At 38.7% G+C, this 144,179-nt stretch overlaps 8 protein-coding genes and 2 pseudogenes across 8 annotated transcripts; 2 read left to right on the forward strand and 8 right to left on the reverse strand.

The window, feature by feature from the left end:
• The first annotated feature begins 282 nt into the window (after nt 1-282).
• ngef (neuronal guanine nucleotide exchange factor) lies at nt 283-37,484 on the forward strand. Its single transcript, XM_041805327.1, has 15 exons — nt 283-698; nt 8,407-8,512; nt 12,355-12,699; nt 13,135-13,199; nt 18,075-18,325; nt 22,691-22,851; nt 22,932-23,084; nt 28,185-28,314; nt 30,362-30,436; nt 30,764-30,853; nt 31,077-31,240; nt 31,344-31,502; nt 34,317-34,396; nt 34,476-34,580; nt 34,719-37,484. Exons 1-15 carry the CDS (start codon nt 464-466, stop codon nt 34,976-34,978), a joined length of 2,379 nt encoding a protein of 792 aa, XP_041661261.1. The 5' UTR covers nt 283-463; the 3' UTR covers nt 34,979-37,484.
• LOC121521383 lies at nt 34,846-74,383 on the reverse strand. Its single transcript, XM_041805338.1, has 2 exons — nt 73,402-74,383; nt 34,846-34,935 (listed from the first exon to the last, which is right to left on the reverse strand). Exon 1 carries the CDS (start codon nt 74,377-74,379, stop codon nt 73,591-73,593), a length of 789 nt encoding a protein of 262 aa, XP_041661272.1. The 5' UTR covers nt 74,380-74,383; the 3' UTR covers nt 34,846-34,935; nt 73,402-73,590.
• LOC121522496 (trace amine-associated receptor 1-like) lies at nt 45,642-49,163 on the forward strand. Its single transcript, XM_041806966.1, has 2 exons — nt 45,642-45,719; nt 48,171-49,163. Exons 1-2 carry the CDS (start codon nt 45,642-45,644, stop codon nt 49,161-49,163), a joined length of 1,071 nt encoding a protein of 356 aa, XP_041662900.1.
• LOC121522497 (trace amine-associated receptor 13c-like) lies at nt 55,497-56,510 on the reverse strand. The gene has a single exon (XM_041806981.1). It carries the CDS (start codon nt 56,508-56,510, stop codon nt 55,497-55,499), a length of 1,014 nt encoding a protein of 337 aa, XP_041662915.1.
• LOC121522504 (trace amine-associated receptor 13c-like) lies at nt 62,841-63,863 on the reverse strand. The gene has a single exon (XM_041806993.1). The coding sequence runs from the start codon at nt 63,861-63,863 to the stop codon at nt 62,841-62,843; it is 1,023 nt and encodes a 340-aa protein (XP_041662927.1).
• A 6,143-nt stretch (nt 74,384-80,526) lies between the features above and the next one.
• Nucleotides 80,527-81,522, reverse strand: LOC121522510 (trace amine-associated receptor 1-like). The gene has a single exon (XM_041807006.1). The coding sequence runs from the start codon at nt 81,520-81,522 to the stop codon at nt 80,527-80,529; it is 996 nt and encodes a 331-aa protein (XP_041662940.1).
• A 6,011-nt stretch (nt 81,523-87,533) lies between these two features.
• Nucleotides 87,534-111,059, reverse strand: LOC121522515 (trace amine-associated receptor 1-like). Its single transcript, XM_041807021.1, has 6 exons — nt 110,952-111,059; nt 109,781-109,933; nt 109,448-109,673; nt 105,163-105,374; nt 104,860-104,967; nt 87,534-88,529 (listed from the first exon to the last, which is right to left on the reverse strand). The coding sequence occupies exons 1-6, from the start codon at nt 111,057-111,059 to the stop codon at nt 87,534-87,536; spliced, it is 1,803 nt and encodes a 600-aa protein (XP_041662955.1).
• Nucleotides 111,060-117,444: 6,385 nt separating this feature from the next.
• LOC121522517 lies at nt 117,445-129,966 on the reverse strand (annotated as a pseudogene).
• A 2,900-nt stretch (nt 129,967-132,866) lies between these two features.
• LOC121522526 lies at nt 132,867-133,794 on the reverse strand (annotated as a pseudogene).
• A 4,271-nt stretch (nt 133,795-138,065) lies between these two features.
• Nucleotides 138,066-139,061, reverse strand: LOC121522533 (trace amine-associated receptor 1-like). The gene has a single exon (XM_041807060.1). The coding sequence runs from the start codon at nt 139,059-139,061 to the stop codon at nt 138,066-138,068; it is 996 nt and encodes a 331-aa protein (XP_041662994.1).
• Nucleotides 139,062-144,179: the final 5,118 nt, after the last annotated feature.

Consider the following 144,179-nt stretch of genomic DNA (forward strand, 5'->3'; position numbering starts at 1 on the left):
TAAGATGGTGAATTTAAACTCTGTGAATAAAAACAGAGATGTTGAAGTGGGGAGCAGCTGTGTTTAGTCATCAGGTGACTTTTCAGGTTCGTCCACAGAGTTGGAGCAGAGAGTCAGGCAGGCTGGTAAGGCCAGGTTCACTTCAGGAATGTCAGCACGTAACAGGGTGGTGTAGAGACGGGGGAAGGAGGGAGGGAGCCAACAGGAGGGACAAAGAGCAGGAGAGAGAGTCATAAATGCAATAATTACAGCTCAAGCACAAATGCACTCTCCTGGCTCAGCAGGCGTAGCTAACAACACTGCTGTCCGTCTGACAGGCGACGCTTAAGGCCCACTAAACACACCTGTTTCTGCTCTTCTTCTCTGGATTTACTTTTCTTTTCTCAGCATGGATCTACTCCTGGATTCTGGATAATCTGATAAAGCTCCCCTCAGAAGCAGAATTCTCCTGACTCACTCTAACATGAAGAATAAGGAATCATCCACCATGTCTGTGACGGCCCTCTTTAGGGGGAAGTGGGGGCAGAAGACTCAGGATAACTCAGAGAAAACTCCAGCAGCTGTGATTCAGCCGAGTCACATGGACGATGATGATGAGGATGAATCTTCAGGCTTCAGCAGAGAGCCCAAACTGAGGAACTCTCGCTTCTACCGCTCCATGAGGAAGAAGAAACAGGCGGCCAGCGAGCAGGCTGACAGTAAGAGCTCATTTAACTTTACATAGAACTCACTGCACTTTACTGGGCCTGTACATACAGCTGTTTCATCTGATACTCACCTGTGTGTAAACCTGAACACACACACAAAGCAGCATGTTCACAGAGTGTGTACAGAAACCCAATCTCATTGTTGAGAGCTGAACAAAAGCTCGCTCTCTGATGTCTGGATGAAAATAACCTGAGAAACTTGTTTTGATTGAGACGCACAACAGTCTGAGTAACACCTGAACAGGTCACATGCACACGCTGACCTCATGACTGCAAGCTAAAAGCAGCCTGACATTAGTGTGTTTGAATAAAACTACAGAATACTTAGCTGGTACACTTCTTATTACACCTATTTTCACTTTTTATGGTCTGAAATGAAAGAGTAAAGTTATTCTGGGATGACTTTCACTTTCCAGCCAGCCTGTTCAATGATCTACACTGAACACTTCTGTGTTTTCTGTAGAGGACTTGGGTGTTGCTAAGATCAAATCGAACCCAACAATAAAGAGTTTGAGACTTTGGCCAACCTCTCAGGATCAAAGCGGTTACTAACCACACACTGCAGCATTGTAACAAATCATAAAGCTTGAAGCATGCTGAATAAGGTGACAAACCCATTCACAGGATGATTTTAGACCTGATAGGAAACAGGAACTTGAACTAGTTGAGCTCTGTCAGATGAAAGATTTCAAATTGAAATACAAAGAAGTATTGATAAATATTTCTAATACCTTTATTGATGATCTGCACAGAAACTGAGAACTCGTAGTGTATATGTGTATATATTTTTTAGCACAGGTATGATCCTGTGTTATGTGATGGACACCTCTGATAATGTAGAAACTGTCAAAAATAGCACACTGTATTATGTAAGAGACATCCAGCACTCATCACAGAGTTCATTATGCTTTGTTGGTCTCCCTTGAAAAAGAGATCTTTGATCATAAATCATAAATAAAAATGATGTCATAAAAATACAGTTTTTAAAGAATTAGATTATTGAAAGCCTTTCTATTTTTACAGACCACACCTTGCTACAGTTAAGTACTGAATAGCTAGCTAGGAGATGTACTGTCAAATATGATCTTTCCTTATTGACAACTACTAAATAGATCTCCAACCAGGTTGTTCAGGTAAAGTCACCCCACTTTAATAAAATAAAATATGCAGCAAAATTAAGTGTTATTTAAACTCACTAAGGGGAATTACTTTAAAAGGGCTTATGTTGGTCCGTTCTACATATAGTTATTCTGCATGTTTGAAAGTGTTAAATATTTTACAATATGACAGAGGTCCCTGCTTTCTACTACTAAGGGACAAAAGATATAAAGATGTATTGTTTTTGACAGATTTACCCACAGTAGAGAAATATCATGGATTTTAGTGAAAATTAGATTACATTTCAGTCTAGTTTTAGTCGTCTTGATGTAAACTGAACTTACTTTTTGTCAGTTTTAATCATCAAAGATCTGTCTTTGGCTAGTCTTATTCTAGTTTTCCTCATGAAAAAAAGGCTGTTGAAAAACATGTTTAGTCAGAGTTTTAGTCAACGAAATGAACACTGGCAAGGTGGGTCTCCTCATACTGATGCATACTGATGAAGAATACACACTGTTTGTCCTTGAGTAACACCTAAAGTCACAGGAAGGAACTCTACCAGAAACATGAGTAAAGGAACCCTAGCAGGCATCGCTGTATAACAGGCAACACCCAAACACAACTTAACAGATATTAAACACATATAAACACTCTGGCCAAGGGCATGATGGATAACTCTGCCAACACATTCCCCAGGTTTGAAATGGCAGTGGGTGGAGCTTAGATCAGTTGACTTTACAGAGTCGAACTAACACTGGTGGATCGAAACTGTCAAATATCTCCAACACAAAAGATAATTTCCCCTTGTTTCTACACCTTGATTGGAGTCCACCTGTGATAAGTTAGATCGATTAGACATGATTTGGGGGGACACACCTCCCTATAGAAGGCCTCATATATGATGTGATAATGCATATCAGAGCAAAAACCAAGCCATGAGGTCAAAGGAACTGTCTGCAGAGCAAAGAGACAGGATCGTTTCAAGGCATAGATCTGGAGAAGGCTACAAAATATTCAGTTACACTGAAGGTTCCCAAGAGTGACCATCTGGTTCTTGGTCACCTCTCTTACTAAGGACCTTATCCTTCATTTGCTCAGTTTGGCTGGGCAACCAGCTTTTGGAAAAATCAAGATCAATTTATTTTTAACAAATTAGCAAAAAATGTCCAAAATTTCAGTTTTCACTTTGTCATAATGGGGTACTGAGAGTAGATTTGTGAGAATAAAACATTTTTCTTAAATAGTAGCATCAGGCTCTAACATAACAAAATTGAAAAATATGAAGGGGTCTGAATACTTTCTTGAATATTAAGAACATTATATCCATAAAATGAAACAAAAATAGAAACACTGGCAGTATGGATTTTAAAAATAAATTAAACTAGCTTTCAGTACTCTTCTTCAGCTCATTGTCTTAAAATTTTCGAATCTGTACTGGTGTAAAGAATGCATATATTGCTAAATAATAGGTTATGTAACTCGTATCATATCAGTGTTATGTGGTTTTATGATATGAACTGCTGTGAACTTAATTGTCCTGTAAAGTCAATAAAAGAGAAAAGGTGCAACAATGAAGCAAACTACTTTGTGGGCATTGGTGTTGGTCGGAGTTCAAACCTAAACTCCTTAACTCACATTCTGAAGTGTCCTTGGGCAAGACACTGAACCCCAAATTGCTCCCACTGCTGTGCTGTTGGTGTGCAACTGCATGAATTCTTGTGTATCAATGGGATTAGCTAATACTGATGGACAAAGCCTCCACCATCAGTGTGAGCAGGTGTGAATGGGTAAGTGTAACCTGTGGTGTAAACACACTTTGATGATCAGAAAAGCGCTATAAAAGCTTAAATCCAGTAACCATTTACCTTGGATTCAAAAGCAAAACTCCCAGCAGACCAATTAAAAACAGGCAGGTTGTTTAATCAGCTCTAGATCTGTAAGTCAGAAGGGCAGCAAACAAATCCAAGAGAGCAGACAAAAAACAAGCTGTAAAATGCTAATCAAAAGAACCCCAGACTGAGAAACCATGGGAAAACACCATGAACTGTTGGCACAAGGAAGGATACACTGGGATTAAAAATGTCACAGACAATCCAAGGATAATGACACAGAATCTCAAAGACAGAGGCAAAGAAGACTTCAAAATAAAACAGGAAGTTGCCTATCGTTTATAAACACTCTAAAACAAGATGTGTTTTGAACTGTGAATCAGTTTTGCTGTTATTTGTCTTCCTGTAGTCCTGAGTATTTGTTTTATATTCATGTATGTAGAGGAAAAATCATCTCACAGCTCCATTTCTTTGATAAAGGACACAAATAGCCTGCAACACTCCTGTGATTACGCTCTTCTAATTATCTAACATGCTGAGAAATAAACTCAAACTGATCTGCCCGGTTTGAAAACAGTTGAAGAGTACTGTCAGCATAAAATGAAATAACTCTGGATACTTTTTCTGTGCTAAATGAATGTTCACTCTTATGGACAGCCAATAGGATTACTCAAAGAAAGAAGCTCACCCTAAATGTAAAATAAGAAGATAAATAAATGAATTATTAGGAATAAAAATACCAACAAATCAGAGCACAGGAATTAGTTATCATTAAACTAGTATAAATTTGTAATGCGTAAATTAGACACCTGTGCATTTTTACAGAACCAGCTATTGTATGAAATTCTTGCGCTTCACATGTACCGTCATGTGCATAAGTTTTAGGCATGTGGGGTGCTAAGGAACACACCTGTTGGCACACGTGTCGTTGGCATTCAAGACCAAGCTCCATGACATCTCTTTTGTCAGGGCCTTTTCACCCCTTGTGACACATCCAGAGACCGCTGGACGTTTTCAGACGCTTTGGACATTCACATCAAGACCAAGCGCACATGGCACCCTTACTACCCACCTGGACTGTACCCTAGGCCATACTTATTGGCTACATCCCTTACTCTACCCTGAAGGTATGGGCTTTGTTATTGGTTTAACATATTATTACTACCCCCTACTTCAGCAAAGTTCTGCACAGTACTGTGTTTAATTTCCCAAAAATTATTTTACATCATTTCTACTTCATAAATAGAGCAGCAGCATCAGTTCTGTTTCCTAATACACATGAATCTGTATGTATAGCTTTTTCTCACAGAGCTGTTTATTATTAGTGGAAAGTTCAGCTCATACAGTTTAATGCAGTGTGTGTCTCTTGCATCATAGATTGTATAACTGATGTTTCCATTGAAATGATGCAGAGGATGGCCTCTGCATGTGAGGACATGTCTGACTTTACAAACACTCAAAGAGGAATGACATAATTTCATTTCCCAACATCACCGTGAAACACTGAGCTTAGATTATCAGGTTATTTTTACACTCTGGCTCTCCCTTTGTCTCAGGTGAAGATCACACCTGTACTACTTTATTTACCTTTAAACCCAGCTAGAAGATAGATTTACATTAACAAACCAAATCCATGTATTATACAAAGGCTGCTACAATTTAATAACTGGTATAAGAAATTAAATCAACAAATTCTTGACAATTGAAAATCTTAGTAGTTACAGAATGTTGAACAGCAGTTGATTTAAGAGAAACCTGGGATGGATTTATGACAGTCATAAACTGATGAAATGTTCACACCCATATTCTTACACCGCTGAATGCTGTGTGCTTCCAAACTGGAAGCTCCCGCACCTTTCTCCTAAGTAGCAAACTAAAACACCTGGCTAAAATGTACCCAAGGCTGTTCTTCAACGGTATCTAACTTTGATTTGATAAAATTTTAAAGTCTGTCAGTCTTTGACTTTTCCTAAAAAGTTTGTTTTGTAGCACCAGTTGTCATAAAAATGTCTGTATATCTCCACATTTTATTGATGGCCATTTATACCTGAAGAAGAATCTGGTGGTGGGGAAGTTTCAGGACTGGGCAATCTGTCATGAGGCAATTTTAGATGTGATCATCATCTGCCAGTGATCTAGGTCTCTATCTTTTAATGATCTGCCCCTTGTCTGTGGTTAAATTATTGCTTTTGATCAGTGCTATTAATGACAATGAATGCACTCTAATAACGGGTCAATTTTACCTGCTGGCTGTTTCAGGTACACACACATCCTGTTGGTTCTAGTGTTAAACCCATATAAGGGCATAAAACTACAGGAGTATGTGCAAACACAGAAAGCTCATAGAACTGAGAAGAGAAGAAGTAAAACATCAATAACCTTCCAAATAAAAAAGAACTGTTAAAACAACTGCGCACCGAACATTTGAGTGTAAGAATTACTCAGGTCTAGATAGTTCTAAAGTGGATGCTGTGCTGCCTGGAATAACATAGAACAAGGCTGTTGAAATATATATTTAAGCCTAATATAAGTAGTGACTACTATAGATCAGATGACATCATATCATGCTGTTATCAGAAACAACATGCAGCACACTGTAATAAAAAAATAATGTATTCTAGATACATTAAGAAACCATTTATTCTAAAAACTGATGCTTTCAAGGGGTGTAAAATCTTTAAAACACATTTGAATACCTGCATGTGAAGACATTTTTTATCTGACTGCAAAGGTCAGCCCTACACAAGGCCCTGTAGGTGTCTGACTGAGTGTGACGCCATTTTCAGAGCCATACATGTTGGGAAGATGTTTTCGCTCTTCTGTCAACCTGCTTCAGCATGAGTGTGTAGTAGTTATGGGGAAAGGGTTAGTTGTTGTGAGTGGTTGTATACAAGGCCTGCTAGTAGAGTGGTTAGCTTGGACTTAGCCAAAGTGGCACTTTTGGCAGAACTGGACAAGGGCGGAGAGCAACGCTGAAAGCTTTCTGTGACAGAAAATGTTTTCGCTCTACTCCCCGCCTGCTTCGGCAAAAGTTTGCGACCATTATGGTTGGGTTTTCCAGTGTGTCCGGGGCCTGCTGTTGCAGTAGCTGTTAGCCTGGATGCCACTATAGGAAAGCACCGGTTTAATCGGAAGTGGATCATGTTTTTTTTCGAAACCACAGCAGAGAGTCACACTGAAAGCTTGACTTGGCAGAGGAGATGTTTTTGCATGTCCATTGTAGTGATGTGTCCCCTCCCCACAAAAAAGAGCACAGAATAAAAGGAGGATATTTTCTCCTCACCGTTCTGCCATTGCCAACACCTCAAAGACACTTCCTCATTAACATAAAGGCTGTGGTTCACTCCAGGTGTCTGTGTGTCTGTGTGAAATCATGTATTTGTGCTCGTTTTCTTATGAATTAAAAGTGCTGAAGTGATAAAAATGCTACAACAGATCAGAAAACTTTGGTTAATCTCAGACTCAGGATTTCTTCAGAAAGATTAGCCTGCAGCTAAAGTGACAAGAAAAAAACTGAAACATCTTCTGGATTCCAGTAAGCAAAGTTACTTTAGCATTAATTCTTCATTATTGTTCAAAATGATTTTTTAGTAAACATTTATTATCATGTCCTTTTTTATGGTAAAACAACATTTTTTTAATTATCTGATGATTTACTGTTCAGAAGTGGTGGTTGTTATCATATGGGTGTCACCCATAAGTTTTTGAAAAGGTTTGACTTGACTGATGATAGCATGTTATTTTACAGTGTTTTATTGCAGACAAACTTAGGAAGAAATCATGCACATCAATAACTCATAAGTCATGATGATCTAACCTTCTTAGTTAATGCATTTATTAATCAGGCATGAGATACCACTAATATAGGTGCATTACTGATAGTTCATCTTGAATCCATGCATGACTTCCTGCTTGCTTCACATAGGAATTCATACATTAATTCATGATATTTCCTTGGCCCTATAATGAAGGATCACCTAATACATGTTTACTGATTAATCCAAGCGTTTATGTAAATTAATCATAACCCTGCACCCATTAAATATCTCGTAAATTCAATTAAATGCAGAAAGACACAATTACTAAGACGCTGCCTTATCGCTGATTCCAGGTGATTTTTAAGAATACATATTTTGACTTAACACATTTCATATCTCCATTAAAACTGATTAATTTTCTTTTATTGTCTTTCCTTAATGGCCACTACCATTCTTCTTAAATAAGAATTTCCTCGCACCTGGTTCATCCACCAGCTGATCCTCAGACTTTATGTGTTTGTGGCTCTGCAGCTAAGGAAAGTGTAACTCTGACTGTGAATGTTACACAATAAGGACTATTTATATGATGCAGAGTGGAGGATGATCTGTTACACGCAGACACAAACAGGAGGGTGAACAGTCTGTTGTCTTTATTTCTCTGCAGCGTCTCATAATGACACAATATGTAGAAAATCTGTTTCTGTAAAAACACTCTTCAATACTGAAGTGATGTGTGAAAACAGAAAGTGTTTATACGTGTTTGCTTGTTTTGTGTGTGTGCGTATCTGCGTGTGTGTCAATGATTGAAAAGGGAGTGTTGATAACCGTGATAACCACAGTGTAATTTCCTTGTTCCTCTTAATAGAAACTGTTGTAAAGAATTTTTCTGCATCTCTCTCTCTCTTTCGCTGTCACTCTCAAGTTTTTATTTTATTTTTTTTATTTCATCAAGCTTTACTGGCATGAACTTGACATGACAACAGCATTTCCAAAGCAATATATCTCTCTGTGCAGACTCCAGCAGATTTGGTTCAGACAGCAGTCCTTCTAACAGAGCTGGACCCGCCCCCTCAAATGCTCCTTCGCCCCAGAAGTCGCCCTTTATGCCCAGGGCGAGACGGTGAGTCTGCATGCCAACATAGCCTCACCCTGCAGGCCAACACACACACCCAGAAACACACACTGCACCTGTTCAAACATTGCACACACACATACTGTATGTGCATGGAGTTTCATTCACTGTTGCGGTCTCATGTCTGTAACACAATAATTCTCTCTAATTTACTGTCAGCCTCCTGAGTGCTGCATTAAGGTCTCCTTAAAAGCTGTGAGCTCAGAGTTCAAGCACAGGAGAGATCATTTAAAAGCACTAATAAATTAGACAACAGCAAAGAAATTTATCCTCCAGTCATTTTGGTTATCAAACTCAACTGTAAAGAGATATCAACAGGAGTGTGAGGGAAAGATGATTTTAGCAGAAATTGACTTTAACACATCCTATTTGCATATCAGCTAAGAGCAGAATGCATTAGGATTGTAATGTTTTTTATTTTGCATATTTCAATGATGAATTCTGTTAAAAGCAGCAAATATGTTGCCATCATGAAGCTTGTTGCAAAAGCAAGATGTGCACAGAAGTGTTTTCTATTTTGCAGGTTTGTGGTGCATTACATATCCCGTTAATAAGCCATTGCTCATCTTGACAGAATTACAGAAATGTGTTAGTGGATATTTGATTATGGAAGAGTCCTTTGAAAAGGGAAAACTGCAAGGTTCTTGGATCAATTCTTCATGATTAACATTGGGAGTGAAAAATGTGCAGATTCACAGCGAGTGATGCCACGGTGTGAAGAGATGAAATTTCTTATGATTTCAGTGATGAATCCTCCCTCTGGGAATGAAAGTCAGACAAACACTGCACTGTTTTTTGAAAAAGTTAACATGGTTGATTTGAGCCACAAATCCCAGATAGACCGCATCTTTTTAAGCAAGGTGTACCTAATAAACTGGACACAGATATATTTTCTATTTTTAATGTATTTTCTAACCTATTTCCATGATTAGTTATATTTTACCAGTGAAAACACATTTTTTTACACTTGCATGTCCTTCTGTGAGACTGTCCTCACTGGGAGCAGAAACAGATCAGTGTCATGTATAGATGAAGCTCTGTTTGCTGATCTGGGCGTTTCTCATTGTTCCTGTTCCACATGATCTTGAAATATCCCTAAACAAATAAATGTAGAGTGTAAGAACATTTAAAGTTATCTTATTTGGATCAGCAAACTAAATTCTTCATAATACCAGAATTTTAGCTTTGATGCTAGTTAAAGCTATACTGTAGTGATACTATGGCAAGAAAGAAGTCCTAGACACAAAACTGGGTAAATCATTGTTTTTAGTTATCAAAAATATGGGAAACTCCTGCACAATGTCTAAATTGTTAAAAAAAAAAAGAAACATTGACACATTTGTTATGCTTTTGTGTCATTTAGATTGTGGAGTTTTACATTGTTGAAGGATTAGTTATCCTCCTAAACACCTTGTAAAATAAATGTCGATTTCTAAAACTTTTGGTAATTTTCAGTATTATCAAATCTTAAAACAGCAGACTGACTCATTCCAGAACACTTTTTATCAGAGTATCAAACATTCTGACAACTGTGAAATAAACTGGAGTATTGATTGGTTGGTATTAGATTGATCTGGTGTTTGACTGGTAGGTATCAAATAGGTCAGTGTTATATTAGTTGGTATTTGGTGGGTTGGTGACCAGTTGATTGACCAGTTAGTGGATGACTTGTTAGTACATTGTTGGTGTGAGCTTTGTTGGCATTTGGTTGTTATTTGACTGTTTTGTTGTTGAATGGTTGGTGTTAAATTGATTGCTACTTGAGGATTAGTGTTTGATCAGTTGGTATTTAACTCATGTATATTAGTAGTTGATAGTTGATGTTTGGTTGTAGTGACTGGCTCGAGCTAGATTAGTTAGTGTTTGGTTGGTATGTGATTGTTTCATGTTTAATAGGTTTGTATTTGACTGGTTGATATCAACTGGTGTTACTGTAGATTAGATGGTGTAAGGTTGCCGTTACTTTGGTATTTTGCTTAGACTGTTTATTATTTGATAAGTTGGTATGAACTGGTTGGAATTAGATAGGTTGGCATTTTTTAGCGTTTAATTAGTTGGTATTCGGTGTTATTGAGAGCAGTCTGGCTATAGACTGTAAATTTCTGATGGCCACTCTCACTGACCGCTCATCTGAGACGCCATCTATGTTAGAAAGAAAGTTAGTGCAGTAATGTGCCTGTTCAACATATTTCCAGTTGTATTTTTTGTTTTTAATTCAACTTTGTTCATAAACAAAATCTGGCAGTTACATATATGAAATAAACACATTGCAAACATTAAAAATAAGAAACATTTCAGCCTAACCAAGAAAAAGGTCAGAGGTCAAATTAAGGATTAAATTATTTCCCATTCCAGAAGTAGTTACACAAATGGTTGCTACATAATTAGCCTTCAAATAAGCCAGTGTAGGGCTGCTCAGTGGCGCAGAGGTTAGCCCTGTTGCCTCACAGCAAGAAGGTCCCTGGTTCGCTTCCTGGTTAGAGCCTTTCTGTGTGAAGTTTGCATGTTCTCGCCGTGTATATGTGGGTTTTCCTGCTTCCTCCCATCACCAAAGACATGCTTGTTAGGTTAAGTGGTGACTCTAAATTGGCCGTAGGTGTGCGTGTGCCTGGTTGTCTGTCTCTGTATGTCAGCCCTGTGACTGACTGGTTACCAGTATAGGGTGTATTCTGTCTCTAGCCCAAAGACAGCTGGGATAGGCTCCAACCCCCCCCCCCCCCCCCATGACCCCCAGCGGGATAAGTGGTATAGAAAATGGATGGATGGATAAGCCTGTGTAGCTCAGTTAGCTTTAGAAACATGAGCTTTAGCAAAGTTGGCTAAAACTAAGGTAGCTATGTAAATAATGTACCTACTGAACTCACATAGATGCTTTGAAAGCTTAGCTTTAGCTACTTTAGCTATGTAGCTATAGTAGTTCTGTAGCTCCATCATCTATTACTAGGTTAGCTTTAACACTGTGAGCTCTAGTGAGTGTTGTCAAAAGTAAGCTCATGTAGCTTACATAGCTGCTTTGTGAACTTAACTTCAGCTTAATTAACTACAAAGCTCATGTTACATAGCTTTTGCAGCCAAGGGAGGTCCGTGAGCTACACTTGCTGTGTAAAAATGTTTTCATGGAGGATGGGCTTCTTTCCTGTGAGCAGACTGTTTACTAGGCTTTATTAAATGTTTTGTAATTTGGTTTTGCAGGTTTTGGACTTATGACCTTAGGTATCTCAACCTTCACCTTAACCCTAAACCGAAGTTTAGTAAGATTTTATTTCCGAAGTTTAAGCGTGCATTTCTGTTCTAAGATATGCGGCATCTCAAATAAACGGTCTGCAGCCAGACTGTTTTGGTTTTACTGGTTGGTATTTCATTGGTTGGAATTTGATTTGTTGGTAATTGGTCGGTATTGACTGGTTAGTGTTGGATTAGATGGTGTGTGGTTGGTATAAGCTTAGTTTGTTTTTGATTTTTGTCTGATTGGTTGGTCTGTGTTAGACTGGATGGTATTAGATTGAGTTTTATTTAATTGATTGGTGGTAGATTGGTAAACATTTAATTGGCAAGTGTTAGGTTGGTGTTTTCACTGAGGTTGTTCTGCAGGTAAGAGTAATGCTGAGGTTTGACAGCTTAAGCTCCGCACAAATATTTAATATTGCAGTTGTTACCTTGTATCAACAGGTTAACAATCCTCAGTTAAATCTGTGCATGCTTTAATCTATTTGCTAACAGCCAAAGGAGACATTTAGGCTGAGCACGACATAAACACAGAGAACCCTCCTGTCAGGAGTCTTTGTGTAAAGATGACTGTGATTCTAAAACGTGTTGTATTTTAAATTCAGCCCTCAGCCTTCACCACAGCTCCATCACTCCAGAACGGCGTTGCCAAGCAATGGGGAGACCAGCAGCCGACACACTCAGTACAAAAGAGAAGCTGCGGAGAGGACGGGAGGAGGAGTGGGAGGAGGGAGGAGTGTGGACATCTCTGCTGCCTCCTCTAACAACCAGCAGAGAGATTTCAGCGCTGATACGTTCATCTACCGGACTCACAACATACGAAGCGGAGATATAAAGCAGCTGTCTGAACAAACAGCCTCAGCTTGCAGCGTCCAGGAGGTCAGAGGAAGCACCATGAGTTCACAGCGGGGGGTATCTGACAGAGCAGACCAGGACAACGCTAACCTCAGGTCAGAACCAAATACACAGGACACATTTTGAAAGAAAGACTATTTTTGTAATGCTTGAACTCTGAGTTTCTGCTCAGGGTTAATCATATACAGTATATCTATATCTATATCTATAACACAAGACTGAGCACTGACTTCGATAAAAACAGCTTAAATGGTAAAGAAACAGGTGAAGGAATGGTTGGAGTGACTGATAGGTGACTCACTGTGTGGTCAGCATGTGAATGTGAAGAGGCGTTAAAAAAGCGGTTTTGTTATTTCCATCACAAAGTCCTCTCTGTGTCTGAATTTGATGGGGGAGACAAATGTTGTTGTATAACTGTGTGCTGCAACAGATCTACTGCATTGTTCTTGAATAGTGAAAAATAAAGTTAATTTATTCATCCACCGCCCTGTCTGTCCAAACATGGACTTCCTCTTTATTTTCCTCCTCAGGTTGCTGAGCAATGGAGACGGATCGCAGACGATCTACCATGGCCTCAACATCGTCAAAAATATCGGTGAGTAAAGAGAAGGGAAACAACTCACAGATAAGAGTCTGTTTCTTTAATCCTTTTTGTAAATCAATAATAAAAAAAAAACAATTCTCTGACAATTAAGTCAAGTATCATCTAAAAATATATCCACTCCAGTTATAACACCTAAAGCCAAAAATTCACTTTGAGAAAAAACGTCAAAACACAGTGTGATGATTAAATTATTATTTTTGTCAGAAAACTAAGATAGTCATTCTGATGTATTGCATAAGCAATAACATTTGCAGATACTGTAATGTTAAAGATTGTTGTGGATTTCTGTAGCAAATTAAACAGTCATCAATCTAGAGAGATTTTTAAAATATTTAATCTAAAGGGCACATATCATGAAAAATCCATTTTATATTTTTGCACAAACATTTGGATATCCAGAGGATCCACAGACCCACAAAATGAGAAAAGGGCCAGCTCGGTCCTTTGTGGTCGTCTGTGTCTGAAAACATGGTGTCTGACAGGCGGTTTTGAATCTGTGCTCCTCATGACATCACAATGAGAGTCATTATAGTAATACCTGCCCTCATCCTGTATCTCCAACCATAGACCAGTCATTAAAGAGATGGGCAGGCTTAGAAGGGGCTTATTTGCATTTAAAGATGCACTAACCTAAACAGACTGTTCTCAGAAAGGCTGTTTAGAGCAGGTTTATGCAGGGTCAAAAACCTCCTTTGCTGCTTGATCCATATTTTTTGATCATGGCACTCTGCAGGCATTTTATTTACACCACAGAGTAAATGTGGGTTATGATATATCACCTTAAATATTTTCCTATCAAACTTTATGTAAACATTATGCAACAAATATAGCAAAGATAGCAAATTCTCTTGAGATTCAGAAATAGCCCTGAATGACGAGCTGTTAGAGAGCTGAAACAGACACTTATAAAGCTGAGAGAGAGAATCTGATGACTGAAAAGAGCTGAGTTCCACCTCAGTGAGAAGATTTTCACAGGTGAAGGTGTGATTTAAGTACTCTACCCCCTCAGACAGAACCTGAAGATCCACACACTTGCCAAAATAGCTGCTGTATTTACAAATCAGGCTTCACTTTCTTGAGTTTGTTCATGTGTTTCTCTGAGGTGACAGCCTGCATGCAGACAAAGTGAGTCTTTGTGGACTCGGGAGAGAGTTAGGGTTAGTTTTATAACAGTTATTGTCAGGGATCAAACCACTGCAGACAGGAGCTCACCTGTAGCTCACCTGCAGCTTAGAGGAGAAGAGATACAGACATGAGTGAAGCTGCTGTTTGTCTGTGTGTACGTTTCTATGTGTTTTTCTGTGTTTTTCTGTGTGTGTGCTCTCCTTGCTTATGTAATTCTTGTTGCTGCTCTATACGCCCACCTCACAGATCTGCAGTATATGACTGAAGCAGATTATGCAATAAGCCCCCGTGTTCAGAGTCTCCTCCTGCATGTTAAACAGAACCTCAAGCTGAGCAGGATGTCTGATCTCTGCATTAAACTTTTTTACCTTTATAAACTTTAACAAACACACTTTCACAGGTTCTTATCAGGTTAAACACATTTTTCAACTTTCTTCTGCTATATTTCAAACACCAGCAGGTATTACAGCTAAATGATGAGCAAGAATTAAAACAATAATTCTCATGTTGGTAATGAAGTGAATTTAGTTAGTAGCCATTCAACAAATACAAGCTAAAGCCTGTTGCAGATCATGTCTGAAACAGGCAGCACAAAATCTGACATTATACTTTAAGGGTGATTGAATTTCTAAACTGTAATTGTGCATATGGCCTGAATGTTTTGATTTTTCTGTTTATGTGTGGCTCAAGAACCGTCCAAACATAGACAAAGACAACACCACTGAGGGTTTCCTTTTTGAACAGTGTTCATTATTTAGTGTTTTTCAGTTTACCTTCTGTTTTAGTTGTAAATTTGGAGGTATGTGGACTTTGGTATGTCGATGTCAATATCACTGATGTCGGGCCAACATCTTAAATCTCCAAAAACACCACTTTCCAGGGAATGACAAATAATGCTATCAATATTTTTGAGAAGATAATTATTTTGAGGGTTATGTCTATAAGGAAACCTCATAAGTAACGATAGATAACTTATGGAGTAGGAGTGGGATTAAATCAGTGTCAACCTCTTCCTATACCTTCAAACAAATCAGCAAATTTTAACAGTTTTCTCCTTTGTGATACTTTGTGTTATGTGTGTATGAAGTGCTGTGAGTGGATTGAAATTTAATCTAATTGATAAATCGCGTATATTAATAAAAAATGATTATAATGAAAAAAATGATTATAACTAGAAAAGCACTCGGAGAGCGCAGTCCACCATTAGCCCTATCTCCCAAGAGTAAAAAACCCTTTAAAAAATTCCTGGATCCAGACAGTGATCCAGATCACTCCCAAAATTGAATCAGTTCTTCCTTATGCCATTTCTGATATTTCCTGAAAATTTCATGAAAATCCATCCATAACTTTTTGAGTTATGTTGCTAACAAACAAACAAACAAACTAACAAACAAACTAACAAACCCTGCCAATCACATAACCTCCTTGGCGGAGGTAATAACTCTCAGAAAGCTCAGTGGGCAAGAAAAATTTAATCTGCACCAAGGTAACACCAACCAACCCCTGGCTTATCTGACACTAACCAGTCAATATCAACTACCGAGAGATAATAATCCAACTAATTCAATATGAACAGATCAAATAACAACCAACCAACTGAACACCAATAAATTAAAGAAAAACCTTTCAGAAACCAACCAGTTAATACTAACCAATCTAACACCAATCTTGTTATAGCAGATGTTTCATTTTCAATTTCCTCTTTAGATATTTTAATTACCCCTGCCAAAGAGGTTATGTGATCGGGTCGGTTTGTTCGTTTGTTCATTTGTTTATTCGTTTGTTAGCAACATAACTCAAAAAGTCATGGACGGATTTTCAGGAAATTTTCAGGAAATGTCAGAAATGGCATAAGGAAGAACTGATTAGATTTTGGGAGTGATCTGGATCACCGCCTGGATCCAGGAATTTTTTAAAGGATTCTGTACTATTGGGAGATAGGGCTAATGGCGGAGGTCTGTGCTGTTCCCACTTTACACCAGGAGATGGCGGACATGAGTAACTTCAATCCTAGCAGCAGTTTTTGGGTGCGTTTCTGTTCAAAGTTTTGGAAATTATAGAGTTTGAAAGACACACGCCCGGTCGAGGAGACGAGTCGGAGCGGATCAGAGAGAAAGACAACGAATTGTTGCAAGAATACTCACAATGCTGGGAGGAATAGAGGAATATTCACCCTCTGCCATGACTTCCAGTCGTCAGTTGAGACTATTGGTGCATCTGTTGCCACCTGTAGCGAAGCCAATGCTTTGCCTCACCATGTTTCCTTCCCATCGGGGAGGGAGTAATTGGTGAATGCCGTGGTGGGGGGCACATGGGGACGGATCCAGGAATTTTTTAAAGGATTCCTCACTATTGGGAGATAATGGCGGAGGTCTGCGCTCTCCAAGTGCTTTTCTAGTTTACTATGCCATCTGAAGTAGGCACTGTTTCTTATGAAGCTTAAGCCAGTATCATTATTTACCAGTTCTTTTTTTCCTGTCAAAGTCGAAGCATATTTTTCCATATAGGATGTGATCACTTTTGGCTTAAGATAGTAGAAATTACAAAGTAAAACTTGAAAAGCACTCGGAGAGCGCAGACCTCCGCCATTAGTCCTATCTCCCAATAGTAAAGAATCCTTTAAAAAATTCCTGGATCAAGATGGTGATCCTGATCACTCCCTATGCCATTTCTGACATTTCCTGAAAATTTCCTGAAAATCCGTCCATGACTTTTTGAGTTATGTTGCTAACAAACTAGCAAACAAACTAACAAACTAAGTAACAAACTAACAAACCCTGCTGATCATATAACCTCCTTGGCGGAGGTTATTACAACAAAAAAAAAGAGAAAACCTCTTATCATATCTTTTAACCTCGGAGAAAGCAACTAAACTTGGCCTCCTGAAAGGTGCAAATGACGTCACATCAGCCAAGCATGACTGGACATGAGTGAGTCATTTTGGACCTGCACTCCTGCATCTTTCCTAATGAATCACAAATACTCTATTTCACCACACAAAATAAGCCACTGAAGCAAAGGAATGAGAGTTATAAGAATTACATAAATAAATTCATGGAAAACAACTCCCTAAGTAACAGCTTCAACTTCACTGGATTATTTAAAAGAAGGTTTTTGAGATCTTATCCTGGTTTAGTTTGGACTGAGGCACAAGTACCTGAAGATGTTCAAAATCAGATATAATACAGATACAGTACAGAGGTTTACTAGCCTGCAGTTTTATTTTGTTTCAGCCTGTCAAAGTAGGAGTTTTCAGTTTTATAACAGCTCTGTGTGGGAGAGCTGATCCAATAAGAAAATGTACACAGTGTGGATGTTTGTCTGCCTGCTGTGCTTCTCTCTAGCTCTCTCTCTCTAAATCAGGCCTGTTCAGTTAATTTTTTTTTCCTTGTTTGTTTTTCTTTGAGCTTGTGGACTTTTTTCATGCCTTTGTTCAGACATGCTGAATGAATAATTGTTGCATTTAACACTTTGATATTAATCTGACTTCTGAATCTCCTCCTAGAGACTGACCCAAATTATGCAGCAACATTTAAAGATGCTTTATAACCCACATTACTGATTAATGTGCTCTGGTAACCTATTGGCTTTGTTAACAGCATATTTTGTCTTAATGATGGATTTTTGCTAAAATATCATTTAAAGATTGCAAGACACAACTCATTCAGCTTTTCAGATTCAGTTCTTTGCACCAAACAAACTGAGATTTAACTTGTGTATCTCTTGGTCTTGTAATTTCAGCCTTCCTGTACCAGGAGTACCGTGACACCTCCAAGCAGCAGGAGATTGAACAGCGGCGGCAGCGTGACAATCTGTCCCCAGGGATCACGACCGAGACAGTGGTGGAGGGGTCAGGAGTTGTGTCCCCCCCAGCGCTACAGCTGCAGCTGAGGAACAGTGCTCGCTCTCTGACGCTGTGGCAGAACCTGGACGTGGTTCAGGCCAGCGGACTGCTCAACAAGCTGCAGCAGAAAGAAGTCATCATGCAGGAGGTAAGAAGAGCCAACATTAGCATTACACATTCAGTCATATGATTGTCTGTAAAATCCTAAAAATACCTTTAATTTCCAAGTGATGAGTTACTTTATTAGAAGCATCATATTCAGTAACTTGTAATAAGTAAGTTGAAGCTGGGTTTAAAGTTTTCCTTTGCTGCAAAAAATACTTATTGCTGTCACTTTTATGTCTCTGGTCAGTAAGAGTGATGTTTTGTGTATTCTTTGGATACTGTGTACCATGAAGCATTGTGATCCATTACGAATCTGAAGGATCTACCTCATCATTGTACTCTGTATGATTAAGCTGGCTGGCCTACTTTGACTGCCCATACACTTAATTACTAATATATTCTTGTTTTATTGGACAGTATTTAACCTGCGCCCCTCAAACTGAGCAATTTTATTCATGTGAAAACTTTTTGGAAGCTACAGTCTTTGCTCTGTAACCCATTCACAAGATTGATTTTTGTTATTTGTCTCCAAAGTGTCTTTAAATGGAGAAAGGGAGTTCTAAGTGTGCTCCTCATGCAGCTTGGAACCTGCACAGGGATATTTGTGTCCATGGAAGCTAAAGTATTTGATGTGTTTGTTCATTTTGAAGCTGTCTGTGTTGCTTTTGCTTCATTATAGTAGAAATACAAATATGATGAATAAAGAGCTTTTAGTTTTAGTGACAGAAGGCGACATGAATTTAAGAAAATCAATTCACCACCTCCTCTATCCAGTTCCAACAACACTGTGTGTTAGGACATTCAAGAAAATAGCATTTTTAAAGGTATGTTGTATTAAACTTTGTTCACCTTTACCTTGGCACCAAATGAACTGGTAAATGTGTGTGCATCCAATTGTTTTAACAACTCATGTAGTTTTCAGCTGAATGGATCTGGCTCAGTTCTTGTATTTTATTTGAAGACTGATCTGATGAAATGTGTCCTTGTCAAACCATCCACTGGGCTGGTAGGTTTGGTCCGGGGTTACAACACTCCAGATTAAATGACTGTAAGATGGCAATTTCTCCATCGTAAACAGAATTAAGACAAACTCTTCAGTGCAGACTTGGTCTGTCTTCTCTGTATTGGTGCCCCGTGTGAGGCCAGATGTTTACTTTAACACCTTGTTTAAATAATATGAGATAAAGATGCAGAAATAAGTGATGTTGAGCTCAGCAATTTGGGGACTTGAGTCCTGATCTATTGTCTAAACACAGGTGTGGTCCGAAGACTACAATAACTCAGAATGCTGCAGCTAGAAACTGATTTCAATGGAAACAAGTTAGCTTGTGCTTTCCTTTCTGGAAGAATTAAGACATTTTTACACTTTTGTGACTTTTAGTAACACTTAGTAGATAAACTTTATACCAACATAAAAGTAAAGACTATACTCACTTCCAATCAAACAAACAAATTATTGTTCATGTGATTCACAATGTGAGTTACGTTTGTACCAATGTCCACCATTGATGACATTAGTATATTGTGGATGCATCTCTTTTGTAATAGCTTTGAAAGATATACGCTATCATAACATATCTTAAAAAACAACATAAGTTTGTATTTACAATACTTACCTCTTTTCCTCCTGTTAAACATAGCAGACCATAGATATTCACAGCAATTCCTTAAGTTCACAAATGAGAAAATAAAACGGGCTGTCAAATGATTACAATTTTTAATCTCCCATTTTGTTGAATTTTGAAATTCCATGATTTGCATTTAAAACTTTTGTTTAATTTGGGTTTTTGTACAGTCTAAAATGTAGGGTAATTGACTTCCTGTTTAAAAACAAACCTGCTTTTATTTTGGTAGAATATGAAACGTCAGGTAGATCAAAGTTTATGACAAAAACTTGTTAGGAACTTGTTATAGATTGAAAACGCAAATAAGAAATGGTATAAAGAGAAATGTTTTATAACACAAGATGACTTTTGACTTGGCCACTGAGCGGTCTGTGAGGTTTGCTTTTTTTAGGCTTTCTATGTCTTTATTTGTAGAGGGGGACAGTGAATAAACATGGAACCAAGGATGAGAGAGTGGGGGAGAGACATCCAGGAAAAAAGCCTCAAGCTGGATCGGAAACTAGGGTGCCTGCATACATGGGGTGTACCTTAAACCACTAGGCCATGAGTTTTTTGTTTTTTTTTTTTCAAAGCGAAATTAAAGATTAAGAAGCAGTGCTGTGTGTATTTTGCATCAGTGTGCCTGCCCTGAGACACTGCAGCCACTTAACCAAAGTGTGTTGAAGAGTATAATAATGCAGGAGATTAATGCCATTTAAAAAATGCAAGGGGTTTAGATGGCCTAGCAGTTAGGCCGTGCCCCACACTTGAACCCACATGGGCAACCTGGGTTCAAGAACAGCTCCTTTCCACCCCTACTCTCTTATCATGGGCCTTCATTCTGTAAGGGTTTGCAAAAAACTCAAAAGGAGGACCCAAATGCAGAAAGCTCAAAAATGATTTAATTCAAACAAAAGAAGGCGAATCCAAAAAATGGCTAAAGTCCTAACAGAAGGAAAAACTAAACTGAGGAACCACAAGGGAAGAAGCCATAAAAAACTTACTTAAATCAAAGTCCATAAAAAGGAGAAACACTGAGGATCACACTGGGAAGACATCTGATGAACTGTCAAAGGACAGGGAGTGATTGCACTAGGGGAGACAGGTGTGGGTCACAAGACTCAGGTAAACCTAGTGAGGGTAATCACAGTGGAGGGAAACTGAAGCAGGAAGAAAAACTGGAATCAAACACAAGGGAAGACAACTAAAAAATAAAACAGGAAACATGGAACACTTCACAAGAAGCACACAAGGACTGAAAGACAACAAAACAGTTCACTAGAAGCTTAACTAAGGAAACACTGAAAACACAGGAGGATACAAAGACAAACTACAACCAAAGGGAATACAAAGAACACAACACAAGGAGGGAAACTCAAACACGGGGGGACCAAGGATACAAAATAACACTAGATACTTAGACCTGGGAGAAACTAAACATAAAGAATTCAACACAAAAAAGCAAAACACTGGGAGCTAAAACTCTAGAATGAAATACAAAGGAAGTCAAAACTCAGAAACATAAGAGGCTACAAGGTAAAACTTCAAAGGTAGAATGTAAATTAAACATATAGAAAATCATATAAGAAATACTGGAACACAAAAGGTCATAAACTAAACACTAGAAACATGATATAACAAAGAGCACACAAACCCTAGAAACATAAGAGATCATAAACCAAACACTAGAAATATGAAATACACCAAAAAACACAGACAGCTTCTAATTAATGAACTCATGCTGACGGGCCTACAAATAAGATCTTTTATACCTGCATCTCAAAATTACTTGATTACTGAGCCACCTCTCTCAAAGATTTAAGATTTTACACTGAAGCATGTTACTGGAAGGGGAGAAGTGTCATTAATTGCTTTGTTAGATCTTCAGAGGATAAGCAACTAAGCTGGAGTGTGGATTTTCAGGAGGAGATTTCAGAGGAACAATGAGGCAAAGCCTGCCTGCTGGTTCAAAGACAAACAACCAACACCTGTCTCAAACGGATACAGTATATCTGTATTTCAGGAACATGCATAACACCACCAAAGCTGCATCACTTTAACCTTATAATGTGCTGGACACAAGCTTTAAATGTAGCAGTGCTGAAGAAATACTTTTCACCTTCTTTATAACAGTAGTAAAGCCTCTGAGACAAGGCTTTTGTTATGAATGATACAATAACAAAATGGAAGATTCCCGGTTTGATGAAGTTGTGCATTCTGGGTATTTTTCCAAGAAACTTTACCACCAACAAGAATCAACATGTGCTTTTAGATCATCTATGCATCTTTAAAAGTTTATGACAAATTAATGACCGTGGTGGGGACAAATAATCTTAACTAGACTCCTGCTACTTTAACTGTGTGGTCTTAACCTATGTTTATGTGTCTGTGTTCACATGCAAGTATGTGTAAATATTTATGCTCATGTATTAAATTCATTCGTTTCATTTTTTTTGAGCCTGTATTTTCTATTTGATGAAACTGCACATTTAGTCAGCAACTTCTGACTTACTGATACCTACATTAATACACAATGTTTGTAATAATTAAAAAGAAGCAATAAAAACAACAACAGGATGTGAGGGAGGTGAGGTGAACCCAGTAGATAATGAGTGTTAAGTGTAGTTGAATATTGAAAATTTGAATTGTGGCTATTTAAGTAAAGATGTTCCTCCTGTTTTGTTATTATCAAAGGCTTGTAGCAGTCTTGGATTGCTACAGACATTACACTGCCTAGGGCTAACAAATCAACAGATCACAGTGGTCAAAAGTAATATGACTGTATGTTTACTTTTCTTTTCCAGGCCATGTTTGAGCTTGTTACCTCAGAAGCGTCCTACTACAAGAGTTTGGAAATCTTAGAGACTCACTTTCTACGTAATCCTTCTTTGATCAATACTCTCAGCCAGTCCGACATGCACTTCCTGTTTTCAAACATTGAAGAGGTGATGAAGGCCAGTGAAAGGTAGGACGTGATCTAACTTTATATCATTCCACCAAGCAAGCTTCATCCTTACATCTCTTAATAAACTCCTCTGCTTCTAGGTTCCTGATGGACCTTGAGCACCGCATTGAGGAGTCTATTCTGATTTCCGACGTGTGCGACATCGTTTCGTACCATGCTGCAGAGCACTTCCATGTCTTCATCAAATATGTGATCAACCAGGTGTACCAGGAGAAGAACTACAGACGCATTCTGTGAGTGTTTTGATTGTATTTCCATGTTTTCTTATCCGTCCTCAGTATGAAAGCAATCTGAGTTAAAAAATTTTTAAGGTTGACTTTGCTTAAGAAAAAGTGATCTTGACTGCAAGCTATCATCTAGTTTTTAACAGATGAGTTCTATAAAATAATACAGGATCTTGAAAAAAGAAATGCACATGTGCCCAGGAGTCTAAACAGTATGTGGGGTTTGTTCACAAACTATTGGTCAACAGTGGAGTTCTACATGAGTCAGGTCGCCTTTTCTGGTTGCGTCAAACTTTGGCCTGCTTGACTTGCTGCTGATGAGTACGTGTTTGGTGAGCTGTGAGAAGGAATAATAGGCGTCATCCTCATTCAGGCCTTTTTTTAATGTCTGTGAATGTAGTCTGTCGTCTTCTTCAGCAGAGAACAGGTTTGTTTTGGATCATGACAAATGTTATGTGCAGGGTGTGGTTGACATGAACATAATGGCATATGTCTGTCTTCATCAAACACATACCTGAGACTTTCCCATGAGCCACAGAGGCCAGGTGGGATCCCTGCCAAAACTGAATCCACCTCTGAGAAGTGACAGCTCTTTTTAAGATAAAATAGATAGTGTATAATATGTTCACTTTAACTAAAATGCGCAATTAAAATGTCCTCCTCGGATCTAGCTGTTTGTTGGTTTTGTAGAAGTATACAGGAGGTGTCCTCATTGGTTTAATGTCAGTCTGATCCAATTTGTTATGGTGCTAGGCGTGGCAGGCTTTGTTATTGTCACAAACAATCACATCAGTGGCCAAGCTGCAATGTGGAAATGTTTGTTCTACCACCTGAGGTATTAAAAATATGACAAAACTACAATGATGGTCTTTGCAGTCACTGGCAATGCACCCAAAATTACTCCAGCTACTCTTAACCTTGTAACTGGGAATCCGTGGGTTGGAATACCAGGCAACACCAGATAAGGGAAAGGTATTATGGTAATGACTCTCATTATGATGTCCACATGAGCAAATTCAGAATGGACTGTCAGACTTTGAGTTTTCAGATGAGATGGGAGATATAGAATGAAATTTATATCACCATTTTCATTTGTTTTGTTTCTTGTTCTTTTTGGTAGTGCATTTATATCACAGTAATGCAAAATTAAAAAACATAATACAATCAAATGCATATCCCAATGTTATAACCACTATTTTCCCCCTAAAACCAAGCCTATAATGGCATGCTGAACTATTGTCTGAGCATTAGATCCCGTAAGAATGTTTATAGGTCTGTGTTTAATTCTCTGTAACAGCTTCTAGAAATTTAACCCTATGAGCCCAAAGTAATTTCATCTCACCTGGACTTTTTGTCCTAAAAAGCCTGAAAAATATCAACTCTGTGGTGCACAGTCAAGCTGCAAACATATTTTTTTTCAGGACAACCTGGGCTTTAAGAATATGTGCTACAGTAATGTCACTTGAATTTTAATAAAGTTATCGGACTCTAAAGACAAAATAGATAATAAATGGAAATCAAAACTCCAAGATTTTTATGTGTGACATGGTAGAAAGGGAAAAAAAAAGTGGCACAGATGGTAGAGTGGTTTAAGGCGCTACCCATGTATGTGGGTGGCCTGGGTTCGAATCTGGCCTGTGGCCTTATACCACATGTCTCTCCCCATTCTCTTCCCTGTTTCCAAGTCTATCCACTGTCCTTCCTCTATCTAATAAAGGAATGAAAAAGCCCCCAAAAAATCTGAAAAAAGACAAAACTGTGTGAAAACTGGGTATGGGATTATTCAGAGGAGACAAGATGCTTTTGTTTTCAAGTTTTCTCTGGAGATGATGTACCAGCCCAACTCAAATGTAAAAGCACTTTTAGAAATAGAGACAGGTAGTTAGAATAAGCTCGTACATTCAAACAGAATAAGTACAAATATAGTGTAGGACTCAGTGACTCAATGAAACTTCACAACATCAGCAGAAATTAAGGGCCTGTGTTCATAACTATCATTTTATCTGCTGTCAGTACCCACAACCTTCATTTCAGAATGCTTCTTACCAGCAGCTACTGTTGCAAGGCTATGGAAGTTGACTTCTGCTTCTCTTTGTATCTGTAAGGTCTGATTAAAATGTCTCCCTTTGCTTAATATTTTCTTTTAAACACAAAATTACCAGGAAACATGAAAAATGTAAAGGAATCCTGCCCTGTTATTAGCAGCAGCTGTAGATCGTGAATTTATACCCTCAAAATGATAAGTTAGCTTGGTATTTCCACCGCCACTGCTGCATTGGCTTTGCTGTTGACAAAGCTGATATCAAAAATCCCATCTTGATTCGGTTGGTGAACGAGAGAGAAGTGACATCAACAAGCAGTGCTGTTCAAATGGTTGAAGTGTTTTCAACGGGCAGTTGTTAGTGATGCAACAAAAAACTTATTTGGGTATTTGGTCAAATTTGTGTCCAAATCTCAACATACGAGTAGAAAGTTTTTATATACTTAGCACAAAAAGTGAGTAAATTTGAGTTTGTTAGATAATTTCTTTGTTGTAAAAATGCTTCTTAGGAAAGCCTGTTTATTTCCCTTTTAAATGATGCCTCGTTTGTAAGGAACAAATATCTGTTGGATGAGCAGCAGAGCTGAATATGTGAGTTGCACCCATGAAAAATTTGCCAAATCTTCTTTGCAAATGCTAAACAGCTGATTCTGCCATTGACTCTTGTTTGGTGTTTGGTGGATTGGATGATTGAGGTCTGAAGAAACAAGACATATTGGCAATTTAACAATTTATTCATTTAACAAACAGGAGCCTCAGTAGCATGTGGAAGAACCATACACAGCCACAACAGCCTGCCACCTCCTCCTCATGCTGGTCACCAGCCTGGTCACACACTTCTGTGGGATGGCATCCCATTCTTCAACCAGTATCTGTTGCAATGTGGTTGTGTTGGTCACTCTGGCAAAAACAGCCTGATCCCGCAAGTGTTCGCTGGGGTTGAGGTCAGGACAGCTGGCTGGTGACTCTATCATCTCCAGTCCCAAATTCTGGAGGTAATCTCTGATTAACTCTGCTCTGTGGGGCAGGCATTGTCATCTTGGAGGATAGAGTTTAGTCCCAGACTGTGGGATTACCACTGGTTGCAGAATCTCATCTTGATATCTCTCTGCATTGAAATTACCTCTAGTGACAATCAGGCACCTGATTGTCATCATTTGGGGTATCTGAAGCTCAAAACAAGAGCCAATAACAGCAGCAAAATAAGCTGTTTGGCATTGACAGAGAAAATCTGGCAATATTCCATGGGTGCAACCCAAACACTTTGCTCTGCTGCTCATCCCACAAATGCACGTACCTTACAAAAGTGGCTCAATTTAATAGAGAAATGAACATGCTTTCCAATGGTATAAGATTTATTGCCAAGAAGCTTTTTTACAAAGACATAATCTACCAAACACAAATGTACTTACTTTATTTGCTAAGTTTAGATCTGTTGTGTTAGAAATATGCATAGCGACTACCCTCCACAAGTTGAAACCTGGCCACTGCAATCTATTTTATTGGTTGATCTGGAGGCAGATGGCATGTAGTGCCATCTTTTGTTACCGAAGAGCTCAACAGTATCAGTGGCTGTGGTTTCACAAGTAAATTCTCCATTCAGATCCTTTGAAGAAAAAACTGGCCTTTACAGTGGCGGTTGGTGCCATTAAAGCACCACACATTTCCATGGTAACTAAATGCTTCACCCATCAGAGATTTTGCTGTGACACTCTAGGATTGTGGATAGTCTAGGTATTTTTCCCAAGATTAGAAATACATTTTTTTCTTGAAAAGGGTGTTTAGGGGGGGAAAAGGTGATTTTGTGTTTGAAAATCAAAAGTACTGTACAGAAATGTTTTCTTTTCCTGGATGAGCAAACATTTCCCCTGTTCAGTTTGATTATGTATATGTGGGGGTCTGCCTGTCAGTGAAAGACACTTTCCACCTCCATCTTTACATCAATTAAGTCTTTTACTATTTATTCATTCATTCATTTAAATTTAAGGCTGGTCATTAATGAGCAGCAGGTTTGATCATTGTTATTTCATATTTTCCTAAATGTAAGAACCTGATAAATAATGTCCATTGTTTGTGAGACTCTATAAAAGGATCTGTGTTCATAGAATACAGAGTTTACCAGATTTTTATTAAATAACAATAAATCAATTAATGAATAATGAATTAGTAAAGCAGTATATTTGTAAAAATGACCTGCATGTAGCTTGTTCTTCATGTTAAGGTGTAATCAGGGGTCACACAGAGACAAAACACTGTTACGGGTTGTATTTCGTAGGATAAACACAGTATTTATTTGTTCGTATTCTAAAACCTGTGTTTCATTTATTGACTGCACTGTTTGTCCTCTGGTATCATATATGAAATATTTCTCTCTGCTCTGTGTTGTTCTTGTTGTTTCTTCTGTTTAATGTAATTTCAATCATATTCATTTTTCTGCTCATACATTGAGTCTTAAACATGTTTGACAGTTTGTCCCCACACATAGGTAATGGACCAAACACTGCTCTTCACTGGGCGTCAGCTCTGATGAGTGACTGACAGTCTTTGTCTAATAATTATTTCTGAGAAAATGCCAACATGGATGCTACAGCTATAGCTTAAAGCTGAGCTTGAAACCTTAGCTGCCCTGCTGAATGTGTCGGCATCTTTAGAGCAACTTTCTTTTCTCTCTGATAAACCTGTGGTACTGTCGACTATCACTCATGGCTGAGCAGACTGTGTTCAATGCATTTCCAATTCTCACAAGACTCTCACAAACAAACCTTTCTGTTTGTTTTTAGCTATAATGAATGCTCTGAAGCAGCTTTGTGGTATTTTTGGTCCAGGCTGCTAAAAACTAATCTGGATCAGACGAACAACCTGTGGCTAGAGTGATTAATTTTTTTCAGTAAATAAAGGCCACAGATCCAATTTAGAAGCAAATAATGCCACTACATGTCAAACAAGTCCCCTTACCAATCAGCTTCAGTGTGCTCTTTTTAGTTCATTTTGTTCTGTAATAAGGTATTGCTCACAGGTGTACCTGGATTGTTGTTTAAAGTATGTTTTCTTTATGTTCTTGTGTGCAGAGAGGGAAATCAAGCGTTCAGGGAGGCCATGGCTGCTCTGGAGAACCATCCTCGTGTCCGAGGTCTTTCCTTCACCTCGTTCCTCATCCTTCCTTTTCAGAGGATCACCAGGCTCAAGCTGCTCATACAAGTAAGCACACCAACATGAATAATAGTGATACAAATGATTCCTTTATTGTAAATACAAAGACTATAAAAACACTGAACTGATCAGTTGAATAAATGAACTCATGATTGAAACCTAAGCTAAATCATATCTCTAATTATATTGCCCAAAATAAGATGATCTCACACACGAGTGTCACAGCTATCAACATACAGATAAAGGTATGACTGGAATGAAGACATCATGGCTCTATTAATGTAGCTATAACCATGTAGTGCTGATTGATCTGTTCCATGATGTTGTCAGACATGTAGTCTGCTAACACATAATCTGCAGTAAACCTCTGTCTGACTCTGCTAATGGTTTTTTTTTTGAGTAGTGCAGCAAAGTCTCCTTGGTGTCCCACATAACATCCAGTCACTTCACTCCAGGTTCATTTATTTTAAATGAGACCTTGAACAAAAACAAACAGAGAAAACAGCTGATTCTGATGTTGCTCAGTGCAACAGGACCAAAACTGAAACATCGAGGAGGAACTGTTTAAGATTTCCTTAAACAATTAAGAAGCAAAAAGCTCAAGTCAGCCTGTGTTCATTCAAAGTTATAGCACTGTTTAATTTGAAATAGCAGTTAATTATGTATGGCACTAAGAAAAAGGAAAAATACATCAGAAAGGTGTGAGGCCTCAACATCTTTATGCCCATGTGATTTCAACAAGTGTCTTTCTCATTCATATTAAAACTGGACTTTCAAAGTCCATGTAAACATGTTAGATTAGCTGGAATGACTAACTTGGATTTCTGAAAGCTGGACTAACATTTAAGCTGATAATGTTGCTTGGGTCATTTTACTCTCGTACATGTACACCTCAGTTAGGCCAAAACTGGACTGGTTGCTCAGAGCATGTTTCTAAGTTCCCATGCTGGGCTTTGACCCAGAAGTTTAGTGCATAATGCGCAGCATAGCCAAAGTCACATTTTCTTGCATCTAAATCTCTTCTCCGGAAGTCGTTTCCAGCCCACCATCTTAGGCACAGCCCCAAAGCTCTTAAGCTGCTCAAAGGACAGAGTATGAAGGAAAGAGGAGGGAGATCTGGACAATGAGTGAGAACACATGAGAGCAAGCTTCCTGGAAGTGTATTTTTTTTCTTACAGGCAGAAATCTTACTGTGTATCACAACACCAGCAGAATTTAATAACAGATCAATCTTAAAACAGGGTTTATAAACCCGTCATGGTCAATATAACTTGGTCACTTTGACAAAAAACCTTACAGAAAGTAAGCTCTGTCAGGTTTCATGGGAATCAGGCATGAACAGCCCTTTTCAAGCCCAGCCACAAATCCTCTATTGGCTTGAGGTCTGGGCTTTTACTCTGCCACTTCAGAACATTCAACTTGTTGTCTTTAAACCATTTCTGTGTAGCTTTCCCTGTGTGCGTTAGGTCATTGCCTTGCCAGAAAATCAATCTTCTTCCAAGCCAAAGTTCTCTGGTTTAAAACACCAGGGGTGATACAGAGTAAAACATCCAAGGAGGTGAATACTTTCTTACTGTAGATCAACATGATACATTCAATTACTATGGAGTCTAATATTAGATTTTTTTTCTGACTCACCATCAACCTTAAAAGAGTTTTAGGTCTTAAACCCAAGAGTATCACATAGACTCACCCCAGGATTCGCCCCAGTGCTTGTGCACTGAGACAAGGACAGCAGTCACAATAAATGGACTAATCAAGTTTGACTTATAACTGTGACTGGAAACAAGCTGAGTGACATACCAGCCCTCTAAGATTAACTTCACTGTGAGGAGAAAGTTTCTTTAGACATGAGAACAGCTTCAGAATAACAACCTGAGCATGTAGATGTCATGGATGACCAACAGTATGCTATTTCAAATACTGAGATCCCTTTTAAAGTCTGTGAGTTGATGTGTCCACTAGAAGGCAGCAGATCATGCAAATTACATTTAGAGTGACGCTGAATGTATCAAAGTAGTTATAAGAAAAGTTGAGGTTTTATTTAACTAAAGAAGTGTTTTGTTGTTTTTAAAGATTTCATATCTCTCTACAGAATATCCTGAAAAAAGCAGAGGAGAACTCAGAGAGGGAAGCCAATGCTATAAAAGCCCATCAGCAGCTGGAGCAGGTGAGCTTCACGTTTGGTTATATATAGTCACAGTGTTGGCTCATTCATGCACACACTGCATGTGCTTATCAGATACGCATTATCTCCTAGTTTATTGTAAATGTACATTAAATCTCCTGAAACACGGGCCTGGGTGTGTTTACTGTCCAAGCGGTGTCTCCATATTGCTTATGTTTAGTGTTTACTTAATCCAACAGTTGCTTCCACAAGTTTAGGATAAAAACAGAGGTTTTTGTAAAAACAGAAGAAAGAAGTAATGTAAGGAACAAATAACACATGACAATGTAAAGGCTAATGACTGATGGTGATTATGTTCCCCTTCCTCAGATTGTGAAAGAGTGTAACGAGGGTGTTCGGAAAATGAGTCGAACTGAGGAGCTCATCAGCATCGAGAAAACTTTGGAGTTCAAATCCAAGGTGAGCTACGCCCAGTTAACTTCAATTTTATCAGTAGTGAAGACATATTTCCATTGTAGTACATTATGGATTTTATGACTGAGTAAAGTTTTTTATAACCACTGGTGTTTATAAAGGTCAAACTGTAGCTGATATACAATTAATGTTTAATTATAAAATGCAGTTTGTTTTCTGAGAGTGGAGCCTTTCAACTTTGCTTCTGACCCTTTTTGCATCTCTGCAGTCTGTTCCCATCATTTCTCACTCTCGCTGGCTGCTGAAAAAAGGAGAGGTGCAGCTAATGGCTGGACCCAAAAGCACCAGAACCATGAAGAGTCGCAAACTCTACCAACCAGTCTATTTGTTCCTCTTCAACAATCTGCTGCTGGTCACTAAACGCAGCTCCAGGTTAGCTATGATTCAGCTTCTTTAATAGGTGGCTCATTAATCAAAATTCAATCAGTGGATTATTGAACTGGATGAAATGTTAATTCAGTCGTTTTGTTTTCAGTGGGGACAAGTTCCAAGTTCTCGACTCGTGCACGCGGGCGATGTTGAGGACTGAGGATATGGAGGATCAAGGCCAGCTGCTGGCAAATGTCTTTAACCTGAAGCTGCTGGAGAACCAAGAGGAGCGTCAGGTCAGCTACATGCTCAAGGCCTGCAGCATGTGAGTATCTGAAGAACTCAATGTCCTAACATACCTAAACCAAACCCTAGCCTGCAGCATATTTGTGTGACAAAACATTGCATTCCACTTTATTGTGAATTTTGCATAAACAACCTGGTTGGAGCTTGCTATTCTCTTGCTGTTATTGCACATTAAGGAAATATCATATTTTACTACACAACCCCCTAGAGTATCAATATTAACTACTGAAGAAACTTTAGATTAAACACTTTTTTACTTTAATTTAGGTGGATTTATAGACCAGAAAGTTCACTTCTACCAGGGTAAACTTTAAGTGCTTTTACTTGGCTACAATAGTCCTGTACTTATTCCATCTCTGTTTGACACTGAACCTTTCCTGCAGCATGTGCTATCTGATACAATTATCCTGGTCTTTAGCAGGAGAATTTTTAAGAATTTGTTCAATACTCAAGAACCTGAGGGCCTATTTGCCTCTCATGCTCTGCTTTTACCTAACCTAACCAGAAGCACCTACTTAACCTTAATGATAGAGGTAATGATGATTAGGGAAGTGGAAAAATGCTGAGGACAGAATACAAAAAGGATGTGAAAAATTAAAAAGAAGTCAGTTCAAGTCAAATTTATTTCTAAAGCACATTCAAAAAAGTGTCTGCTGACCAAAGACTCATAGATGAAACACAATATAACAGTGTGCAACGACAGTAAATAATGTTGTTCATAAACATTTAAGAATGCATTTAAATACTGGATGTATTGCAATTCATGCAGGTTAAATACCGCCAGTTTGAGTGTTCTGTAAAAACTGAACAAGTTGAAACTGTTTAAAATTTCGTTTGAAACTGATAACCTAAAAGGTCTTAAGTAGTGGAAAAACATTTTTTGAGAAGTCATTACTTCTACATTAAAGACCCTGTAAAGTAAAATCCAAATTTTTCGTCTTAACACTAGATATATTGGAATATGGTTGTTGTACACATGTGAAAACACTGAGATCTACATGCGACTGAATTCTGGCTTTAGACTGTTAGAAAGTTTTTCACCTCTCGGTTTCATGTAGGGGGGGCCAATCTGCATGAGCCCACAGTGGGAATGACCCCACCTCTCTAACACCATGATATAAAATCACAGTTAACTGATAACTGCCGTTATTGAACGAAAACAGTCAAATGCTTTTTTTTTTTTTTTGTGTTCATTGTGAGTTAAATTTGCCAAATCCATCAGCTTCAGTGGTCTATGGATCATCAAAGCATCATAACAGAGGTTTGAGCCAGAAAACGGATCGTGTCTCTTCTCTGGCAGAGAGCCAGGCTGCTGCACTCTGAGCATAAGGTCAACATTCAGATTGTAGCATTTTTTAAAATTTGAGAGGATCGTATTTCTCCTGAGTGGGCGTGGCTTCATCTCATTCAACAGACACGCCTACACCATCCTGGAGCAGATTTTACTGCCTCGTGTTTTCATGATTTTGAAGCTTAATTTTATAATTTAGAGATGTTTTAATTGACTGAAATTTGAGTTAGGGGTTCATAAGACGGTCACCTGTCATACAACAAACCTAAATACAAATTTATAATCACTTTACAGGGTCTTTAATGTTGGATTATCTTAAAAGTTAAACTGCACAATGGGAACTTTCCTACACTTAAAAATTCTGTTTAAATCCAACTCAAAACAACATGTTTAAGTACTTCTCGTAAAGCTGCATGCCCTTCATCCACTGCAGTTTTACCTTATTTATGTCACATACCTTAATCTTAAAGATTTTTGCCACTCAAGGTAGGCCTAACGAGACTGCAAGTGACTATCAGTAAAAAATACACACTGAACCAGAGGGTCCTCTTCTATCATGTTCAGTACACCATACCATCCAATGTGTATCATTGTCAGGACTTCTCTGAGTCAGTAACTTCACTGATGGTGCAAAAGTGTCTAATGCCCAAAGGCATTCTGGGAATTCAACAGGTCCACAGTCTTGATTTTTTGGTCAAATTTAGTTATTCTAGAGATTAATGATTTTTTTTTTTTTTGCCCAAGTTTGGCGACTGGTCAGGGTAATTACTTTTTTGTACAATTTTGAGTGGTTTCTGAATTTTTTTTTTTTTTCTCAAATTTCGTGAAAGGGTTGTGGTCATGACTCTGGTCAAATTTTGAGTCGTTTCTGAGATCAACAAGTTTACAATCAAACTTAGCAACAGGTCCGTGGTTATTCCCTTTTTTTTTTTTTTCAAAATTTTTGTCATTTTCTTTATCTCCACAGATTAAGGGATGATTATCAAAAAACTTAAGAACAATGACAAAAATACTGATAATAATTGAGGAGTGTTTACTTAAAACTAAAAAAATGTGTTTAATCAACTTTGGAAAACAGAGCTGAAAAAGCTGTTTTGGATTTTTAGGTCAACACAACTCATTTTTTTCAACAACCTTCAAATGTTTCAGTCTTACTGTGAGCCTAAAAATGTCTATAAAGAATAAACAAACACAACAGTAACTACTCAACAGATAAAAAACATGTTTGAATAAAAAAAAAAAAAACCTTGGAAGGGTTTGCTAATTAAAGAAAGTATTTTGTTATGTACACATTTAATTTGAGCATGAATACAAAGTAAAAATAGCTAAACAGTGGTTAGTATGGTAGTTTGGTCTTAAATCAATAATATATACAAGTAGGAAGGCTTTAAATCACTTCTTCATAAGAACAGGAAGCCATGAGAGAAGCTCATTGTGCTCTCTGCTCCTTGCAGACATTGACTTTTCAACATATGATGAATATGTTAAAGAAATTGAAGCATTTCTCTGATAATTTCCTGATGACTTGTATTCTTTGCACAGGAGTGATAAGCTTCGTTGGGTGTGCGCTCTCACTCCAAACCGGCGCACACGCTTCATGTCTACGAGTGCCCACCAACCAGGTGAGACAAAGCGTCACCCACAGAGTACAGAGCCTGAAATTTATAGACATGAGCTTCATCTGTGTGTGATGTTTGTCAGACTCTCCACAGGTGCAGTGTATTCAGTCGTACTCGTCTCAGGAGCCGGATGAACTCTCCATCGAGATGGCTGATGTTTTGAACCTACTAGAGAGAACAGACGATGGTCAGCAGAGCCAATGAATTTTCTTTTTTTCAATCAGGGTCTAAATATTCTAGTTAAAATATTTTTCTTATATTTTCTTTTCTGCATTTTTGCCCTTTCATACTTATATTGTCTTTTCCTTCTGTGTCTGCCTTCCAGGTTGGATGATGGGTGAAAGGCTCCATGACGGCGAGAGGGGCTGGTTCCCGAGTCGAGTAGTGGAGGAGATCCAAAGCAAGGAGGTCCGAGCTCAGAACCTGAGAGAGGCCTTTAGGATCCAGCAGGCCCAGGAGGGTGGGGCAGGCTTGCAGAACGCTACCAGAATCGGCTTAAGGGCTGGGAGACGCACACCCAAAGTCTCCAACTTCTCCAACAGCTGGAGGGATCAGATGGGAGAGAGCAGTGAAGTGAAGCAGTAACAGTGGTGATTGTGAACATTCAGCGCCATGTGCACTAAGAGAGAAAATAATCAGGATTCATGTGACTTTTCTCCCAATCTATGACACTTTGATTTACACTTCCAACAACCGGGGTGGTTTTAAAATATCCAAGTTTTACTCTCAGAGATCGGGGACACATGAACAAAGCGCTTCAGTCGATAACCTTGTACAAGCAATGCTGCATGTCTCATAAACGTGTGTGATGCATGGAGGACAGCTCTGTGTTTGGTTATTGGGGGATGGAAGAAACCTGGAGAGTTCTCTGGACATCCCTCAGCTGCATGGGCACGTTTTAAAACTTTTCATATGTTAATTTCATTGTAAAATATCTTTAGCCCACACATCGGCACACACAAACAGTCAAGTGTCATACTAAATAACTACAGAATGTATGAAAATCGCCAGCTATCATTTAAAAAGTCAGTGTCTATCAGTCTTCAGGTCAGAGAGATATAAAGTGATACTCCACCTAAATGTACAAGTGTAAAAATTACAACTGGATTGTACAGTGGAGAACAGAGGCAGCAGTCAGCCTGGCTTCACAAAGGTTTCCCAGTGTTTACTAAACCGCCAGGACTTGCTTAAGAACAAGCTCAAGGAGTCAGTTTCCATTTTAATTTGGAAGATATTTTCATTTTTCAGTTATGTTGTGTCCTTTAGATATTTTGCTTCAGCATAACTCCACACAAAGTTTAAAGTTCTTTTTGGTCGCATGTGCCAATGAAATGTGAGGTTTCTTCAGTCTTCTCAAAGCATGTTACACCACAAGATTATTAGCATGCTAAGACCACAATTTGATGTTACTTTGGAAAACAGTCAGTTTCTTCTGTGGTTGGTGCTGTCAGCTCATTATGTAAATATCTGAATTTTGAATCCTAAATATTCAACATGTTTGACATTTTCTGGATAAGTATGTAAGTAGTGGGGAGATGTAAGATTAAATCACATTGCTCTCAGATTAACAAATATCACTGTTACACACCAAGGTCCCCAACCAGACTTATTGAGATGCATCTGGCTGCAGAGCTTTATGGGAGGAGCTTTTGGGGCTCATATTGTGCTGACCTCTAAAATGGGAAGACCTCAACTGTTGGGTGAGAAGTGACATAATAACCCTTGTTGGGTTTTTCCTTTGTTTGTGGTGTTATTTTTAAGTGTACCCCCTTCCCCCTTACTCTAACCCAACCTTTAGGGTTCAGGTGCCTTACCCTAACCCTCATGGGGTTTTTCTTAGTTTGTGGTGTGTTAAATTAAAATGTATCCCCCTCAGTAAATTTCTGTTAGATTCAGTATGTCATTCTGGGTAATGTATGCCACTTCCTCTCCCACGGTCGAGGTTGCCCCATTGTAGAGGTCTGCACCTGATGAGCTTAAAATGCCCAACCATAGAGGAGATCCTTTTGGACTTTTCCTTAGTCCCTGTTCTCAAGGTACAGCCTAACGGTGGAGACATGATTAAATTATTCCAAAATCACAGACCACAGATATGAACAGCCAGTTGGAGAGGTGTGTGATATCACAGCAGAATGGAAATACCTGCTATAAAGCAGACAATTTTCCTTCATGACAATTAAAATTCAGATAGTTTAAACATTAGGACTTTTTCAGTGTGTTTTGGTCCTTTCAAGTCTGCAAACCACTTACAGCATGTCATCACCTCATGATCTAAGCTCACACATCACAGAAATAAATCGAGCTTCGGTATTGTGTAAAGGGACATTTCATTGTAGTGACAGAGAATCAGATGGATCATCCTCTAATTAAAAGGCACCCCACTCTTACTCCTGAGCCCAGAACTCTCAGCGTTTGACCACTGAATTCCCCAGAGGCTTGTGCATGCCTCAAAGAATTTCAAATATTGAAGTACCAGTGCTATGCTGCCAGTGACACAGAACATATCTAACTTTCATAAAATACACTCCAAATCCAACATACACCCTACTCACTTAATATTGTTTAAACAACATCCAAGAACCATTTGCAGTCTGGTGGTGCAGAATCCAGCCTCACTAATGGAGTGAGATCTCAAATTCAAACCCAAGAAATCTCTTTTTCCAAAGCTGACTAAAGCCAGTCCATCTAGTCTTCCCCAGCCTTTGTGCAAGTCGCCTTTAGTTTCAATAAAGGATTTTTTTTTCTGCTTCCTAAGAAATTCTATTCTTTTTTCTATGAAGCCAGTCTGACTGCAGCTTCTGTGTGTTTTAAAGAAAACAAGGACATCTCCATACTTACATCCTGAGCATACAGCTCATACACTTTACAGGAGTAAACACATGCACACATACACTAAAAGAATCACTAATAAGTAAAAATAATAAAAACAACTGAGTGCCAAATACTTGCAATATGTTGTAACTGTATAGAATGTACTGTGTCAGCACTATGAACAACTATGGATTTGCATGATTGTAAAACCTTTGTCCTTAAATACAGTGTACAGTATTGCAAACACCTGATGTTTAAAGTAATAATTACTAAATAATTGTTATTTCATTTTGTAAAATGTAAATTATTGTTCATAAAAAAGCATTAATCACAGATATGTGTGGTTTAATTTTGTACTACAACAGAATGCACTACTGCCATGCAGTAAGAGTGACTCCACCCTCTGATCTGCACTGTGAAAAGTGTCATTTACACTCTAAATAGAACATTTTGGAACAAGAAAAAAAATGGTTTGATCGGTAACAAGCAATTTAATTATGTTCAATCAACTCAAGTTAACAAGTTGAAAGAAGGTAACTTGAGTTGCAACTATTTAACTTCAGTTAAATAAACTTAATTCAATTGCTTCTTATGACTTAAGGAAATTTTTAAGTTTTTCCCCAGTTCTCTTTTGACAGTGTGCTGCAAACTTGCTTCAAAGACTATTTCAGAATTTAACAAAGGACCAACAGACTTGTAAGTGATGGAGACTGTTGAAAGGAACCCCGGCTCGCTCACTGTTAACCATTCCTATAATTACATACTGTGAAGTTACCTTACATTACGACTCAGGCTTGTCTTTAACATTTGATCACTTGTACAGTAATATTAAGCAAATTGAAGGCTACATAGGGACATAAAATGGTTTGACCAACTGTCCAGAACCTTTTAGTTAAAATAAAATAACACACATGTCCACGTCCTGAGGAAAGGAGAATACAAAAAAAAATCTCAAAAATGTTTCATTTACTACAACTATGAGATCCGTGTGACATCAAACTGAGTCTAAGGTGTATTTCTTCTGTCTCTCCTGTTTTTCTCCTGAGCAATAAGATGCACTAAATCTCAGTTTAGTCTCCTTTGAAGTTTTAGAAGAGATCTCATCAAACTCTTATTTAATTCTCAGAGTTTCTCAACTTTTGAGTCTCTTTGTAATCTAAGGCAGAGAAATCAGAGAGCAGTCTTTATGAACTCTATCTACCCTAATCACAGCTTCGGTTCATGCATCTCGTATTAATCTCACACAGAGCAAATGAAGAGCTCTACACAAGCACTCATTGAATTCTCAGACTTTGATAAATGTTTTGGTGGTTTTTAGTCACCTGCTTTCTTGTTGACTTTGTTGAAATCCACACAATATTTTTTTTCATTATATATATTATGTACACATAATGAATTGGTTGAAAACGTATGATTGTACCCAGAGGAAAATAATTTTAGAAGAGAGAGATCTTAAAAATGTCATTTATTTTTCCTAGACAACTTTGAGATCTGTGTGAAAGCTAAATCAGACTATGGCTTATTTCTCCAACTTCTCACCCTTGTCTCCAGATAAAATGGCTGCACAAAATCTCAACCTCATCTCCCTTGCAGTTCCAAAGGAGACCTCTTCAAGTTCTTGGATTTTTCTCAAGGTTAAAGACTCTTTTTGAGCTCAGGTGGCAAACTTAGAGAGACTGATTTACTCGATCTAATCTTACCCCTTTATTGTTTTCAAACTAAGTTTTTGACTCCTATGTTGATCTCACACAGAGCAAAAACTGAGTCTTGTTCTCACTGATCTTCTAATAATTTATTGCTGTCTTGAAAATGTACTATTTCAATGCAATACATTTTGAAACAAAGCACTATTTTTATAGTTCTGAACCTAACTGGTTTTCTCTTATTCATTTTTATCTATTTAATTTTGCATGATCCTGTCATCTGCACTTTTGTTACAGTCTAAAGTGTCTCTCATTGTAAAGATGTACTTCTGTTTTGTTCTCATGTTACCCCATGGTAGCTGTTAACAGGCACCAAAAATAACAGAAAAAGGTAAACTTGCTGATTGTCTGTTTTGTTTTGTTGGCCACCCAGCTAAAACATGTTTTTATAGAAGCATCAGTATTGATTGATGTCTGTTTCATGGGCAGTTTAAAAATGATTAAGTATTGCTTTCTAATCTACTGTTTTAATAAAGGAAGTTTTTGTTATGACATGTCGAGCACAGCCGCGCAGGCCTTAGTGCTGTAACCTCACGGTAAGAAGGTCCCTGGTTTGCTTCCTGCTCAGGGCCTTTCTGTGTGGAGTTTGCATGTTCACCCTGTGCATGTATGGATTCTCTCTAGGGATTCTGCCTCTTGCCTGATGACCGCTGGGATAGGCTGCCCCCATGCAACCCCCAACGGGATAAGTGGTATAGAGGATGGATGTCAAATTATTAGCGGTTTAAAGGCCTCTTGCAGTCTCTCTCTGTCTCATTATTTTCTCCTTTGGAGATGACAATGAAACATTACCAAGATATTTGCTTAAAGTCTTGAAAAAGACTCCTTTGGCTATAGTCTCAACCATTGCTCCAAGTGAATTTTAGGAGAAACAAAAAATGAACTAATGAGAAAAACCTGAAACTTTAAAGGGGCTGGGATGAGAATCAAGACTTTGTCTCATTAGATGTAGAAAAAAAAGTCTTGAGCAGTAAAATTTTTCTCTGGGCAGTTCCATCTCTTCATTTTGTGCTGCACCAGAAAACCCATTCATAAAGTGATGCAACACCAGTGAGAGTCTTAAAAAGTTGTTCACTACTGACCTCGTATGGATGTGATACGAAGGTACAACCAGCCTGTTGGCTGGCTACAGTTAATGCTTTCTAAAACACAAGTTCCCTAACGTTGTCATCTCCATATAGCATCATCCTCCACAGCAACATTTCTTAAATTAAGCAAATGTTACAAATTAAGAGTGCAACTTTTTCAAAGATGTCCTTTTTCAATTTGCAATTAATAACATTAATTCATTTCAGTGTCTTTAAAAAAAGAAAATCGTATGATCTCCATTGGTACTCTTGTTTTGTAGAATGTTTAGTTTTAAGAAAAGGCGTAGTTTTTATTTAGCTGATATATCAGTGACACATATCGGCTCCTCAGTTCTGACTGGCAGAAATGGTGAGTGTTCATTTTTTTTAATGACAGATTTTCATAAAAAAAAGAATAAATACCCTAATGATTTTATTATATATATATATATATATATATATATATATATATATATATACATACATATATATATATGTATATATATATATATGAATCAAACTAACTTGACAAATGATTGGAAACAAAGTTTTTTTTTTTAAATGAGGGAGGATTTGTAAAACTACAAAAGACTTTTACAACTGTAAAACCTTTCCATTAAAAATGAATTAGTGGCATGATATGATGATGGTCATAATAATGAAAAAGATCTAGTCAAAATTATAAAATAAAAATGTATTTTCTTTATCCTTTCTTTAAAAGTGGAAACTGGCTTTCCTTGACTTGAGGAAATGATTTTTAAACCTGATGTTTGTGTCAGTAGCAGTGTCAGGCCCCAGTATTTGGTTCAGTGCAGTTGTTGCTGTCAGCAAACACACAAACCAAGGCAAGTTGTCTGACAGTGTGTGAATGATCACATATGATAAAAGTGGTTCCAGAATATATGTACCTGAATGCTATAAATAACCTTTAAATAACCTTTAATGCTTTTTTTTAATTGTTAATAATAGGATGCTACAATAATAAATATAGATTCAATCCACAATTATATTCAGTAAAAGCTGGTGAGCCAAAACGAGCCATGAAACTCCAGGGCTGAAAATGAGTCCCACTTAGGCCCTGGTTCTGAAACTACCACCACAGCTGCATCCACGCTAATCTGTTCTCTGGCCATCATCGTTTACAGACCTGCAACTGCTTTAACTGAACAACGGCCATGGTTAATGCCTCATGCTTCTCAAATAAACCTTATTGGTTGGGCCTTTATATGAGAGGGATCAAACATTTAAGGTGAAAGATTCCCCAGGACCCCCACTTTGAAAAAACTGATCTAAGACATAAACAAATACACACTGTGATTCAATGAACTTCATGTTTTAGTTTGACTGTCTGAACTGACTGACAGATCCTCCAATGTTCATGTCTAGGTACTGATGAACCACAACCATGGCAGATAGACCAGGCTGATGTGAGCCTGCAGGCTCTGCTTTGTGTACTTCAAATCAGGTCCAGATAACCATCAGGAAACTTGATTTGTGCCCACATGTCAATATCCACAGACTAGAAAACAGTGTGGATCCCTGTCGAGTCCAAATATCCCTGATTTAAGCAAATATCAGTCTGTGTTTTTTCCCATTTTCACCCACTCCTCACAGATCAGACTTCCGTGTTTGGCAGCCTGGAGCTGCGGTGTCAGTACAACCCCTTATTGTTGTGTGTGTAACTCCACCTTTTTGGGATGGATAGGTAAGACTGGTACCCCTACGGAAGGGTGCCAAAAAGTGGGACGGTACAGGTTGGTTTTTTTGGGACCCTTTCCAACTTTTGCTCTATGGAAATGCAGAAAAATGCGTACCATACTGTACCCAACTGAATCGGACTGCTCAGTGGAAACAACCTTTTAGTTTCGCATCAGAATCTGGTTGAACTGCCCTTTGAACTGAATGTCTATGCAGTTGAGAATGATGTAAAACTCAGATCCATTACTGTCTCAGGCAATCTTGGAGTGAGCTGATTGACCTCATCAGTATTTGGCTTTGCTTCCTGTCTTTGATCAGGACCATTCCCAACAAACTGCGCTGCTAAAATCCTTCTGAAGCCCTCTTATTTATGTTGCATTATAGAGTGGATCTGACACCCTACATTGCACTTATCCATGCTATTGTTTAAGTCTTTTAGACTTACATCATTCCAGCAACTCAATAAATTCTGATGGTCAGGTCAAATACTGTACTGAAATGAAATGTTTTACAGGCACAGATGAGAATTTTCTTGTTATTGGGCTAAGGCCTATGAGATTTTGGATGCTATCCACATTGCTTCTTGGCCACTAACAGTACCCACATGATGATGAGTTTTACTTTCCTGATGGTGTTTGGTAGTTGTAGTCAGAAGTTTTTATTCTATTACTGTGTCATTATATCGTATGTTTTCACACAGTGAAAACAGAATTCTCCTGATTGTAAGGCTGAAGTAAAACTGTGAGTATCTAACTGACTCTGTATGACAGCTTTTAATATTTTTATTTATTTAAAACATAGCTCCAGAAGTCGACTTTTCTCTGTATTTACTGCCCATCTTCCGACTACCACGTTGATATGAACGCTTTTGTTGCTGGAATGTGAAATTTGACTTTCATGTAGGAAGAACAAGACCTTTATTATCTAACTGGAGTTCTTCTTTCCCAAAATGATCTCAAATTGGGGCATAAAGAACAACAAATTAAAAGATATCAATGCTTTATTTTAAATCTAAAATATCATAGATCATAAAAATCCAGCAAACTCTTTCAGTCTGAGGCCTACTCTGACTGATCTACACTTGATATTCAAAATGTAGAATTTTAATTCCAATTCAGGATTAAAATGAGTCTTCAATATAGTTGTTTTCCAGCATTTATGTTTTTTAATCAAGTAATAGGTCACTAATTTGTGTGACATAGAATTGTGCATTTAGACTTGGCCTCAAACTTTAGAAATGGAATTCCCAGGGGGAAAGGTCTCAGATGTAGTCAGGATTAATGAGCTCCCTGTTCATGGAGGTGATAGAGGCCAGCATTCCCCATCAGACCATCATTCACACCTCTGATTAATGTTTATGTCTCACTCACTGCTGCTGTTTTTAACTTGGAACAAAACAAAGATGTCATACTTCTGGAAGTGCAACCTTGTTTTCTAAAAGTTTATCATCTAATGTAAACAGTAACAGGATGTGATAGTTGACAAAACACTGAAATCCCATTTTTCTTTAAAAAAGCAAAACAAGTCTAATGTTAAAACTTCGAAATGTCATTATTTCTGCCCAACCCTCAGATTACCTAACTGTGTAATTGGTCAGCTTTGTGTAAATCTGAAAAATAAAAGCCAGGTTCTGATCGCTTTGACACATTTGTCTGCACTGATATCCAGTTTTATTGACATATCAATGCAACAATAATCTTTAAAACAGATGGTTTTAGTTATTATTTCATGAATGTATTGAGCTGTTTTTATTAGTAACTTTATATAATGAAAGATATAAAGCGTTAAAATTTCAAGGGGGCACAATGGAGCAATTTTGCCACACCCCTAAAAAAAAGAAAATTAGAATTTCACCAGATCCAATGTGTATGCAAAATGTCAGGAGGTTTTGATCATGTTAGAGCACTGACTTGGGATTAACTTGAAACTTTTAAAAATAAAAGTGAACAGACAAAATGGTTCTCAGCTTACTTTCAGTGCTTGGGCCCTGATGAAAGCAGCACAGAGCAGCTGCAGAGTGTGGTGTACTGGCTTTAACAAACTAAAGACAGTCAGGGGGCCCTACTGAGCATCAGGGGCAGAGGGTCTTAGTATGATGTACAGGTGCCTTTTTGATTTTCCATTATGATACAGGTGTATGGGCTTGAGCCCCCACTGGGTGGCACTGGTGTCTTTGTCTTAAAATTAGGTGTGGTCAGGGGTATGGACAGGGCATTCCCATCTAAATAACACAGAGTACAACTTTCCCATGGACCCCCTAAAAACTGGTCTAATGTCTTAAGTTCTCAACCTGAGGTTCAGAGGTAGCTCATACACAGCTATTTGGATAAGAACACCTATGTTTTGGGTAATTTCATTTTACTTTTTCTGATACCTTCAAATGGAGTTTTTAACAGGACAAAGGGCTGAAAAATGGTGAACTTCTATCTCTGTGCACTTTTGTTTCAATGAATGCTCAACACAAACAGAAAGCCACACACACTCACATGCACTCATGCAACAATAAGCGCTTAGTTCTTTATGCACTAATTCTAGTTGAAATATCCTCCATTTCTATATCAGTATGGAAAACATACCGGGTTTAAGCCTGGATATTTCCTTTTTTTTATTATTCAAAGTATTTTCTAAGTTTTGCATGGTTATATTGTGTTTAACCCAAAGCTATTTTTGTCTTACCTGGACTTGTTATCTTGAAAAGCTTGTAAAACATCAACTCTGTGGTGCACAGTCAGCTCTAAATATTCATTTTTCCAGAACAACATGGGCTTTAAGAATTTGTGTGCTGCAGAAATGTCACTTGAATTTTTAAACAGTTATGGGACTATGATGAATAAAGAAAACACCAAATAAATGGAAATTAAAACTCAAACACAGTAAATAATTATGAATCAGAACTTTTTTTTGCATAAACTTGTTCTCCCATAAAAACAATCATTCTGTGACAAAAATTATTCAAAATGTTCACATATTTACAAAAAAGTCCTTTTGCCTCTTTGTGTAAGCTGACTTTGTGCCATAATTCAAATAAGCTCCTGTCTGCAGTGACACAGGGGGCTGCATCAAAGACTCTCTATCTCTCTTTCTTTCCATAATGAGCTATTCAGGCCATCTCACACCAGGATATACATGAACAGTTTGATAAAGTTTGATGTGACAATGGAACAGCCTGCCATTGGTTGTCTCAGCCCAGTCACAATGCATTGTAGGATACAAAACAGACATTATGGCAGATAGCATTAGCTGCTACCTGAAGCAACTAACGAAAATGGCTTGAAAAATTGATAAAAAAGAGGTTAGAGAGGCTAGAGAAGCTTCCGTGAGAGTTACGATGGCTTAGTGTCATTAGAACAGCAAAACAAGGGGCAAGAAAGTAGAAAACAAAACCTGTTAGAGCCTATGATTTCAAGTTGAAAAGATATTCCATTTTTGTAACCTGTGTCTCTTTTTGTCATATATGACAATCTTGGTCTCAGTGGGTTAATTGTCCCGCATGAGGTTCTTTTACTTTTTTCACTTAGAGATCATTAAGCAAGCTATTGCTATTAAATGTATGAGTAAGCAACTGCTGTTCCAGACTGACAATATATCCAGGTTTGTAAAAAAACAAAACAAAACAAAAAAACCCTCAAGAAACCTACAAACCCAGCAAAAAAGAGTGAAACTTTTGACCCATCCTCAGCCGTATGCTTGGTAGAAGATCTTTGGTAGTCAACAAGCTATAGATGAAACTTGTATCTCCATCTTTAACACCCTCCCACACCACTCAATGACTTTTAACCCTTTCACGCATAGTGGCCACTACAGTGGACAGCTATTCAAAAGCTGTTTTCTTTTTTATATGCATGAGGGCTGATGTCAAAGTTGTGCATCAGCCACTACATTGGACGCTAGTGTGTCATCCTATACACTGCCACTGTCTGGCCAGCCATTGTAAGTGCAAAAAAAAAAAAAAAAATTCTTAAAACCAAGATGGCCGACAGAATGCCAGAAGTGCAGAGCAGTGAAGGAATATCCATCCATTCCTTCTATTATAAGAGAACCTTGCAGGTAAAAAAAATATGGGGATGTCAAGTAACAACTGAAGAGCAATATATTTGTTGACATTTCCAAGTATTGACTTGTGTTGGGAGGAAATTGTGATTGATCATCTGTACACTAAATTGGACATCATGCATTGCTGGCCATATTTTAACTCCAATTTATACTATTACGGCGACTTTGTTGTTTTTGAAAATACTTAATGTGCAGCAACTTTTTTGTCTGTGAATCAATTAATTTATGTTAATAGAATGTAAATTTTGTTTTTTGTTTTTTTTAGAATGTACCAATATTTTGTGCAAATTAGTTCCATTGTGAGAGTCACCCAGACACACACACCTTCATACAGACACAGAACTTTATACAGACACACACACACCTTCATATAGACACACATACACCTTTATACAGACACACACATCTTCATAAAGACACACACACATTCATACAGACACACACACCTTCATACGGACTCACACCCATTCATACAGACTCAAACACCTTCATATAGACACACACACCTTCATACAGACACACACACCTTCATACAGACACACACACCTTCATAAAGACAAACACACATTCATACAGACACACACACCTTCATACAGACACACACACACCTAAATAAAGTAAAATAAAGTTGATTTTATAAAAAGGAAACTACTTTTCCTATCCAAAAATCTATACGGGTCAGTTTTGACCACAGATGTCACTGTTGTTAATAATGTTAAGTAAAAAAAAAAAAAAACACAAGCAATTTTTTTGGTAGGTATGCTCTTATATTAGTCCATTAGACTTGGATAATATACTTACCCATTAAATTCACTGTAGGAAATAAAATAAGTGAATCTAAACAGTTTTTTAATTGAAAACAATCGGTATATTGTAAGAGAAAAGGTCTAATTAGCCAAAAATAATAACATTTTAAACAGTTTTTACATGGATATGAATACATACTAAGTTAGTTATGAGGTGAAAAACAATATTGGATGATAACTATTGTTTTTCAAGTATTTTCAAGCTGAGTTAAATTACAAGTCAAATTTGACCCGCTTTACACTAAAGATGTGGGCAGCGTTCGAACACATTACAAGGGATATGTGAGCACACTAGTTAAACAACATTAAAACATGAAGCATTTCATAGTGTTCACATTATGAGTCATTTTATTCATTGTTTTGTTAAAAACAAAATTTCATTAGTTGAAAGCTCAAACGCATGTTGTCCACCCGAGTGGACATGTCAAGAACTCCTTGAAAAATATATGTTTTTTCTTGCCTAAAGAGTAATAAAAACACTTAGGAAAAAAATCCTGACTGAGGTTGTCATAATTCATGCATGAAAGGGTTAAAATTTGAAACCAACAAAAGTTTCATAAAGAGCTTGTTCCTAAACTCTGAAGCTTCAATGGCATAGAGGCTCTCTAACAAAGATGAAACTCCTTTGTTCAGTCTTGCTGTTCCAAAACCTTGTAGTTAGTTTTAACTCAATAACAGGGATTTCTTCCATTTACAAAAAAAGTTGTGATTTTGGAGATGTGAGGTTTGTGTCTGACAGTGATAATATGCACTTTTTTTTTTTTGAGTATAAATTTACAGTGAAATTTTGAACTAATTTGTTAATCTAAATACATTCAGACTTCTTTTACCAATATTTAACATTATGTCACTGCTGGTTTTGGTTGTTTGTCTGCTTTCTTTAAAAAAACAGACCTTATACTTTTTAATTGCCCTTTTATGATTTAATGACCTTCAAACCTCACACCTCATCCAGTGCGAGCTTGCTGGGTCCACTGGGACTGAAAGCTTACTCCTTGAAGATTTTACATCTGACCACAGTGATGAGGATTACCAGAGAGCTCATAAATACAAGAAATAGGAGACTGACCCCATATCTTACAAAGTCTTTGTGGCCAACCTGTCCGACTGATTATGGAAGGTAAGTGTGGGACTGAAGGGTTCTGTTCTTCTTAAAGTCAACTTTGACTTAAGGGTAGATCTAATGATTAGTTTAAGAATGCTGTGCAGAGGGTGATTATCACTGGTCATAGCAAAAAATGTTTACCTGGTACAAATCAAAATAAGTCAGAATGAATGTACTGCTTTTTTCTGTCTTTTGCACATATTCACACAGTTTTCATCTTAGGTGCATGGCTGTTCTTTTTAAGCCAGTGCTTAACCAACATACATTTGTAAATAAAAATGTAAAAGAAAAACATGGTAGAAATAATTATCATGTAGATAAGACAGTGGACAGTGGAATCTGTCATTAAATTTATAATGAATCACAGCAAAAATATAAGCAGCCTTTCTTATGCTATTTTTACAGCTTTGATTACTTAAATTTCATTTATTCTGGTACTTATAAAGTTTTAAAATGAGGGATTACTGTTGTAGAAACAAGGCTGGTTTCAATCATCTATGAATTAAATTTTTGTCTTATTTCTATCCCAAACAGATGGATCAAGGCCTCTGCTATGAGTCCAGAAACACTTCATGCCTGAGAACCATCTATCCCATACCCCTACGTATTGCTCTCTACGTGGTTCTCGGGTCCACGGTCATTCTAACAGTGTGTGGAAACCTTCTGGTCACTTTCTCTATCGCTTATTTTAAGCAGCTCCATACTCCAACCAACTACCTGATTTTATCTCTGGCTGTGTCTGACCTTCTTCTAGGGGTGTTAGTCATGTTCCCTGGCATGATTCGAACTATTGAGACTTGTTGGTATTTTGGTGACTTCTTCTGTAAAATCTACATGAGTTCTGATGTCACGTTGTGCACAGCATCAATTATAAATCTGTCGTTCATTTCTATTGATCGATACTACGCTGTTTGCCACCCTCTGCTTTACAGAACAAGAATATCTACTAATGCTGTGTTCATCATGGTTTTACTCTGCTGGACTATTTCACCCATCATAGGCTTTGGAATGATTTTCTTGGAGTTGAATATTTGGGGAATTGAGGATTTTTACTATAATCATGTTGTGTGTGAAGGAGGTTGTGTTTTGTTTCAAAGTGGAGTGTCAGGCACACTGTCATCGCTAATTTCTTTTTACTTACCAGGAATCATAATGCTTGGTGTTTACGTGAAGATCTTCTTTGTTGCACAGAAACAGTTTCACAGCATTCAGAACGCATGTTCTGTAAAAATGTCAAACAAAAGCCAGACCAAAGCCACTAAAACACTGGCTATTGTAATGGGGGCTTTTCTTTCTTTTTGGACTCCTTTTTTTGTCTGTAACGTCATCGATCCTTTTATAAGTTACTCAACTCCACCATTATTGTTTGAGACATTAGTGTGGGTGGGATATTTTAATTCTACCATAAACCCTATAATATATGCATTCTTTTATAGCTGGTTCAGAAAAGCTTTGAGATTATTAACCTCAGGAAGCATCTTTAAATCAGACATTTCTGACACAACACTCTCCATTGAACAAATCTAATTCTGTAACCATACAGAAAGTTAGCATTTGTTTAATGAACAAAATGTTTACAAAAAAAATCAATAGAATCAAAGTTGCACACTAAATCAAAACTAAGGCTAGACACATGTGAACTGATGCTTGTCTAGTTTTGTGTGTAAACAGTCACTGTTGGCTTGATCCAAGTTTTCAGTTTGTAGGATTGCCAGCTGAGGTTGTTAGAAAAACTTGTGCTCAGATAAATGTACTACATACCTATTACCTTCCAAGTACTGTTATAGATTTGAGTCAGTGTGGACTTTTCAATGTTTAACGATACGATTAATGTTAACTGTATTTGGTTAGGTATAGATCTATAGAAGATTCAATCTTTACTAAAAAATATTCCAAGCAATCATCAGTATTGTGGTCTCAAGTGTCTCAAGTCAATTCAAACTTCACTGTGCCCCCATGGCTGGTTAAGATGCAGCAAGAAGTCCCCCCAAGAAAAAATATTATTTGGGTGGCTTTTAAAATGCTTACCATTGCTGCTCCAAATTTATGATATATTGTTACTAGGTTGCACCTGATTTTAACAACAAACTCTTTTAAGAACAAACGGACTGTTTTCGGATCTCTCTTATTAAATGTCATCTTCAACTGTTGTTTAGTAAGTGCAGCTTGTTGTTACTGGTAACAAAATGTTCATAAAGTTTGCACCTCATGTGATTTTATTGATTTAAAATTTATTTGTGTCTCTGAATTATTAATCTCATGCATATTTATCTAAGGTCTAAGTATCACAGTGACATATACTTTGAGTTATACAGTGCCTATAAAAAGAATTTGACCCTTTGATGTTTTATCCTTTTATTGATTTGATAAATCAATCATGTCAATATAATTTGGATTTTTTGACCAAAAAATACAAAAAAAAAAAACTCTTTAAAGTCAAAGTGGGAACCGATTTCTAAAAAATAATTTCAGTTAAAGAAAAATATGTAATGAAAAATAAGTGACTGCTAAATATTCACCCATGTCATGTCAGTATTTAGGAGAGTAACCTTTGGCTGTGATCACAGCACTGAGTCTGTGTGGATAGGTCTCAACCAGGCATGCACATGTGGACACTGCAATTTTACTCCATTTTTACTTCTTATTTTACTCCTTACTAACGTCATTCTGCAAATCTGCTCAACCACTGTCGGGTCGCACTGGGATCACACATGAACTGCCCTTTTAAAGTCCAGCCACAAATTCTCTATTTGATTGAGGTCTGGGCTATGACTTGGGCTACTCCTGAACATTCACCTTGTTGTCTTTAAACCGCTTCTGTGTAGCTTTCGTTGTATGCTTAAGATCAAATAAATCTTTTTCCAAGTCATATTTCTCTTGCAGCTGAACAAGATTATCCTGCAGCCTTATAATGTCATATTTAACATACTCTAAAGCAGGGTTCTCAAACTTTTCAGCCCATGACCACCAAAATAACAGCATCAGAACCCGGGGACCCCAACCTTCTCTGATGCTGGTTAAAGCATAAGATGTTGCACAAAGCGTTATGTACAAATTTACATTTTAGGTCGTTTTTATACATTTAACTTACATTTAAACAAATAATCTTACGACAGCTATGTTTTTATTTTACATTGAACTCATTTAACCATATTATTTACAATTATTTAAAAAAATCTTATTTAAATCACATTAAATTTTTCTTTGTTCTTTTGGAAAGCATCCTGCGACCTCCCTTCAGTGTCTCACAATCCAACACCCCCATCAGGGTCCTGGCCCCCACTTTGGAAACCATTGCTCTAAAGAAATAGCATGTACTGTACCTCTGAACATGTTAATTCAGAGTTTGGTATACCTGAGTTTACTTTCCCTACTTGTGGCCACCGTTTAAATGAAACCTTAGAAAACACTAGAGTGGCCAGCATGTTCATTTGAACTGTGTAGAGATTCTCTGTATATTTTTGTACATTTTCTATGCATTCTCTCTCTTTTAGAAATTGTCTATGACATTCACCTAACAGCCCAGAGCTACAGTCATGCAGGGATTTTTCTCCAATTTACATTTTTAAACCCTCACCTCAAAACCTTTCACCTAATCCACTCCATCTTTTCTAACTTTCTCATCAGTTTTCTCTACTTTTCATCTGTTTTTTCTGTTTTCAGTCCAACCTGTAAAAAGTTGAGTAAACCACTGTCATATTCATTTAATTAATGTAGCTTTAACAAGACAATTTTGTACCATTGTTCGGTAAAATAAGACAGGACATAGTGCGCTGGACCTTGCTTCCTGTTTCCTGATTTGGACAACCTACCTTGACAAATTTGTTACCTGGACTACTTTATCATGTTCAAATGATCTCTGTCAGTGTTCATTTCAACACAGTCTGGCTGCAGACCATAGATCTCAGAGGTCCCCACTCACAGACCGTTATTTTGAGATGCCGCCTCTGTCAAAACGGAAATGCTATAATTTGCCAGTACAATGTATTTCCAGTTTTAGATTATATTTAATAATCAACTTTATTTATAAACAAATTTTGAAGCTTATATTTTTGAAAGAACAACATTGCTGACATTAAAGACTAAGAAACATTTCATACATAAAACAGAAAAAAGGTCAAAGATCTAATCCGGGATTCAAATATACATAGACTGGTTTTAGAAGTAGAAACCTGAACTGTGGCTTGCTTTAGCCTTGTTAGCGTAAGCTAAAGCTAACACAGCTACACTAGCTATGTAGTTAACTTTACTATGTAATCTAGTGTAGCAAAGTGAGCTTGAGCAACCTGAGTTTGGCAAAGTCAGTAACCTTTTAACGTAAACTACCTAGATAAGGCTGCAATATGGCTAAGATTACCATCATTAGTATAGCTATCCATGAGCTTTGTGAGCTTTAGCTACATTGGCTACATAGGTCTGTTATCTATTGTTGCTTATGTAAGCTACTTTTTTTGCATTAGAATATGTTCATGGCAGACAAGCTTTTTTCTTGTCAGCAGACTGTTTACTCAGCTTTATTATTTATACCTTTTGGTAATCAGGTTTTGCAGGTCAAATTTTTAACATGTAACTTTTGGTATCCTAATTCTTACCTTAACCCCAACCCTAACCAGAAGTTTAATCAGATTTTTTTTTGAAAGTTTTACTGTGTATTTTCGTTCTGATAGACCGGGTTGTCTCAGAGCTGTGGTCTGCAGACAGACCCCTCTCATTAAGTTGAAAATGTTAGTCCACAACCTTTCCTTCCATGAGAAAGATGACTATCTTGAAATAGGTCTTGATGAGAAAAACTTATAAGTTGAGCTTTTATCTGCAAGACTAAAACGAAGTAAAATGTAATTTCAATCAGGAGAGACCAGTGACTGATTTAAAGAAAACATTTTCTTTTCCATGTGTGATTAATTATATTTATTAACATAGATGTGATACTGAATTATTATCAGAGTCTGTTTGGCGCTTGAACTCCACAAGGATGTAGCATGATCGAAGGGTGTCTGCCCTGAGCAGCGGAAAGACCTATACCCCCTGTGGGGTCCAGACACTGGTGGTGGTGATGGCTGAAAAAGTCATCTTAGTCCATCTGAACGTGATGGACTTGTAGACTTGGTGGTGATGAACTGAATGAATGAACACTGATGGAGGAGAAAGCCACACTTAAAAGGGGCAGCAGTGATATGATAGGCTAACAATGAGGGAGTGGAGCAGCGTTATTGGATAGGTGTGTGATTTTGATACGGCAGAGAGCATGAATGAGGGTGTGCATGAAATAGTGCAGGCATGAACTACTAAACCCGCATAGAGAATATGGTCCTAACTGAACTTAAGCTAAGCTTCATTTAGTTTTCTTCTGACATTTGAAATCCATGATATTCCTCCACTGTGGGTAAATAATTTATAGCACAACACATCTGTAGCTCTTCTACTTATCAGCTGTATGAAGCAAAGATCCCAGATTTTTTAAGATTTTTGTCAACTAAAATTGGACTCAAACTATGAAAGGTAGAAATAACAAAAGGGTGACTAAATCCATTTTATCCTTATGTCTAAGACTGAGACTAAAATTAAAAATAGTTGTCAAAAGTAACACTGATCCCTGAAGTAATTTGAACAGTGGTTCTCAAGTGGTCCCTCTGCAGGACCCACTTACTAATTCTTAAGTAAAGTTCCCAGTAAAAGTATCATAGAAGATTCTTTAAAGCTTCTGTGACACATTCCAGATAAAACTCAGAAAAAATGTTTCCTGGAAAGTTCTCAAAAATGTCCTGATATTTCCAGTTAAAGTTCTTGATATCCTCCTGGAAAAGACTGCAGAGAGGTTCTGTGAAAAGTCCTGATAATTACTGTTAAAAATTCCTAGTTCCTTAACAAATTTCTTTATAATTAAAGGAAAAGTCCCAGGCTCATAGAGAAGTCCCAAATTTAGAGGAATATTCAGAAAAATCCTGTCAAACCTTCTTCAGCTTCCGTCCATGAAAAGGTTAAACTACAGAAAAAAACACTTGAAGTGCTTCGTAGACTCTTGACTTTATCTCTTTTTTTAGGACACATTGGCAACCCACTGGAAACAGCTCTGTGACCCTCTTTTGGGTCCTGACCCACCAGTTGAGAACCACTGGTTTGTAACATAGGGTTCTTAAATACTGTTTCTATATAGACCAGACCAGGAGCCTTAGTTTTACACCAAGAGACACCGAAGAACCAAGAAATAAATTGAGCTAAAAAGACAAAAATAACCCCCTTACAGTTGTCTATGTAAATGTTCTAGGCCTAGGTAGAGGGCTTTCCACATACCTGTAACACTCTCTGATCTATTTTAGAAAGTTTATGTGACAGGGGTTATACACACTGTTTCATTTTAGATGGTGAGATTTGAGATCTAATATGTAGGGCCCTATGATTTCCGCGTTAATGGGATTGCAGATGGAATCCTGGAATTGGCCAATTCAAACGAATCTACTATTTAACATGGAAATCAAGAAAAATTGAGTGAATTTGACTGAAATGCTGTGTTTTTTTAGAAACAGGAACATATTTCGGGGGAATATGTTCTGGGGGATCACTAAGCGTGGCACAACTTGTGCCACCGGCAAACATCACGTAGCTCAACATGGGCCAGGAAAGGTCGACATAATGTTGCACCTTCAAGAAAACTCATCCGTGCTTCCAGTTATTTCACCTCACCACACCAGAGGGTTACGGAGAGAGAGAAGTGCCTGTGTGTGAGGCACACTGCTGAAGTCGCAACTTTAAGGCCTGCTCACCCCTCAAAGGCTTCAAACTCGAGATTTTATTAAGTCCCGTAGTCTAAGGGATGTTACATTCAAGTGTCATTTCGCTTACTAATTCCTCCTGTAGATACAGTAGTTCCCTTTGGTTGCTTAATGAGCCAATATGTGTCTGCATTAACATAGTGGTCTGATATGAGGCAGATGGACAGACACAATGTATGGAGAGAGATGATGAGAGAGCAGTAACAGTTAGGAGAAGAACAGAATGCAGCATCAAACTGCATGCACTGTTACAGACTGTGAGAGTAAAGAAAAGTTTAGGAAACAGGTTTACTTTTAACCATTTACCTTTAATGTGACCTTCTTATTAAGTCTATCACTCTGTGTTTGAGAGAAGAGAAGGATTTTTTCATTTACAACATAAACATCAGTTAGGATGTGATTATACATTGATTATAATATAATAATAATATACAGTGATTATAATGTTGGAAATATCTGGCTATTACACTGGTTATAATTATATCAGGGTTATCCAAACAATGGCTCCTGAACCAACTGTGGCCCTTTTTCAATAAATTGAAGGTTTAATGAAACTGATTTCATAGAGCCATACTTATATGTGTATTTATGAGTAAATTCCTTAAACCTTCAACGTATCATGTATCTATGAAAAATCTTCTCAAACATGCCATTTATTTTAATTAGCTCAGGTAATGCATTTCAGTTATTCTATGGGAACTTTCAGGGGCCTTTAGAATCTTACTTGTGATATTTTTAGTGATGGTGCAATTTGAAAACAAGAGTAAAAATCAGCATTGATTTGATATATTTATAGTGATTGATACGTTACAACAAGTGTATATTAATAAGAAGGGTTTATTATAATATAATAATAATTCATTTAACATCATTGATTGACATTGTTTTCCAGTACAAATACTGAAGCACTCATCATGAATGAACATGACAAAAGCAGTCATTAAAAAAGGTTGCATTAAAAACACAGTGTTTGACAAATGTTGTCTGGTAACAGTAAAATAAACATACAGTTTCCAATAACTGACAAAAAAGACAATGCAAAAGCCAGGCCTCGATCTCATCAATCCTTAAGGACAAAAAGTAAACATCATTATAGTGATATATTCATGGTAGAAGAATTTGGGCTGAATATTTTCAGAGTAATAATACAATAGAAGCATTTTTTGAAGGAGGGATAACACAAGGCATAAATAATTGGGTTTAAGGTTGAATTGAAATAGCCCAGCCAAAAAAATGCTTCAAAGACAGCAACTGGTGTAAAGGAGCCAAAGATGGATTCAAACAATGCAACAGTAAATAACGGCATCCAACAAACGATGAATGCACCAAGTACAATGCTCAGAGTCTTTGCAGCTTTGTGCTCAGATTGTTTGATCCCTCCAGCTCCCTTGTCATTTGAAGAATTTTTCATATTGCTGATTTTTCGAGCATGCTCTTTAGCTACAGTAAATATTTTTGTGTACAAGCAAACCATTACAGTACATGAAAAGAAAAAGGAGAGAACACTGTCCAGGATGCCCCAGAGTTGGTTATAGATAAGGAAACAACTTCCAAGGCACTTCATAGTTTCAATTATATCCTCCAACCCAGCAACATTAGCCTTTGAGTAATGCACTCCAAAAGAGTAGACAGCAGCCAGCACCCAGCTCCAACACACCATAATCCACGCCACTGGAATGGTGATTTTCATGGAGTAATGCAGAGGGTTACAAATGGCTTCATGTCTGTCTACAGCAATGCAAATCAGATGCAGGATGGAAAGAGTGGTAAGAAACACATCAAAACTGGAGTGCAACTCACAGAAGACTTCACCGTAGAACCAGCAGCCATGAACAGTTCTGATGGCACTGAAAGGCATCGCAAAAACACCAACTAGTAGATCAACCAGAGCAAGAGATGAGATCAGCACATTAGTAGGACTATGCAGCTGCTTGAAATGGCTTATGGACACAATGACAACAGCATTTCCTAAAATGGTTACCCCCATACCTAAAGCAAACACCACAAAAAGAGCCATTCTGGTCCACACATTGAACTGCGTCCTAACACACGAGACATTAAAGCCTGGAAAACACAACTGATCTGAGGAAAATCCTGGAGTCATCATATACTCAAGACATAAATCTCAGAGACAAACCCAACAGAGAGAGGGCAATGAGAGAACCATACTGAAGGCTTTATGTGCCAAAACAGGTTACAAAACCACCCACATGATCACATGATTCAATGTGCCAACAAATGAAAAGTTTTTAATCAACACTAACTTTAAATGCTGTAATACGTATGATTACATCATTCTCTTTTGAGACCAAAGGGCCCAATTTTCAGTAAACAGAACAAAACAGCAATTGAATGTACACATAAAACAAAGGACAACTTTTTGTTGCGTCAACTTTGTAGAGACAACATGGGAATTTTTTTTTATTTTTATTTTTTATTTTTTTTTGCTTTTCCATGACATTCTGATGTAATGTCATTAAATACCAATGCTAATTGGCCTTGAATGCACATTATAGAATATGGTTTATTTTTCCACAGATATTTTCAAGTGAAACCTTGTGTTTGCATCAACCCAGGCTTTAACTACTTGGCCATAATGAGGCAAAAAAGGCTTACAAGAATAACTTTAGGAATATTTTTATCACAAGTTGGGTAAAAATAGAGACCCGACCGTCAACATAAACATGGTTTTAGTTCTAACAACTCACACGACATTCTACAATATTTTCTTCTTTATGTGTTTTTCTGGTCTTGCTTGAACTGTTGGCTACACAACTCACCACTGCTCCCTAAATTATAGGCAATATTACAATGTCTGCATCTGTAAACTTCCACAGAACATGCAAAAATACTGAGAAAATATTGCAGGGGTCAGTGTAGTTAACAGTCAAAGGATTTTCATTTTGAAATAAGAAATCCAAAATCAAGAAACAAGATATTTTTTCATATGAATATGAAGACAACCTGAACATGAAGCTCTTTGGTATGAACAAGACAGTCCAAGCTTCATCTGGTCAATGTTGTCAACTCCTCCACAAACCAAAAACACGCTACTCTGTGACAAAATACACCAGCCACTTTATTAGGTACACCTGTTCAATAGCTTGTTAACACAAATAGGTGGTAGTAACTCAGTGCATTTAGGCATGTAGACGTGGTCAAGACAGCTTCCTGGAGTTCAAACTGAAAATGGGAAAGAAAGGGGATTAGAGTGACTTTGAATGTGACATGGTTGTTGGTGCCAGACAGTCTTGTCTGAGTATTTCATAAACTGCCAATCTACTGGGATTTTCACGCATAACTATCTCTAGGATTGAGAACGGTCCGAACAAGGGAAAATATCCAGTGAGCTGCAGTTGTGCAGACGAAAACGCCTTGTTGATGTCAAAGGTCAGAGGAGAATGGGCAGACTGGTTCAAGATGATAGAAAGGCCACAGTAACTCAAATAACCACTCATTACAACCAAAGTATACAGAATACCATCTCTGAACACGCATCAAACCTTGAAGCAGATGGGCTACAGCAGCAGAAGATCACACTGGTCAGCAAAGAACAGGAAACTAAGACTATAGTTCACACAGGCTCACCAAAATTGGACAATAGAAGATTGGAAAAATGTTGCCTGGTCTGATGAGTCTCGATTTCAGCTGTGACATTTAGATGGTAGGGTCAGAATTTGGCTTGAACAACATGAAGCATGGATCCATCCTGACTTGTATCAGCAGTTCAGGCTGGTGATGGTGTTATAGTGTGGGGATATTTTCTTGGCACACTTTGGGCCCCTTAGTATCAACTGGGCATTGTTTAAACATCACAGCCTACCTGAGTATAGTTGCTGACGATGTCCATCCCTTTGTGACCACAGTGTACCCATCCTCTGATGGCTACTTCCAACAGGATAATGCACCATGTCACAAAGTTTAAATCATCTCAAACTGGTTTCTTGACCATGACAATGCGTTCACTGTACTTCAGTGGCCTCCACAGTCACTGTATCTAAATCCAATAGAGCACCTTAGGGATGTGGTGAAATGGGGGATTGGCATCATGGATGTGGAGCCGACAAATCTGGTGCAACTGTGAGGCTATCATGTCAATACAGGCCGAAATCTCTGGGGAATGTTTCTAACACCTTTTTGAAACTATGCAACAAAGAATTATGGCTGTTTTGAAAGCAAAAGTTCTAGCAAGGTGAACCTAATAAAATGTCCAGTGAGTGTAAGTATCAGGGACATATGACTCCATGCCCATAAGTCCGCAAAAATGATCACTTTGTGGACACATTGTAAACCAGCACTCAACTGACATATGGCTAAGCCAGGCCCCCTCCACTCACTCGGACAAACAAGGAACATTCAGTGACAGGCGCTATGGCACGTGTCACAGTAGGAGACATTTCGAAGGAGGTCATTGATGATTTTTGGAGACAGAAAGATCACATATCATCGAGAAGTCACCAAAAGGGTCTAAACTACACATCGGAGGGATATATTAATCATATTATTGTTGGGAAGGTCGATAAAAAGCTTTAGTTACAAGCTGAAATTTACAGGTCCCAGTGCAAACGTGATAAACCACATCTTGTTGGCATCACAATCTCAGACCACAAGATAGAGGATTAGCATCAAAGTGCCACTGAAGTTAAGGTTTTTGGCTCAGAATATGAGAAAAATATAACGGCCTTTTTACCATCTTTACCAAGAGTGTCTCTCCATTAGTTTGGTGCTACAGTATTTACATTGAATCATTCAGCATGACGTTTGCCAACTTTGTTATCTCGGCTATTACAGATCTGAAGCTGAGCTCCAGAAGTTAACGTTAGTTTAACTAGAGCCCTTTGGACGACAGCTAACAATGATGTATGATCACCAAAGAACAAAAACTAGAACAAAATAGGCCAATGAACTCCCAACAAAGTGACATAATGAACAACTTAGCTAGGAGCTAACGTTAGGCTAACTTTAGCTAATGTTGGAGATGTTAACGATAACTTTATATTTCTTTCCAGCAAAGTGACAATATGTTGCCTTAAATACGATATTGACTTACCTTAGAACAGATATAGACATCCTTGTTAATTTTGTTCATGTTGAGTTGATGTTGTGGTCTACTGCACAACTTTATCCAAAGAAGACACTTTTCTCGGTTGAGATGTGGCATAGTAAAGGGTAAAAAATACACCCTGTTGCCCAGCCTCTCAGGATACCTTGTGTTGGAGTTGCATGTAACCCATGAACACCATTTGACCATTTTTAAACTTAAAATCGAAAAAAAAAAAAAAAACCCTCCTAAAACTGAACGAAAACAAACTTTCTGCAATGCATTTCAATGAAGGTTCGCAGGCAGAGGATGTCCGAGTGTATGGGAATGGCTATACGCATTGTGATTGGCTCATCATGTTTGAGGGCGGGACTTAGCCATAGGTCAATTCTTTCTGCTTTTACCACTGGGATTTTCTGTGCCATGCTTATAGTGCTGACTTAAGCATGAGATTTGCTCCAGCTAATAGCGCCTGTTTTGCATAGAACCCACTAACGAGTTTGCGCTTGTTTTTACTTAATTGTGTGCGTATTGACAGACCCTCCATCATACATATGCGCTCACCTTCTTCCCTTTAAAAGAATAATCAAATAAAATAATTAAGATAGTAGAGAAACATCTACCTATACTGCCCCTGCTCCATCAGACAGCATGATTAAATATCCTGGACAAATTTTGTGTTGGAAAACAAACCATCTCAATGTGCCTAAACAAAGTGTGTGCATGCTACATAATGGCAGAGTTATTTCATTGTACAGAAACAAATAGTTTACAGATAGTGCTGTGAAAAAGTATTTGCCTTCTCTCTGATTCCTGTTTTTTTTTTTTGTGTATTTATCACACTTAAATGTTTCTGATCATCAAACCAATTTTAATATCTTGCAAAGACAACACAAATAAATACAAAATGCAGCTTCTAAATGATAATACTTTACATGGCACTGTAAATAGTTCTAAGAAATGACAACAAATTAAATCACTTAAGAACTTCCTCTGTAAAGAGGTCAACCTTTCTGTAAACTTTTTATACAAACTGATTTATTTGAAGTTGCTATGAAGATGTGCTGCTAAAACGTTTAACCTTGCACTGTATAATATAAAGTAACCTTCTGGTGTGTATTCTTAACAAAAACCATTACTTGCTGTCTCAGAGGAGATGAGGGGCACACATGGCAGCACAGTAAGATATGTGGCTAAAAACGTATTTCATGTTTTTTTCAGGCCCAGCTCGTACCGGTTCTACAGCCCATTGCTGTTAATACAAATGTTATTTTTGGATACACAGTAACTAGCTCAAGTGGAGAGAGGAGAAGCAAGGAGGGAAGAGGGATGTAGTGCTACTTTCATACCTGGTTTCATTTGGGGTATTGCACCACTTCTGAGTCCTCCTGCCACCTCAGACAAGGTGGCACGAGGACCCACACAAGAACACCTGTAACCTTAATGTTATCACTCATCCAAAAGCAGGTAAATGATTCTGAAATTTCTGTACTGCACAAGAGACTGTCTTAAGCCAGTATTTTCTTTCCCCTGCCTAGATATTCTGTAAAATAATCAAAATCAAAAAGGTCCTGTTAGGAGATGGCTGAAACACTTATAAGACATGCAATACAACCCAACCTACCCCGTCAGCCATTGTTTAGCCAGCTGTATCAGCATAGTGGTGTGAAATTAGGAAGGGGAAAATGCATCATATTTTGCTTGAAAAACTTTAAATCAAACACTAAGTTGCAACTTCTATCTGTAATAATAGTTATAGTAAATGGACAGTCTCACCTCAAAACTATTTTTTCCCTCTATATAAATAAAATGTAACTGCTCAAGCCTTGAAAACCGTGTGGGATTAGGGAGAAAGTCAGTAAACACTTACATATTCTTGAACATGTACCTTATCCCTGATTGGTTTAAGCAGTGTTGTTAAAACCATACCTGGTCTCCCTGCTCTCCCCCATCCTTACTATCTACAGTTCAATGTTTGATGTTTCACAGCTTGATCCACAGTTTAAGTTGGTTGTTTGGTGTTAGCTGAGATGTCGACATGACAGACATAATTTAATATATTTAACCACAGAATTCAAATTCAAAATAGTAAAGAAAATACAGTTTTATTGATTTTTTAAAAAGTACACATTAAAAAATCGCTACATAACAAGAGATAATTAATTTATTTCCTGCCTTTAGTTGTATATCAACTGATAGAAAATGTTATGTGAATGTGAGTAGAGAGAAAAGATACAGTGTTTTGGTAAAAGGATATTTGAAAGTCTAAAAATGTAAATGAGAGAACAAATACACTGTGTCCTTGACTTTAAACTGTTAAAGTGTGGCCAAAAAAATGAACTATTTTTTATATTAATGACATCTAGCATTCCAGTCTTCAAATGTGCACACAACAGTCATGCTCCCAGGATAAAACATTGTTCACTGTACAAATATAAAAGATAATCTTTTTGTTATAGGAGAATCAGAGGTTGGTTTATGAGCAGTTTAAGGCTAGTGTTGTCACACAAACAAAAGCACACACACACTCATGGGTTGGATGATTTAACTCATCCTCCAAAACAAGACACATGCTATTATAATTATAAAAACTAAGAATTTCTCTGGCTTTGAAAACTGAAATATTTGAGATACTCTAAGACCTCAGTTTAAAAAAGTATATATCATAGGAATGGTCACTTTTTGAATTTATATCGATATTTAATTTAAAATCTTTGTATTGTATCTCTAAATAAACAATACAATGTTTTTGTAAGACTTCATGAATCCTAACTGACACTTAATTATGATTCATTACAATCTTACTAACTATTTCACACCTGATTGAAGATGGGATGCACACTTTATTATAAAGAATATCGTGTAAAACATTGTGAAAATTTAAGAAAATATTCTCATCTCTCATATTTCTTATAAGCAAATGTATGATCTAGTTCACTCTAAGATATTTTTTAACTATTTGTTGCTGTTATCCATGATATTGCAGGCCATTGTACAGGTCAAATTGAAACTCCTCACTGCATAAATATGCCTGTTTACTGCACCTTTAGGTTTATGATTAAACCAAGTGGTGGTACATACGCCCCATGATTTGTGAATGACTGGACATTAAACTAATGGTAGTGGTAAATTTATAGTAACATTCATGAAATTGGATATGATGGGAGATAAGTAAATTATGTCCTATTAAAAAGCTTCAAACACGTGTGCAGGGGAGAATGCAGCTTTTCACAAACCACAGACATCACAGGCGGATGATGCAAAGAAATTCAAAAAAATCTTTCTAAGAAGTTTGATTGAAATGAGCAAACCATATCATTTGAACCTGCTCTTTATGCAAAAATAACAAAAAAAAAAAAAAAAAAAAAAAGAGACTGATCCATGAGTTCATATCTATGCCAGAGTATGCACCTTAATGTCTGAAGAATCAGGACTGAATATTTTCAGGTTAACAATAAGATTAAAGCATTTCTTAAACCAGGGATAAAACAAAGCATAAATAATTGGGTTCACGGTTGAATTAAAGTAGCCCAACCAAACAAATGCTTCAAAGACAGCAGCTGGTGTGCTGAAGCCAATGTAAGCATCAATTATTGAATTAAAAAAAAACGGCATCCAACAGAAGATAAATGCGCCAAGCACAATTCCTAAAGTTTTTGCAGCCTTGTGCTCAGATTGTTTAATAAACCCACTTCTTCCTCTGTCATTTGAAGAATTTTTCACATCTCCAATTTTACGTGCATGCTCTTTTGCTACAGTAAATATTTTTGTATAGAGACACACCATTACAGCACAAGGGAAGAAAAAGGCAGTAATACTATCCAGGATCCCCCAAAGGTGGTTAAAGAGAAGGTTACAACTGCCAAGGCAGTTAATTGATTGTATGTAATCCTCCAACCCAGCAACATTAGCCTTTGAGTAAAGCAGTCCAAAAGAGTAGACAGCAGCCAGTGCCCAGCTGCAAAACACCATAATCCACGCCACTGGCATGGTGATTTTCATAGAATAAAGCAGAGGATTGCATATTGCTTGATGTCTGTCTACAGCAATGCAAATCAGATGGAAGATAGAGACACTAGTAAGAAACATATCAAAACTGGAGTGCATCTCACAGAAGATTTCCCCATAGAACCAGCAGCCATGAACAGTTCTGATGGCACTAAAAGGCATTACAACAACGCCCACAAGAAGGTCTGAAAGAGCAAGAGATAAAATCAGCACATTGGTAGGATTATGCAGCTGCTTGAAATGGCTTATGGACACAATGACAACAGCATTTCCTAAAATGGTAATCAGCATGCCCGAAACAAACAATGTATAGAGGGCAAATCTGGTCCCTACATCAAACTGTGCCGTAACGCACGAGGCATTAGACTCAGGAAAACAGAAGTGCTCCTGAGAAAGCCCAACAGTCATCATAAGATAAAAATACATATACCAACTCCTCAACAAAGACACAGGAGCACGTGCTAGGGGAGCACGCAGACTTGTAACTAAAATACATAAAAGTGTCTCCACCTACCTGCATGACATATTGGGACATCCAATCAGAGCTTCTCTTGAAAAAAAGAGAAAGACTGTCACACACAATACAATTTGGGCAACAAAAGACTACCTGTACGAAAGGCTCCAAGTGTGTGAAGTCACAGCTAGAAACTATCGTCCCGTGAAGGCTTAATTAACTAATGCTGCTACTGGTATTATGGCCATTTAGAATTTTAAGGGGTTAACAAACTTTAAACTTTGAAGTATCAAGTAAACTTGGTCATATTATTGGGGCGGTAGTCAAGTGGCGGCCCGTGGCACTATTTCCTGCATGTCTCTCCCCGCTCTCTTTCCTGTTTCCGACTCTATCCACTGTCCTATCAAATAAAGGCAAAAAGGCCAAAAATAAATCTTTAAAGCAGCACTATGTAGTTTTTCCACCTTAATACAATATTTTGAGAGTCATTGTGATGGTACATCACCTTACAACAGGTTGAATGACACCTCTGTCATGGTCTGGGGGGTCTGTATCGCCTTCACTGGCACAATGTAACTTCGAGGTGGATGGTAGGAACCCTTCCACACTAAAAAAAAATACAAATTTCTACAGCTTTGACTACTTTACGGCATACGTCACTTCCCCCTCCTTCCCGATTCGTTGAAAAGATGGAAGTTGAGGCGAAAGCTAAATGTAGAGTTGTTATCATGGCAGAAGCAGCAAAAAACTCAAAGAAAAGAAAAGTTTTATCAGAGGAGAAAAAAAAGAAAGCGGGAGAGTAACAAGATAAATGCCCGGACAAGAATAAACATTGGCCCAGTGTTCACTCACTGGCGTGAGCTGAAAGATGAGGAGGGATGTCCGACCGATGCTGATTTGGCCCTGTTATTGTTGGACGTGTGAGTATATGTTGATTGCTTACCATCTATATACAGTACTCTTGAGTTTGTAATGTGTCTTTTCGTATCACTAAGGGCCATCTCGTCATCAGTTTATTCACTATCTTGCTGAAAAAGGATGGGGGCGGGGGCGACTTCACGGTAATAAAACCAAGTTGAACTTAGTGATTTTCAACATCGTCATTTAGCCAAAAATAAATACATTACCTCAAACAGCCGCTAAAGACAGAAGAGTAGTTTTGAAATTAAGTCCCGTCTTCTTTCATTCGCTTTCAAAACAAATGCATGCGAATAGGAGATCAGGATCTTTATGGCAGTACGCGCTGGTGCTCATGGGTAATTGAGTGTTCCTTCTGGTAAAGCACTACCGCTTTTGTCCACTGGCACCGCAAAACTACACAAAAAGTGAAAGTTACGTAGTGCTGCTTTAAAAAAAAAAAAAAAAAAAAAAAAAAACTTGGTCATGTTATAGAATGTCAGGAGGAAAATCTCAAGATTTAACACAGTTCAGCAGTAACAGCTCACTGATATACAGCGACAGAAACTAGCCCTTTAGTGTGGGGGAAAAAATCAGACTAACAGTGTGTGATGCCTTGGTACTGTCCTGGCAATCCTGGTATATAATGAAGGTAAGGGTCCAACAAACAAAACTAGAAACTTCATTTAGTCCCAAAAACAACACGTTAACTCAAAAAGAATCATGGATCAAAGACAAAGACACTGCTTATCTCCAATGGGTCATATTGTGCATTTGGTTTTCTGTAAGTCCTGTCTGACAGAGGCAATGAAATTAAGAAAGTTCACCCTGACTGTGTCAAATAGACTTTAAGGCACAAAACAAGTGCATCCATGATCCTGTGGCTTTTTTTCGCTGAGTCATGTTGACCACTTTGAGAGGTTTTAATTGGTAAAAAAATAAATAAAAAAAAGCCAATACAGAAGTGCAAAAAATTGCGATACAGGGAATGTTCACTTGCGGCTGGTTGCAAGAACACCAATAGTCACATACACAACACATGTTAAAAAGCCAAAATAAACTGGTTTACACTCTGGTTCAAAATAACAAAACATGTCTCATTAGCTAATGTCTTCATGACCTCACACTGTACAAGGGGTACATTTTTTTTGTACCACAATCGTTTTGGTTATATTTTAGGAAAAACCTCATTGCGCACTGATTGATGCTTCTCATTTTATTGATAGATAGCTTGACAGGCACATGCTACCACCAGAAGGCTACCTTTGTGATAGTTTAGCTGGCAGGAAGTCAAGCTCAGTGGGCGGGCTCTTGTCTTCTATTAGGTTGATCCAAAGTTTGGTTGGGACAGCGATTTCAGAATGGAGGCTGCCACGGATTAGCTTCAAAAGCTGTTTCAGTCTGCCTATTGTAATCAACAGTGTTGGGAACAATGCTTTACTAGATAATGCATTACAGTAATTCCGTTACTTTTTATGGTAACCAGTAGTGTAACACGTTTCCTTTTTAAATTAATAACGTCGATTTAGTGGACGACGTGACAGGACCGTAAGCACATCAGCATCCTGGGAGAGAGAACAGCCTCTGCAGACACACAAACAAACACAGGCACTGAGGCCCACACACGTCATGGCTGAGCACTCGAGTGTGCGCTCTCTGTCTTGTAAACATCAGCATTACTTTCCCCTCCTCGAGATAAAGGATGAAAAAGAACAGGAAAGTAAACTTTCCCACCACCAAGAACAGTTATTTCAACGTTACTAAGTACTGAGTTAAACACACGCCACAGCAGAGGTCACGTTAACTAAACATTCTCCATCATTGACGGATTTTTTTGAAGGATGACAGAGAATTTTGAAGGCTGTCCGTCATTTTGACGGGCTGGAATGATGAGGATGAGCCTGCATTACGGCGCACACCGGTGCACAGACAGATGCATGGAACTTTTCCATTTAGCACACCTGGACTATCAAGGAGGTTATTTATCTATTAAAAATCTTGTACCCAGTGGGCTCTCTCACTGACCTCGACATCATCAATTAATGAAAGCGTGTCGGTCTCTGCTGCAGTAGTCTCAGTACACCGGGTTGACATGCTGAGTTCCCGCTGCTTCCACCTTGCTTGCTCACCACCGAAACCTCACTTTAAACACCAAAGTTTACTCATTTATCATGTGGATATCAACCATGGAAATATAACAGATAGATGGGTGATTCATGATCGCCTGTTGCTTTATTCTCTCTTGCTCACTCACCACTGTCCGACCCTCCTCTCTTTCTCTCTCTCTCTCTCTCTCTTACTGAAACTTCACTTTATCCACCATAGTTTGCCCCTGTATTATGTGGATATCAGTTATGGAAATATAATATAAAGGCATACGTTTGTAGCCTACTCACAGGTCATAACAGAGACAGAATTAAAAAGTTGTTCTCCATCTCTCCAATTTGTCTCAGCGCTCTGAGGCATGAGCATGTGTTGTATGAAGCTCTGTGTCAGGATGGATGCAGCAGGATTTTAAAGGAGTGACAGAGACACAGGCTCGCAGTAAGAAACTACTTGCCACATTCTACACATTTTCGCAGTCAAGGCAAACACAAATGCACCGGACTCAGTGTGCAAGGTCCGAGTGTGTGATATCTTAAAAGGCACACAAAAAACTCCTGATGTTTCTCACACTGGTGTCCTGAAAAACCCTTATTTTCGCCTCTGTCTGAAACGCCTCGTTTTCGCTGCTGTCTCTTTAACTACCCCCGCTCCACAGACTTGCTTTCCTCTGATTGGCTGATTTTCCGGAGGCTGGCCGGCGACAGGACTCAATGTTTTGTGTCCGCCCCCTCTGATGTGGCTATGTTGCAAGGCTAGTACTTGTAAACTTTGAATGAAGCGGTCTCAATGAGTAAATTATGGTGAATTGTGATACGTGTTAGACCCAGAGTCTGACCCTGATCATTTGGAGAGAGAATAAAACCAGCAGCAGCGAAGGATAGAGCAGGATGTATCTGTTTGGTAAGTGTTTAACTACTGTGTTGGTAAATGCTAAATGCTAAAAGGCCTTGTGGGGGCGGTCTGTTCCGCTTTGCCGGCAGCACTGGCGGACCACGAACCAGTCTGGAGATCCTATTGTGATGGCCTCATCAGTTTGCTCCATTGAAATCTCGTCTCGGGAGAACACTGGGAGAATCTCAGAGAGATTTTCAACAAACCTTTTTTATCAGTTTACATGCTAATTCCAAGATTACTGCTGCATATGTTTATCTTGCCGTTTGAAAATTTGCACACGTGAAGTATGGACATCCAACATTGTGTCTTGATATTTATGTTTTAAACACTGGAAAAGTATAATACCCCCTCTTTAAAGACAGGGATTGTTGCCCCACCGTCACTTCGTAAAAATGACGAGGAGTAATCACTGTGCTGCTGGGTTCATCTTTCTCTCAGTGCCATTAAAATGAAGAACCTCAAAGATTGTTTTTTGGATATAAGTTTAGAAAGGGTGCTTCATTAATTAAACACTAGAAATAAAATCATATTGAACTATATTATATTACTAAAGAGGAAGTTTTAATGACGGATTGTAAAATGGCATGAATTTTTATGACCCTTTCCGTCAAAATGACAGACAACAAAAAAGTCCAGCGCAACCTCTGCGCTACAGCTAAACCAAACATAATAGATATAGATACTAGGGTTTAAAAAGACTTCTGTAGAAGTTGAAATATCAACTCAAGCTTTTTACTCAAGTAAAAGTGTAAAAGTACTGGTTTCAAAACTACTTAAAGTATAAGTAAAAGTAATGTAAGGGGGAAAAATTCCATTAAAGACAAAAGCTTTGGCTGTGCCACAACCCCACCCCCCAAAGAACATTTTTCTAAAGGCCATAGTAACTATTTTAAAATGTTAACGTCGAAAAATTTGGGATGCACCTGTTTCAGCCGCATTTATGCCCACTGAAAATGAATGCATTCTAGAACAATGCAGATACATTCAAGAACCCTATATGTGTACTACTGAGCATTAACGTGTTTCATGGAGCAGAAGATATGGTGACTAGTTGCCTATAAGTATTTGTCTTTCTGGTTACCAACCTCCTTGCTGGTGCTTGGTTGGGACATTTCGCTCGAGTATTCTTGAGTCTCTGCCACAGACATCTCCGATCAAGGCTACATACGTCTGCTATTTCCTTGCTGGAGTGTGACGTGATTTGCATCATGTGCAGGTGCGATGGATCGCATACAAACCAGTAGGGTGTTGGAATGATATTATGTTTATACTTCTCATCCAACCACAATCAAATTCATTCTATCTGGATGGATAGATTTATCTGGGGGGTTTTTTGTGTGTTTTTTTGAACGATGACAAGCCAGAATCAAAACAAGTTGAAGTGAAATAGGAGTAACAAGACTATTTTTAAAATTTAAGGAGTAGAAAGTAAAGATGATTGCGTGAAAATTTAGGAGTAAAAGGAAAAAGTCGGCTGAAAAATAATTACTCCAGTAAAGTACAGATACCTAAAATTTCTACTTAAGTAAGGTAACAAAGAATTTCCAATCCAATCCAAATGTATTTATAAAGCACATTCAAAAACAACAAAATGCTGACCAAAGTGCCGTACAGTAAAAATTAAAAACAATAAAACAAACAATAAAACACAGACACAGGACAGAAGTAAAAACTGAAGGACATAAATGGATCAATTAAAACAGAGGGGATTAAAAGCCACAATCTCAAGCAGAGCCCAGAGCCAGGGAGTAAAAGTGCATTTTTAAGTTTGATTTAAAGACTGGCAGAGAGGGGGACGGTTGAACATGAAGAGGAAGAGCGTTCCAGAGCTTTGGCGCAGCTACTGAGAAGGCTCGGTCACCCCTGAGCTTCAACCTTGACCTTGGGACGGTCAGAAGACACTGATCAGAGGATCCGAGAGCCCGAGATAAAATATGGAGTTTTAAAATGTCAGAGAGATAGGTAGGAGCCAGCCCGTTTACAGACTTAAAAGTTAACAACAAAATTTTAAAATCAATCCTAAAACGCACAGGAAGCCAGTGAAGAGATGCTAAAATGGGGGAAATGTGGTCAAATTTACGTCGACCAGTTAAAAGACGAGCTGCAGTATTTTGAACAAGCTGTAAACGATTAAGGGAGGTTTGGCTGACACCAAAATAAAGTGCATTACAATAATCTAGACAAGTTGTGACAAAAGCATGCATAACCTTCTCAAAATCATTAAAAGATAACCTTGGATAAAAGACAAAGATTATAAAAACTGGATTTCACAACTGCATTTATCGGTAGATCCATTTTAAAATCTTTGTCCATTATCACCCCCAAATTTTTAGCAGAGTCTTTGAGATAAGGCTCCAGAGAGGACAGATCTACACTGGGGCTGGTACAGCCGCCATGGAGTCCAAAGACAATGACTTCAGTCTTGTCCTCATTTAGCTTAAGAAAACTGAGAGCCATCCAGGCTTTAATGTCTCTGAGACAGTCCAGCAGTGGGCCCAAGGCATTGGAAGCTCTGGTTTTCAAGGGTAAATAAAGCTGCGTATCATCAGTGTAGAAATGAAATGAAATGTCATATTTCTTTTTAAAATAGACCCCAGGGGGAGCATATATAAAGAAAACAGAACTGGGCCAAGTATGGAGCCTTGGGGCACATCACATGAAAGAGGAGCTGAGAAGGAGGTGACATCACCTCCTATTTGTATCAATCAATCAATCAATCAAACTTTATTTATATAGCACTTTTCATACAAGAAAATGTAGCACAAAGTGCTTTACACACAGACAGATGAATCAAAAGAAGATAAAAGAGGGTATAACCCAAATCCACAATATCTGACCCCCCCCGCCCCCTTCCCCCCCAAGATGGAAACGCCATCTTGAAGGTTTAAAGTGAGTAAACACTGGAGGTTAGGTTAAAGTGTAAAATTAAAAAAAAAGAAAAAAAAAAGGTGCTGTAATGAGAATAAAAACATTAAAAGGTGACGGCAATATGCTCAAACAGGGAAATAAAACGCTTAAAAAGAACTCAGGAAAAGACAGTAAAACAAGAGCATAAACTACTAAAAGATCATTCTGAAATTGAAACAGAATAAGATAAAACCCAAATTACTAAAACAGATTTAGATGGGCATTTTAAATTCAGGTAAAAGCTAGACTAAAAAGGTAAGTCTTGAGTTTGCTTTTAAAAATATTAACATTAGGCGCAGCCCTCAGGTCTTCAGGTAGGCTGTTCCACAGACGGGGGCTGTAGTGATAAAAAGATGCCTCACCGTAAGTTTTAGTTCTAACTTTGGGAACGATCAACGGAGAACTTCCTGAAGACCTGAGGGCTCTACTGGGCTCATAGGGTAAAAGCAAATCCGATAAATAAGAAGGCGCAAGACCATTAAGAGCTTTAAAAACCAGTAAAAGAACCTTAAAATCAATTCTAAAAGAGATGGGTAGCCAATGCAGAGACCTTAAAATCGGTGTAATGTGATCTCTCTTTCTGGTCTTTGTCAACATTCTAGCAGCATTTTCTTTTTAGGGAGACCAGAAAGGAGAGCATTACAGTAATCTATTCTACAAGTGATAAAAGCATGGATTAATGTCTCTGCATTGGCTTGAGAGAGAAACGGTCGCACTCGGGCTATATTCTTCAAGTGATAAAATGCTTTTTTTGGTGATGTCCCGGATATGTGGCTCAAAACTAAAATCTGAATCAAATAAAACACCTAAATTTTTTGCCTGCTCACATGGATTAAAAGATAGTGCTCTGAGTTTGCTGACCAGTTTCTCTCTCTTGTCCCTTGCACCGATGACTAAACCTGAGTTTTGTCCTGGTTGAGCTGTAAAAAGTTTTCTGCCATCCATGATTTAATGTCTAAAATACAGTTAAAAAGGGCATCAAGTGGCCCTGTGTCATCAGGAGACACAGCAACATAAAGCTGAGTGTCATCGGCATAGCTGTGGAAATTGATGCCATGCCTCCTGATGACATTCCCTAAAGGTAACATATAAATATTAAAAAGAGTAGGACCTAAAATTGAACCTTGGGGAACTCCACACTTCATGTCATAAAATTTGGATGAGTGATCCCCAAGATTTACATAAAACTTTCTATCACTGAGATAAGATTTAAACCAGTTAAAAACAGTGCCAGAGATGCCAATAAAATCATGGAGTCTATTTAAAAGAATTTTGGGGTCAACCGTATCAAATGCTGCACTCAGGTCCAATAAAACTAAAACAGATGGTAATTTCTTATCCATGTTGGACCTGAGGTCATTAACAATTTTGACTAGAGCAGTCTCTGTACCGTGATTTTTTCTAAAACCAGATTGATAGATTTCATTAATATTTCTAAAACTAATAAAATCATTTAACTGGTTTAAAACAATCTTTTCTAAAATTTTACTTAAAAATGGCAAATTGGATACGGGTCTGTAATTGTCAGGTACTGCTGTATCCAGGTTACTTTTCTTCAGGAGGGGTTTAATAACAGAAGTCTTAAAAGCAGAGGGGAATACACCTGTCTGAAGAGAATAGTTTAAAATGGTAAGAATATCGTGTTTAAAAAAGCCATAAAAGTTTTTAAAAATGGATGCTGGGATGTGATCTAAAAGGCAGGTAGTTAACTTGAGTTGTTTAAAAACTTTATCAAGCATCACAGGATCAACCAGGATAAAACTCTCCAGTGTTTCCTCATTTAAAAGCAAAGAATCTGAAGAGTTAAAATTAGAAGGCTGAGAAAGTAAAAGGTTTGATCTGATAAAATCTATTTTACTGCTGAAGTGGACTGCAAGGTCATCACATGACAAATCAGGGTAGTAAAATTGGTTAAAAACAGTGTTAATTAAATGGTCTATGGTTGTAAAAAGTACTTTTGGATTGTTTTGGTTATTGTGAATTAATTTTGAAAAATGTTCTCTTCTTGCTTGTTTGATGGCTGTGTTGTAGGTTTTCAGATGATCGCGGAAAATGTTGTAGTTAACTTGAATTCTGTTGTTTCGCCACCTCCGTTCTGCTTTTCTGCAATTTCTCCTCAAGTTGATTATGTGATTGTTTTTCCAGGGAGGCTTTGGGTTTGTTGATACTTTTTTGATTTTTATTGGTGCGATAGTGTCAAGTGCTGACTTAAGTTTACTGTTAAAATTTTCAACAATAAAATCACAGGAGGAAGGTAAAACATCTGGGGGGTTATCAGTTAAAATGTCAATAAAATCTGCAGCCACTTCAGCAGTAAGATAATGCCTCCTGACAGTACACACTTGGATTTCCTGCTACTTAAAATCACTGATATTAAAAAACACCCAGAAATGGTCTGACAAGCCCACGTCCACAACAGAGGTCACAGATGCTGACAGGCCATAGGTTATTACTAGATCTAAAATGTGACCTCTGTTGTGGGTGGGCTGTGTTACATGTTGGGTAAAATTCATACAGTTAAGAAGATTTAAAAATTCTGTGCTAAAAGAGTCTGATTGATTGTCTACATGCAGATTAAAATCACCTAAAATAAGAACTCTTTCAAACTTTGAATGGATAAACGAGAGCAGCTCTGAAAATTCAGTAATAAAATATGTGCAACGTTTTGGGTGGCAGGAGGTACTGCACCTGTTAATCTGCACGTGGCGGACCATGGATGATCCCACAACGAGGACCGAGGGACAGGCAGCAGGCTCATGAGATGACCCAGGACAGACACCACCAGAGGAGCGAGGCGGAGGACTCACCCGTGGACCCGCCGCTGGGGCCGGTTGTTGTCTGTCCACACGGGGAGAGTGCGCTAAGCCTCCGTTGCTCTTATCCTGCCCAACGAGTCCAGGGCAGCCTTGAAGTGAGGGAGATCTCCGTGAAACGCCCGAAATCAAAGAGGGCTCCGAACCCTTGCAGACACGCTTCTGCGTGGGACCGGTCGGCTGTAGATCCGAAAAAACACCCTTTACCAGCAGCGGGGGGTCCCGCTGCCTCAGAGTTGTTGTAACCTCCGGAGCTCCTCCGCAAGACGGCCTCCTTCAGTAGCTTGCAGCGGGCGGAGGAGGGCTTTACTGCTTGCTGCTCAGGGGCAAGCTCGCCCAGAGGAGGAAAATCCTTTTTGCTCAGGACATCGAACCTGTTGGACAGTGGGATGGCTGGAGGTGATGATGGAGGAGAAGAAGGCATAGCACGGTGTTTGTCCCTGCAGGCAACGGACCAGAGCTCTGGCTGACATGGAGTGGAGCTCACCGGAGCTTCTACTTCCCCACCGGCATACACCTGCACCTTTGCAGGCGCAGGGGAGGGAGTGGATCCTGTCGTTGACTTGGGCTTTGCTCCCAGGAGGAGCCACGGGTCCTCCGGCAGGGCTGAGGCAGCCTCGGGCTCCGGAACACCTGTGATTGTGGAGCCGAACCATGGAACGGTGAGATCCGAGACCGTCCCTGGAGCTGCTGTAGCGGGGCTGCGGGAGAGGCAGGCCGAGTTAGGAAATCCGTGGCTAGAAGCGCTCATGACGGCGAGGTGCTTGGCCTGGGTCGTGGCAACGGTTGTAAACTCCACAATGAGGTTGTTCTTTTCCATGACCTCGGCTCTCAGTGACGTGATGTTTTTCATCAGCTTCGAGATGGTAAGCGCACAAGACACACACTCAGGCTTGTTCTCAGCTATGGCAGCTCCGATAAAAAGTGGGAGTATTAAGATAACTCACAGATCCAAATCCTTGGTAGTCCACAAGGCAATAAAATCCAGTGAATATTTAGACAGTAGAGGCAGGAAGAGAAAAACGGTTAAGAACCCTTAAAGTGGTGTTGTAGTTTGGAGTGACCACAGACACCAGCCCGCGACAGGCCGCTATACTTCCGTATCATAATCGGTCCTTAGCTCTGTATTGCGGCATCCGATTACCAAAGCTTTGGCTCCCAGTTAAAAAACGTATCGAAAACGACGTGCGCTCACAGATAAAACTTTAGTTTGTGACTTAAAAGCAGGTTAAAAATGACAATCTGCTGTCACCGAGCTGTGTCGGACCTCGGTTGTACTCTGTTACTTGACACCTTTGGATTTAATTCACCGCCAGCTGCATAGTGTGTCACTAAGGAAGTACTAAGCAGACAGATAGCAAGGTATGTTGTTGAAAACACACTTCTGATATAAGCTGTATAGTCCGCTGCCTTCAGAGAAATAATGAAAAAAAGATGAGAAATAGGACCACCATGCAGAAAGACATTTAAAGAGCTGTTTTAGACTTCTTAAACAACGTAAAATGCTTTAGCCCTGTCAAAAGTTGAGAAACACTTCTACTGTGTTCTATTGCTTCACCACTTTCCAACATAATGATAATGGGTACAATGTTATATTAAATTAGAGGTAATTCCTCTCACACTGCCACAACAACACAAATGAATGTATACAACAGAGCTAGAAGCAAAAGAGTAACGCCTGAGATACTTTTCAAAGTAACTAGTTACTTTTACAAAGCAGTAACTCAGTTACTAACTCAGTTACTTTTTGCAAGCAGTAACTAGTAACTATTTTTCAGTAACTTTCCCAACACTGGTAATCAAACGGCTGACGGCACACAGGTTTTGTCCAATTCTGTTAACAGCCTGTGGGTAAAACATGACCAAAAGAAAAAAAATAATAAAATTTTTTTCTAAATCTTTGAGTAAATGGTCATCTTTTATTGAAATAAACGTGCAAACTTGATATTAAATACCTCGAATTTCATTTGTTCACCTTTCATTCTGAAATCTGCCTGGATATTCTATATGAAAACATTGTCAAACAGTAATTTTGGTTCATGTTTCATCAAGTTGTAAACTGAATATGCTCAGGCATATGGCAGTGACTAATAAGTTTCTAAACTAGAAAATCACAGCCATAATGAAATAATCTGCATTATATTAAAGATTTATCTAAACATTCATGAAAAAAATGTGGGGTTTTTTTCATGTGTTTCAGCTAGCTGTTGTAGCTATTGTAACTCGTTGTCAGATAGGGATAGTCTCTCTGACATTTGGAGAAAAACCCTTCAGAATCTTTGCTTTCAGGAATGGTCAGGGTTTAAGATTGTAGTCACATGGGCAATCACTGTTGCCACAACATGAACAATCACTGTTTTAATTTGGGAATGTAATTTACATTCTTCTCAAATACATTTTTATAGTTTCTGTAATAAGTGCGGTTGTTTAGATGCTGAGATGTTGTTTTTTTTCATCCAGTCTCAGATATCATTGTTTCATTGCTGTGTGACCATAGGTTGAAAGAAGAAGTGACGAAATGAGGTGGGAAAAATTCAGAATAAAAGCATTTTGTACAAATGAGGGTAGTTTCTCTTAAAAAAAACACAATCTGTAAATGTACTCAGGCTGTGTTTATCTTGCCTGTGACATATTGTACCAATGTGAAAACACTGAGTATCACCAATAGTTGAGGCTGAGAGAACAACTTTACTAGACAGAAGCATTTAAGCTTGTGGCTGTCATTGGGCTAAACGAGAAACAGATGGTCAACATATGTGGACATATATATCTGCTAAAACAAGGATAGTATGGCTCTCTGTGTATCATGTTCCTGTCTGTTTTGGCTGAGAGACACTCACGGAAAAAATAGGCAAGCCCTCTATTCTCCAGATTTCCCCCATGTCAGATGCTGTGCTCATGCAGGCAGTCTGATGACCCTGACTTTACAAATCTCAAACGGACAAAAATCCAGATGACTCAATTCAGCATTTCAGCGGGTCATATGAAAGCTCCCAATGTAGTGTGGGATGAGTCACAGGCCTATATACAGTACATTGATAACTGATCATCAAATACAGGATAAATCCTCTGAAATATAACAAAAATAGTCATTGATGCAGGGAGAAAAAATAAGAAAGAAGAGTAGGTTTGCTTCAGAGTTTAAGTTTTTAAACTTGTAAGTCTATCAATTTCAGAAAAAATGTATTAAATGTCTTAATTTTGTTGAAATCTGTGGTTTATGCTATATTGTGTTTGTCTTTAATGTATGTTTGGCTCTAGAAAGTCTTAATTTTTCAGGCATTAACAGTAGTAAACAGAATTCACTTATGATCTGTGTTTTACGTGAAATTGCTAAAATGACGGGAACATACAAACATGCAAGGCAAATATCAACACAGGAGGTACAAACAAAGAGAACATCACAGAAATTGAGACGGGTCTGGCTGCAGACCATACATTTCTGACAGCCACTCTAACCAACTGTTCATCTAAGATACTATATACATCACAAAGGAAGTGCAGTAACTTGCTGGTACAATGAATGGCCAGTTTTCTTTTTAATTTTATCTCAACTTTATTCATAAACACACTCTGCTTAGTTACCTTCATGAAATAACCACATTGCAAACATTACAGACGAAGCAACCTTTAATAAATACAAAAGAAAAAGGTCAGAGGTATAACCCAGGATTAAATTATGCATAGACTAATTTTAGAAGTCGTAACATGAATGGCAACTTGCGTTAGCTGTAGCTAGGGTGGCCATATATCCGGTTTTTGGCTGGAATTTAAATGCCTTTTCTGGCGTCTGGTGCAGCCTCAGCCTGGACGCTTATTTGTCCTCCTTTTGGCGTTGCACCTGAACGTTACGCAGCATATTGTCTATTGCTCTCTTTCTCTGCACATCAGTCTGGTAGGGCTGGGTGTTGTTAAGAACCTCATGATTTGATTTGATTTCGATTCTTTAGGTTGCGATTCGATATTGATTCGATTCGATATTGATTTAAATGCTTCGATGTCGATTCGATAAGAAGTAGAAATACACAAATAACCTGTTAACAGTTTTTTAATAATTAATTTCCCACCATGTGAACATATGTGGTAAGTCACATTTTTGAGCAATAAAACATCTGAAGATAAAAATTTGCACAATAATTTTTTGTGCAAATGAAGTACAAAAGTAAAAAACATGACATTTCTGTAGAAACACTGAAAAAGTAAAGTGCATGTAAACTTAATATTTCTTTTCTCTTGGAAATTGTGATAAACCTCGCATAACATGGTTATGGTTGTTGTTTGGTCGAGTGTGGCCTCCGTCCATACAATGCAAATTATGCGCACAGTGACCCCCACTGGCAAGGAGGTGAATCGATTCAGAGGATTTGCTGAATCGATTTTGAATTGGGGGGGGATATTGCGATGCATTGATTGATCGATATTTTTACTCACCCATACAGCCTGGTGTTTGTATGTTAAATATAATCCAGGTTATGTCTATACAGCATTGACCAAACATAAACTTTACCTGGCCATCACACAGAGTAGATTAACCCTAAAGATCCTTTAGTTATTTTAGGATACTTTTTGATTGTTAAGTGAGTATGTTGAGGCGATAGTGGTGGTAGGGTTGGGGGGCCTCGTATCAGAGTCTGCTTAGGGCCTCACTTTGGCCAGGGACGGTCCTGGACCAAATTGTCCTTCAATAAATAGAGTATCTCAGAATCACTGTATCATGATACCATTGCTATCATGGACAAAATTGTATAGTAGCAGGGAATACACTAAAGTCCTATTTGTTACCTTCGCCAAGGAGGTTATGTGATCGGGTGGGTTTGTTCGTTTGTTGGTTAGTTTGTTTGTTAGCAACATAACTCAAAAAGTTATGGACGGATTTTGATGAAATTTTCAGAAAATGTCAGAAATGGCATAAGGAAGAACTGATTAGATTTGGGGAGTGATCTGGGTCACTCTCTGGATCCAGGAATTTTTTAAAGGATTCTGTACTATTGGGAGATAGGGCTAATGCCAGAGGTCTGTGCTGTCGGAGTGCTTTTCTTGTTGTGATTATTCTTGCTTCACTAAGTGCTGCAAAGTGTCCTCCTTTTTGGTGCAGAGGGAATGGCCACCTTAGCTGTAGCTAAGGCAAACATAGCTATGCTAGCTATGTTATTAACATTACCACAAGAGTCAATGTAGCTAAGATAGCATTAGCAACATGAGCTTTAGTAAACGAGGTTTAAGTTAACAGCTGGTCAGGGCTGTACAGTGGGGCATATGTATCGCACATGCTTAAGAAACTTGGTCTGTTTTTCTCTATGTGTTGAGGTTTTCTCACCTCATTGTACAGGTGTGATGACAAAGTGGAAGAGGTGTGTTTATGCCAGGTGGACAGATGGGACTCTCAGTTTAACTCTTGCCACAAAAACTTCAGGCTGTACTTTGACTTGAGATTTGAAATTCTTGCCCAGTCCTTTGATTTTATATTTCTGGCACATTTTAAATTCAAGCGGAACGTTATTTCCTCTCATCATGTGTAATCGTCCGTGTCTGTAGTGCAGGTGGCCACACTCTGCTGCGGATACGCTGGTGAGAGAGTAACCTGCAGCAGCTCATACAGACGGGCAGGCTCAGGGGAAAGCTGCTTTGATCCCAGGTTTTTTTATTTGTTTGTTTGTTTGTTTGTTTTATCAAGGCACATTTGCTAGATGATGTTAAAAATGGGTATCAGCTAGTTTACTTTTCGGTTTTCCTCAACTTCCTCAACAATGCATTTTACCTTCACTCATATTGTAGCTGCTGTTGCTTGGCAACAAGTCAGTATACGCCTGACTTTAGCATACAGGTCAGCTATGAAACGGAAAGACAGACAGACAGCAGTGTATGACAGAGAGATGAGGGAGAGAGAGTGACAGAAGCATGGAGAAGTTTAACAACATGGCCTCACTCTGCATTAATTTTGTTTGTATTGTAAGGGTAAAGACACATTTCAGTGATGGAAAGTTTTAAGGTGGTATTTACAATTTCTGAAAACTGAGTTTAAGTAGAAATAAGTTATAATTTAGGAGTGGCATTCAATGAAAACAGTTATTTTCCAGTAAGATTTACGGGACTTTTTTTTTTTGCAAAGACAACTCCTATCTGCAAGTAGAGTTTACTTGAGAATATCCCTCGTAAAACATACTCAGAATTTTTCCATGGAAAAACTTCCCTAAGTCTTTTTCCACTTCGGTGTAGTCCTTAATGCATTCTGTTGACACCCCTCAATGCAACAACAAAAAGGAAAAAAAGGAAACCATCTTTCTAATGGAAGCAGGCCTCCATCGCTCATTAAAGGAGCCTGCTCATCTGAAAACAAGGCATCCCTTATCACACTCAAGTGAGGTGTGTTTTTGCTCTAGCCAATACCCCACCAAATTTATTTGCCCTATAGTATATCACTACCTACTTTAAAAGCATTTATATGGTAAAATGAGGGGGGAAAGCTGTTGAGGATATGCCCCTTGAGGCAAATTCGCCCCTGTTCGTTTGTAGTGCCAGCAACCTAACAACTCACAATATACATTTAAGAATGTATGGGCTGCTGTTCATATAAGAGCAAGCAAGTTCCATGTCTATGTGACCATACACATATTATACTATAATTTTAATATAATAATAAATAATCTGGACTTAATCACTTAAGGCCCAGAACAGATTACAAATCCCTGACAAGTGACATTTAGCAGGGAGAAATTTAGAAGGACACAAATTTGGAGAAACTCAATAACTGAACAAAAGTGACAATGTTAAAATTGCCCAGTTTTGACAAAAAAAAAAAAGTTTCTTTTGAATCACAGTGACAGCTTTTCACAACACAGCAGAAAAAAGAACCCTCTGCATGGTTCACACAAAGTGCTCAAGAGTTGAAACCACAGGACCCCTAGGTAGATCTATTGGAGCAGAATGGCACATAGACTTAATCCATTTCTATATATCTTGATAGGGAAATAACTTTACAAAATAGAATTTATTCATCCATTTATTCACTGAAAAGTGTTGTTTCTGAAAGGTCAGATTTAAAGATATTTCCTGAAGTTATCAACTGAAATGCTTTTTTGAACCAACTGTAAAAGAACGCATATATTATAGGGTTCATGGCTGAATTAAAACAGCCCACCCATACTAGTGTTTCAGTCAATAGTGGTGGCAATGAATGACTTATAAAAGGATTAGTTATGTTACAGACAAAAAATGGAGTCCAACAAGAAAGAAAAGCCCCCATTACAATAGCCAGTGTTTTAGTGGCTTTGGTCTGGCTTTTGTTTGACGTTTTTACTGAGCTCACACAGCCTGCAGTCTTTATGCTCTTAAACTGTCTCTGTGCCACCAGGAAAATCTTCAGATAAACTCCAAGCAGTGTTATTGCAGGCAGGTAAAAAGAAAAAATGGAAGAGACTGTGCTTGAAAGTTTACCTTGAATCAAAGCACATTGTCCTTCACACATAAAATGATTGTAGTAGAAATCCTCAATTCCTAAAATATTTAATTTCAGGAAAACTATTCCAAAGCCTATGATGGGAGAAACAGTCCAGCAGAGAAGAATCATGATCAACACAACATTAGTGGATATTCTTGTTCTGTAAAGCAGAGGGTGGCAAACAGCATAATATCGATCAACAGCAATGAACGACAGATTTATGATTGATGCTGTAATCAATGAGACATCAAAACTCATGCAGACGTTACAGAAGAATTCACCAAAATACCAACAAGACTCTACAAATCGAATCATTTTAGGGAACATGACAAACACACCTAAGAGAAGGTCAGACATAGCCAGAGCTAAAATCAGGTAGTTGGTTGGAGTATGGAGCTGCTTAAAATAAGCAATAGAGAAAGTGACCAGAAAGTTTCCACACACTGTTAGAATGATTACGACCACCAGAATGAAGTAAAGAGTGACACGTAGGGGTGTGGGGAAGTTTCTCTTCAAGCATGAATTGTTTCTGGACTCAAAGCAGAATTCTGGCTCCATCTGTTTGAAAAGAAAAATAATTCAAAAACATAAGAAATAGATCAAAATAAAAAAGACAGCATTTCCCCACAGATACATTTTTCATCTTCTGTCTCTTCAAGGTTGTCATCCTTTCCCTGGAAAGGGCATTTTGCTTTGCAGTCAGAAGTAAAACACACACTCATGTACTTTTTATGCCAACAAACAAATATGTGAAAAATGCTTCTGTTAACCACCACAATAACAATAAAATAATAATAATGAAAATCAATAATGAATTACCATAATATAAGCTTACTCATTAAGAAAGCCAATGGCAGCCAGGACAAGTGAGTTTTTAAGTTTCTTAGTAAGCTGGCAGGTTGAATTTGCAGCTGAAGGGAAGCACAGTTGCTCTCTCAACATGAAATTATAGTAAATATGCACCTGTTTTGTTGTGCATATGCTTCAAAAACATTTCTTTTTAAAAAAGGCATACATCTAGTCAAAACAAAATTTCAAAATTTTTCTGATGAACAGTAACAGAAAAAAGGTCTCTGCTGTCTTTCTTCTTTTTTTGCACTTGGTGTTTCTGCAAACAGACTACCTGCTCTGTAAAGAATTACAATGTATTTCTGCTTTAACTACTGTTGATTTTAGGCAGCCATCAGTTAGCTCGTTCAGTGTCATAAATATTTCCAGTGAAAATTGTTCCTCCAACATTATTCATAAATTACACGACCATTTGTTAGTTTCTCTCAGCATAAATTTATAAGCCCATACAAATACTATACATACCTTACATAATTATCTGGATAATATGGTCAGCCGAGTAGAATTTGGCACATGTGAGGTTGGTTGTACTAAATGAGCTCTGTCTGTGGCCACTAAAGTCAGAGGTTAAGTACAAAACCTTCAGGGAGAGAGGCTGGATGATCTGTCCCAGCAGGTACAGAAAAACAAGACAGCACAGAGGAATATTTCTCCTCAATCCAACAAGAAGTTTAAAGACAGCTGAAAGTTTTAATGATATGATTAAAAGTTCAGCAGAAAGTTTGACAAGTTACAGGCAGGAATTAACAACTGATGTGTGTACTGACTAAAATTCCTCAATATTTCATGTTTTTGAAACCCAAAATAAGTTGGTCAAAATGAATTCTATTCTGTTATCTCAAGCTCGTTGAAAAAGACAAAAACTTACACTGACTTGTCTAGTAATTTATGCAGAGCAAAATTGTATCTTTATTGCATCCTGATTAAGAATTTACAGTCATGGACAAAAGTATTTGCACCCCTGGAATTTTTCAAGAAAATACACCATTTCTCCTAGAAATTGTTGCAATTACAAATGTTTATGGTATACACAATTATTTCCCTTATGTGCATTGGAACACACACACACACACAAAAAAAAAAAAAAAAAACACAAGAAGAGAAAAGTCAAAATTGACACAATTTTACACAAAACTCAAAAAATGGGTCGGACAAAATTGTTGGCACCCTCAACTTGATATTTGGTTGCACACCCTTGGGAAAAAATAACTGAAGCCAATCAACAAGCTTCTTACACCTCTCAGCTGGGATTTTGGACCACTCCATTTTTGCAAACTGCTCCAGGTCACTCAGATTTGAAGCATGCCTTGTTGCAACAGCAATGTTGAGATCTCTCCATAGGTGTTCAATGGGATTTAGATCATTTACTCATTGCTGGCCATTTCAGAATTCTCCAGCACTTTGTCTCCAACCATTTCTTGGTGCTTTTTGGGGTATGTTTCAGGTCATTGTCCAGCTGGAACTCATGACCTCTGACGCAGACCCAGCTTTCTGACACTAGGCCCTACATTGCGGCCCAAAATCTTATGATAGTCACCAGATTTCATGATTCCTTGCACACAGTCAAGGCACCCAGTAGCCTACCAGAGGCAGCAAAACAACCCCAAAACATCCTTGAACCTCCACCATGTTTGACTGTAGGTACTATGTTCTTTTCTTTGTAGGCCTCATTCCATTTTCTGTGAACAGTGGAATGACGTGCTTTTCCAAAAAGCTCTACCTTAGTCTCATCTGTCCACAAAATGTTCTCCCAGAAGGATTGAGGCTTACTCAGGTACGTTTTTGCAAACTCCAGTCTGGCTTTTTTTCTGTCTCTGTCAGCAGTGGGGTTCTCCTCGGTCTCCTGTCATAGCGCTTCATTTCATTCAGATGATGACCTACAGTCCAAGCTGACACTTTCACTCCCTGAGTCTGCAGGACAACTTGAATTTGTGTGGGTGTTGACTGAGGATGTGTATCCACTAGAGGTGCCTTCGACTAAGAATTTTCATAATCGAATCTGATTCGTCAGATTTGGCCTTTAGTCAACTAATAGTTGAATCAGCGTTTCCGCTAGACTTTTTTGTCCCAGGTCAAAATGACTGGCAGTCCTCAAGAATTCCGGCCATTTAGAACAACTACTGGACATTTGCTTTAACATTAGTTTGCTGCATTAACAGCAGCAAAACACATAAATCTATAATTTTTTTGGTGTAAGTGGTTTAAAGTATCAAAATGAAAGCTGGGCGCTTTTCCTTACACACACAGTCAGTTACACAGTATACGTTAAACTCATAAACAACAATAGTTAGCTTCACATTAGCACCGTTAGCCTGTTAGCACTTTGGATGCTATTATAACTTTGCAGCTTACAACAGCCAAATACCATCCTCCACCGACAACAACGAAGCATCTAAACACATAACAAAAGTTCTCTCTTAACTAGACAATGCATTAGAACTCTACATTTCAAATAAAAAATGAGCCTTACCATCAGTTGCTAATATCAGTCCTCATGATGATATAACTGTAACCTCTGCTAAAGCTGGAAATCCAACCATCCTGGTTTATTTGGACTAGTCCCAAAAAGACAAAAGCTCCACAGCAGATAGTCTGGTCCAGTCCTCCTCTCATTAACAGCTTATCCAAGACTACTTCTGTTAATTAGCCAGGAAGTGAGACAGAGCCTTGGTTATAAGCTCCAAGCGGTCCATGCCGTTCTGCACAATATGATTCTGTGTTGACTACAATTCAACCTCATATGAGGATTGGTCATAGGTAGTTTATCGAAGTCCACTACAACTCTTTTCGGTGTAGGCCTTTCTCTCTCTGCTGCTACATCAGTGTTTACGACGCTCAGCTGTACAAATCCCTTTGTTTCAGCCTCTTCATTACTTGCAGCAATGACACAAAATCCCTCCATACCGCTGATGATATTAAGCCTTTGGTTAACCAGGAAAACCTCACTTCAATTAAAATTCTACTTTATGAGAAAGCTCTGGTCAAACTCTTCCACTTTCCCTTCATAGTCCCCAGCAATACTGAGTAGGCGCAGAGAGATAGATTTGCTTTGACGTCATCGTGCATACATAATTAGCCATGTGCTTGCCATCTGAGGAGATAAACAACCCCAGCACCGCAGGACAGTGGGTGTAGTAAGATTAGGCAACTTTTAGTTTATATTAACGCATTCTCGCAACATATCTTCTAGGTTACACAAAATATGCAAGTATTTAGTACTTATCTGGTCATTTGCATGTTTTCTGGGACATTTTGACCGGTTATGTTTTTATCTGCCGGACTTCCGCCCTTTTTACCGGCCAATGACCAGTAAATGCCGGCTAGCGGAAACTCAGGCTTAGCAGCCCCATGTAGTCAGAATAGTACGATCTTGGTTACATAACAACATTCGACTATGAGGTTCATAGTCGAATCAGACTCCTCTGAATCGAATCGTCAAATCGCCGACTATTTCAGGTCACCCCTAGTATCCACCATTCCAACTATCCTGCGTTGCATTCTTTTGTCAGTTTTTCTCTTCTGTCCACATCCAGGGAGATTAGCCACAGTTCCATGGGTTATAAACTTCTTGATTATATTACGAACAGTGGACAAAGGAATTTCAAGATCTCTGGAGATGGTCTTATAACCTTAAGATTGTTCATATTTTTCCACAATTCTGCCTCTTAAGTCCTCAGACAATTCTCGGCTCTTCTTTCTCTTACCCATGCTTGGTGTAACACACACAGACACACAACACAAAGGTTGAGTCAACTTTTATACATTCTAACTAGTGTTACCAGCATGAGCCTGTCCCTTTAAGTAGGTGGCTTATGGGTAATGTAGGCAGTGGGATGCAGAGCGCGAAGGAGAGAAGTGTTGTTGTTGATGCCACCAGAGCAGGTACGAGTGTTTACAGGTCTCGTGTCTGGGAATAAAGTGACCAGTTCGGAAGTTATGCCCCGTCTCCTCTACTGTTTTAACTGCCATATTAGCCAGACCTACAAGTTACCTGCATTAAATGAGCCAAAGCAGCTGTCCTGTACTACAGTTAGGGATGAAGAAGCTGAGTGAGGTAACACTGGCTTCAGGTGTGATTTCTAGATTGCCAGCACCTTTTACTTGCCACAGGTGAGTTTAAATGAGCGTAACATGCTTGAAATAAAATGATTTACCCACGGTTTTAAAAGGGTGCCAATAACTTTGTCAGGTCCACTTTTGAGTTTTGTATAAAATTATGTCAATTTTGACTTTTTTCTTCTGTTTTAGTGTTGTTCCAATGCACATAAATGAAATAAACATGTGTATACCAAAAACATTTGTAACTGCAACAATTTCTGGGAGAAATGGTGTATTTTCAGAAAAAATTACTGGGGTGCCAATACTTTCACCCATGACTGTACATCAGAAAACAAAGAACAATTCTGACTTTACAACTGTCATTTTTTATGTTAAACATTTGTGTACCAAAGTACAACATACAGAAACAACAAACATTCCCCCTCTTTTCTCTTGAAATGTATTTAAATGTCTTGACAAGTGGTCAAATCTGACATTTAAATAAACTGAGAATTTAGCTGACATGTCAAATTAGACAAAACCGAACGATAACAGGCTGTCATGCTTAACAAATGGAGATGTTTGGGGGTTTGTTTTTTTTTGGTTTGTTTTTTTGCTGCACAAGTCAGAAATAAAAAAGAGTTGATATTTTACATAAAGATTAAAAATATGCTCTGACAGAAGTCATTTCAGAAATAGGTTAAAAATGTTAAGTACACCGTGGTCTGTGGCTAAATTTCTGTTTCCAATATTATTAGACTGAATGAAACCACATTAAACAAAAGAGACAGGTATACGTCTATGAAAGTAGCGGTGGGGCAGGAGACTGTTAGACTGATTTTGTCATTATTAGCACTGCCTTTTGGCTCTGGCAAACTTTCTGCAGTTTCCAATGCCTGCTGAATCAGCACTCTGCCTGGTATTAGCTATTAACTTGGTCCTAATGCAGCTAACGCTAGCGGCTACTGCTGCTTTGTTTTAATGTCATTAAAATGATGACTTTTAAGTGACTTATAAGATCTGCTGTGTTAAAACTCAAGGACTTTTTTCTACTCTTCTGGATCTTTGCGGGGCAAATTTGCAAACACTGTCGTGCAATCGTCCCTGTAAATACTGAATAACTCTGCCAGTACCGCTGTGTTGTTAGCCTCTTAGCACTGAGGCTGCTCCTCTTCTTCTCTGGTGCACAGCGGGTCCCGTGCCACGGCGCCACCTACTGTTTCAGAATGTGTAGTCTCACGAGAAAGAAAACAAACACCTCTATTATCAATGGATTTTATCGGTTAAATTTTTTTATAGAGATAATAAAAATATGTACAATATATGCAGTATTGACTGATAATTCATCGGTACTGATAATTATCACGAGAAATAATCAGTATGGAATATTCTGTTTTTACAATTTTGGTGGGAAAATGATTAATAGTACTTAAAGGATGAGGGTGACAATTGATCAACTAACATTTATGTTGTTCTTTTACTGTTGGATCCAGGCATCTTTTTAAACAACTGGAACTGACGTTGAAATAGAAAGATACTATTCACATATTGAGACATACTCAAATCTCAAGAAAACTACTAAAACAAATTTCCTGGAGCAGAATGACAATTTGACTACATTCATTTAAAACATCCCAGTTGTTAAATAAATAACTTCACAGAAACTGAAACTCTTCATCAGTTTATTCAGTGAAAAGTTTTGTCTCTGAAAGGTCAGATTTAAAGATACTACCTGAGGTTATCAACTGAAATGCTTTTCTGAACCAACTGTAAAAGAACGCATATATTATAGGGTTCATGGCTGAATTAAAATAGCCCAACCACACTAATGTTTCCAACAATAATTGTGGTATTGAGTTACTTACGTAAGGATTAGTGATGACACAGACAAACAATGGAGTCCAACAAGAAAGAAAAGCCCCCATTACAATAGCCAGTGTTTTAGTGGCTTTGGTCTGACTTTTGTTTGATGTTTTTACTGAGTTCACACAGCCTGCATTCTTTATGTTCTTAAACTGTCTCTGTGCCACCAGAAATATCTTTAGATAAACCCCGAGCAGTATTATTGCGGGCAGGTAAAAGGAAACAATGGAAGAGACTGTACTTGAAATTTTTCCCTGAACCAAAGCACATTGTCCTTCACACATAAAATGATTGTAGTAAAACTCCTCAATTCCCAAAATATTTAATTTCATGAAAATCATTCCAAAACCTATGATGGGTGAAATAGTCCAGCAGAGAAGAATCATGATCAACACAACATTAGTAGATATTCTTGTTCTGTAAAGCAGAGGGTGGCAAACAGCGTAGTATCGGTCAATAGAAATGAATGACAGATTTATGATTGATGCTGTAATCAATGAGACATTAAAACTTAAGCAGATGTTACAGAGGAAATCACCAAAATACCAACAAGACTCTACAAGTCGTATCATGTTGGGGAACATGACAACCATCCCAACAAGGAGGTCAGACATAGCCAGAGATAAAATCAGGTAGTTGGTTGGAGTATGGAGCTGCTTAAAATAAGCGATAGAGAAAGTGACCAGAAAGTTTCCACACACTGTTAGAATGATTATGACCCCAATAATGAAGTAAAGAGTGACACGTAGGGGCATGGGAGAGTTTTTCTTCAAGCACGAATTGTTTCTGGACTCAAAGCAGAATGCTGGCTCCATCTGTTTGAAAAGATAGAGAATTTAGAAAATCAGAAATGGATGAAAACAAAATAGACCGCATTTTCCAATAATGTAGGCATTTTTAATCCTCTCTCTTTCCAAGTTTAAGGTTCTTTTTATCATCCCTGACAAGGGCGCTTTGTGTTCCAGTCAGAAGTACAACATAAATTCATTGGATGTCATACACTCCTCAGGTCAACAATAAATACAGCCTGGATAATACTTAATACAGTTAACTAACAGTGAAATATTTAAAAGAATAAAGGTACAATAAGTTACCATAGCATGAGCACAGTGTCATTCATTAAAGAAGTCAATGGCAGCTTGGACAACTGAGTTTCAGCTGGCAGAATGAATCTGACAGAATGGAAGCAGACTCTGTCTGTCAATATGAAATTCTGCTCAAAAGCAAAAGGGTCAGAAGCATTCACCTGTTTTGTTCAGCATTTGCTCCAAAAAGAAGTAATATATCACAAAACAATATTTCCAGTTTGAAAAGGGATATATCTAGTTGAAACAAAAATTCAAAAGTACAATGTTGTCTGATAAACTGAAAAAAAAAACAACGCACATGGTGTTTCTGCAAACAGCTTCTACTTGCGCTGTAAAGCATTGTGTTTTTTTATGCTCTAGTGATGATTTTCAGTCATCTCTTTTAATTCAACAGATATTTCCAGTCAAACTTTTTTACCAACACTATTCATAGACAAAACCTAACTATTAGCTAGTTTCATTCAGTATGAATTTATAAGCACATACAAATTCTATGAATACCTTCCATGGTTATCGTGATAGCCCCGGAGCAGAATTTGCCACGTACGTGGTTGGCTGTACTAAATAAGCTCACTGTCTCTGAGGCCAGTAAAGTCATAGGTTAAATATAAGACCTTCAGGGAGAGAGGCTGGACAATCTGCATCAACAGGGACAGAAAACAAAGACAACACAGATGAGTATTCCCCCTCAATCCAACAGTGAGTTCAGGGACAAAAGTTTTAATGAGAACTTTAAAAGTTCAGAGAAAGTTTCACAAGTGACAAACAGGATTTTACAATTGATGGATGCACTGACTAAAATCCCTCCATTTTTCATTCTGAGCATTTTAAGTAGAGTTGAGAAATTGTGTCTTAGTTATGTGATTGTCTTTGCTGAAAATCTCTTCATGGCTCTAAATTATCTGTTTATGTGCACACCATCTTTTCAGCATTTTAAACCCAGTTCTTGCCCTCCAGTACTACATCATTACCCTAAAAACAGTGATATATAAAACCAGTAAGGGTGTGACAGTTAACAAAATCACAGTTTGAGTCTTGCCTTGGTTTTGGGTTTACAGTTCAGTATGAGTTTAGTTCATGTGTCAAAAAAATTCTAGTTTTATCTCCTTTGTTACTTTTAACTGACTGTTGTGCAGCTTGAAGGTGGTGCCATGTTTTTTATGACTATCAGTTATAGTGGGTACAATCTGTAGTGTAACATGGGACAAAAAAAAGGAAAACTAAAAAGATGAGAAGATAAGGCAACAAGGAAATAAAAAGACATCTCTTTTTTTGAAATGCTAAGATAGATATACTGTAGATTAAAAGAATGCCTGATGCAGTGCTTGCCACTGCTTGTGTACATTGGTAAAAGACCACAGTTTAGCTTATGTGAACACAGGATGGGAGATTGCAACAAAGCCTGTACAGAGTCACTAAATGCACACTTGAGGCCAGTCTTCTCTGCTTCCACATATCTGCTAACCTTGCAAAGCAGATGGATAAGCCCGTTACTGTGTTATTCACTGGCGAATCCATCTTGTAAAGCTCCAATCTGAACTGTTTGGGCCCAGTTAGAAAGTGACAGGACCAATCAGCGACAAGGGGCAGTACTTTCAGGTGCAGCGGAGCCGTGACGTAAGCAAGCAGCAACAAGAGGCCGGTGCAAATATGACAGAAGACAGTAGCATGGATGCTGCTAAAGTTTTATCAGATATTGATGAAATTTCTTCGTTAAAAGAAGAACAAGTTGTTTTCTTTTCAAAAACGACAGAAGTCGTATACTGACATGTCTACAGTCGTCATGGTTCACATTATGCAGCTCTGTATGGTGTTTACTCCTTGGTAGCGGCTACATCATGGGTTTTGTTGCTCTGACTGGCCCGTAAAGATGTGACAGACAAAAGGTTCATCCAATCACCCTCCAAGTTTTTTTTTCAAAGGCTCTGCCCTTTCTCAGACTCTGTGTATGAATGGTTCTCCAGATGGATGTGTGTCTTTTCAAAAGTTAAACACCATTGACTCTCTAGAATTTAAAACAGAATGGAGATGCTGAGGGATAAAGAAACCAGTATGTTTCACAACTGTACAGCACTGCTGCACTTACTGTCTAATTTTTCTTCTTTGTGTGTTTTGTTTTGCTTGCTTTTTCCTATTTGCTGGTTGTTTAATTGGAGAAGAAGGAGGATGACTTTTAATAACATTTACAGCTTTCTAAAATTTTCAAGGGTCTGAAAAGGAGTTAGAGACCATATCTATATAATAATTTGATTTTGCTTTTCTTAATAAAGAGGTGCATTTATTTCTAAGCTGTTTAAAAGCCAGCCAGTGTGCTGGGTCACCAGTGCGCCTTGCCAAAGCCCATGCTTTGTCCCTTTCTTGAAATATTTTTGAAAGTTCTGTGGTAAACCATGGACTGAGTCTGTTCTTTATCCTAATTCTTTTAAATGAAGCATGTTTATCAATAATTGTAAGGACTGAATTTGAGTAAAACCTGAAAGCCTGTTCAACATTTGATATTTCAGAGGTGTGGTGTATATTGCTTCCGTCGATGTCATTGAGAAAATCCTGTTCATTAAAATTGTTTAAAATTTCTTTTAGAAACAATTCTTGTACTTATTTTTTCCAGTTTAGCACTCCTAACACAGGCAATAGGGTAATGATCACTCATGCTGAGACTAAAAACTCCAGAAAAAGTAATTTTGTCATTTCTGTTACACAAGATCAAATCAATTAGTGTTGATTTGAATGGCTCTTTTAAATTAGGACTGGTGAGTTTATTAATGAGCTGAATCAGGTTTAAACCATCACAAATCTCTTTAAGGTTGTTTGGATCACTTGTTAAGCAATTAAGGTTGAGGTCACCTAAAACAATTAGTTCAGACCTGTTGAGCTCAGACAGTAATTTTGCTGTATCTGAAACTGAATTAGAGATGGCTGAGGATGGTCTATAAACACCCACTATATTAACAGAGTTAATGACAGAAAGATTAATTCTCAATGCAGTAAATTCAAAGGAATATGGTAAAGTAACAGCTGTTAAGATAGTAGATGATAAGACTTCACATTTTTTTGTGGGCACTCAGGATCTCAAGGGGCATCTGGTGTTCAAAGAGTGGCCATGAGCCCAGCCCCATATGCCTGTGCAACATCTGGCTCCCCAAGGGGTCAAGGAGTCATCTTTCCTGGGGCACCATAGCTGCAATTTTAGGATTGAGACCAGAAGCTGATGGTCACTACTAAAACAAGACTAGGCTAAAACCTGGTATAAAGCTGACCGCAACTATCTGGGATGCCTGTTGAAATGCCTAACTGAATTGTGTGTTCTGGCAGAGTCATCCATTTTTGGGGTGCGCAATTGTGCTGTCCCAAATGTCTGTGGGTTGAGAATCGAAGGATCCCAAAAGTGTAAAACAAAGCCCTGTTGGCAGGAAACAGCTAACCTGACACACCAGATAGACTGTTTCATATATCCATTGCATACATATATTAGACTTTCATCTGGGAAAGCTCTCATAAAAAGTTTTTAGGAAAAGCAGTTCTTTTAAAAAATTTTCAAAGGTAATTCGAGGAACGTTCTGTCTGTCACGTTCATGACGGACCAATTAAAGTGGCAAGACAAAATGATGTAGTGCATGCGCTACTCTTGATCTGATTGGCTACCGCCGCCTAAGGTTGTTAATTGTGAAGATTCTTGGTGAATAAAATTGATTTAAAAGCTGGTTGGAGGGTATGCAAGAACAAATTCTCTGCCAAGGCAAACTTTCTTTCTGGCTCTGTGCTCTTTTCTTAAAATGAAAGTGGTCCAGTTCTGATTAACTGCTGCGACAGCCAGTTTTGTAGTACTCGAGGTCTCGTGACTCGACTTGGACTTGAGTGCTGATGAGTTGGACTTGGACTTGAGCTGAAACTGTGCAAGGACTCGAGGATGAAGTGGAGGAGTCGGAACTTTTTTGCTGAGGAAAACTCTTACTTCACCATGCCCCTATCCCCAGAAGCTACAGTCAGTTATTCTAAATATTTACTAGAGACTAGCAGCATAGAAAACATGAACATGGTGTCATTTTGTTCTTGCTTACTCTTGTGATAAACCCAGTGAATACTAAAGAAGACACTGTCTTCGTGTGATCGATTTATTTTGTAGAAATACACTGAGTATTCATCAACTTAATGTGAGGATATTAAAATAAATTGGTGATTGGTTAAGTCAGGGGTGGGCTAATATATTTAAGTTTCTTTGAATATTTTTATGAAGAAAAGTGCCCTTTTTCTAACTTGAGCCCCTGCCCCTTAAAATGTCTGTGCACATCCCTGACACTGGGTATAGTTCTACCTTCCTTAAAATTACTAAATTTTACTCTTTCTGAGTATGTTGTTTTTAAAAGTGAATGTCCAGTTTTACCACACTCTTGGAGTACCCACATTTTTAATGAAAATAGCGCAGCAGAGTTCTGCACACTTTTTAACAGCAACGCCCGACAATCATCCAATCAGCCGACTCCAATGATCTTGCCAATCATTTCAATTCTGCCTTCTTATTCACCCTTGATTTCATTGCTCCACAGACATTTGGAACTAAGTCCTCCAATAAGAGGCAACCGTGGATCATTTACAGCATTTGCAGCCATAGAAGAGAATGTAGGAAAGCAGAGCGTCAATGAAAAAAATCAGGTATCCTCCTGCATTTTAACCTTCTGAAGGATTTATTGAGTACTTCTAATTTTATGGTAAAGGAGGCAAGGAGGAAATATTTTTCAGAACTAATTTTTACCAATTAATACAACCCCAGGTTTTTATTTAAAATGGTGGACCACCTGGTTAATCGAGCTCCTCCAAGTGCCCCTGTGCTGTGCTGTGTCCCCACAGCACCGAAAATGGCACTGGTCAATGTGACCAAAGATCTTTTAATGGTAGCTGACATTAGTATGTGCTCAGTCTTGGTACTTCTGGATCTCAGTGCTGCATTTGACACAAACGATCATCAGATTCTTTTAAACAGACTGAAGCACTAGGTGGGGATTTCAGGTACAGTTTTAGAGTGGTTTTTATCTTACCTCACTGACAGAAGGTTTTGTGTTGCAGCTAACAACCACATGTTGTCATTTTTACCCCTTAGGTAGGGTATGCCCCAGGTGTCAGTTTTGGGACCAGTTTCATTTTTTTCTGTGTAAATGCTTCCCCTGGGGCACACAATACAGAGACACAGTGTTTTGTTTTAGGCAGCTGTACCTGCCTGTCAAAGCCCCTGACCCTGGAAAGTTGAGTGCTTTAAATGACTGCATTGCTGATGTAAAAAAAGTGGATGTCAGAGAATTTCCTGCAGTTGAACACCTAAAAAACTGAGGTCCTGGTAATTAGGTCCCAGCAGATTGCAAAACAGATTCTGCCATTTGCTGGGCCATTGATTGACTACATTACATCAGCTTAAAGGAATCTTGGTATCTGGTTTGACAAAAATTTGAATTCTGAGCTGCATACCACAAAACTTGAAAAGTCATGCTTTCATCACCTCAGAAATAATCTTACATGCTTCTATTTCATCTCGTCTTGATTATTTCAACAGCCTTTTACTGTTCTTAACCAAGAATCCCTAAACAGGTTTCAGATGGTGCAGAACTCTGCTGCCTGGGTTTTAACCAGAACTAAGAAGCATGAGCATATTAAACCTGTTTTAGCATCTTTACATTGGCAGCCAGTACATTTAAGGATCGATTTTAAGACTCAACAGTCTCTGTCCCAGTTACATCACTAACCTTTTAAGTCCCTGTTCCTCTGCACGTACATTGAGATCCTGGCAAAGGCCTTTAATGTGTGCCAGAAGCTCAGCTGAAAACTAAGGGGAACAGAGCATTTTCAGTCTGGGCACCAAAGCTCTGAAACAATCTACCTGAGGAAATCAGGTCAACTGACTGTGTGCTTTTTACCGGAGGGCTTTTCCTGACTTTATGTAAGGGTTGAATATAATATTTTTTAAAAGTATCAGCTTTTTCTTACACTTTGTATCTAATTGGGTTTATGCACATAGCTGGTGCAAAAAAAACTGTTCCTGGAATTTGCTGATTCTAATTTGATCTGCTGTGCATGTCTCATGTTCTGTAAAGCAGGGGTTCTCAAACTTTACGGGGCTAGGGACCCCTTACAGGGCAGAAAATTTTCTAAGGACCCCCAGATAACCCTCACGCTGATTAAACGTATGTTAATTGCTATTTTTTAGTCCTAGATGCTTTATTTTAAAACTCTTCAACCTAAATACAAGCTCTTGTCTAATTAAGTGTGGCTTCTTACTTTCTGCAATCCTTAAACAGCCAAATAAGAAGCTCTCTGTGCTTTTCCTGAGGTTGTGGTCAGGTTCACTATTCGTGTTTTCTGGCGGATGTATTCCTCACCCTATTGTCAGAAAAAATCATTTGTTTTGTCCTTAAACTCTGCATGCTTTGTTACTAGAGGATGCTTTACCTTGGCGGGCTTCATGGCTGTTATACTATTAATGTTTAACAGCGCACTGTCTTTGTACATGCTTGTACATGCATGCTTTACTCTGAAGTTGAAATTTTTGGAGGTTGTCCAGTAGCTTTAAGGCACACCAAGAATACACACTGATATGTAATCTCTATTTCTTACAATTGGGCAGTGTTTATAACAATTTTTCTCAAACTTCCTCAGTAACTATTTAATCTCTCTCAACGTTATTTGGTAGAGGAATCACATACTCTTTGTTTCTTGATTGGAAAGAAACACATTTCCTGTGGAACAGGTCGGTGGGCACTGCATAAACATTCCTGGATTCTGACACCTCAGACATAAAAGTGGAAGCAATGTTCAGTTGACTGTCAGCAGAGCTGTCCACCAGTCTTTACAAGCTCCTAATACACAGTGCAGTGATAAATCGCCTGCTCTGAATACTACCATGCAAAGATTTCTCCATAATTTTCCATCCTGTAACTCCACTGTTTAGATGATCTTTTTTTAGACTTCTGTTACTGCTGGAATGATACAGTATGCCTTTCATAATGAAACGATGATAACAAACACAGTGTTCGACTGTAACACCTAGCAAGTCTTTGACTGCAGGTTTTTCTAATGCTGACAGTTTGCCATGACAGGGATTACCAAAAACCCTGACATTTTTATTAAGGCTAGCTGAATTAGAACTCGATACATTGCTGTTTAGAAGATGTGAAAAAATGTGTTTAACCCCTTCATTAGCATCTGCTATGTACTTTTCTGCTCTTTGTGTTAGACTCCTTCAGCAAAGAAATCTTTTAACTATTTGCTCTGGAACATGTGTTGTTCCATGGAAGTACTATAACCCTGAATTTCCATATACAGCGTGCGCGCCGTGGAACGCCGGCAAATCAAACCGCGGAGCACTTCGCTCCCTCTCTAGTCTATCAGAGCATTTCCATAGCTGGTGCTCCAGACCGGCAGCGGCGCGTGCCTGGAGCGCCACTCCGTTCCACTTTGTTTCAGATACGTTGCAGGTCTATTTCAGCGCCGGCCACTGCCAAACCTCGTAAATTCACTGTCGTTTAGAAAGCACCAACCATGGAAGTCACATGCGTAGAATATCCGGTTCTTTCAAAATAAAACACAATGCACAGACTCCCGATCGTAAATCATCACTATATCAACATTACATCTCCTACATCCTGCAGCGAGAGCAAAGGGTCACTGAGAGGTCAGTGGGTCACAGAGCTACAATGGCATCATTGACGAGGAAAATTTAACTTTTGGGGATATTTGGCCAAAGAATTTTGCATAGAACTTCAGATCCTTTAAGCAAACATTAACCTTTTAACTTCCTAATGTATTCACTCAGTGGAGGAAGCAATAATATCATGGACTTATACTGGAAAGGATGATAAATTAACCCAAAAGGTAAAATAGTCCGCTGTTGACATGCTCTTCCTGCGTGAACTCACCGTTCTCCCGTGATCTCTTCCTGTTGATCAGGGCTTGCATGTCACGGCGCAGCGTGCTAGACTCAGTTCCAGTGGGCGAGGTCGCTCGCCTTTCAGTCGGAGCAAGCCCGCGGTGCATCAGCGCGTGGCGTGCATGCTGTATGTGGAAATTCGGGGTAACAGAGTGCCATTAAATGATTCAAAGAAAAAGGTTGATGTGGCCCACAGAGGGCCCCAGTTCCTAACACTTGCCGCAAGGTGTGTCAGAAGATTGACATTAAATGTCATATTTGCTGCACCATTTAACTTCTCAAACTTTTTAAAAAAGCAAAGGCTGAGCATTTCCTTGTTGAAACTTCACAAAATCTCAATAACCCTAGGCTGTTCTGGAAGACTATAAAGTCACTATCCAGTCAAGCTAAAGGTAGTGTGATCCCCTCATGCATCGTCAAAGACTCAAATAACATCACTGACAAACCTTCAATTTGTTCAATGAGCATTTCATTGCCACTGGGTCCCTTTTTTCTGTTGTGTAAGTGTAGTGGTTGGACCCAGGATGCGGAGACGGAGGAGCAGTTTTAACAGTTTTATTGTGCAGGTAAGTGGGAAAGGGAGGGGGGATTCCAAGAGTCCAAGTGGGTGAGAGAGTGTGCTGAGCTGGCTGCGATGATCTGGGCAGGAGGCACTGGAAGAGGAAAGGAGAGGCACGTTAGAAGCGAGCACAGGTGAACACAAGCACTGGAAATAATTCAAAATCTTCATCAAAGAACACTGGTAAACTTCTCTGGAAATCTCATGAGAGAAGGAGCCTGGAGCTGACGTTTACCGTGAGGTAAGGAAGGTAAGACTCAGGCGCTGTAGAGAGCTGCAGCAGGTCTTAAGTAGTGATCTTCAATGAGTGATTCGCTGCAGGTGTGATCTCTCCACAGCACCAGGGGGGCGGGGTGGATGCCTCAGGAAGAGCAGAGAAAGTTAGCAGCCAGTCACAGCTTCCGGAAACCGAAGTTAACCAAAATAAACGAACTATACAAAGTAAAACACCACATTCGATACCCTAAAGAAATAAGAGGGTAGTGTCCCAGCTTCTTCTGCACATCAGGGTACCGTTAGTCAGTTTACTTTTAGGCCAGTAACTGTTTCTGAGGTGCACAAGGCCCTCAGACTTTTAGATATCAGAAAACCAGCAGGTCAAGATAACCTTGAGCCCCATTTTTTAAAGATAGCAGCTGATTTTATTGCTTTACCCTTAACTTATGTTTTGAATCTGTCTTTAGCCTCTGGTAAAATTCTTCATGTTTGGAAATCTGCTTTTGTTCTCCCCCTGTTAAAAAGAGGGGATCCAATTGTTTTAAATAATTATAGGCCAATTTCCAAACTCCCAGTTTTAGCCAAGATTTTAGAAAGTTTAGTAAGTGATCAACTGAAAGAGTTTTTATTAGCCAATAATATTTTATCAAATTTTCAATCAGGTTTTAGGAAGAAGCACAGCACAACTACAGCGGCTTTGAAAGTTGTCAGTAATTTTATTGATTCCTTGGATAAGAAGGAACACTGTGCAGCTCTGTTCATAGACCTGTCAAAAGCGTTTGACACTGTGGACCATGTGATCATGAGACACAGACTACTTAGTATAGGTCTGTCTGAACAGTCTCTCACTTGGTTTGATAATTATCTATCAAACAGATCGTGGTGAGTGCAGGCTAAAGGCCTCATTTCAAGCCCTTTAAAAATAAGAAATGGTGTGCCTCAGGGTTCAGTTCTGGGATCGTTATTGTTCACCATTTTATAATAATATTGGACATAATGTTCCAAATGTGAACTTTCACTTTTATGCAGATGATACAGTTATTTACTGCTCTGCTCCAATGCTGCATCAAGCTCTGTGTCATTTACAGGATGCTTTTAATACTGTGCAAGTCACGTTTAGGGATTTAAAATTGCTTTTAAATCCCGACAAAACAAAACTCATGGTGTTCAGTAACTCAAAGACCAAACCACAGGACTTACCTTTTATAATTACATCTCAGGGTGACATGATTGAGCTTGTCTCTTCTTACAAATATCTAGGTTTTTTAATTGATAATTCACTGTCTTTTAAGCTTCACATTCAGCAGCTTGACAAGAAGCTGAGGCTGGGTTTTTACTTCAGAAATAAGTCCTGTTTCTCAAAAAAGAGACTTGTAGCTGCCACTCTCTTACCACTGATTGATTACGGTGATGTTTTGTCCATGCATGCATCTTCACAATGCCTTCGCTCTTTGGATACGGTGTATCATGGAGCATTGAGGTTTATTACAAATCTTAAGGCCCTAACTCATTATTGTGACCTGTATTCTCGAGTTGGTTGGCCCGCGTTGTCTGTTCAAAGACAAAATCATTGTTATGTCCTCATTTATAAGGCTATTCTTAATTTGCTTCCCTCTTCTGTGATTATATCAAGTTGAGAACTGTTGGAACTTAAAGTCTTCGCTCGGTCTCCTATTCTCAAGACCTATTCTTGCTGTCTGTTCCTAAAGTACGACTTGAAATGGGAAAAAGGAGTTTTAGATATGTGGCCCCTGCTGCGTGGAACCTCTTGCAGGAGGAGTTGGGCCTGAGGGAGCGGGTCTCTTTAAATCTTTTTAAAAGTAGACTAAAGTTGTTGGAGGATGATGCATCAGTTTATAAATGCTTTGACGGTTGATTTATTTCTCCTCTGAAGTCAAACTGGATACGGTGATCTGCTTTTGTCATTGTTTTGTATCTTTGTCTGTGAATGTTGTCTTTGACTTGCTGCTGTCTTAGCCAGGACACTCTTGTAAAGGAGATTTTTAATCTCAATGAGGCTTTCCTGGTTAAATAACTTTAAATAAATAAAATACTGCAGTGAGAACTGTTTGAGAGCTCTTTCAGCTACTTCAATATCACAGTGTTTCACCTTTTCTCTCAAAAGAATGTGCATTGCAAACACAAACAAAAAAAGGTGGTTCCAGAACTTCTTTAGTAAGGCCCCATTCAGTAAAGGCAGGGCATAGAATAACAGGAATGACCTCCACTCTGATGCTTTCCAATATTTTCTGTCTGCCACAGATCGTGGTACTCTTGTTATCTCAACAGGGGGTTGAATTGCAATGAGCTCTTTGTCAACATGGGCTGATTTTGCTCCTATGTACCACTCTTTGTCATGATTTCTTGAGTCAAATCACAGATTTGCTAGTTGTCTTGTCACACCAAGGCAGACACAATGCTGATACTCTGGATCAAATTCATTTATCATTTGAAATTTCATGAGTTTCATTAATGGTGAAGGTCCTTTCACTCCCATTACAGGACTGTCTGGTGTTGCAGCCATTGTGTGATCAAAATGCTTAGCTTCATTTCTAAGATCCAGTTTTCGGCCTTTCCTTTGTTTGTGTAAGGACCACCACCAACATGGTAACAAAAATCACATCCATAAAAGCCATTAAACTGTTTGGTGTTTCTTAGAAGTGGGCGAGCAACTGAATCTGAACTGCATGTCAGAGCATAAACTTTGGAGACATGTTGTACATTTGCAGAGTCCTTCCATTTAATGTCATTTTTCTAGAATTAGCAGTTCATCAACAAATGGCACCTAAAATGTTAAGATTTTAGGCTTCTTCTCGCCAAACCAGAGACAAGGAAGACAAATATTTGCCTTGCACTCTTTAGGTTCAAGTTCTACAACCTGGCACTGAATAGGCCAAATTTGATACTTTGAACTCCTGAAAACTGGAATTCCATCACAGTTCCAAATTAAAGATGTCATCCTCACCTAATTCACCTGATTCTTTTAGTTTCTGGTACTCTTCTCCACACTGTATATCTGAAATGACATCTGCACATTGCCAGTCTTTTTGAAACTTTGGTTTCTTTCAAGCAATGTTTTGATCTGTGGAGCCAAACTAAGCACTAGAAAGAAACACCCACTTTTTAGACAGCTCTCTGAATCAGTTACTGCATTACAAGCACCACACTGTAGTTCACTGGTATTATTTACCCCAAATAGTTTTCACATGCTGGACAGTAAAAATGGGGGACATAATTTCCATATTGTCCATAAGCTTTGTGAAAAAGGTATGTGGTTACCGGTACCATTCTGGGGAAATGTTCATTGAAAATCTTCAGTAGATGTTCCAGTGACACACCTGTCAGATTGTGCCTTAGTACATAAAACATCAGTCAGATTAAACTTTGTCCCTTTGTCAGTGGAGCTCCAGGATACGCTGGATCATCTCCATCCAACAAAAAAGTTTTTATCTGTGAAGAAATAAAAAAAAGAAAAGAAAGAAAACTGTTACATTCATCTGCATGAAAAGAGATTGCTTATGGATTTACAGAGAAAACATACTGTTCAATAATAAATACTAGTAACCTGTTGGTTTGGCGTCTCTTGCTGATCAGGTGGAGTAGCAGACACATTGCCTTCTGGTTGCTTCTCTAACATGGCCTGGCAAAATATAAATGGAGGCATAAATAATTTCATTTAATTTGTGGTTCTTTTATAGTTTTGACATATGAAACAATACTAGTGCTCCAGAAGCTGAGTGGTAACTACTACAATCTGGTAGTTTTTACATTCAGAAAATGTACCATGTTGCCTTCTGGGGTTGTTAACAGAGAGTTATGCAAATGGAATACGCACTAGCTTTATGTGAAATTGCAGTGATTTCAGGGGAAAGGATGAATGTAGTGCCTATATTCAGTGAATATACAAAATGTTTAACTCCTTGCACAAACCTAGAAAACAAAGGAACTCTATTAACAAATCAGAAACAAGGCTACTGAAAAGCACTAATCCTTGGGTGGATACAAGACAGGACATCTGTTTCTACCAGGCAGTGAGTTCAAACATTAAGCCAAAACTGCATAATAATGCTTTATAAATACAAAATTGTTGGATTGGCGGAATAAAACACCAGATTTAAGTCAAATCAAGCAAGTTAAGCCACATCTGCATAATATGTGCAGTGAAGATCCAACAGATGGATAATATCCAGGAAAATGGTGACTACAGTTTCACATACTGAAGAACTGTGTTAATTGAGGGAAGGCATATGTCACAGCCAACAAGTTCCAATGTAGGCTATAAGTCAAACACCTGTAAAAAACTTTGTTAGCCTCATGTGGAACTACTAATTTGCTTGAATTACAATTTAAACTAAACATGAATGAATACTGGAATCCTACTTTGGAATATTTATATGTAGTCATAATTCTGTGACCAAATAATACCTTGCTGGTGTTCACTTTCAATACATTTTTATTATTGGTTTATTACTATTTTAAGACATTGGTTTTAAAAAATACAAACTACTCTATTAAAATTTTCTGTATTGGTTAAAGGGGTTGTTTTTAGCATAAAAAAGGAAACTAGTAACTTGTAACTATAGTACTTGTGCTTCTGTTCCGATTTGCATATCTTGTTGATCCCCACTTGTGTGAGAAGTGCAGTGTATGTGGAGGGTGGGACTGTCGGCAGGCTGCACAATAATGAAGATACATGGAAATTCTCAAGTGAAGTATTAATGACAATAATGCATGTTTGTGTCAAACACGCATCACACATCATTTTAAGAAAAGACACTGTGCAATTAGGGGCTAGGACAATTATTATTGTCATCACATCTAATTTAATTGAAATGACAATTATGCAGAAACTGTACATGTAGTTTAACACAGCCATTAATATCAACATTTTCAATTGCTGATATTTTAGTACCTCTGACGAATCTCTGTTTGGTCTGTCCTGATGTAGGTGCTCTCTTATTGGACTGACAAGATGCTTTCCTTTCAAACATTCTTCTGATGACTGACTGCTTGCTCCTTCTGTAACAAGGCCCTCATCTGGAACATTCTGATCATGAGAAAGCACATTGATTTATTAAACTATCATGCACATTTAGGATATAATAAACATTACAGATAGAATTCTGGATGAATTAAAACTTTTGAGGAGTAATAGGTATTTTGCAAACCCCTTAATTTTTTTTTTTAGAATGGAAGCATAAAACATAAAGATCACGGTTTTGACCTGTTAGTTAGTTGTGGGAATGTCTCCTGGATATCCCTCCAGAGAAGATGTTTGTTCACTGTTATTTGAAAATAGAATCTGGGGAGTGCAGTTGAAATGTCAGCTTGCATGTAACACTATTTTCAATTCATGTTGTTGAATGAAAAAAAAGGTCTACCTTTTTCAAGACCTTGTGAGTCTTACAGGATGCGTAACTGAGGTATTTCTTGTAATTTCTTCTGCAGTTTAAAGTATTCTGCAATGAGCAAGACAGTCCTTGTGTTTAGATTTACAAATGATCAATCTTCTTCTATAATCATGCTTAAATAATCACTGCTGTTGTTGATATTAAAATAATTGCAAAAGCTCAAATACCTCCTTTTCATTTGCTATTCATCTGTATTTGGTTGCCCTTGAAGGTAGGCTTGATTCATTTAGCAGATATTCTTTTTAATGTCTTTTGGGTGCCATGGCTGTGGGCAGTTTTACTGTTTTTCCCTAAGCCTAGTAAAATGCAGAGGGCACGGGTAGTGTCCTGGATAAAACGTCATTGTTACATTTACTCCAATTAGGTTTGAAACTAATACAGAGCCTATTGCAATACAGCACGTGCGCATGCGTGCATGGACATCTACAAGTGTTCAGCATCTAGAGTGTTGCCGCTGATTGGTGACCACCGAATGAAACCTGCTTGAATGCTGCTTACAGACCCTGTAAAGTGAAAATAAATCTGTATTTGGGTTTGTTGTATGACATGTTCCTGTGTTATGAACCTCCAGGTCAAATTTCAACCAAACAAAACATCTCTGTTTGTAAAATTAAGCTTCAAAATCATGAAAAATGAGGCAGTAACATCTACTCCAGGATGGTGTGGGCGTGTCTGTTGGATGAGCTGAAGCCCCGCCCACTGTACTACTGCTCTGTGATTTTATATTGTAGTGTTAGAGGGACAGGGTCATTCCCATGAGCCCACACGTTGGCCCCGCCCACACGAAACCAAGCCAGTAAAGAGGTGAAAAACTTTCTAACAGTCTAAATCCAGAATTCAGTCCCATGTAGATCTCAGTGTTTTCACATGTTTACAGCAACCAGATTCCAACATTTCTAGAGTGTTAAGACACAAATTTTGGATTTCACTTTACAGGGTTTTTAAGGAAACGTCATCATCATTGAGTTACAATAGCACAGTTCAAGTTTGGGATGTTTTATTTTAGGGACAAGACAATTCACGTCAAAAGTACTGACACTGTGACACCTTAGTACAGACAGCAGCTTGTTCAGATATTTGAGGGGAGACAGATTGATCCAAGTGTGCTGGGCCACCAGAAAAGCACCTCAAAACAAGGTGGCCGCAAAACTGCTCCGACTCAGAGGTTTGTACTGTTGTTGTATGGTGTGAAGTATCTTTTGAATGACTATTCTTTGTACAATGACTAAACAAGTTAATAGGCAAACTCATTCACAAATTCAAGGACTCAAGTTCTTATGCATAGAAATCAGATTCGTATTCGTGACTGCTTGAAGTCATAGCTCTTAGATCCACACTCACATAAAAACACTTGTAATTTGCTGACTCGTATATACAAAACCATTTTTGGGGGTACAAAGCATTTCTTTATGCATAAAGTTTTCAAACGCGGATATGAAGTGTCAAAGTTATGCATACCGACTTTTGACAGCGATGGTACACCATTTTAAGAAAGGTGAAATAAGCAGACACTTTCCACCTCAAAACGGTTTCTCTGACACAAATCAGTCCATCCACAGTCCAGCCAACCATATAAAAGTTAGTAGTGAAATATTAACACTTTAAGCACAGCAACTTTACCTAAATCACCGCATTTACAAGTTCAATTTGTTAAATTAACAAACACACGATGGTTCTGTGTAGGGCCTAAAAATAATGTCTGTTCAATTCTAAAAACACACCAGCATAAAGAAGCAAACCACCATAAAAGACCTTAAAAAACCCGTAAACTCAATTAAAAGCCACTAAGATAAAAGAACACTGAGGTACAAAGCTATAAAAAAGTCCCTTATGCCAATTAAAGCAGTGCCTGGGTAATGAGTGCTAAAGGGCGATAAAAATGTCCTGTGAAGGTACTTAACTGAAAGAGGGGTGCATAGCAACCACACCCCTCTTTCATCCAGCATCGCTTCCCCTCACGTCTGTCCACCAGCTCCTCTCCACGGCCTCTTGGCACCCCAGCAGCAAGTCCCAATGCTGGCTTTCCTCTCTGCCCAGGAAACAGCGTGGCTCCGCTATCTGCCCAGGCTGGAGTGGATTAAAAAAGTCCTTTTAGCCAACTAAAACAGTGCCGGGATAATGAGAGCTTAAGTTGACATAAAAGTCCTTGTGAGGGTACTTAACTGAGAGAGGGGTGCATCGGGACTACACCCCTCTGTCATCAAACGTCACTTCCCCTGACGTCTGTCTAGCAGCTCGTCCACACGGCCACCCTCTTGGCACCTTTGCAGCGACTCCCCACGCTGGCTCTCCTCTCTTCCCAGGAAACAGCATGGCCCCGCTATCTGCCCAGGCTGGAGTGAACCCACCGAACGGCCCTGGCTGCTGCCCCTCAGGACAGTAGGGTCTTCTCTGCTTCAGGGTGGCTCCTCGTGTTGCTGCTTTGGCGTTGCTCTCTCCCGTTCTTGCTGTTCCCTCTGTGGTCTGTCCATAGACTGTAGAAAGAATTGGACAAATCCCATGTGACGTCAGTCGTCTGCTTACAATATGCAGACTCAACTGGCTTTTGAAGCCCATTCGTGGAGGCTTCCGTATTGAAATCGCGCTCTCAACCAAACTTTAGATCAACCTTACAGCCCGCCCACTAGGCACGACTTCCTGTCAGCCTGCTAGCTAGCATTCCGGTTGAGAGAAACGGAGCCTCTGCCTGCTGAGCTATCCGTCAATCAAATGAGACGTGCCAATCACCGTGAAGTGAGGTTTATCCTAAATATAATCCAAACGATCGTGGTACAAAAAAATTCAAACCCCCTACAGTGGGAGCACAATAAGACAATAGCTAATGAAACACGTTTGGTGTTTTGAACCAGGCTGTAAACCAGTTTATTTTGTGTGTCAAAACTGGCTGTTTAATATGTGTGAAGACGGAACTTCCAGGTTTCCTGCAGCCAGCCTCAAGTGGGCAGTCGCGGTATAGCAATTTTTTGCACTTCTGCATTGGCTTCATGTTTTAGGACCGGAGGTTACCGCTTGGGTCTGTCTTTTGTCTGCTGCGCTGCTGTCCTTTTCAGGTGTGTGCACTCTGGCTGCGAACACCGGTCTCCCATCAGCCGATTAGAGGGATACTTCAGGGGCTGTCGGAAAAGTCACTACATAACACTAAAAACACTCTTGATAAAAACACAGCATGCATAAACGCTAAAAAACCAACCCCATCACATAAGTATTTACAAAATGCAAGAAAGTAAACTAGAATTACTCCTAAGTAGTCATTTGCCTCCACAAACCTGTCAAGTGTGAGTTTACATCCATGTCTATCTATTGTCATATAGCATTTGGGGCCTTATCTTCCACTTCTTATCTTGTCTCACTGCGCTGCTCCTGTGTGGAAGTGCTAAATTAAACAGTGATCTCTCTCTGTGTACCTCAATGCCACACGTTAGGCTACGATTTAATCGTCTTCATCCCAGAGAGTTATTTCAGAGGTGCAACCTCTACTTTTTTTTTCTTGTTGACATTAAATGTACCAATGACTTCTTGTTTCAGTTGGCTGTCAGTCAGCCAAGAGCTGACAATGGTACCTAGCTAAGGCTTGCCAGAAAACATAAGGAGTGTTGAGTGTGTCTGTGTACTGTTTTTTGACTCTGATCCATTAAAACATTGAGGGACACAGCACTGTGTCATCTCCAAAAAAGGAGAGCTAGCCAAAGCACTGGCAATTTAACCCCGGTAATACATAACAACTTAACAAGCGGATTATTATCATTGTTGTAAAGCGTACTTAATCCAATATACCTGCACAGTGCACTCAGGGTAGGATCACAGCTGTCAGATGGTCTTTAACAGATCAGTCAGCAGGAGTTGGAGAAACTGTTGGGTGCGTTTATCGGGATCCAGAAAAACAAGGATTAAACAGTTATGATCTATAACTAAAAAAACAGACAATATATCTGACCATGAAACCGGCCTGATGTTACCGAGGTCACTAAAATTATTAATAAGCCATACTGTTAGGTTTTGATAGCTTATTGTAAGCTTAGTTAATAGCGATCATCTGAGACACAGTGTGAAACAACATTAGTAAGTGGAAATGACAGCAAGACTCAGTAGAGACTCTCACAATGAAATGACACATTGGAGGCGATTTTTGACCTGGTAGGAGTTTTCACTGGCCTGCTGACCACCAGGTCTCTACAGATGTGGAGGAAATGTCCTGTGTCAGTCAGTAACGTGCTCTCGCTCAACCCTTTCGCGACAACGAACTATAGATTGGGTCAGGATAAAAGGGCTGGAAGGCCCAACTAAATAGATTGGCCTTCAGAGCAGCCTAGTGGCCATTAGGAGTACGTGATCTACATGCAAGAGAAGGAGAGGAATATGTTGGGTCCTTGTTTATTGACTTGTTTTATTGTGGTTCTTATGTCGTGATTGTAGAATTGTACTGCTGTTACTGACCACATATCTTGTATTTATATGAGGCATGTACTAGTAAGTAATAGTTGGTTCCCACTTAGTGTTTACATTACTGTTTATTTAGTATATGGTTGACCTTTTATTCTTCCTTTTTCAACTATACAGCATACATTATATTGATATACACTCCTTTTGGGCCCTCATATTTTGTTTGTTTATATACAGACAGTGTAAATGTTGAATGTTTATTCTCTTGTTTTTTCATTTATGTATGTGACTCAGACCATGTTTACATAGTATAGAGCACAAACAATACATCAATAATTATATCAGTACAAGAATCATATTATGCAGTAAGAATTTGTACAACGCGCTGCCTAGTTTTCACCACAGTAGTTGTGAGCATAAACGCAGGTAGACGTTGGAGAAGATTTCTTCTTTGTGTGTTGATATTAATCTGCTAGAAACGTGAAGAAACTAAGTTGGGTTGGCAGCAGAGAATGAAAAGGTTCAGCATTTAATTGGAAATGCTTTATGCTTACATTTTTGTTAAATAAAGTCACAATGAGCCTCTGGCTGCACATGCAACATTTCCACCAAGCGGTCCGGCTCAGTTCTGTGCGGAAAAGCACGCATTTTTTTGTGTTTCCATAGAGCAAAAGTTGGAAAGGGTCCCAAAAAACCGACCCATACGGTCCCACTTTTCGGCACCCTTCCGTAGGGGTACCAATCTTACCTATCCATACTAAAAAGGTGGAGCTACACACACAACAATAGGGGCTGCACTGACGTCACGTCAGCACATGACTCGGCTGCTCGCCTGCGGGCTGCAAACATGAAAGTCTGCGCTGTGAGAAGCGGGCGAAAACGGGAGAAAAACGGACTAATATCTGCCTAAGTGGGAAATATTTGGACTCGACGGAGATCCAAACTGTTTCCTTGTCTATGGATATTGCTATCTGGCCACAAATCAAGTTTCCTAATGTATATCTGGACCTGATTTTAAGTACACCAAGCATGAAAACATCGCTTTTTGGTTGTTGTTGTTGATTATTTTAAAACGAGATCAGCGCACCCTTGATTTCTGACTTAATCTAGCTTGATTTTAACACCAGCTAAACTTTTCCTTTATTGTTAATTTTAATTAATTAATTTTAATTCTGCAAATTCTCACAGTACAGCCCTAAACTTTCATATTTTGTCATATAAACTGTTATAGACTAGATATATTCAAATATTGACGTAGCGTTACGACTCAAACCGTCTCTGTACACGTAATCCATCAGCTGAGAATCTGTACTGACAGTGATTAACATCATTAAAATGTAGTTATTTTTTAAAAAAGCACTTTGATTTATCACTCATACTTTCTATAACTCTGCAGCTGGACCAACAGACTCGCGCTGTCTGTGACATGCATGCTTTTACAGCCTGCCCACCAAGTGAGAGCACAGGTGTCTGTGGAAACGCAAACTATTTTGAGGTTTAGTGTACCAAACCATACCGAACCGAACTGAATCAAACTGGACCCCCTGATGGAAACATGGCTTTATATATACTGAGTCATCTGCCGGCTCCTCTTCTACTCTTTGGCGCACTCCCTTCTGATTGGTGGATTGGACCATCAGACCTCCATGCCAATCAGGCTTCCTCTGCGCAGGTGGATGTGATCCACTAACGAGCTCCTGCAGCAGTGGCAACCTGAGAGCTACGATGGCACTCAAACAAGAACATGTGCACACACACAAGAACACTCACACACACTCAACAAGGAGAGGAGGTAAAATCCCCAGACAGTGGCGGCCGTAACACCCCTCCCTTTAAGATACAAACCTACATTATGTGGTTTGTTACAGACATGCACAGTTTACAAGGTCATCCTACAATCCGGACAGTGCATCTGCAACAACATTTTCTGCACCCTTTTTGTGCCGAATCTTTAAGTTGTGGTCTTGCATAATCAGTGCTCACCACATGAGTCGCTCGTTGTGGTTATACATATGCTTAAGGAAAATGAGTGGGTTGTGGTCAGTGAAGACCACCACTGGCAGATGACTAGAACCTACGTATACCTCAAAGTGCTTGAGTGACCACAACAAAGCAAGTGTTTCCTTCTCTATAGTCGAATACTTAACCTGGTGTTTGTTAAATTTACGAGAGAAATAACACACTGGGTGGTCGACTCCATCAATATCCACCTGCAACAGGACGGCCCCTGCTCCCGTGGCAGAGGCATCTACCTCTTGTTTAAAGGCACAGGAGAAGTCGGGAGCTGCGAGGACGGAGGCGTGGCTAAGGAGGGACTTAGCGCTGTAAAAAGCATGCTGACAGGTAGAGGACCAAACAAAGTCAACTTTGGGGCTCATCAGCGCAGTTAAAGGCTGAACAACGGAAAAAAAGTTACAGCAAAAACTTCGATAATATCCTGCCATGCCTAGAAAATGACGCAAGGCTTTGCGCGGACCGGAAAATCATTGATGGCAGATACCTTGGCAGTAAGGGGTTTGACTGGGCCCTGGCCCACCTGTCTCCCCAGGTAGGTGACAGTGGCTTTGCCGAAGTCGCACTTTGCAAGGTTTAAGGTAAGGGAGGCGCGTGCAAGGCGAGCCAACACCTGTTCAAGGATGTGGAGGTGCTCCTCCTACGTCATGGTGTACGCGATTAAGTCAACCAAATGCGCGTTACAGTAAGGCAGGCCGGACAGAACGGTATTAACGAGCCGTTGGAAGGTAGCAGGGGCATTGTACATACCAAAAGCCATAACTGTGTACTGTAGGAAACAGTCCGGAGTCACGAATGCGGAGATCTCAGACCCCCGCTCAGTTAATGGGATTTGCCAGTACCCTTTAAACAAATCTAATTTGCTGACATATTTCGCGGAGCCGAGAGTATCAACACAGTCTTCCATTTTGGGAAGAGGGTAAGAATCGGGAACAGTTACAGAGTTAACTTTACAAAAGTCTGTAATAAAGGAGAAACCACGAGTGGAGTGGCAGTGGGATTTGGTTCACGCATAAAATACGACTTTAACATATTTATGTGACAGACACGAGTTTCACGCCTTCTCTCCAGTGCAGCAATATCATACTCAGTGTCACTGAGGCATTCACAGACCTCATAAGGGCCAGAAAATTTGGCGGAGAGAGCGGAGCTAGGAATAGGTAATAAGGCCAACACTTTATCACCGACATTAACGTGGCGAGAAACCGCAGAACGGTCATAATGATGCTTCATCACATTTTGGGTGGACAAAAGACACTTTTTAGCTAGTGAATTTGCACGGTGCAAACGCTCATGAAATCTACTCACAAAATCAAGCACGTTTTCCTCACTAGAGGTTTTGGAGGAGGGGAATTTTTCCTGGGACTTGAGTGGACCACGGCGTGTGTGGCCAAAGACGAGCTCTGCCGGACTAAATCCTAAGGATTCTGGGACAGCATCACAAGCAGCAAATAACACAAATTCCTTCATCCCAACTCTTAACCTGTTTCTAAGAAATATTTTCGGAGCATAGACTTTAACGTCTGATGCCAGCGTTACAACGCTCCCCGGGATTCAGGATGATAAGAACTAGACACGGAGTGTTTCACATTTAAGGTTTTAAGGACTTGTTTGAAAAGACGCGACTGAAAGTTTGTGCCTTGATCCGTTTGGATTACACAAGGGAGGCCAAATGTGGAGAAGAATTTGGTCAGTGCTATGACTACAGAGCTGGACGTGATTTTACACGGCGGGATGGCCTCAGGGTAGCGGGTGGCAGCGCACATAATGGTCAGTAAATACTGATTTCCTGATTTAGAGCAGGGCAATAGACCTACACAGTCTATTATTACGCACTCAAAGGGCTCACCTTTGGCAGGAATAGGATGGAGTGGAGCAGGTGGAATGGTTTGATTAGGTTTACCCACTAATTGGCACACATGGCAACAGCAACAAAATTTAGCAACGTCAGATTTTAACCCCAGCCAGAAGAAATGTTCGAGGGTCAATTTGTAAGTTTTGTTTACACCCAAATGACCCGACTATTTACTTCCATGAGCAATAGAGAGCACATGCTGCTGATACACAGAAGGCACAATGATCTAATAAACATGACTACATTCAGAATCAGTCACTGAAGGAGACCATTTACGCACCAGGATTTCTTTATTAATAAGATAGGCCCAGCGTTGCCAGATACAGCTGATAGTTTCCAGCCATAAGGTGTATTAGCTCACCTTTAGATGCTGGGAGTTGCTCCTTTAACAGCCGTAACAAACATGTATAAATTCATCAACGGTGGATACTTCGTGTGATAACGTCGGCACATAACGTATCCGTGCCCAGGCCTGGATGCGTTGAGCGTTGTAAGTGAGCCCTTAATGACTTTTTCTGTTTATATAAAAAAGCTTTTGTTATTTGTGATGGATGAAGATTTTATTGGCGCTTTTAAATTTCATGCTGGTGGTGCTTTTTTCTGTTAAGAGCTCCAGTTATCCTGGTTTTAAAAAGTTAGTCTGGAGAGCTGACTGGTACCACAGTACCAAATCTCTCCTGCTTTCTCTCACAAAGATGATTGCACATTTCCCTTTGGAACAGCAATAGTATGCTTAAGTCTTTATTTACTCATGTTGGCACAAAGTGGTGATTACTGTCTATATTATTTGAAGATCCCGGGACCTAACTGACTCTAATTGATTAGAATTTTGTGAGGTCACTGTGACCTCACAAAATTCCTCTCAACCTTAACCTTTCTTCCTCATCCTCGTTGATGCCGCATATGACACACAAACGTGATGCTCACGTGCACACCTACTTTGAAGCGCATGCTAACATGTTGGTTGTGCAGATTGCAGACTTCGGACTTCAGTCTGTTGAGGGCAAAAGTTTCAGAATACTTAAACTCTTGTCTCCTGCATTGATGCTCCTCTCCACGCAGGATCAGCGTCAGTGCTGTGTGTGTGCCCTACAGCTGTGTGTGTCTCTGTGATGCCTGCGTGAGCCATGGGTGTGCGCAATGTTAAAATATTATTTGGTTAATAATTCCCTCAATATCATATGTTTATGGGGAACAAATTAATGTTAGAATCTCTGCATTGCTGCTTATTGATAATGAACGGACATAAAAGACGACAGGAACAATAAAACTTGATACGGTTCATGGAGGCAGACAGATCAAATCAAATCAAATTTAAATTTATTTATATTGCACAATTAAAAACAGCACGAGCTGACCAAAGTGCTTCACATAGCGAGGCAAGATACAAGTAGTATATACACAACAGTGAAGAACAATAGACAATAAGCACAAAGAGTGAAGAGACATTAATAAAAGGACTGTTAGTTTAGCGGAAAAGGGATATGAGGGAGCAGTCTAGTCTTAGTCAAAAGCCAAGGAGAACAGATGGGTTTTTAGCTGTGATTTAAAGGAACATAACGAGGTGGCAGATCTAATGTGGGGGGTTGGTTGGTAGAGGTTGGTTGGTTCCATAAACGGGGGCCTGCAGCTGAAAAGGACCGATCTCCTCTGAGTTTTCTCAAGGTCGGAGGGATGACCAGGAGAGACTGGTCAGAGAAGCGGAGTGAACGTGTTGGGGCGTAAGGGGTTAAAAGGTCAGATAAATAAGGAGCTGAGCCATGGAGTGATTTAAAAACAAGCAATAAAATTTTAAAATGGATTCTAAAATGGACAGGGAGCCAGTGGAGGGAAGAGAATATGGGGGAAATGTGTTCGCATTTTTTAGTACCTGTTAAAAACCTGGCAGCAGCGTTCTGGACATATTGCAGACATTTTAAAAGGGATTGGCTGACTCCTAAGTACAGTGAGTTGCAATAATCTAATCTAGATGAAATAAAATGTGGATCAGTTTCTCAATGTCATTAAAACTTAAAAATGGTTTCACTTTGGCCAGGGTTCTTAATTGAAAGAAACAGCCTTTCGTCACCGAGTTTATTTGTTTTTCAAAGATAAATGCAGAATCAAAAGTCACGCCCAAGTTTTTAGCAGAAGGTTTTACATAGGCTGACAGAGGGCCAAGGTGAATTTGAACTTGGGAGGTGAGGGCAGGGGGGCCAAAGAGAATTATTTCAGTTTTCTGTTGATTAAGTTTTAAGAAATTTTGTGCTGTCCAATCATTGATTTCCTGGAAACAGTTGAGTAGTGGTTGTAGGGACTGAGGGCTGTGTGGTTTCAAGGGGAGATATATTTGAGTATCATTGGCAAAGCAGTGGTAGGAGACATTGTGTTTCTTTATAATGCTACCAAGTGGTAGCATGTAAATGGAAAATAAAAGAGGAGCTAAAACTGAGCCTTGAGGGATGCCACAGGTAAGGGGGGCCGTGGAGGAAGGGTTGTTTTTCCAGGTCACATTAAAACTTCTGTTGTTGAGGTAAGATTTAAAGAAGTTAAGAGCCATCCCCTGTATCCCAACCCAGCCTTCTAGTCTATTAATGAGCAGCTCATGGTTGACTGTGTCGAAAGCGGCACTTAGATCTAAAAGGACTAAAATAGCACAGTCTCCATTGTCTGCTGTTAAAAACAAATCATTAAGAACCTTTAAAAGAGCTGTCTCAGTGCTATGTTTTTCCTTAAAACCAGATTGAAAAGTTTCAAATAAATTATTGTCTTTTAAAAATTGCGATAGTTGTTGATTGATAGCTTTTTCTAGAATTTTTGATAAAAACGGAAGTTTGGAAATAGATCTAAAATTGGATAAAATGTTTTGGTCGAGGTGTGACTTTTTAAGAAGGCGCTGAACCACTGCATGTTTAAAATAAGAAGGGAAGTAACCTGAGGAAAGGGAGCTATTTATGATGGTGAGAATGTTGGGACCGAGGGTATGAAACGCCTCTTTGAGGAGCTGAGCAGGGATACAGTCAGAAGGGCAGGTGGTTGGCTTTAAATGAAGGACTATATCCTGTACGGTGGAGAGACAGGGGAAAATTGATTAACAGGGATAACTGTAGGACGGTCGGGAGGTTCAGAAGGGGAAGGGGTGATTTGTTTTCTAATAGCAGTTATTTTATCTATGAAAAATTGTAGAAAGTTCTCTGAAGTTAATGAAGAGGAGTTACAGGTGTTGTCTGCTGGACTGATCACAGAGTTTATGGTGCTGAAAAGAACTTTTGGTCTATGGAGGTTTTTAGATATGAGGTCCGAAAAATATTTTGCCCTTGCAGTTTTAACAGGTTGTGGGAGATTTGAAGTTTGTCCTTTTTCCATTTTCTTTCTGCCTTTCTGCAGTTTTTTCTGAAAGCACGGGTGGTGTTGTTGAGCCAGGGCTGGGATTTTGGTTTTGGTTTTCTGAGTTTTAAGGGTGCAACAGTATTGATGATATTTGTACAAGTAGAAGTAAACAATGAAACTATTTCTTTGGTACACAGATCGACAGGTGGGGGGCAGGGGGCTGTAGTGAAAGCAGTGCAAAATTTACTAATAATGTTGGTGTTAATGGGGCAGGAGGAGAAATGAGGCACAGAGCAAACAGCAGGTTGGCAGGGTAGGAGGGCATCAAATAAAACGGGGCAGTGGTCTGATAAAACAGGATCCTCGTAGTTAATAGAGCCAACATTAAAATCCAATGTAAAAACAAGATCCAGAGTGTGGCCGTGTTTATGAGTAGGCCCTGACACATGTTGAACAAGATTAAAAGAGTCTGTGAGATTCAGAAATTCATTTGCAAATCTGTTGGAGGGATCATCAACATGGATATTAAAATCACCTGCTAAAATCACTTTGTCGTAATTCAAAACAATAAATGACATAAAATCAGAGAATTCAGATAAAAAGTCAACATTTAGGCGAGGGGGACGATAAATGACTACACAGACAACTGGCTCTGGGGAATGGATTAAAAACAAAAGGGTCACAAAAGAAGAGAGAGGTTTAAAAGAGATTTGGTGACATTTAAAAGTGTTCTTGTAGATGACTGCTAAACCTCCACCACGACCAGTGGTTCTTGGGACGTTAAAGTTGTTAAAATTTGGAGGACAGATTTCTATTAGCTGGGCCTGATCCCCAGAAACAGTGACAGATCAGAGGCTGTAACAGAAAAACCATGACTAAGGAGTCCAGGGGATTTCAGCTGAATAAAGGGAAATTTTGCTTGATTTTACCGATATAAAAAAATTTACACCATAAATGATGACAGTAGTTTATTAAGGAGAATGGAGGGAGAAATACTCAGTATACTCTGTTGAAGATCTGTCCAAGTGAAAATTAGAAATGCTGATTGAGTTTTTATTTATTCATTTATTGTCAGACTAAACAGTTCATTAACAGTTAGTGTTTTTGTATTAGTATAAAGTTACTACCATTAAAGAAATATATCTGACAAGAACATTTAATCTCCAGTGTCTCAGTGTCTATCAGTGAAGTCTGACTCGTGTCTGTAGTGTTTCAAATGTACACAGAGAGGAGCTTTATTAAGAGGAGAGCTTAAACTGATCATGTTGATGAGAGAAAAAGAGAGTTTCTTCTTATAGCAGAGGTACATATGGTATATAGCACATACATTCCCAACAACAGAACTGTGGCTAGTGGAAACACTGAGTGGCTAGTTACCATTAGCCACAGTGGCTGCCTGGTGTGAAAAAAGTTAATGTCAAGCCCTGTTCATATGTAAGTGTACACATGCTCACACCACGGTGAGCTGGCCACAGACAATACCCACCCCAGTGATGGTGATATACAGTACAGAATTTAGATTCTTTAGATAGAACAATGCAGTGGTCTTAGCAGACTGGACATCAGAGGCAGATCATAGAACGCTCATTACAACCATCGGCGACTTGAGACTTGACTTGCACTCGTTAGCAAAGACTTGAGACTTGAGACTTGACTTGGACATGCAAAAAATGACTTGTGTGCATCTCTGCTTAAATGTACTGTATCTATGCACAGTTTTCCTGTAATGCTGTGCATGTTAAAAATAAACTTTTTTTCCACATTTTTTTCTACTTCAAGTATGTTGTAATTTTTTTTTATGTTTACTTGAAAGTCATTCCAACTTCAAATTAATTATGAAAAATCTGTACTTTCTGTGTACTACTTAAGTGTATTTTAATGAAGTACATGTAGTATACTTCCTTCGCACATAATTAGTGTACTTACAGTGTACTATGTTTGATCTGCTAACAATGTACATAGTATACTAATGATATATCATTAATTTTACTGAAGATATACTAAAATACAACTTAGTATACTTAACTCTACTGTTTTGAGACACCATTAAGATGAATTATAATATACTTAAGTACAACTTTTTAAATTTTATTTAACTTTTGTAAACATATTTGGCAATGGCAACACATTCTGATTAAATTAGAAATACATTTCCAGTACATTCTAAATTTATTAACAGTAATCTGAAAAGTGGATTAAAGTATACTTTAAGTTGAATTAAAGAACATTTTAAATAAGTACAGCATTAGTAGAGAAAGTTGTACTTAAGTATATTTAAGTTGATCTTAATGGTGTCTCAAAATAGTACAGAAAAGTACACTAAGTTGTATTTGAGTATGTCTTAAGTAGCATTAATGGTATATCTTTAGTATACTAAGTACATTTTTAGTACTCCAAAATAACACATTTTAGTACACTAATTATGTGCATGTGAAGTATACTAAGTGTAATAAAATTTAGTATGCTGAAGTATACTTTTTTTACGCCTTGGTACCTGTGAGTCATCTTCCACCCCAGCTCTCGCTGACTCTAGTGGTATTTTCTCTAACTTTGGTTGTGGCAAGACTGTTTACAGTCGCCACTGCTGACATGGGTAGCTAACTCACGCCAGCCCTCAGGGGTCTGTTCCCTCCTGTCAGCTGTCTTTCCAAGCAGTCACTTGGTCTTTCCCTAGTTGTCAGCAGCCCTGTTCACAGCAGTCACTGGCTAGGCTAGTTGTAGATTCTGAATAAAACACAAGATACTTGTGCCCTATAAAGAGGATCAGCGCTCAGTGAAGAAACCCCTAGTCCATTATTATGTGCATCCCCAAGTCACCGTGCTGACCAATGGGTAGTAAGAAACTCACACCACACCAGGGTTGTCAAAACCTCGAAATCTGGAGAAAACTGCTAAACAATCTACTGGAGCAGAATGGCACATTGACTACATTCATTTAAAACATCTTGATTGCTAAATAAATAACCACACACATATTAAACTCTTTTTTATTCAGTGAAAAGTGTTGTTTGTGAAAGGTCAGATTTAAAGATATTTCCTGAGATTATCATCTGAAATGATTTTCTGAACCAACTGTAAAAGAATGCATATATTATAGGGTTCATAGTAGAATTCAAAAACCCCAACCATGCTGATGTGTCAAACAATAGGTCTGGTGTTGAGTTACCTATATAAGGATTAGTGATGACAGCCAAAAAATGGAGTCCAACTAAAAAGAAAAGCCCCCATTACAATAGCCAGTGTTTTAGTGGCTTTGTTCTGACTTTTGTTGGACTTATTTACCAAGCTCACACAGCCTGCATTCTTTATGCTCTTAAACTGTCTCTGTGCCACCAGGAAAATCTTCAGATAAACTCCAAGCAGTATTTTTGCTGGCAGGAAAAAGGAAACAATGGATGAAATTGTGCTTGAAATTTTGCCCTGAACAAAACCACATTGTCCTTCACACACAGCATGATTATAGAAAAACTCATCAAATCCCAAAATAGTAAACCTCAAGAAAATCGTTCCAAAGCCCAACATGGAAGAAACAGTCCAGCCCATAAAAATCATAATGAAAACAACATTAGTAGATATCCTTGTTCTGTAAAGCAGAGGGTGGCAAACAGCGTAGTATCGATCAACAGAAATGAACGACATATTTATAATTGATACTGTAACCAGTGAGACACTAAAACTCATGCAGACGTTACAGAGGATGTCACCAAAATACCAACAAGACTCTACAAGTCGAATCATGTTGGGAAACATGACAAACACCCCTAAGAGAAGGTCAGACATAGCCAGAGATAAAATCAGGTAGTTGGTTGGAGTATGGAGCTGCTTAAAATAAGTAATAGAGAAAATGACCAGAAAGTTTCCACACACTGTTAGAATGATTATGACCCTGATCATGAAGTAAAAAGTGACACGTAGGGGCATGGGAGAGTTTATCTTCAAGCATGAATTGTTTCTGGACTCAAAGCAGAATGCTGGCTCTATCTGTTTGAATTGAAAAAAATCAGGAATTGATTACTATAAAATAGATAGCATTTCCCCACATGTGCACCTATTTTTTGTTTTTCAAGGTTTAAGGTTATTTTTACCGTCCTTGACAACATGCCAACCAGGTAGGTTTAGAAAAGTTTTGGTAGGAACCAGGGGGAGTTGGGTTTTTTTTCTGTACACTCAGCGATGTGTTTCCAGTACTCAGTGGAAGATGTTTTGTGTTAGCTAGGTAATTTTGTGTAGGTACTCTTCTTTGTTGGGGGGTATTATTGACTGTTCTCTAAAGCCTAATCTTTGTGTGTTATACAGTGCTTGTATTGTATTAGGCTATTTTTTGCCGATGAAATCAGCAGGGGGTTATGTAAAGGGTTCCATATCTTTGTTTGTTTGTTTGTTCGTTTGTTTGTATGTGTACAAGATAACTCGAGAACGGAAAGTCGTATCTTCACCAAACTTTCAGGGAATATTGGGATAGTGACAGGGAAGAATTGATTAGATTTTGGTGATGATCTGTGCACCCATTTGGTTTTTCTTGAACTTTGAAATTTTGAACACCATAGTAATCAATGGGAGCGAGTTCCTCAGTGGCGCTGCTTAGGTGTGGGTCTGCCGCCTCAGACAGCCATTCTAGTTCTCCCTGAGTCTGTAGCTAGCTTAGCTAAGCTTTTGTTCACCAGTGGTTACAATTTGCTGTAATTTGTATGGGTAAATATTGTGTGCTACATTAGTAGTTTAAGTAGTTTAGTAGATTAAACTAGTCCTACTTTTGTGTAGTTTTGCACTGAGGTTCTCTCAGTTTAGTGGAAAGTGCCCTAGTTACTAGTGTAGTTTTTGTGTGTGAGCTTTGGTTTAGTTGTGTCAAATAATCACAATATAGTGCAGCTTTGTGGCCCATTTTTGTGAATCTCTGTGGAGAAATTTGTGGTTTATTGACAAGTGTGCTTTAGTGTGTTGCTATAATGGCATTTGAGTTAGACAGGTTTGTTAAGCAGCCTGATGCGAAGCAACTTTTTGTTTGCACAAAAAAGGATCTTCGTTCTGTAGCAGACCACTATGACCCTATTCAAGGTAATCTTAAAAAAGATGATTTGCGCTCTAAAATCATAAATTGGTTACTTGAACAGGGCATCTTGTGTGAAAAACCTGAACTGCCCATTGAGCAATCAGATGTAGAGCAGGAAAAGCAGAGTGAGTTATTTCCAGAAACATCAGAAGTGTCTGTAGACAGTTTCAGGATCAAGAGAGCTTGAGTTAAAGTTACAATTAAGAAAACTTGAATTGGAGATTGAGGCAAAGGAAAGAGAGCAGATCAGAAAGCAAGAGCTGGAGCAGGAAAGAATGCGTTTTGCTCATGAAAGAGAACTTAAGGAAATACAGTTGAGGGCTCAGACAGGGAGTAATGCTACTGATAAATCTGGCTCCTCTAGTTTCTCCAAATTTGATGTAGGTAAAAATATAAATTTGGTGCCTCCTTTCAATGAAAAAGATGTTGAGATGTATTTTTCACACTTTGAGTGGGTGGCGACCACCTTGGAGTGGACTAAGCACTGTTGGACTTTGCTTTTGCAGTGTTTTCTTTCTGGTAAAGCTCAGGAGGTGTATTCCTCACTAACTTCAGAGAAGAGCTTTGACTATGATACTGTTAAAGGGTCCATTTTGCGTGCAAATGAACTTGTGCCAGAGGCTTATAGACAACGTTTTTGTAGCTATTCCAAAGCTGAAAAGCAATCTTTTGTGGAATATGCATGAGAAAAAGAGATTTTGTTTGATCAGTGGTGCACCTCAACAAAAGTAGAAACAAAAGAAGATTTGCGACAGTTAATTCTCCTTGAAGAGTTAAAAAATTGTGTTCCAGAAGTTGTTGCAACCTATCTAAGTGAACAAAGGACAAAAACTGTAGCAGATGTGGCTATCTTGGCTGATGAGTATGTTTTAGCTCATAAAGTTTCATTTAGTGACCAGTATCAGACAGAGACTAAAACTTGCACTACTCCTCAGCGTCCTCACTTTTAAAACAAAAGTTCTGCCAGTTTTTCAGGTAGTAAAATCCCCAGTTCTAAAATCAGCAGTTCAGAACGTGTTTGTTTTTACTGCAAAAAGCTAGGCCATATGGTAGCTGACTGTTCAATTCTAAGTAAAAAGCAAAAACCTAAACCAGTGGCCTTGATTGGTTCTGTGCGTTGCCCACTTCCTGTTGTGAAAACTGAGCATGATCAGTCCTGCAAAAGTGTTTTTGAACCATCAGGTTTCGAACCATTCATTATTGATGGCTTTGTAGCACTGTCTGAATCTGACCATGCCGTTCCAGTCCGTATCTTGCGGGATACTGATGCCTTAAAGTCTATACTACTGCAGGGAGTGTTACCTTTGTCTGACAAAACTTTTCTTGGCTGTGATGCACTAATACAAGGATGTGAAATGCCCTATCTCAGAGCCCCTCTGCACACAGTGTATTTAAAATGTGGATTGGTCATAGGACCTGTGCAAGTTGGTTTGCACCCCTACATTCCAGTAGAAGGGGTCAGTCTCATTCTAGGTAATGACCTTGCTGGAGGAAAGGTGTTTCCTTCACCAGTTGTGACAGACAACCCTATGCTTACTGAACAATCTGACTCATAGTGAACTAAAACAAATGTGTTTATCCTGCTTGTGTCGTGACCCGAGCTTAGGCTCGTAAAGCTAATGAAACTAACCTTGCTGATACATTTATGGTTGACACTTTTGACACTGATAGCCAAGTGCGAGCGGCTAGTTCTGATGCTAAGCCCAATAGAGAGAGTAGTAGTGGTACCCCAGCTACTGTCCCAGAAGTTATTGAGTTGACACTGTGTGATCCTGATGTGACTGTTAGCCCACTTCCATCAGTTAGAGAACAGCTAGTTAAGTCACAGAAAGCTGATCCTTTTTTAGCTAAGTGTTTTGCAGCTGTTAAGCCTAAAGAAGAATTGTTGACTGTTCCCACTGGTTTCTTTGTGGAAGGTGATGTACTTATGTGTAAGTGGACTGCTGTTAATGATGGGTCTGACTGGAGTACCACCTACCAAGTTGATGTACTGACTTATGACAGGATACTGAGACACTTCTTTTGGCCGGGTTTAAAAGCTTCAGTGGTTGAGTATTGTCGTACTTGTCATGTGTGCCAGTTAGCAAGCAAGTCCAACTAGGTGGTTCCCCCTGCGCCTCTTCAGCCTATTCCTGTGATAGGGGAACCTTTTGAGAGACTTATTGTTGACTGTGTAGGCCCTCTACCAAAGTCAAAATGGAGTTTTCAATGTCTTTTGACTATTATGTGTGCTAACACGCGTTACCTTGAGGCAATACCCCTGTGTTCTATGAAAGCTAAGGTTGTTGTGAGGGAACTTGTGAAATTCTGCACTACTTTTAGTTTACCAAAAATCATCCAGACAGATCAAGGGACTAACTCCATGTCCAAGGTATTTGATCAAGTATTACAGGTTCTTAGTGTGAAACATCAGGTTTCTAGTGCCTTTCAACCTGAAAGTCAAGGTGCCCTGGAAAGGTTTCACCAGACCCTTAAATCTATGCTTCGCACCTACTGTCTTGAACATGGTCCTGAATGGGTTGAAGTTATTCCATTCTTGTTGTTTGCTGTCCGTGAAACTGTGCAAGACTCACTTGGTTTTAGCCCTGCCAAGGTACTTTTTGGCCACACAGTTAGGGGTCCTTTAAAGCTGCTGCGAGAACAACTGCTTGCAGAGGCCTCAACAACAGTACATGTACTTGACTAAGTCAGTTCCTTCCGTGAGCACCTTCACAATGCCTGTGAAGATGATAAACAGGCCTTGCCAGCTTCTCAAGTTAAAATGAAACAGCACTTTGAGAAAAAGGCAATGCAGCGTTCTTTTTGTCCAGGTGATTCTGTGTTGACCGTTCTGCCAATACCGGGATCACCATTGCAGGCCAGGTTTTCCAGGCCATATGTTGTTGAGAGGAAGTTGAGTGACACTGATTATGTTATTTGTACTCCAGACAGAAAGCGTAAGTCTTGTGTTTGTCATGTGAACACGTTGAAGTCTTATGCAGTTCGGTCCCAAGGGGAAAAAGGCCCCTTAAATGATGTTAGTTGTGTTAGTGCAGTTTCTGGTGTTACCACTTGTCCTATTGATGATGGTTTGACCAAAGAAAATGCCACTGCATTGGGTGCCCGGCTTCAAAACTCTTAGGCTCTAGAAAATCTAGAGGCTCACGTGTCTTACCTCCCTGCATCTCAAAAGTCGGATGTCCTCCAGCTGGTTAATAGCCATCCAGCTTTGTTTCAGATGTTCAAACTCGTACAAATGTCCTGCAACATGATATCAATGTAGGTGATAATGCTCCTATCAAGCAACATCCCTATCGTGTCAACCCTATTAAAAGAGAAATAATGCAGACAGAAGTTGAGTATATACTTACTAATGGTCCTGCAGTCCCCGTTAACAGCTCTTGGAGTTCACCTTGTTTACTTGTTCAAAAAGCTGATCAGACTCCCAGATTCTGCACAGACTATAGAAAAGTTAACAGTGTTACTAAGCCTGACTCTTTTCCTCTTCCTCGTGTGGAAGACTGCATTGAAAAGGTAGGAACAGCACATTTTGTGACCAAACTGGACTTGCTTAAAGGATACTGGCAAGTGCCCTTGACCCAGAGAGCATCTGAAATCTCTGCTTTTGTCACGCCTGACAATTTTCTTCAGTACACCGTCATGGCATTTGGCATGTGTAATGCCCCTCCCACCTTCCAGGCTAATGTGGACAGTGTTGTCTGGTGTACCTAATTGTGAGGCCTACCTAGATGATGTTGTTGTGTATTCACCTGACTGGGACAGTCCCATGAATACTTTGCACAGTGTTTTTGACCACTTTGAGAAAGCGTCTTTAACTCTGAAGCTCAGTAGATGTGAGTTTGTGAAAGCCACTATTGCTTACCTGGGTAAGGAAGTAGGTCAGGGACAGGTTCACCCCATTGCAGCCAAGATCAGTACTGTGGTTCAGTACCCTGTCCCCACTACTAAACACCAGTTCAGACATTTCCTTGGGTTAGCAGGTTATTATAGAGCGTGCTGTTGTAACTTTGCCACCATTGTTGCATCCCTGACTGACCTTGTCAGTCCAGCTAGGGAGTTGGTGTGGGACTCCAACTGTGAGCAGGCTTTTCAAGCTGTTAAAGCTTTTCTGTGCAACTCTCCTGTATTTGCTGCCCCTGATTTTGCTGTTATTTGCTGTTTATTTATTTATTGTACACACAATAATTAGTAAGCCTTTCCATTAGGGATGGGTATCTTTCACATTTGAACCGTTACGGTACCGATGCCTTGTACCTGCAAATCAGTACTATGACACAACGGTTCCCATTTTTGTTACTTTTGTGTGTATATGTGATAATGAATGTTATTTAGTTTATAAAAAAAAAATTTACTGGAACTTATATAAATAAAAACATGAAAACATATCATTTTTCTGCGGTATTAGTTTAAGCAGACTGTGTTTGTCTATTGTTGTGACCTAGATGAAGATCAGAACACAAAATTTATGACCAATTTATGCAGAAATCCAAGAAATCCCAAAGGGTTCACATACTTTTTCTTGCAACTGTATATTGTCGCTGATATAAAATCTTTGGTCCACATTTTGGAATTTTTTTCCTTCCTAACAGTTGCAACAATGTTATGAACACTTAGCCCAACAGGGGTTGAAATTACCTTGGAGCACAGATCAGCAGCATTAGTATATATGTGACCTGTACATGTTGATGTTTTTACCCCTGAGATGTTATATGAAACTCTGGTAGGTAAGTCAACAATTTGAGTGAAGAGTTAATAATCTCTTTTTTAAGGCATATGTATTTGATTGTCAATTGATATTTAGGTCACCAAGAAGATAGAATTCTTTACCGCCATCCACCACCTTATGAAGCATATCCCATAAAGTCTCAGTATATCTAACATTAGAGCTGGGTGGCCTCAGGGGCGCAACTACCTACTTTCTGAGGGGTATGCAGAGACATTACAGCCCCCACCAGCAGACAAACCTGGCTTGCATAGAGTGAGAGCCAGCTCCCAGTTTTTTTTTTTTCCTTTCGCTGCTTAGCTCTCACAGTGCTCAGCCCCAGCTCTGGTCAGAACTTTGCTTTGATTGGCCATCATGGCGGCCATGCAGACAATCACATGTGAGGATAAAGGATTATACCATTATGTGAAAACAGAGAGGGAGGTGTCACTAACTGATCCGTCCCGGAACTGTACTGTGCATGTGCAAAAACACGTCTACATCCGCTCGGCATAAATTCTAACCATAACCAGTGGAATTTAAATGCTAAACCTAAGAATGGTTTTGTAACTGAATAAATGCATAAAATTAGGCAATTTTAAGGCTTCTCATAAAAACACTGAATGCAAAAGGGTTTTCAACACACTAACCATATTTTTTGTGAAGTTAAGGTAAAATATAAGGCTACAAAAGATCCTAAATAAAGAGCTGTTCAGGAGTCGAAAGAGCCGGCTCTTCTTTGGGAGCCAAGCCAAAAGTGCCAAACTTCCCATCAGTATGAGGGAGGCTCCAGATGAGGCCTGGAAAACTGAGGGTGGGGCCTGCTGAGGTTGACAGGCCTTAGATGAAATCCTCTCAGATCCTTTGAGTCCTCTGAGATTGCAATTGACTAGAAGTAACACACTTGACTGCTGGTATTGACAAGGCCTATTCAGAAGGAGCAGCAATTTGCCATTTAGATAGTTGTATTTTACATTTGACATAGAACACTGCTGCTCAGTGCTGCTGCTGCTCATCAAATGTGGTCCATCCAGGGCAAACAAGCTTAAAACAAATGTACAATGAAGCATGGTGTCTATATAAATGGATAAAGGTATAATAGTTTTCACATTAAAATATTACAAACTACTTATGAAACTAAGCGAACTACTTCCTGGCAGATCCTGACAGACAGCTTCACACAGCATCAGCTGTGCCGAGTTCAGGCCAAGCTTTAGAATGCATGAGGCCCGTAGGCCTTAAGTCTTGGAGGCCCCCCAACGACCACCTCATCTCACACCACCCGGCCCCTCCACCACACATATATTGTACTGTTACAGATTACTGTATGAATTGCAGCCAGTGGAAATACCTGTAGCTTATACAGGATTTACACACAAAGGTTCAGGTTGTGATCAGAAACTGCAGCTGTTGATCACAACCTTAAAGACAACACCTGTGTACCTGATCTGTCTTACAGGATTTACTCATGTTTGCAATGATACTTTCCATGGCTAGCAGTAACATCATCAGTAGTAAATAATGCACACACTGCTAGCAGGAATGGAGTGGAAAAGAAGGACCCACTACTTAATAGTTTAGCCCTGGCTACACTCCTTTTTCTGCCACATCCTACCTGTGTTAGGTAGATTTTTTTCTACAGGTTCATCAATCAAGACAAAATAGATCAAAGCTCTGAACAAAGAGTGGCTCTTTAAAAGCTGCAACCTGAATTTAAGAGGGCCTTTTGCGCAAACTAAGCCTATATAAGTAATGAAGTGAGCCAGACTAAAAGTATTAACCTAACCTTCTAGAGAACATTTTTATGACATTATTAAATGCTGAGGAGTTTGTCAACTTACTGAGTTTATTAAAAGCTCTGAAGCTTTTACATGCTAAAGATTTGGAATTTGCATGTTGTTTCACTTTTAATTGCTTCCTCTTTAAGTTTAAATGTGGGATGCTGCTTTTTTAGTTTAGTCTTTAACACTGACAATTTATTTCTATATGCTGCAGGTTTAAGTTTTAAGGAAATGCTTATTATATAGAGTTTTAAAGTTATATAGATATATATCCATCTATTTAAAAAAAATATATTAAGGGAAAGGCAAAAAATATATTTTAAATTTTTAGACAGATAAACTGTGGGAACCACTGGCCCTGTCACACGAAAAGTGCAAGCACATGTCATCACCTCCACTAATAAATTTGTATGATTTAGATTATCACTGTTAGAAATTGGGGTACTCTACAAGTGTGCTAGAGTGGGAGAAAGCCTACCTTATGCAATGGTCTTTTGTGTCTTCCTCCTCGAAAACTCCTCCACAACATCATTGAAGTTTAGTTTATCTTACAAAAAGTCATAAGGATTTTTGTATTTTTTTTTTTAACCTATTCACCAATAATGTCTAGCTTTTATCTTGGCTTTGTCACTGTGACAAAGTGTCATGTGAGATCTACATTTTAGAAAGCTTACAAATGTTTTTATAGATTGTGAAAAAAATTGAGAGGTTTTTTAAAATAGGATTATTACTTTTAAAACATTAAAACTTCTGGTATCCCTAAAGTGCCTTTAATAACAGTTGATTCAGAGGATCAATGTGATTGACTATTAAAAGTCAGCAGGATGTTTAGGATATTTTCCTCTCACTATGAGATCAATAATTGCATAAAACCATGTTAAATACACTATGAGACAGTAACTTTTTTAGTGTCATCAGTCAGACCTCCTATTCTATCCTCTTCAACATCACTGATCAGACTGGAACAGTCTCTCTGGCAAGCCTAAAGTCGTCTTTTCGTCCATTAATTAATTTCACTATCTAATGTCAGACTGACATGCATATCAATATTATGGGGCAGATCCACTAAGATTATTTGCTCGGACTTAAGCATGAGAATTGTGCCCACAGATTACCCCCCTTTTTTGTAACCAATTCACTAAAGAATTATCCCTGATTATATGCAGATGCAAAACCGTTTACATTTATTTGATGGAGATGATGAGACATCACAGCTGTTTACATAAGACTGCACCAGTCTTTTATTAGAGACTATAGTGATCTTTACACTCTTTTTAAATAAATTATTTTCAGACCGATGTTGTGTTTATTTTCACCAAATCTCCCCGTGCGCAATAGCAATGCCTCCATCATCCATATGTGCTTGTTCTCTCCCTTTCAAAAGAATAATCAAAGAAAACAATGAAATTACTGGAGAAACACCAGTCTGTGCTGATCTTATTCTTTCTGACAGCAGGATTAAATACCTTGGACTACTTTTGAGCTAGAAATCAAAACATCTCAGTGCAGGACATGCAGTGCGTGCTGCGGAGTCTTTTCATTGTACCAATCATAAACAATTTACAGTCAAACAGGTGTGGTAACGGATAACTAATGAAATGCTGGTGAAATAAACCGCTGGATGTCACAAAATTTACTTCAAATGAACAAAGATAAAACACAAATCCTGGGTGCAGGTCCACAAAAAAAGAGACAAGAATTCATATTAGTTGCATCTTTATGTCCTCTTAAGTAAAGAGAGCATGTCAGGAATCTTGGTGATAAAAATATAAAGTTTCAACATCACATAGCTGCTGTTACCAACACAGCTTTCCAGCACAATCGGGTCATTCATGTCTCTGTCTGATTCTGAAAACTGCTTCATGCATTGCTTTCTACAGATTAGATTACTGTAACTCCCTCTATGCTGGACATTCAAAAAAGACCCTTGATTGTCTTCAACTCATCCAAAATGATGAAACTCGAGCTCTAACAGGGACAAAGAAAATAGAGCACAATTTATTTAAAAAAAAAAAAAAAAAAAACTCTATTGGATGGATGTATCCTATCAGGATTTATTTTAAAGTACAACTTTTAGTTTAGAAATCTATGAACAGTATAGCACCCCAATATCTTTCAGTCATCCAATCAGCTCATCAGGTTTGGGCCTCATAAATGAACACAGAGTTAAAAGTAAATCCTTATTCCTACGAGAACTTTCAAGTGTCACTTTAAAGTTTTGACTACTTTTTTGTTAAAACTACTTTTTACTATTTTATTTTAGAATTGGAAATTACATTTAAATCATAAAGTTAAATATTATATTACGCAACAATCCATTGTCTATGTGCACACAAACTTCATTTCCCCCCTGCACAAATCAGGGCCTGGACCCCCAACCAAAAATTTTACAATTACTCCTGCTCTGAAACTATATGAGCATGCATCAGGTTGACAGTCAGCTGCAGCACAGAACAGTCTTTTGAACATTTCTCCATCATTGATCTGATTCACAGAGACACTGCTGCGTGCGTCTCTGTCAGCTTCAGACAAATACCAAACACTAACTTAGAAAAGACAGTTGGTACTGCTTAAAGGGATATTTCAGGATTTTTGAAGTTGGGTTGTCTGAGGTACTTGGCTATAGTAGTGGCATTACTATCCAGTGATTTCTGTAAAAGTTGATCCTGTGGTTACTACGAGCTCAGAGAGATCCACGGCATAGGGGCTGTAGATAGGAACATTGTATCAACGTAGTTTAACCAGTTGTTGAAAATATGCTGGCTCGCCTGTGCACTGTGTCGAAAAAATACAAAGCACTTCATTTCTCCCAAAAAACCCCTCTCTGTCAGGCCCTAATTGGGCTACTGCATATATGGCTTGACCCCCCAAAAATTCTAACAAAAAGTTTCTCAGTGGTTTACAGTGGTATCAGATGTACTTAAAAACATACTAAAAGTTTACCAAAGTTGACTCCAAAAAAAAAAGCCCCATTTTCAAAATGGTGGCCGTCAGGTCCTGAAAATGACTGTTACTCCTTTGTATTCCTCCTAGACCAGGAAAACTGGTGCCTGATACATGTTTTGGCCATGTAATATTCTAATTAGCTTATTTGCATGATAGATAAGTGATTACAAGTAGAATTATATATTAAAGCAATTAGGTACAAGCATATTTATGAGAAAAATAAGTACAATTTCCCTTAAGTAATTGCATATTTCACCTTTCTCATATCGTTTGGCTGAGTGTTGGTGGTTTCTGTGGTTCATTACAATTCTTTGGATTCCAATAAAGAATAAATTCATTAGAACTGTGTGGTACTGTAAAAAATTAGTCAAAGCAGGGCTGCCACATGAAGGCTCAGTACCGCTAACCCCTTTTATTTTTTGTATTTTATTTTTTATATATATATATATATATTTTTTTTTTAACATTTTTTATAATACTTTTTATTGCCTTTTGTTTTATATATATTTTTAATACTTTTCTTATTTTAACATATCTTTTTCTATTTTCTTCAGTTGTTTCCTCTTATTCTGTTTTTTTTTTTAATACTTTTTTTGAACTGTGACCCTGACTTGATTTGCCATTAGTCGTCACACTCTTCCTCCCATAGAGGTTGATTATAGGGTTTCTCACAATTCCCAACTTGACATGGTCCACAAGCAGGCATGCATGGTAGTCCATATACCCTGCAACTGCACCGTTGTGTTTGGCAGGCAGTTGTGCAGTGGATCATCTGCAGGAGGCTTTCTGGGGCAGCAGTCTTACTGGTCATAACGGGCAGGAACTGGTTGTTCACCAGTTTCCATCCCCAATCCACTGTGTTCATGTCACCTTCCCTTCCAATCCACACCATGATCTGGAAGTAAACTCTTTGGCAGTGGTATTTGGTTGAGGACTCAGTTGGAGGCAGACATTCTGGGGTAACAAACGATTTGGCGGTAACGATTTTCTTGTTAAAAAGGTTGCAGCACAGCATGTAGATCACGGCCATAATACTCGATCCTGCCTTTCACAGTGAAAGCCCATTGATCTGCACGATTGTCACAACACTCAAGAATGGACTCTGCAAGTGTATCAGTCTTAACACTACTTGCATCTTTACTTCCATGTGTTTTTGTAGTACCACAGAAAAGACAATTAGTTTGGCTGTTGAAAAGACCAGTTGCTACTCTGGCACTACTCTTTGGTGGTTCAGCTTTATTCTCTTGCTGGGTTTTAATATCTTTTTTAATTTATGTACTTCTGTCGACATTTTGAGTGTACTATTTCACCAGTGGAAATGTGTACATCATCGCCTCTTTGTACACTTGCATTGTTGATTCCATCAGCTCCCTTCTGACGAACCTCAACCACATCAGAGCCATCTCTTAAGTTTTTACAGCAAATGGGGCAAGTTTCTTGGTTTTCAACAACATGACTCATCAAAATTGAATTTGGAGTGTACTTTTTCCTCAACCTAATTCAACAATGTCATCCTCTCTTAACACACTCACAATGTTGGCCTTTTTCATGTGTTAGAAGTCTGTCTAATGTTCTTTTGACACCGCCATAAAATGACACTTAAGCATTTGTCTGAGAATAAGACATTTGTGCTGTAATATAGGAGTTTTGACAGTAGCGTTACCATGGAGACAGGCCCCTCCTGTTGCCAGAAGGCAGGAAAATAACTGTTCCCAGGGAGAAGGGGTGGGGTGGGGGATGAATGGGGGGGTGGGTGGTTTAAGTAGTCAAGGATAAATCTTGTTTGAGCAACATGGTATACACTATGCTGCCAACAACATTTCAATGAGGCAAGCAATTTCAAGTGTCAGAATCCCCCTCTCCCCTTCTGAATTGCTGAAAATTGTGAATTTAGTTTTGTTGGGTTTAGTATAATGCCACCTTTATACTCAAAAACATCCATATATGATGCATTACATATGTATCACCTTATTCAGATTGAAATGAGTGACCATTTTAGAGGGTTCACACAGGCCTCTGTTTGGGCTAATTCAGTTGTTCAAGACTAAAAGTTATACAACTCCAATTTAAGTTGCTTTTGGGTGCAATAACTTTTACATGAATGTAAATGAATGACAAGTTTGTGTTTTAGCAAAAAAATAAAAATAAAATAAAACGGAGCAATTCACCTGCCATTCAGGCCAAGAGGTGGTTTGGGTGGTGTTAAAGTTTTATAAATAACAATTCTTTTTGTAAGGCCTTGTGAAACCTTATTGTAGCACAGCACTGATGTTTCTACGCCAGACTGATTAATGAGGGCCACTGTGAGGAATACCCTGCCCTCTAACAATGGTTCCCAACTGTTGGTGTAAATATACCAAAAGAGTACTTTGTAAATATCGATATATCGATACTGTAGTATCCATAGTCACACCACTAGTTCACGGTGGGCTTACATGGTGGTATCAATTGGGGTTTGTGATGGTATCTCATTACAGTAAGTACCCTGTCTAGTGATTGTATTTTATTATAAATTCTCACGATTTACCTGTAGGAGTTAATTGTTTTAACGTTTCATAAACCTCTAGAAATAAAATAATTTTCTTAACTTTTTTTGTTTCCTCCTTTCTTCGGGTACTTTTAATGATAATTTTCTTAGTAACACATAAACAACCCTTAATTGTGGATCAAACGCACGTCTCCTGCTTTTCCTTAAACTTGTAAATTTGTCAACACCCTTACACTTGACGTAGGGGTCTTTCCCTGGCCCAAGGGTTTATTTTGACCTTACATGTGTCTTTAATAGTGTGTCTGGCCACGTAAGCATGTAGCACTACCATTTCTTCATGTAGATGTGATTAAGCAGATAGGTTTATACTGATGGTGTGTAAACAAAATTGAGATTTAAATGTGTGTAATACTGAAAATTACTGTGACAGAGAGTAAAGGCCCACAGCATCCCAGAAAAGATGTTACCAACTTATTTTTCATGATTTTGAAGCTGTTTTTCATGACTGAAATTTGGCCTGTTGGTTCATAACACAGCTATTTGTCATTCAATATTACTAAAATACAGATTTTTTTTAACACTTAAAATACTGATTGATGCAGTAGGAAGTTAAAGCTAGAGAAAGACTTCTCTCAGCCATAACTGAGCAATGACTGATTTCCAAACATATTACTTTGTCTGATGATAATGTGATAATATGTGGTAATGATGATTTACATTAGTGTCGAGTTGCCTGTTTAAGTGGATGTTTATTTGTACTTGTAATGGCATTAATGGCTTTGAAAAGAAATGTGTTTCACTACAAGTTACAATAAAAAGTAAAGGAGTTACTGTACCCAACACTGTTTTATTTGATATTGTATCAACAGCAGTGGCATTAGTGTTTGGTTAGTGCAGTTTGTTCCTTGTCTTTTTCATGCGTGCGTTTTGTTGCACGTCTATGCATGAATAAATCCTGTGTCAGAGAATTATGTTTATCTTTTGTTTTCTTTTCACTCTGTCATCATGGTCTTGGTGATCTAAGCTCAAAGCCACATGTGACACTTAGCCTGTGACAAAACATGCTAGATGGGTTTGGGCATGTTTGCACCTGTACGCAATTAGTGCCAATTTTTTTGTGGATAAGGAGCAATAGAGGAGCTATATGTGGGTGCAATCTCGCTCTATAGTCTGCAATATTGGCACTGTGCAACAAATTTTAGTGGATCTACCCCTTAACTAGCATTTGTGCTTTTTTACTGTATGACCTAGGCATCTTTTATATCAACTGTAACTGACATTCAACAGGTTGCAATTCAGAAAGATACTATTCACAAGTTTAGACAAACACAAAGTTTCAAGAAAACAGATATACTGGAGCAGAATGGCACATTGACTACATTCATTTAAAACATCTTGATTGCTAAATAATTAACCACACACAATTTAAAGTTTTCATCAGTTTATTCAGTCAAAAGTGTTGTTTCTGAACGGTCAGATTTAAAGATATTACCTGAGGTTATCAACTGAAATGCTTTTCTGAACCAACTGTAAAAGAACGCATATATTATAGGGTTCATGGCTGGATTAAAAAATCCCAACCACATTAAAGTTTCAAATAATAGTGGTGGTACTGAGTTACCTATATAGGGATTAGTGATGACACAGACAAAAATTGGGATCCAACAAGAAAGAAAAGCCCCCATTACAATAGTCAGTGTTTTAGTGGCTTTGGTCTGGCTTTTGTTCAACATTTTTACTGAGCTCACACAGCCTGCATTCTTTATGCTCTTAAACTGTCTCTGTGCCACCAGGAAAATCTTCAGATAAACTCCAAGCAGTATTATTGCAGGCAGGTAAAAGGAAACAATGGATGAGACTGTACTTGAAATTTTGCCCTGAACCAAAACACATTGTCCTTCACACACAGCATGATTATAGTAAAACTCATCAATTCTCAAAATAGTAAACCTCAAGAAAATCATTCCAAAGCCCAACATGGGAGAAACAGTCCAACAGATAAAGATCATGATCAACACAGCATTAGTAGATATTCTTGTTCTGTAAAGCAGAGGGTGGCAAACAGTGTAGTATCGATCAACAGAAATGAACGACATATTTATGATTGATGCTGTAACCAAAGTGACATTAAAACTCATTACAGAGGAAGTCACCAAATTACCAACAAGACTCTACAAGTCGAATCATGGTTGGGAACATGACAAACACCTCTAAGAGAAAGTAAGACGTAGCCAGAGATAAAATCAGGTAGTTGGTTGGAGTATGGAGCTGCTTAAAATAAGCGATAGAGAAAGTGACCAGAAAGTTTCCACACACTGTTAGAATGATTATGACCCCAATAATGAAGTAAAGAGTGACACGTAGGGGCATGGGAGAGTTTTTCTTCAAGCATGAACTGTTTCTGGACTCAAAGCAGAATGCTGGCTCCATCAGTTTGAAAGGGAAAATATTTAATTATCAGGAATGGATTAAAATAATACCTACAGCATTTCCATCCTTTTTTTAAAATTAAATTTTCTGTCTTCTTTTTCTTCAAGGTCCAAGGTCATCTTTTTTTGTCCCTGGAGAGAGGATTTTGCTTTGCAGTCAGCAGTAAAACATACATTGATCAGATGTTATAAATCCCTCAGGCTGACAATACATAGATTATGAAAATGCTGAAAATAAGTTAGAGTCCAGTGGATGGTAAAACCTGAAGTAAAAACATTCAAAATAATCATGACAAAATAAAGACCATTTAAAAAGACAACGAATGCTCTTTGTCCGGTCAGCTGTCAAAAGGAAGCAAATTCTGTCACTTAATATTAAGTTATACTCAAAAACAAAAGGGGCATAAGTATTCACTTGCGTTATTGCAATGACATTATCTGAAAAAAATAGGCATATTTCTCAGGACAAAAATTCAGATTTAAAATTTTGTCTAAGGGGTTGTTAAAGAAAAGCAAGCCCTCTGCTTTCTGATTTTGCAGGATGTTTCTGCAAACCTGTTCTCTAAAGCATTCAGTATAAGCTCTGAGTAAAATGGTTTTAGTTGACCATCAAAACAGAATTTGCCACACCTGTAGTTGGCTGCACTAAAAGAGCTCCTGTCTCTGAGGCCAGTAAAGTCAGAGGTTAAATAAAAGACCTTCAGGTTGTGAGATTGGACGGTCTGTCCCAGCAGGCACAGAAAAACAAACACTCAGGAGACTCTTATTGCGCGATAAGAAAATTATCGCACGTTAATCTTTTCACTAAAGGGGCTTACAGACACACCGCCAAACACATGTAGTAGGCTACCAACACGCCTCCAGTCATTTCTAGTGGGAGGAGGGCGGAGGTTTGGGTCTGCTGTGAGCAGGCTTACGCTCCACTGAACTGGAAAACGTCTGTTTTTAATAAAGAGTGGATGCTTGGCTGTGTGATTACAACCAGTAGTAGATATTACATGTTGTTTGCACATAAGCACAAACCAGAGGTTGCGCTGGGACAGAGCGCAGTACCAGCTTTATGACATCATCGTAAAAAATAAACTTCTTTAAACAGCGCAGCAGTTTGTTCACATTTTTCCTCAATAAAGGGCGGAAATCATCAGAATCCAGTCAATAAATGGTCTGCTGTGACTCACCTTACAGATGAACACAGGCTGGAGTCAATGAGAGGAGATGCAAAGGCAATAAAAGTCTCCTGTCACCTCAAAAACTGCTGTATCTTTGCAGCACGAGCCCATTTAATCCTCTGAGCTGCACGTAAATGTGCAGATACGAAGAGCGAAACTGCTGGCATCTTAAAGGTAATTTTATCATCCATGGATGCGTGATGGACTTTTTGCCGGGTCAAAACAAAAACAATATTCTTCTCCTTTCTCCTCCTTTGCGGGGTTGTAAACCAACTACGTGCGTACCGCCACCTGCTGTTTCAGACCGAGTAAATACGCAAGTGCGCCAGGGCACGGTTCGATATTGCTAGTGTGAAAGCATGCCTGCGGGGGAAAGGGGAGGGGGAGGAATCGCGCTGCAGCGCGGTTCGAATCAACTGGGTCTAATATGAAAGCACCTTAAAATCCCGCTGGATCCATCCTGACAGAGAGCTTCATACAGCACACGCTCATGCATCACAGCGCTGAAACAAGTTGGCGAGATGGAGAACAACTTTTTAATTCTGTCTCTGTTATGACCTGTGAGTAGGCTACAAATGTATGCCTTTATCTGTTAGATTTTCATGACTGATATCATGGAAACTACGGTGTTAAAGTAAGGTTCAGAGAGAGAGAGAAAGAGGGAGAGAGGGGAGAGTCGGGCGGCGGTGAGCGAGAGAGAACAGGCGCTGATCTGAATCATCCTTCACTCATCTCTTTGTTATATTTCCATTGTTGAAATCCACATGATAAATGAGCAAACTTTGGTGTTTAAAGTGAGGGTTCAGTGGTGAGCAAGCGAGGTGTTCTCAAGCAGTCTGTGATGCATTTTCCTTAATATTTATATAGGTCAAGCATTTTTTAATGTCTTCAGTAAAATTCAAATCTAGCATTTTAATCTAGATTAATATAGATTAACTACAGGATTGCAATGAGATTAATCTAGATTAAAAAAATTAATCTATGCCCAGCATTAGTTTTTTTTTTGTCAACCAACGTAATGAAAATACCAAACTAGAAATGAGTGTAGTGTTCAAACTACAACTTAGTGGACTTCCTCATTGTAAATCTGTGTATAAATCTAAATAATAATAATAATAATAATAATAAATCACGTTTGTGTTTATGTAAAAATAATCTAAGTAGAATTTAAGACCAGGTCTTTGCCCACCATGCAGTTTCCAGATCATTACCTCAAGTACAGTGAGAGATAAAACCAGTATTCAGTTCATATATCAGTTTATGAGGTTTTGGTAGGATCAGCTTGCTAGCTTTAAAAGCTTTTGTTTAGATGTATTCCAACTGATGCTACCATCACAAAATCAGTTTGAGTACAAAGTTGGTATGTCTCTTTGTGCTCAATATCTGTGGAAATGATCATGGTGTGGGTGAAAGCTGAATCTATCAGCATCCTGAGATGTCATGGGCCTAAACTGACCTAACACCTCTGAAGGAAGGTGCTGACAACATCCTGTACATATATGAGCTGCCTCCATCCACCAAGTCTCATGGTTAGGTTGTGGGTTCATTGGAAGTGTGGTACAATAGTTGGGATAAGTGTTGTCACCACACTGAGCCTGTATATTTTAGTCATAAGAATAAATGTCCCTGGCAGTCTTAACCTATTGCAACTTACACATGAAGACAAAATTAATAGGCCTCCTATGAAAATGTCATTGATTTAAACAAATTTCTCAAGTGCAGTTAAACAAAGAAAATAATCTTTAGCACAGCTTTTTCAAACATATTGCTTCTATTTTGGATGCTGAAATTGTTTTACTTTGCACACAGAAATGAAAATATTCTACAAAAACTAAAAACTACCAGGGTCACAATTATTAGCCCCCCTAGTGCTAATACTCAGTAGTGTCTTCTTTTTGATGTAGAACAGCCTGCAGTCGCTTCTTGTAGTTTTCAGCAAGTCTCTGACACGTCTTCTGAGGAATCCCAGCCCATTCTTCTTTTGTGAATCTCTCAAACTCCTCCATCCAGATGTGATGGCCTTCTGGCATGGACCTTGGTCTTCATTTAACCCCACAGATTTTCAATGGGATTTAAGTCAGGGCTTTGTGTAGGCCACTCAATAAAGCTCACTTTGGTCTTCTGAAGGTAGTGACATTTGTTTTGGGTCGTTGCCATGTTGGAAGACAAAGCAATGACCCAGATCCAATTTTGTTGCTAACTGCTTCAGGTTTTTTTTTTTTTTTTTTTTTTTTTTTTTTTAAATCTCCACATATCCTTCTTGCTACATGGTTTCTTCCACCTTGACAAAGTTCCCATTTCCAGATGCACTGAACCCTTGCAACAGTATAATACTCCCACCAGAGATGCACACAAGTAATTTTTGCATGTCCAAGTCGAGTCTCAAGTCTCCCATGGTTATTAATGAGCATACTTTGATCTGCTTCTGATGTCCTGCTTAGACCACTGCATCATTATATCTAAGGAATTTAGAACCTGTACTGTATTATCAAGATCAGCAGGGTGGGGTAGTTATTGTCTGTGACCAGCTCACTGTGGTGCGTGCATGTGTACGCTTACACATAATCAGGGCTGGACATTAACTTTTTTTGCACACCTGCCACTGTGGCTAATGGCTACTAGCCACTCAGTGTTTCCACTAGCCACAATTCTGTTGTTGGGAAACCATGTGTTACACAGTGGCTTGCAAAAGTATTCATACTCCTTGAACTTTTTCACATTTTTTTCATGTTACAACCACAAACCTAAATATATTTTATTGGGATTTTGTGTGACAGAGGAATATAAAGCGGCACATTATTGTGAAATGGAAGGAAAATTATACATGACGTTAAAAAATGTTTACAAATGAAAATCTGAAAAGTGTGGTGTGCAAACAGGAAGCAGGAGGCGCTCAGCGAGGACAGAGGGTAGACAGTGCTCTGCAGAGACAGGGATGGATAACTGAAGCTCTTGGTCACAGGAATGCCTCAGTTCCTGGGAACAGGAGGGCTGAGGCTCTTAAAAATAATAAATAACTTTCCAAACTAATTAATTCATCAGTTTATTCAGTGAAAAGTGTTGTTTCTGAAAGGTCAGATTTAAAGATATTACCTGATGTTATCAACTGAAATGCTTTTCTGAACCAACTGTAAAAGAACGCATATATTATAGGGTTCATGGCTGAATTCAAAAAGCCCAGCCACGCTAATGTTTCAAACAATACTGGAGATACTGAGTTACCTATAAAAGGATTAGTGATGACACAGACAAAAAATGGAGTCCAACAAGAAAGAAAAGCCCCCATTACAATAGCCAGTGTTTTAGTGGCTTTGGTCTGGCTTTTGTTCGACGTTTTTACTGAGCTCACACAGCCTGCATTCTTTATGCTCTTAAACTGTCTCTGTGCCACCAGGAAAATCTTCAGATAAACTCCGAGCAGTATTACTGCTGGCAGGTAAAAGGAAACAATGGATGAGACTGTACTTGAAAGTTTACCATGAATAGCAGTACATTGTCCTTCACAGACAAAATGGTTGTAGTAAAACTCCTCAATTCCCAAAATATTAATCTTCAAGAAAATTATTCCAAAGCCTAAAATGGGAGAAACAGTCCAACAGATAAAGATCATGATCAACACAACATTAGTAGATATTCTTGTTCTGTAAAGCAGAGGGTGGCAAACAGCATAATATCGATCAACAGCAATGAACGACAGATTTATGATTGATGCAGTACCCAGTGTGATACTAGAACTCAAGCAGACGTTACAGAGGAAGTCACCAAAATACCAACAAGACTCTACAAGTCGAATCATGGTTGGGAACATGACAAACACACCTAAGAGAAGGTCAGACAGAGCCAGAGATAAAATCAGGTAGTTGGTTGGAGTATGGAGCTGCTTAAAATAAGCAATAGAGAAAGTGACCAGAAAGTTTCCACACACTGTTAGAATGATTATGACCCCAATAATGAAGTAAAGAGTGACACGTAGGGGCATGGGAGAGTTTTTCTTCAAGCATGAATTGTTTCTGGACTCAAAGCAGAATTCTGGCTCCATCTCTTTGAAAAGGAAAATTATTTCTAAATAATCAGGAATGAATTAAAATAATACATACAGCATTTCCATACACTTTAAAAAAAATTCTGTCTTCTTTCTCTTCAAGGTTCAAGGTCGTCCTTTTAGTCCCTTGGAAAGGAGGTTTTGCTTTTCAATCAGCAGTAAAACACACATTGATTAGATGTTATAAATCCCTCAGGCTGACAATACATAGATTATGAAAATGCTGAAAATAAGTTAGAGTCCAGTGGATGGTAAAACCAGAAGTAAAAACATTCAAAATCATCATGACATAAAAAAGAACACAGCATGAGCACACAATTATACATTTAAAATGACAATGAATGCTCTTTGTCCTCTAAGCTGGCAGGTAAAAAGGAAGCAGATTCTGTCTCTTAAGACATTATACTGAAAAACAAAAGGGGAAGAAATATTTACTTGCATTATTGTGCATAAGCTTACAACAACATAGGCATTGCACTAATACCTATGATTGTTAAAGATTGTTGCTGGGCAACCAGAGCAGTTGGCAGCAAGAAAGATGCACTCTTGAGTTATATCTTGGACTTGAAGTGTTTTTCACAATTAAGTTATGTTGAAACCTGTGAAAACAAAGAAGATGGATGGTCCAGGACACCTTTGCATGATGTTTCTGCAAACCTGCTCTCTAAAGCATTACATCTAATCTCTGAGTAAAATCATTTTCAGTCAGCCATCTGTCAGCTCATTCAATAAAAGAAAATACTGTTAATAATTTCATCCATCACTATTCATAAATAACACATGACTAACCTTCCATGGTTGTCTGGATAGTACAGCCAGCAGAGCAGGATTTGCCACATCCGTGTTTGGCTGCACTAAAACAACTCTCTTTCTCTGAGGCCAGTGAAGTCAGAGGTTAAATAAAAGACCTTCAGGGGGTAAGATTGGACAGCCTGTCCCAGCAGGCACAGAAACACAAGGCAACAAGGATGAATATTCCTCCTCAATCCAACAATGAGTTTAAGGACAACTGAAAGTTTTAATCATTTGATTTAAAGTTCAGAGAAAGTCTGACAATTGACACACATGAATTGAATGATGTGTGAACTGACTACCTCAAATCTTCATGTTTCAAAACTAAGGTGTTCAAACTTCACCTTAGGTTTGTGTACATGCTCATGGAAAATCTGTTTATGAATCTAAATCATGTTAGTGTTTATGTACAAATAATCTAATTAGAATTTTAAGACCAGCTCTTTGCCCACCATGCAGTTGCCAAATCATCACCTCAAGTACAGTGAGAGATAAAATCAGCATTCCAGTTTAAGACTTTATGGCAGGATCAGCTTGCTAGCTTGTTGTTTAGAATATGACATTGTTTAGCCTATCTTTTTTTGGCGGGTGTGGGGGGTAAAACAGTGACTATATTCTGCACTCCCTGAGCATTCCAGTGTAGTTTGTCAGTTAAAATATAGCTTTTTGTTAAATGAGAGACCGGTTCTTTTTATTTTGTTTTTTTATTGTTGAACTTTAAAAACAACAGAAAACATTATCTGTCACAGTACAGCATTAAAATAGCATTTCCACATGTGACATGCTAATTAAATTACTATTTACTGAAATTAAATCACTAAAATGAGGCTCTGTACAGCTATCATGCCTCTGCAGTCATTCAGACAAAGCTAACCAAAGGCCTGTGAGCTTGACCATGTTTCTGGATTTACTTAGGACAGTATCGTTATCAGGCTTTGTGTCCCATGTCCTGACAAAAAACAATAAAACACCAATATGTCCTGTTTTTGAACAGCCCTGTCCTGACTTTAGCCAATGGAAATAGTGAAATACCAGAACAATGCAACATGCACCATGCCTGAAAAACGTCCACTTTGTCTGTATATACGTTAATCATTGTCATTGTAAAGACAGCTGTTATTTGACCAATAGAAAACATAACTAACATACTGCATGTCAAAGCTCACTCCTGATTTGTTGGTACATTTGGCTATCAATCTCAGAGGGCTGACTGGACCTGCTGCATAGACTAGCTATCATGCAACATTGGAATTCAGTGTTTTCTGTAGAGCTCCAGAAGAGGAAAAACATTTCTTCATAACTAATGTATGTGCTGCATTTTGCCCAAACTTCAAGTGTATATTTCCAGTATATTCCACCATACAATGTCATGTTCAAACTAGCAAACACAAACAATGGTTACAAGCTGGAAATAGCACAGCTAACCAGCAGTTCCCATACACAACATCTGCACCGCAGATGCACCACTCCACAGTGCCATGGTTTTGCTGTGAGTGACCTCGCCCACTGGAAGCATGTCCCGGTGACCCTTTGCTCTCACTGCAGGATGAGACGTGATGTTGATACAGTGATGATTTACGATTTGGATTCCGTGCATTGTGTTGCATTTTGAAAGTACCAGACACTACACTATTGACTTCCTGTTTGGAGCTTTCTGATTTATAGGGATTGATGCGGCTTGGCAGCTGCTGACGCTGAAAATAGACCTGCAGCGTATCTCCAGCAAAGCACAGCGGATTGATGCTTCAGTGACGCGCCTGTACCTGACTGAAGTGGGGACAGGGGATCTGCTCTGATTGACTTTAGAGGGAGAGATCTTCCGTGGTACTATTCGCCAGTGGGTCGCAGCACAGCAGCTGTATGTGGAAATTGTGGATTAGACCCACTTAAGTGAGACAAATACTGGTGATGTCTCAAAATCTCAAAATAGCATCTTTGCGAAGAATTTAAGGTTACTTAGTGATTCAGTAGGGGCAGATACCTCCCTGTTTAAAACTGAATTTTGTAAGCATAAGACCAGTGTTGCCCAATCGGGTGGTTTTGGATGGGATTGTACGGGTTGAAATGGGCTTGGGCAGGTTGACATAATTTGGGCTGGTTTTCAATGAGTTTGGCGGGTTTTAACAATGTTATATCAAAGATATATTTTGAAAATATAAACAAATATCTAACTAAATAATGTCACATCAAATCAAAAAGCACAGCATTCACCGCAGAGTAGAAACAAGTTAAGCTCACACCCACCTGCTACGTTCGAGTGCAACACACAAATACACAGTTATTTTTAGCAACATTAACATCATCATTAGCGCCTGCGCTGGACGTAGACAGCGGCATTACACCGTGTTCCTCATTATTATACCAATGATATTTTTCTCTTATTTTCCTAAATATTAATGCAAATGACAGTCAGAGTATTTTTCAAGTCACCAGCAGTTAGAGCATAATTCAAATGTTTTTGAACAAACTTAATAATGACAACCATTATTTTTCAAAAATAAAAACCTCAAATGCACTTTTCCACATTATTAAGCAGGCCACAGGTTTCAAGAAACATGGGAAAGGAAAAGGATCTCTCTGCTGCCAAAAAGTGTCAAATAGTGTAATGCCTTGGACAAGGGATGAAACAATTAGATATTTCATGAAAAATTAATTGTGATCATTGTACTGTGAAGAAATCTGTGGCTGATTTAGAGCACAGACGGGTTCATGCAGATAAAGGCATAATGAGGAAGGTTTTTGCCAGACAAATTCATCAGATTAAGAGAGCAGATGCTAGAATACCATTGCAAAGCAGCAAACAGGTATTTGAAGCTGCTGGTGCCTCTGGAGTCCCACCAACCTCAAGGTGTAGGATCCTTCAGAGGCTTGCAGTCTTGTATAAACCTACTAGCCGCCCGATCCAATGCTCACAAGCAGAAACAGTTGCAATAGGCCCAGAAATACATGAAGACTCATTTTCAAACAGTCTTGTTGACTGATGAGTGTCGTGCAGCCCTGGTTGATCCAGATGGAGGAGCAGTGGATGGTTGGTGGATGGCCACCATGTCCCAACAAGGCTGTGATGTCAGCAAAGGAGGGGGTGGAGTCATGTTCTGTGCCAGATTCATGAGGAGAGAGCTGGTAGGCCCCTTTAGGGTCTCTGAAGGTGTGAAAATGACCTCGGCAAAGTATATGGAGTTTCTGACTGACCACTTTCTTCCATGGTACAGAAAGAAGAACCGTGCCTTCTGTAGCAAATTATCTTCATGCATGACAATGCACCATCTCATGCTGCAAAGAATACCTCTGTGTCATTGGCTGCTATGGGCATAAGAACTGCCTCCATGATGGTTGGAGGCAGTTCACATCAAAACAGCAGCTCTAGGAGGATATTCTGACATCCTGCAAAGAAATTCAAGCAGAAACTCTCCAAAAACTCACAAGTTCAATGGATGCAAGAAGAGTGAAGGTGATATCAAAGAAGGGCTCCTATGTTAACATGGAACTTGGCCTGTTAAGATGTTTTGAAATGGCTTTTGATATCAATGACCTCCTAATGCAGCATATTCAACAAAAGACCATTTTCAGTTCTTTACAACCTATAAAAGGTTTAAAAACTCTGTTTTACATAATAATGTGGAACAGTGCATTTGAGGTTTTTATTTTTAAAAATACATTGGTTATCATTATGAAGTTTGTTCAGAAACATCTGAATTATGCTCTAATGGCTGATGACTTGAAAAATATTCTGTCATTTGCATTAATATTTAGGAAAATAAGAGAAAAATGTCATTTGCATAATAATGTGGAATGCGGTGCATGTGGTGGTAACATTTTTGGGGGACTGAAGAAAGTTTTCAGCTAACAGACTGCGTTTTTTCAAGATGCTGAAGTGGTGAAAATATAACAAAAGCTATTGTAAGAAGTGGGAATCGGACCCTAATCTAAAAGTATGGAATATGCTAGTAAAGGATGAATCAAAGGCACATTGTAAATATTGCAACACTGACATTAGAGTGCATTACAAAAACTTGAAGGACCACAGTGCCACAAGCAAGCACAAGTCGTGTTGCGTTCCAAGCGTGAGGGTGTTTGCTGTGCCAGTGAAGAGCAGAGATGGCCAGAACATCAATGACGACCAGAAATGCGGGAGCTCAGGAAAGTAACTTGCCACACGTCTATACATGCTGTGAATGACTTAATGGATAAACTTCAGGAGGACATCGCTGAGACCCTTACTCACTTATAAAACCATAGACATTTCAGTCTCACCATTCAGTTTACACTTTACTCAAACTGCACCATCCAAACTTGCAGCTAATTCACTGTGTGTGCCATTCT

This window comes from Cheilinus undulatus, linkage group 2 (assembly GCF_018320785.1).
Source record: "Cheilinus undulatus linkage group 2, ASM1832078v1, whole genome shotgun sequence".
Classification (NCBI taxonomy): domain Eukaryota; kingdom Metazoa; phylum Chordata; class Actinopteri; order Labriformes; family Labridae; genus Cheilinus; species Cheilinus undulatus.

Bases quoted from the DNA above. Each gene is read 5' to 3' on its own strand.
- ngef (XM_041805327.1), top strand. From the start codon at position 464: ATGAAGAATAAGGAATCATCCACCATGTCTGTGACGGCCCTCTTTAGG. The intron at 699-8,406 runs GTAAGAGCTCAT...CTCTCTGTGCAG, and splicing joins GGCCAGCGAGCAGGCTGACA to ACTCCAGCAGATTTGGTTCA. The intron at 30,854-31,076 runs GTGAGCTACGCC...GCATCTCTGCAG, and splicing joins CTTTGGAGTTCAAATCCAAG to TCTGTTCCCATCATTTCTCA.
- LOC121522496 (XM_041806966.1), top strand. From the start codon at position 45,642: ATGGCCGACAGAATGCCAGAAGTGCAGAGCAGTGAAGGAATATCCATC. The intron at 45,720-48,170 runs GTAAAAAAAATA...TATCCCAAACAG, and splicing joins ATTATAAGAGAACCTTGCAG to ATGGATCAAGGCCTCTGCTA.
- LOC121522497 (XM_041806981.1), bottom strand. From the start codon at position 56,510: ATGACTCCAGGATTTTCCTCAGATCAGTTGTGTTTTCCAGGCTTTAAT.
- LOC121522504 (XM_041806993.1), bottom strand. From the start codon at position 63,863: ATGACTGTTGGGCTTTCTCAGGAGCACTTCTGTTTTCCTGAGTCTAAT.
- LOC121521383 (XM_041805338.1), bottom strand. From the start codon at position 74,379: ATGAAAAACATCACGTCACTGAGAGCCGAGGTCATGGAAAAGAACAAC.
- LOC121522510 (XM_041807006.1), bottom strand. From the start codon at position 81,522: ATGGAGCCAGAATTCTGCTTTGAGTCCAGAAACAATTCATGCTTGAAG.
- LOC121522515 (XM_041807021.1), bottom strand. From the start codon at position 111,059: ATGTGCGCTGCCACCCGCTACCCTGAGGCCATCCCGCCGTGTAAAATC. The intron at 104,968-105,162 runs GTGCCAAGAGGG...AATCCACTCCAG, and splicing joins CGTGGGGAGTCGCTGCAAAG to CCTGGGCAGATAGCGGAGCC. The intron at 88,530-104,859 runs GTGAGGGGAAGC...CTTTTCAAACAG, and splicing joins AGAGGAGCTGGTGGACAGAC to ATGGAGCCAGCATTCTGCTT.
- LOC121522533 (XM_041807060.1), bottom strand. From the start codon at position 139,061: ATGGAGCCAGAATTCTGCTTTGAGTCCAGAAACAATTCATGCTTGAAG.